The following is a 144,179-nucleotide window of genomic DNA, read 5'->3' as shown; positions in this document are numbered from 1 at the left end:
GAACTTCTTCGCGAAGTAGCAGGAAAACATCCTGTGTCGACAAATGTTGGCGAAAGCCGAATATGCTTGTAGGAAATAGGTTGCGGTCTTCAATGTAAGACGTGAGACGTGCGTGGATCACCTTCTCAGATAATTTGCCAAGACAGGAGGTTAGTGATGTTGAGCACAAACAGACTGGTGTCGTGTATGTGTTGGGGAAGGAGTTCTATGGGCACTCCATCAATGTCCAGAATATCAAGTGGATGGAGCGTAGCTGTATAATTTCGGTGTACCAATGTGGCTACCCTGCTGGACGTCGCATTGGCTATCTCGAAAGGTGTGTAATTAAGAAGCTTTGCGGGCCCTTGTGTTTTTTGAAGTGCTATGATTGTGGGCGTTTGATCTGTGGACAGGGACTGTAGGTGGAGTTGGAGGTTGCTGCGCTTAGCTCTGTAACTCCGGTAGTTCCACTGCCATACCACGGCCCCATTAGGCCGTGCTGCCATGATGATGACTGTGGAGGGACTCGGCTACGGAGGCCGAAGTTGCAGAATTTGAATTTAGCAGCCCATTGAGCTGAGTTTGTATCTGAGACACGGTTGCTTCCTGGGTGCCCTGCCGTTTCTCGAGCGCCGTGAGTATATTAGCTATATTTGCCATCCAGGCAGCATTGTCTTTCTGCATGGCCATGAGACTTTGTTGCATGCTTTGGATAGCGTTTGCAAAGTCTGTCATGGAAATGGTCCCGTTTTGGGAATTTTCTCCGCTACCGTCAGTCTGCGCACGGCGCTTCTCGGGGGGATTCCTGGTGCGGGACGTTGCTTGTGACCGTGGGTTAGATGCCTGCGGTGCAGAGGGGGGGTCTGACAGAGGGAGCCCTAGCGGCGGGTGGTGGATTAGGAGAGTCGGTTCTGCGCGTATGCATGTCGCACTTAAGCAGTGATTGAATTTGTTCACGTGGTTCGGCGATTTCGGCACTTTGTTTCTGAAACTGGGCCCTGAGCTCCTTATTCTCCCGCTCGAGAGACGGAGACTGCGGCCCCCGGCTCACCTGTTTCGTGGACTGAATCTCCGCCCCAGGTAGAGAAGGGTAGGAGGTGGAGCGGCTCCGGGTCCGGCCGCGTCCAGTGGTCGATCGGGACCTGGACCTGGACTGCGTGCTGGAACGAGAGGCCCTGGCCGACTTCTTCCGGGGGTCCGAGGGCAGCCTCGTGCGACTGCGGGAGCTGCGTTGTTGGGTGGAGTCGGGGGTAGCCTTTTTCTCGATCAAGGCCATCTTACTGGTGGCGGGTGGAGACTTGGTCTTGCCGGTGCGGTCAAACCGCACCTTGCACTTTTTGCACCCCGTGAAGTGCGCCTCTCCACAGAGGATGCACTTGGCGTTACAGGTGGGTGTTTCGACGAGTTGATGCTCTACTCCGCATCGCGGGCAGCGGTTGCTCTTGGGGTGCGGACACACGTCCACTCAGTGCCGTGCCCTCCAGCAGTTGTGGCATGCCTTCACTTTGGCCTTGAAATGGTGGCAGACATATAGAGTCCCATAGAAGTTCAGCTGCTTCGGGAACGCTTGCACATTGATGAAGGTGATTAAGATAGACTTGGTTTTGCCCAGAGGTCTTGCGTCAGTGATCGTGTACTGGAAGCTCCTATTCATGGCTACCAAATCTTGGATGATTTCTTCTGGGTTTTTATTGTACAGCGCATTGTAAATGATGCCACGTACCGCATCGTCAGGGGCGGCCCCGTAAGCGCGGAGCGGATATTGCACGGTGTCTAGTATCAAAGAGTCCACAGCCACATACCTCTTCGCTCGGTCCTCGGCAGGGGTACTAACCGTGAACGAGTTGTTGAATGGGTTCAGGCGCAGTTTGTCCTGCTGCCGGGCGGTGTTATAGTCAATGCGGGCGTTCGAGCACACGTGTGGGAGAAGCACTCCGCCGTTGCACTGACGCACGCACAGTCCGCCGCCGGGTCGGAATATGACCTTGAGGTCCGTTTTGGGCAGCTTGGGTAGAGGAGCGTCCTTTTTGGCTTGCCGGAAGTCAGCGGAGCCGTCGGCGTGGTGGTTGAACTACAAGCACTGCCGGTAGAACCGGCCGATGGCGCCGGGAGCGGTCTCGGCACCAGGTGTTGCAGCTTGGGGTAGGCAGCCTTCCGGGCTTCAAAGGCCCTCTGCCACCTTGGGTCACTTGCGAACTCTTCTGGTGTGATATTTTCTCCCTCGACACAGTAAGCCATCTCCAGGACGGCTCCATGGCGCTGAGCGGGGTAGGAACAGACGCCGGTAGGCCAAGACCTAACCGGCTGTCGTGGCGAGACGCTATTAGATTTGGAGTCGGGCTTGTAGGACGATCGGAGGAACTTGGGGCGACAGGACTAGGCGAGCAGGATTTATTTACAGTATTTACATCTTAACATGGGATACATCGACAGTCTAGCGTGGCTCCCAAATGGAGCACGCAAGACGAGCATACAGCAAACGAGCACACAGCTCACGAGTACATTTCGAGCACGACAACGAGCACACCCTAGCAGCCGACGACAGCCGCTTATAACCACTCCGTACGACGTCATCGTTTGACGTCATCGTAGAAAGTCATCGTGGTCGCCTTTGTGAGAAGAGGGTAGGGGTTTTACACGCACACATGCCGCACAGGTTTCGGTGCTCTCTCCGAGGGCCGACGACCTTTGCAGCGCAGTCGTCGTGGTATCCATTGTCTGGCGTCCCCGTAGTCAGATGGTCACGCCCGACCCCAACCGGCGCCTCTACATTCCAGAGCGGACGAAGTCCGCAGTTCTCCAAATTTAAGGGGGTTCACGGTTGGTTAGCGCTGTCCTCGCTCGTTCTCTGAAGGGCGCCGCCACCGCTGGTCGGTCGAAGCACGTGCAGTGGGCTGAAATAGCTGGCACGTTGCCACCCCAGCCGGCCATTCCTAACAGCTCCTCCATGGCCCAGAAAATCTCGCCTGGCCAGTGCTGGCAACCGCTGGGCAGGAAGAGAATGGCTGGCGAGCAAGACGATGGCTTTGCTCTCTGCAACCCCTGCGTACTTGGAATGCCTTCAACCATCTCACAACAACTGGCACAGAAGAGTCGATCCCGGAACAGAAGCTGGCACAGAAGAGTCGATCCCACTCAGCGTACAAACGCCCGGAATCAGCTGTTAATCCACCAGGCTTCCTATCAAAATTTCCATGCAAGCCGCTCAACTGGGAATCCCAAATTTTGCCCCAAAATTTTGTGCCGCCAAAACGAGCGTTCACGTTCCCCTTGAGTTCGACCAAAGCTGACTGTTGTGCTGCACAAGAGCAAAGGTTTACGCAGAACTAAACCGAAGGCTCTCAAATACCAATACCCAAACATAACTTAAGCAGCCTAACTTCACCAACAGCCTGTTCTTACCCTATCACAGTGGCGTACTTATCTCATGTACTGTTGCCACTGAACCGTCTGGCCAACTCCACAGGTACGTAAATACAATCGCGCTAGCTTTGTGGTCCCTATTCCGAACACGTGCTTGCGTCATACACAAAGTTTTCATCAGGCTTACTGACATTTGTTCCTTTAGTCCATACAGGACACGTTCCTTAAACGAACAACCAAACTTGCGTAACTTACGCAACGCAGAGGCACCTTTAAATAAACGTGTCTTCTATTAACTAGCTCCACGCACGCTTACTAGAGAAGTCAGAATACGGCTGCCCTCAACACACACGAGCAACCCAGTCAAACATTCTACTTCCTTCCGTCCGCACAGGACACGCGCTGGACCTAAGAGCTCTTCTCAGTGCAAATGATGCACTAACTGAAAATCTACGCGCTTAACCTTAGAAAATAAAGAAAAAACACATAAGAAAAGAAGGTTAACTAATACACACGCGCGTTACGATAGGCCTCTCAACGATAACCTTGACCTTCAGGTTACTCACACACACACAACAAAAAAGAGAGCCTATCTACTCATTAATGAACATCTCGCGAAACTACGTGTTTGCATAAAACGCATCTTTCCAATCTCGGAGCTTCTTGAACAAAAACACAAACAAAGCTCATGCGTTACCTATTGAAAGAAATTAGTCTCAATTCGCGAAAATTTTCCAAATGCTCAAAAATAAAACAAGACGTTTCACTTCTACGGAAGCTCCCTTGGCCTCCCGTTCCAAACGTTTACGCCTGACTCATACTTTTTAGCCGTACTCGAGGTGGTCGCGGTTCAAAAGCTACTCTGGCTACCGAGGAACAACAAAAGGGCTGACTCACTATCAGCTCCTCCAAGACGTTACAGTCTAATGCCAATTTGCGTCCTGGCGCCCGCCTTTCATTACGAACTCGATTGACCGCGTCGCTACTCCCTATCACCTCGTTTCGTCTTGCCACCTTGCGCTCCCTCGCCCTACACGCTGAACTTCGAAAAGAACGACGGAACGAGGAGGAATTCATATGCCCCGTGCCCTTTGTCCGCGTCCGTGCAGAACATGCTTCTCGGTCTCTTTTTGTCCGGTGGCTCGAACATGTTGGATGCGTCAACATCGTCAACGACAACCGCATTTTTCTTTTCCTGGCGCACTGGCTTTTTGCGTCTTTCGCCGTCTTTGGCTGCGCTACTTTATTTACTGCTTTCTGATCTCTGCGGCGCTTCTTTCTGCGGCGCTTTCTCTTTGTACTCCTTTTCATGCCGTCCTCTCGCGCCTCGTGTTGGCCGGTACACATTTCGTCGGCCCGGATCGGTCTCTTACCCGCACAGTCTGAATGATTAATAACTAAATCACCCCTCTCTTGGCTCCCTAGACTGGCGGAGAGCTGCACCGATCCCTGAACAATGCAGTGGTCTTCCCCTGAGCTACGGAGCTCGCAATCCTGCGAACTGCCCTCAACTGCATCGTTCAGCTCGCACTTCACTTCGGCACGTAGATCTGGCTCGACATGGGTGCCCGCGTCTGTCGGGTCAACAGTACCCTGTACCTCGCTAACGACCTCGCTAACCTTACATGCGACGCACACGCGCGGTAACTGTGCCAATTCATTCGCAGCTGGCCTAGCTGCCTCTGCAGTGCTCTGTTGGCACAGCACCTCGTCGCTTTCACTACGGCCTTTAACGGCCTCTGCTGCCACTAAGGCATCGTTAACTGCTAGCACTTCGAGTTCACTTATGAACGTGCTGCTAATCTCGCAGGTGCTACTACTTTCCTCGGCTTTCGACTGAAATCTGCTGTCTACTTCCTCCCACTTTCGCTGCGTCGAGCCTACAGATTCCTCAAGCCGCTGTTGACCTCGTGCGTTTAACTGCTGCAAATTTTGTATCTGTTCCTTCACTGCTGCAATTTCTTTTTCAACCTCATGCCGTTTCTGCTCACGCTCTTGGCGTTCTTGCCTAATTGATTCCCGTTCCTGTCTTTTGTTTAGAATTCGTTTACCCATTTGTTCGATGAATTTCAAACCATTGTTACTTTCTAGAATGGTTTTACGAATCTCTGATTCCGTCAAGTCCTTCTCCACGTCTACCATGAGCTCTTCACACAACCACAACAGGTCAGCTCTCGTCAAACACATTAGGACTGTGGTCGCTACTTTAAGCTTTGGCTCTGCTGTCACACAATACTTGCTGCGATACCCACGCAAATCAGAATACAAGTAAAAGATCCCAGCGAATCAAATCCAAAAACACAGAGAAATTGAAGCCTGGTAAATCTTACAGCCAAAACCAAACGCTTACCCACTGAAGCAGCACCATATCACCAGTCCTTCTCCGCCGTATCCAGTCAGTTGCAAGAGGTGGTCAATCCCAAGTCGCCTCCAACTTGATCAGGATACCGGTCGGTCACCATGTGCCAACGTCCGTCAGCTGCCGTTGCTGTCTCCCGAGTCGTAGGCCGATCTACGAGCCGTAGGCCGACCTCACCGCTGTCAACCAGTTGTAGGATTTGGCGGTCGGGCTTGTGGGACGATCGGATGAACTTGGGGCGACAGGACTAGGCGAGCAGGATTTATTTACATATTAACATTTTGAACATGGGATACATTTACACAGTCTAGCGTGACTCCCAAATGGTGCCCGGAAGACAAAGCATACAGCAAAGGAGCACACAGCTCACGTACATCGACGATCACTGAGCACGACGGCGAGCACACTCTAGCAGCCGACAATCGCTGCTTATAAGCACTCCGTTCGACGTCATCGTTCGACGTCACCGTAGACCAGCCGCCTCTCCGCGGGACAGTTTACACACACACACACGCACACACAAGTTTCAGTGCCCCCTCCGAAGGCAGATGACCTTTGCAGCTCGGCCGTCGTGTTATCCATTGTCCTGCGTCCCCGTAGTCAGGTGTTCCCGGCCGAACCCATCCGGCGCCTCTACATTCCAGAGCTGCCTTTCTCCTGTTCTCCGAACGAGGCGCTTGGTGGATGAACGCCGCCGTAGTCAAGTTCTTCGAAGGAAGTTCACGGTTGGTTAGCGCTGTCCTCGCTGGTTCTCTGAAGGGCGCCACCAGCCCGGATCGGTCGACGCACCTGCAGCGGACGCACCTCTGCAGTACCCCTGCAGGCCGGTCCTAACAATATACGGAAACACAGGAAAAAACGATAACAGTAAAGGGGAAGAGAAATTCAGCCATAATGAAGCACAGAGCGCTATGGGGATACAATAGGTACGAGGTCCTCCGAGGTATGTGGAAAGGTGTAATGGTTCCAGGACTTACTTTTGGAAATGCGGTTGTTTGCTTTAAATCACGGGTACAATCAGGACTCGACGGGAACCAAAGGTCAGTGGGTCGCCTCGCATTGGGCGCTCACGGGAAGACTACAAATGAAGCTGTGCAGGGTGATATGGGCTGGACTAGTTTTGAAGTGAGGGAAGCTCGCAGTAAAATTGAGTATGAAGAACGGCTGAGGAATATGGAAGAAAGTAAATGGGCTGGGAGAGTGTTCAGGTAGCTGTTAAGGAAAAACATTGATTCACAGTGGAGGAAAAGAACTAGGAAGCTTACCAGCAAGTATGCGGCCTGTAGGGTGGGCAACACAGCAACAAAGGAGGTCAAGCGGAAAGTCAGAGAGGCTGAAATAATCTCATGCGTGGCGGAAATGGAAAAGAAACCTGCCATGAGTAACTACTTAAGAGGAAAAGAAGCAATCAGGAAAGAAAGAATTCATGATAACTCAAAGGGAAGCTCATTTTCGAAGCGAGATCGAGATGCCTTAGAACACGAACCTATAAAGCGAGATATAAGAAGCAAGAAGAATGTTGTGCTTGGCTGCGGTAAAGCTAGGGAAACTGTGGAGCATGTTTTATTAGAATGTGAAGAGGTCTACCCAGCGGTCGATTTAGGCACCACTGCCCTCCTTGAAGCCCTTGGGTTCAGCGGGAGCAGTGGTAAAGCAAACATGTCCGCAATCGGCATTAGTAAGAGGCGATTGGAGGATTGGTGGAAGAAAAGTAGGGAAACGACAAAAGACGGAGTCGTACAAAAGCACAGTTTGCAATAGGGGATCAGAAAATTTGGGCGTGGTAGTTGATAGTGTTTTTTTTTTCTTTTTTCATTGTTTAGCCTAGGTAGGACATTAGGCAGTATAATAGCAAGAGCTTGGTGGCGCAACCCACCGCCCCATCCCAAAGGGGACGGTCATAACATCCATCCAGAATACTTTCCAGTGACACGGCCGCGCCTCCCGCTGACGCGCGCGGTGGCACCTGATGCGGCGGCGCTGCAATCGACCGCTCTTGAAAGCTCGCCCTGGTTCGCCTCTGCAGCGTACGTGGCACACAAAAATAGAAAGCGTACTTGGTTATGTGGTTATGTACAGCCGCTGTTTTAACGTAATTCAGTTTGGGTTAGCAATTATTTTTTGGGTACTTTATGTGCGCAGAGGTATTTGAGCTGGCCGTATGATTTCAGGCGTGTCTTATAAAGCAGAACCAGTAGCAGACGAAGGACAGTCGATGTGCTGCATTTTTTTTTTTTATTTTTCACGCTTAGTCGCCAACTCGGGCTAAATGGCAATACCTGAATAATTTGCGAGTACTACATTTTACGAAGCAATACTTATTCGCGGGACCAAACATTCGCATGATGTTTGCGATCGCAAAAGACACCTTGTTTACAGTATCTGCTAGGGTGCACATGTACAGAAATCCGGCCGATTAAGGCGGGTTTAATATTCACACGAGAAAGCACTTCACTTTAAAGCACGTGCTATAGAAGACGAAATATGACGCGCAGAAAAAAGAAGGAAGAACAACTTCGAAACTGCTTTCTCTGTCCCATACGATTTTATTGCAGGCGCTCTGCAATAGCACAAGAATCATTAATGCACTTAACAAGCAGTGTAGAAATTGAGCTAAGTCAGTCCGCTTAGCTTCAGGTGCTGAGCTGCCTTTATTTTTGACAGAATATGTGCTTTGTTCAAACCTCTGATAAAAAACGGAGCCGTACGGTGACATAAAAGCTGACTATTCGAGGAGTCAGGCTCTCTGCATGAGCTCTGCATCCCACCTTGATGGATGGATAGATGGATGGATGGCGGCTACACCCTTTGTAACGGGCGGCGGCTGGCGCCACCTAGCCTTTTGCTCTCCCTCTTATTTTTTTTTCTATATATCTCCTTCTCCTTAAACTAGTTTTCACTCCCCTCCTCCCCAAAAATAAATATCGAAAGTAGTATAGAAAACATTAGCTCCCCGATTTATGGTATTATCTCTCCCTTGGCTTCCTCCACCAATCCTCAAGCCTCCCCTTCGTTAATGCCACTCTTTTCTCGTCTATTTGCCCTCGTTTCCCGGGAAAACCTAATGCCCCTTCCATATCTGTCACTGTTCCCTCAGCCAGAGTCGGGCGAAGGTCTGTGTATCTCAGCACTATATGCTCTGTGGTCTCGATTTCGGCTCCGCAAGCTGTTCATAAAAGGTCCACGTCTTCAAATTTAGCCCTGTATGTTTTCGTTCTCAAAACCCCCGTCCTAGCTTCGAATAATAGTGAGTTGCCCCGCGAGTTATAAAATAAGAACTCTCTCTTTATCTCCTGTTTTTGAGTTCTATTGGCGGCGACTAGTTACGGAGTCGCCATCTATCGGAAGCGCCTCGCCGGCGCAGTATGAGGCATCACGCGGCGCGCTCCTCATAGGTTTTGCTGTCAGCGCTCACTGAAAACACCATGCGCGAGCTCTCCCGGACATTTCTGTAAGTACTTTCGAAACGAGAGACGTTGTTTACTGTCTAAATAATAATCTTGGGCAAACTGAAAGCACAGAATCGTTTACAGACGCTATCTCTTTACCGAATACGTACAGTGAACGCCACTGCTCGCGGTCGCCGCGATGCAGTCTCCCGAACCGGCTTCTTGCGTGAAAGGTAGGTAAACGCTGAGAGCAAACTACGTGAAATATGTTCTGAAAGTGTTTGTATACCCAAATGGAGCGTAATAGAATGAAGCCTCAGTGCAGCGATCGCACAGGTTCGCCGCGACCGACTGCACGTCTGCATGCTTGTCCGCGCACTGTTTCGCTTTCGCCGCGTGCGCGTTTTCGTGCCGTGCCATGAGCTTTAGGCCGCGGAATATGAGCATTTGACAATATACAAGCAACCATTGTTGCGTGGGCGCTATCAGAGCTGTTCAAAAATAATTTAATTGTAGAGACTTCGACGCCTACGGGGACTGTGATGTGCCGTCGCGACTATTCAATCTTTATTTTTTTTCTTCTGAATTCTTGGACGTTTCAACATTATTTCTCGAGTTGCGTCGCACTGTATGTTTATCGGTGTTCTCAGCGTGCGATTTCCCACTGCTGCTTTTTTGTAATCCAGTGCATTAATTCATAACACAAACATGACCATATGCCATGCTCTTTTTTAAATGTGCTTCTTACCTCTCACTATCGACTCCAGTGAACTTGCCAGTATCTATAGCATCGACAAGTTCATAGACCAAACCGTCATGACATTAGTCGGGCAGCGGACTCGGGCGAGCGTCTCAGTGCGTGTTTTCCGAACATCGCAGATCCGGCGCCGTAGCAGAAATCTTCCTCGCGTCTGTGCTTGCTGCATACCCGAGTTGCATAGGCGATGCCTGTTAGCCGGTTTTATGTTTCGCGAGCCAAGCTTCACGCAGCTTCTCGCCCTGCGGCTACGTGCGAATAAGGCTGAAACCGGGTTCCGCTGCGTACGTCCGGCACTGCGGCACCAAGCAGCAAGCAGCAGCCTACCATGTTGCGCGCCTTCAAAGGCAGCCACTACCTATTGCAGTGCTTTCAAGCGCTGTAAAGAAGACACTCGAAGCGGAAAAATCTCGCCACTAAATGAGGACCGCAGCGTACGAGGGAATTTAAACCCTCGTTTTCCGCTAGCTTCGGCGCTCTCGAAGCAGCCGACGCGGCCGCTATGTCCACGTGATCCCTAACAGCGCGTCACGCCGACAGTGGCGCCAGCTTTTCCAGTGGTGGAGCTCGAGGCCAATACATAGCTAGCGCTGACTTTCCGAGCATTCTTTCTTCCCACCTTTTTCTTTCCGTCTCCTTCATCTCCTTTCCCACACTAGAACCACGTTGGAGCCCCTCCCTCCGCTGTAGGTATCTAATCCTCAGCTTCCTAGTTCTGAGGGTCCACTTTGTGTGCAAACTTTTCATGCATAGATATTTGTACACTTTTCCCGCCCACCTGTTTTCCCCCAGTGCTGCGAGTCTCTGTTCATATTTTAGCTTACTTATTGCCTCTCTACCTTCGAATGACGTCCATCCCGTGTCCCCCTGCACTCCCTCATTAGAAGTGTTCCCATGCGCTCCTAAGGCCAACCTGCCTACACTTCTCTGTCTTGTTTCCATGCATGCCTGAACTTCCGATTTCATGCACAGTACTGAATTTCCGAATGTGAGGCCAGGTACCATAACCCCTTTCCATACCCCTCTAATCACCTCGTACCTATTATAGTTCCATAGTGCCTTGTGTTTCATTACAGCTGGGTTCCTTTTCACTTTTTCAATCATAATTTTTTCATGTTTTTCTAAGTACTTCTTGCCCTCGTTTAGCCATATGCATAAATACTTGTATTTTTCAACATGATCAATCTTAGTGCCTTGTATTTCCAATGATTCCCCTCTTTCTTCATTGTATAGTATTATCCCAGACTTCTGTCTACTAAATTGCAGTCCCAATTTTTCTCCCCCCTCTCCAGATATCCTCATTAGTTCCTGTAGCCCTACTCGGGTGTCAGAAAGCAGTACAATATCATCTGCATACATTAGTCCGGCTAGTACGTGTGCTACCTTCTGCCCTTCTAGCATATAGCTTATGTCGGTTCCTATTGTGCTCTGTTCTAGCCTCTTTTCCACTTGGCTCATGTAAATCATAAAAAGCAGGGGCGACAATGGACACCCCTGCCTGAGGCCACCTCTTATTTTAGCTGGCTTTGTAGTTTCCCCCTCCCATGTTATCTCTACCTCATTATCTGTATAAACTTGTTGTAGGAATCCAACCAACTTTCTATCTAGACCATATTCCTTCAACTGGCTCCATAACTTCTCTCGGTTTACATTATCATACGCTCCTCTAATGTCTAAAAAAGCTATCCATAGCGGTTTCTGCCTGGCTGCCGCTATCTCTATGCGCTGTGTTATAACAAATAAATTATCACCTAGCCAATTCTGTTCCTTCGAAATCCATTCTGCAGCTCTCCCAAGATCTCTTCACGTTCTGCCCATTCCTCCATTCTCATTTTTACCATCTGCATTGCTACTCTGTATATGACTGATGTGACAGTTATTGGCCTGTAGGATTTAATGTTGTCCTTGCCTCCCTTACCTTTGTAAACTAATATCATACTGCTTGATTTCCAGTCCTGTGGAACATCTCCCCCTACAACTGTTTGTTCAATAAGTTGTCGTAATTTTAATTTACTTTTCTGGCATAATATGCTTATCAATTTCATAGGTATGTCATCAGGTCCTGTCGCTGTTCCTACGGGGACCTTGTGTTCAATTCTGTCCCATTCCCTACTTGTCATCCCTCTGTTCTCCTCCTCTAATTCTGTCCTGCTGTTCTCATTGTTCTCCATTTCGCTACCCTCTGGCTCTGCAAACGCTGCCTCTATTGTTAACCTAATATATTCCTGAGCTTCCTCTCCCTCTACCTTTGTTCCTTCTGGTGTGGTCATTGAGTGCTGAACCACCTCTGTCTTCTTACTCTGTTGCCTTATGTGTTCCCAAAACTTCTTAGAGGCATTTCTGTCTTTCTTTCGTATCTCTAACAACCACTGTACCCCAACTTTTGCTATCTTGGTTTGAATTAATGCCGATGATTCTCTTTTCATTGCAAGGTAATTCTCCCATTTTGTCTCCACCTCTACTGGTGGGGCTGCCCTTTTCTTTGCTGCTCTGTGTTTTCTGCACGCATCATTGCGTTGCTCTATGGCCTCCTTAACTTCTCGGTCCCACCAGCTTTTCGGTTTATGTTTTCCCTGCTTACTTCCTAGTTTTCTAATCTGTCCCTTCTCTAGCTCTCGTTAAATAATACCTATTAACTCGTCGTATGTCCATGCCCTTTGCGGTTGCTTGGATACTATTGACACGTGTACTTATCTTTATCGGGCGACCACGTTTCGCCGCCGAACAACTGTTATCGCACAGCGCGGGACGCGCCTGCATGTATCCGAAGTTTCTGGAAAGTTATCGATGCTTCTATCCGCTGTCTGTCGTCGCCGAACCTTGTATTATCTGATTTCATCGCGTGACGTGAATGGTGTAGAACTTTGTGGAAGGCACGCGGGTCCGAACGATTAGACTGGAACATTCGATGACTGCTGTATAAAAGCCGACGCGCTTAACCCGCTGATCAGATTTTCGACGATCGCCGACTGTGTTCGCCGCTATCGTTGCGCTTTAAGTGTAGCCTGTTTTGTGGGCACAGGCTCGCCCAATAAAAGCTAGTTTTGTCTTTCACAGTACTGCTACTGTGTTCTTTAACGTCACTACTACGTGACATCTGGTGGAGGTGCTAGTGCGTTCATGTACCGAACGCCCCCGCAAAGCCGCGATCTAAGCCCGAAGCCCGAGGACAAAACTAACATCGCCCAAGACCAGCGTGCTAGCCGCTGACTGCAAGGACTGCCCCCAGAGCACGGACTTCTACCTGAGTCGACAAAGAAGATCGTGGTCAAAACAACCCCAATGGCTGCCCCAGCGTCCCCCGTTATCCTACAACAACCTCGGGACCCACCGACCTTCCATGGAGCAGCGACTGAAGACCCAGAATCCTGGCTGGAGACCTACGAACGAATCGCGACTTTTAACAACTGGGACTCCGACGACAAGCTGTGGCATGTATACTTTGCCTTAGAAGATGCTGCCAGAACGTGGTTTGAGAACCGGGAGTCGACCTTGACGACATGGGACCTCTTCCGTACCGGCTTCCTGCGCACCTTTACGAGCGTCGTGCGCAAGGAAAGGGCCGAAGCCATGCTGGACGCCCGAGTGCAGCTACCTAACGAGAACGCTGCCATCTTCACGGAAGAAATGAACCGTCTGTTCCGCCATGCCGACCCGGATATGCCCGAGGAGAAGAAAGTCCGCCTTCTCATGCGGGGTGTGAAGGAACAACTTTTCGGCGCAATGATACGAAGCCCACCGAAGACCGTAGAAGAGTTCCTTCGCGAGGCCACCAGCATCGAGAAGACACTCGAAATGCGGAACCGGCAATTCAACCGCCCTACAAGCTCTACCCACTACGCAGGAATTCAATCACTGGCCACGGACGATCTGCGCGAGACCGTCAGGGCCATAGTGCGCGAAGAACTGCGCAAGGTTTTGCCTTTGTCGCAGCCTCAAGTGGCCTCGATCACCGACATCGTGAAAGAAGAGGTGCACCGATCGCTTGGAGTTCCTGAGGTGCAACTAGAATCACCACAGCCCCAGCCGGAAGCGATGACCTACGCCGCCGTCGCACGCCGTCAAGGCCCCCCTCCGCGACCGAGCCAGGGCCCTGTGACGCCGCAATTCCGTCGTCCGCCGCTGCCGCCGCCAGCACGCCCACCCGTCGCCCAGCGCACCTACGCGAGGAAGACGGACATTTGGCGAGCCCCCGACCACCGCCCGCTCTGCTATCACTGCGGAGAAGCCGGCCATGTGTACCGCCGATGCCCATACCGCGACTTGGGACTGAGAGGGTTCGCCGTCAACGCGCCGCGTCCACAGCTTGGCGAGCGCCGTTTTCAATGTTTTTCGCCACTTCTTGTAGCTGCCTGTCATTCAGTTTCCTCATACTTTTCCTTTCTTTAGTTTCTATCAGTTGTACTGTCTTTCCAAAACTGATTTTAATTCGTTTGTGATCACTCCTTACGCTTTTTGTACCTTCCTCATCGATTTCCATGCCTCCCAACCGTTCATACAGTTTGTGGGACATTGGGCAGTAGTCGATTGTCGAGTGGGAGTTATTTCTTTCCCATGTTATCTTCCCATCGCATTGAATTTCAGTATTAACTATTACAAAATCATGGGCCTCACGAAAATCTACTATCTGCCCTGATGCATCTGTCGCCCCGTCAAAGTATTCCAAATGTGCATTCATGTCCCCTAGGATGAGTATCTCCCGTTTCATGGCTAACTCCTTGATGTCCTTGGCCATACATTTGAAATGTTTTGCATTCTCCCCTTTCGACTCATTCTCCGTTTTCAGATACACAACTCCCAGGATTGTCTCTACATTCCCTACGGTGCCCTTGATCCACATGTGCTCACTGCAGCTCTCCCTTGCCCTTTCCCTGTCCTGTCCCTTCACTAGCGCCCCAAGGCCTCCTCCTCTGCGGTCTTTCCCTTTTCTGTTGCACCCTACCCAGGTGTATCCTGCAATGAATGGTGGCTCTTCCTCATCTCTTAAATGGGCTTCGACGACTCCATAAACCTGAAAATTTTCCGTTTGTAATTGTTCTTCTATTTCGTCCCACTTTCTTCCCACTTTCGTCCCACTTCGTCCCACAGTACTCTAACATGAATCATGTGCAGGATGTCCATTACACTTTCCCGATGAACTTTTTGTGCACTAAAGCAATTTATGAAAATGTCTTCAAGCTTTGTGATAAAACGGAACAGTTCCGCCGAGGGGTAAAACAAACCTACTTCATCATTTCACATTTCACATCGGTTCACATACCGCGCAATCTGTGGTTAGCGGCTTGTCGGCTCTATGTAGGTTTCTCTGCCACGCACACCTCCGTTCCGGGTCTGCAGGCGCCTTGAATAGCGACAGCTTCTTCGCACTGTTACTTCGGGCGTATCCTGTGCTACACCCTGTAGCGTAGCAGTGGTTGAGACGTTGCTTTGCACTCATTGATCCAAGTAGCCGCATTCACATGAAAACTTTTGCGAAACACAACCGCACAGAACAAAAAGCCGCAACCAAAACACACCACTGAAGTGCAATGGTCGTGCGTGCCCAGACCGGTCGCCTTCAAGAGTGTTCGACGGCAACGCCACCACTTCGGGTGCCACTGCGGGTGACACGCGCCGCAAGGCGCGGCCCCCGCCGCTCGTTGCACTGAATTCTTTCTAGCTCACTGTGGCGCTGGCAAAATCGCATCATCATTACGCAGTGGGCAATATGGCCGCTGCGGTAGGGGATAGTGGGGCTCGTTGCGCTGCTCGCTCGCTGGTTTTGGGCGTTTTGTTACCGCTTTCAGCGCGGTGTTCGTGTGCACAGTGCTCTAACATGACTACAGATATATTTATTATATCGCCAGGTGACCGAGGAGCCTCAACTCGCAAAAAAAAAAAGAACACGCCATACAAGTAAGCTACATTGTTTATTGTCAATCGTGAATGAAGCAGTACATGCCCGCAATTTTCGTACAGGTCAGATGGAGCTAATGCTGTCAGTCACTGAGTTTGCAACATACAGAAGCACAGATAGTAATCTATTTAATGGAATTGAAAGCTGAAATCGAGGAATGTTTTCTCATTGCGTTTGGCGTGCCGTTAAAGTAAGTAGAACGAAGCTTCAGACAAGGATATTCGTGCTAGGCTACACTCGTATTGCGTACAGTGCTGTTTGACGTGTTTCATACTATATGAATATTGCCTGCCTTCGACGATTTCAGCTAGATTAATCAAATAAACATAAGAAGTGCTCGCCAAATATGTACTGTGACTAAGATAAGCTCGAGCTGTAATGCTGCATTGTTTTCATTACACATTGGCGATCAGCACGAAGTGTAGAGGGAGAAAACACGTTATTCTAAATTTTACATCACATATTGTCTGTTCCTGATATTTTTGCTGCACATTTAGTGTTCACGTGTAGCAGTAGAGGCTTTGACACAAGTGGAATACCTGTAGGAAGGCGAGAAACGTTATGGAAACAACATTGCTTACAAGGACCTCTGCATATATTGTGTATAAACAAGGACGCTAAATAAACATATAAGTATGCCCAATGAATGCTCAAGGATTCTTGGAAAATGCAATTTACGGTTTCATGTTGAAAAAAAAAAAACATCTCGGCTTGTGGGTTAAAACAATGCAAAAAGGTTACGAGGAGATAAACACTTCAGTTGAGTAACAGAGGTGAGCAAGGGAAGCCTCAGCCTCAACAATCAAACACATTTGTGAGGGCCGTGACGAAGACAAGTTCCCACGCGGAGGTTTCTCTTGCTCGTCCACTGTTGATCGGCTGAATGTTAAGCCAAACTTCGAGTATACTTCAAATACTTTTTGTGAACACGCTGTCCTCAGGTGTGTCATCTGCTGTTTGAAGAGAAAGAAAAATTGTTTTTATTGGTTTGTCATGTTTGAGAAGTGTGGAGTAGGCCGGTTCTGTGAAGTTGTCTTTTCTAGCCATCTCTTGCGGGGCAGGGCTAGCCTAGTTACTGATTTTACGCAAACTGTACATGAGCCTTTTGTAGTTAACAAATGAAAAATAATTTAATATCAAGATCTAATTCTAATCCTAGCATCTGGCATATTAAGAACGTTCTCTTAGATTTCTTCATGTCCTATAAATATATTGCTGTACACATTACAAATAACTTAAATTGGACCAATATAGAGTACACCATTAATAATGCTATTCACATGCTCAGGTACTTACGGCACAACTTTTCTAAAGCACTGCCTACTTTAAAACTACACTTTTACAAGACTAATACGCTCGAAACTTGAATATATATGCATCTGCAATATGGGATCCCAGTCGCGTTAATCTTATTACTTCACTTTAACTAGTACAAAATAACTGCTCGTTTCATTCTTTCAAATTATAACCGTACCGCGAGTATAACCTCAATGAAACAAACCAGCACTTATTCACTTAGCTAACCGCCGCAGTTGCCCATGCTTCGCTATTTCATAAAATTTTCCATCATACCACACTTCACGACGACTTCATACTACGGCCTCAAGTACATTTCAAACCGCGTCGATCATCGCAGTAAGGTAGGAATTGATTCTTGTTACACGAAGTCTTTCTTTCAATCTTCCATCCTTCCTACACCTCAGGAATGGAACCACCTTTCCTCAAGTATCGTAGCCATCAGCGATCACAAACTTTTTTTCCAAAACATTAGCGAACATTGTATAATCAGGAGAATCAATGCGTTACCAGAACGCACTGCTCTTGTTCCTTTGTTTTACCCTACTGCTTTGTAATCACATAGAACGCCGCAGGTCGCATTTCAGTGCCATCGACAGATTGTGGGGAGCACACGCGCCCATCTTCCCCCGCGTTGTCACGGTCGCGTCGATGGATGGATGGATGGATGGATGGATGTTATGAGCGTCCCCTTTGGAACGGGGCGGTGGGTTGTGCCACCAAGCTCATGCTATTATACTGCCTAATGTCCTACCTAGGTTAAACAATGAAAAAAAAAAAACACTATGAACTACCACACCCAAATTTTCTGATCCCCTATTGCAAACTGTGCTTTTGTACGACTCCGTCTTTTGTCGTTTCCCTACTTTTCTTCCACCAATCCTCCAATCGTCTCTTACTAATGCCTATTGCGGACATGTTTGCTTTACCACTGCTCCCGCTGAACCCAAGTGCTTCAAGGAGGCCAGCGGTGCCTAAATCGACCGCTGGGTAGACGTCTTCACATTCTAATAAAACATGCTCCATCGTTTTCCTAGCTTTACCGCAGCAAGCACATGCTTCTTCTTCTTTCTTATATCTCGCTTTATAGGTGCGTGTTCAAAGGCATCCCGATCTCGCTTGGAAAAGTAATGAGCTTCCCTTTGAGTTATCATAAATGGTTTCTTTCCTGATTTCGTTTTTTCCTCTTAAGTAGTTACTCATGGCAGGTTTTTTTTTCCATTGCCGCCACCCATGAGATTATTTCAGCCTCTCTGACGTTCCGCTTGATCTTCTTTGTTGCTACGTTGCCCACCCTACAGGCTGCATACTTGCTGGTAAGCTTCCTAGTTGTTTTCCTCCACTGTGAATCAATATTTTTTTCTGTACAGATACCTGAACACTCTCCCAGCCCATTTACTTTCTTCCATATTCCTCAGCCGTTCGTCATGCTCAATTTTACTGCAAGCTTCCCTCACTTCAAAACTAGTCCCACCCATATCACCCTGCACAGCTTCATTTGTAGTCTTCCCGTGAGCGCCCAATGCGGGGTGACCCACTGACCTTTGGTTCTCGTTGAGTCCTGATTGTACCCCTGATTTAAAGCAAACAACCGCATTTCCAAAAGTAAGTCCTGGAAGCATTACACCTTTCCACATACCTCGGAGGACCTCGTACCTATTGTATCCCCATAGCGCTCCGTGCTTCATTATGGCTGAATTTCTCTTCCCCTTTACTGTTATGGTTTTTTCCTGTGTCTCCATATATCTATTGCCTTCGTTTATCCATATACCAAGGTATTTATATTCTGTTACTCGAGGTATTTCCTGGCCCTGTATCTCCACTGTCTGTTCACTGTTTTCATTGGAATACCACAACACCTGATTTTCTAACGCTAAATTTCAAACCTAAATTGTTGCCTTCCTGTGCACAGATATTAGCCAGACCTTGCAAATCACTTTGCTTGTTAGCTAGCAACACAATGTCGTCCGCATAAAATAAACCTGGTAGTTGCTGCTCTACTACTTACGCGCCTGTTTGTATGAGAGATTAAACCCGATATTACTTCCTTCTAGCGCCCTCTCCATCCTGACCATGTACATCGTAAACAGCCGCGGGGATAAAGGGCACCCCTGCCTCAGTTCCTTGTTGATATGAACTTTCTCCTTGCTCCTCATCCCTTGCCATTCAACGGAAACGGTATTTTCTAGGTAAATCTCTCTTAAAAGCTGTAGACAATCGTCACCTAAGCCTTCCCCTTCCAGAATATCCCACAAAATGTTGCGGTCTACGTTGTCGTAGGCTCCTGTAATGTCTAAAAAGGCCACATACAACGGTCTGCTTTCTGCTTTTGATATTTCAATACACTGAGTAAGAACAAACAATTTATGATCCAAACGCCTACCTATTGTAAAGCCATTCTGAAGCCTCCCAAAATGCCATTATTCTCTGCCCATGCTTGAAGCTTTAATTTCTTTGCCTGCATTGCTAGCCTGTATATTACCGATGTCTATAGGTCTATAGGAGTGAATTCGGTCTTTTTCCCCCTTACCTTTATAAATTAACTTCATTCTAGTTTTAGAAGTGTTAACTGCTGGGCTAGTTGGTAATCTTGCATACTGAAAAGATTTTGCGCCAAAAAACAACACACACAAGAAAGACGACGACACCACAGGTGCTACTTCAACTGTTTTATGAGGGTGAAAGTACTCGACAGGGTGAAAGCACTCGGCTATATATGTCGTGGTCGCGCAACAGCGCGACCACGAAGTCGCCAGCCCACATCTCGTGCCAGCCTGTAATTGAAGTGGATCCCGTCTCGTTTAAATCCACCACACCTTCTCACTTCCCTGTTTACTTCCACAACGTCGAAGCCTTTCTCTCGGCTCATTTTCCATACTGCCTAATTAGCAGCCACTACGGCTCTTTGTGCATGACTGTCACGTACAGGCACCTCCGGCAGCATGCACACCACGATCTGCACCTGAGGGGATAGCTCGCGCAAGTCGTCCACCCCATTCGCCAAGTGCTGGGCTAGTCCTGTCCCTTTCTTGTTTAGGACGTCATTTAGCCCGCCTGCTACTATGACAAGGTTGCGCACGTGGGCATTTTCTGCGAGCTTTTCTTTTGCTCGCCCCATGACAGAACTCAGTGTCCGCCCTGGAAATGTCCCTACCTCCACTCGTTTGTCGCCTTTCACCCTCTCCACAATTACTTTTGAGCACCCAGCCAGATTTGAGTCGCCGGCGATAATCACCCTTTCACTTTCTCCTACCTCGCCCTGGTTCCATTTGTCCTTTTCCGCGGGAATCGGACTCGACAAGGGGCATTGTCCCCTGGGCTCCTGCTTTTTCCGCGTGGTGGCCTCAAGGTAGGTACCGCTTTTTCCAGCTAACCCTTCATCACGCTGCACGCATTCCACGTACTTTGCTGACACTCCCTCGCCTGTCGCGTCGGGGGTCTGCGTTTTATTGTCACGCACGTTCTCGTTCAAAATGGCGGCCATGTTCAGCTTTTCCTCGGCTACTTCAAGTCTCTTTTCCAGTACCTTCCGTGCATCACGCTCCCTGTTTAGCTCAGACACGGGAGGGGCGACTTCTCTCCCGCTTCTCCCTCGCTCTCGCGGTGCGCCGCACTCTTCCTCCCTGACTCGCGGAAAGGTAGCTGACGGGCGAGGAGGACCTTACCTTCGCGAGGGTAAAAAGGCACAAGACAGCGCCACCGGCGAAGACCCTCTATCTCTGACGCCGGATTCCTAACCTGCTGGACTTGGCACCCGGACGCGGCACCTCCGGGTGCCAAGTCCTATTCGCATCACGGCACCCGTCAGTGACCTCGTTTGCCTGACTATCTCGGGCAACGAGGCCAGCCTATTATTACGTATTACAGAGAGGACTTCCCTCTGCCAGTGTTCTTCATTGCTGGTAGCAATAAACGTTGTTACAGTTGACAATGACAATGATGTTTATTTGCATCAGTAAATGACGCGAGAGGCATGCAGAAAAAGGTGCCACATGGACAGCTTGACGAAGCTGCAGGCCCCCGCATTGGCGATTGCGCGGCGTTAGCAAACACAAAGGCAGTACTTCATTGTTTACAAATGCCATTTACACAGTATTGAGCATCGCGAACCATGCGAAGCAAATGAAGAAATAATGAAAGCGCTCTAACTACAGGTCATTTTAAAAAACATCTCCAACCAATGAGGACAAAAACACAATGCTAGGCATAACGGTATCGAAACTGTCCAAAAAACACGAGGGCGAAAAAGATATAATCAAAGCGCAAGCCGTAACAATACCATTTCTCATACAAACTAAACAAGAGAAAAAACAAGAATATAATCTATACAATGGGACTAGTTAGTTTTAATAAGGGAAAATTTGCAGGCTGGCCGAAATAGTGCAGTGCAGTGCACGGCAGGCCGAAATAACTATACAGAGCTTTAAAAGATGTATTTTCCAATCCATTGGTTTCCTTGTGCAATCTATTCAGTAGCCTTGGCAGGTTGTTACGAAGAGTTTGTTGTCCGTATGTCGTTCTAACGGTTTCTACTTTCCAAAACTCTCTGTTGAACTTGTAAAAGGGGGCTACCAGCGAAACACAAAGGACGCGCACACAAGGAAAAGGCCTTAGACACGGACGGACGCTGTCTAACGCCTTTTCCTTGCGTGCGCGTCCTTTGTGTTTCGCTGGCACCCTCTTTTTGAAGTTCATCATGCACCAACTGGCCCAAGAGCTTGCGCTAATGCACTCTCTGGTCCTTGTCATATATGTTGTAATGTTGATCTTTAAATCCGCTAGTGTTCTTAGAAAGCTGACTCCATGTTTTATTTCTTGCTTATATGCTCTACAGAGTAGACAATCGTACATACTGTCAATTGACATTCTATTGTATTTTATAAAAAATTAACGCTACTGGTTGCCTTACTTATTCGTTCGAATCCAACGTAGCCGCGATTCCCTCGCTACGGGTTGAGGAGTACCACGGAGCGACTATATGGGGCTAGATCCGGAGCTCGCCTTCAGCTCTAGCCGCACGCAAAGTGGAGCCCCCACAAGGTAGAGCTAGCAACAGCCGATTCCGTGCAACGCATGGGTGATTACGTGACACTTCTTTTGAAGGCGTCGTTACCTGCTTTTTAACACGGCTCCCTTTGTTCAAAGCCTCTAAACACAATAAGCGCTTCACAGCTTCGCTCAGCATTCTCTGGCTTAGCTTTTCGCATCTTTTTTTTTTTCTTCAAAGGGGGCCATCGCGTCTCCTAATGTTTATCGTAGCCCTAATGTTTATCGTATCTTCTGGAGTGTCGACGAGGCGACTAAGTTTAAATCAACCGCCGTGGTTGCTTAGTGCCTTAGGTGTTGGGCTGCTAAGCACGAGGTCGCGGGATCTAACCTCAGCCACAGCGGGCGCATTTCGATGGGGGCGAAATGAGAAAACACCCGTGTACTTAGATTAACGCTAAAGAACTCCAGATGGTCCAAATTTCCGGAGTCCCCGACTACGGCGTGCCTTAAATCAGATCGTGGTTTTGACCCGTAGAACGCCATAATCTAATAAGTTTAAACGTGGACGCGCTCACTAAAGGCGCAGCGACATCAAGCAAAAAATGGAAACAGAGTGATTGCTCTAAAACTGCAGTAAACTAAGCGCGATTGCTTATCTTCTCCGTCGAACAGCCATCATTCACCGCCGCCGTCGCTCTTGCTCGCGAAACAGCACCGGAAACTATAAAAGTGTGCGCGTGACGAGTTTCCGTGCATGTTAAAGCGCCCAACTACGCAACAGTCGCTTCACGGCATAGCTGGCCGCTGACAGAAGCGTTAAATTACGATCAACAACGCAAACATGACAGCTCGCGCTCACGGGAACAGTGCTCGCACGAGCCCGCCTACGCTTCGCAGCCTTGGCGACAGGCGGCGTTGTCGGCGTTTCGCGCAGTGGAGGGGCTTTAGTTTACGCCTCCACCTTCCTTTCCAGCGCAAGCTAACGCGATCGCAATTTCCTCGGCAACTTCTATGCTGCGTCCGCGCAGAGTGGCAGCTGTCACGGGAATACCCCGGCCGCAGGCGGCCTTTGTCACCGTAAAACCGCCGCTACCTCCCGTCGCGTCTACATAGGCCACTTCATGTTCCGAAATATTACCGAATCTAATTTGTAATGCTTCGGCTCCTTTTTGCCTCCGGTCTTTGTTATGTTCCGTGTGCATGTTTTTTGGCAGGGGGGGTTGGGATAATCAGATTTTTTCTCACTTCCCTATCGACTTCCACCTTTTAGGTGGGGCCTCTGTCCGGATTTATTCTAACTTCGGTCAATATGGCTTTTTCTGTCCTAGTGGTGCTAAGTCTCTTCATTTGAGAGGCGAAATTTGTGATCAGTGACAGCAAAACTGCCATACAAAATTTTAGCAAGGGAAAAATCTCGCCCTTAGCTGCCAGAATCATAGGCCAGAGAAAGTTAAATAGAAATATTCGATCAAATAATTTGGACTCCGGCGCACGAAGCCGCCCACGGCAACGAGGCGGCCCACGAGCTGGCTCGGGATCTCTACCGCCGAGCCGCTACGGGGCCCCTCGATGACCTAGGGAGCGGAGAGTGCATGCTAAAATATGGGAAGATCACGCGGCATTATAGATTGGCTCGTAGACAGGTATCCCCGCCAGACCCGAAATTAAACAAGAGACAAGCAGTCGCGTAGATGCGACTGCAAACTTTTACGTATCCGCACCCGGTTATGGCGAACCATATGTTCCCCGAGGCCAGGAGCGATAGGTGTAATCTTTGTGGGGCGAGAAGGACCCTCGACCACATAATATGGGAATTCCCGCACTCTCCCGGGGGAACGCACAATATTGGTAGTAGAGACACCTGGGAGACCCTGCTGTGCAGCTCGGACTCTGAGCTCCAGCTCCGGCTCGTCTAACTGGCTGAAGAGGCTGCTGGGACCCAAGACCTCCCAGCCTGCATCTGAGGCGGCCGCCCCCGCCCCTTGACCTGCGTGTCGGGGGGTGGGTAGATCACCTTAACCGTTGGAGAATAAAGTTTATTCTATCAATCCACCTTGCTTTGCTTGCAGAAGCTTTCATTTTGCTTGCACTGCTGTTGATTTGAGTTCGAAGCGGTTCACACTCTTATTTGTTTTTAATCTCGGCACACTTGAGATTCATTACACGTCCTTAGAAAACACTATATTTGCTTAGGCCACATGATGTTTGCCGCAACCCTGTGGAGAAGGACGACGCCAATTCTTCAGCGATTTACTGCCTATACTAACCGCTCGATTTTTTATGCAAATAAGTCGACACCAACGGATTTTGCTTATGCGGAAGGGTCCTTGAAATTTACAAATTAACAGGCGATCGTAAAATAATAATTCGAGAAACAGTCTTACTGAATTACATGGTCGGTGACCAAATACACGGTTTCACGCCGTGCGAACCTAACCTAAAGTTATTTTGTATCAAGATTATTTCCGGTAGTCCACCAGTGAATTAGAAAACAGTGCGCGCACACTTCCTATAGCCGAGCGAAAAAAAAGATGCAGGTGCGCTAGCCAGGTCTGTGCCTCTGCTTAGCCAAAATAAAGTTGCACGGCTCAAATATTTCAATCCCTTACTTTAGTTGTTCCACCTGTGACAGTAGCCTTCTGCATTTATTATTAACCGTTATTATGCAGTTACACTTGTTTTGCTTATGTGCAGCAATATAAGGGTTTTGTCGATGTCGCGGCATGGCTCAGTCACTGCAAAGCATATTCTCATTTCATGCATGCTGTATGGTGGTGGTGGTGGTAACAACTTTATTGAAAATCCGGCAAATTCGTTGCCTGGGCCTTGGCCGCCAGCGAAGAGGTTCGGAGATCCAGTCTCCTCGCCGCATCACGGGCTTGCTGGATGGCCCGTAGTTGATCTCGGAGTGTTTGAGCTGCGCAGCGCGGCAGTCCACTGCGCCGCAGCTTTATCTGGGGATACTTCATTTTCTCTGCCTATAACCTCACATTCCCAGAGAATGTGTCTAAGAGACGCGTGAGCCCTGCCGCATAGTTTGCAGTTATCGTCTGAATAGATGTCTGAATATATCCTCCTGAGGTGAGCGGGGTTGGGAAAGGTCTTGGTTTGTAGCTGCCTCCAGTCTACCGCTTGGGCCCTGTCGAGTTTGGGGTTAGGAGTGGATAAACATGCCTGGATTTTTGATAAAGTTTTGTAATGTCACAGTACCTGGTCATTCTGTCCCTTTCTGTCCACCCTTCCGTTGGCTTTCCATCCCTCAGAGCGGATCCTTCTACGCGGGCGCGGAATGTGATACCTCGCGCTATGCGGTGGGCCTCCTCGTTTAAGTTGCGTACGGTTGTGTCGGGGGGCGTGTGAACCGGGAACCATATAATGTGTAATTCCTCCGTCTCCTCGGAGGTGATATACTTCGCGTTAGCTTTGAGTATAGCCTCGGCCTTCGGCGAAATTCTGCCTTGTGCATAGTTTCTGACCGCTGTCCGCTAGTCACTAAATACGTATCTGCAACCGCGGTTAACGATGGCTAGGGCTATCGCCACCTCTTCTGCTATCTCGGGGATTTTGCCGCGTAGCCTACACGAACTGACCAATTGGTTGTCGGTATCGAGGATTGGCACTGCGAAGGCACGTCGATCCTCGTGTTCTGCCGCGCCTACGAACAGCGCTTCCTTGTCCCTGTCGAAGGCTTGGAGTAAAGTATAAACCCAAGCGATCTTGCGCGCGACAGCGACAAGAGACGCGATGGAGATGGCTGTCGCGTTCGCTTGTCGCCTACAAGTCGTACCCCATGCGAGCGAGGACTTCGAGCGACGTTTCCCCAGTGTTGCCGGTATGAGGGCAGCAATATAGGCGCCGAAACTAGCGTGACGCGTGCTCTATTAACTTAAGTTGATGTGTTCTACTGTAAAAAGCAGCATAAAATACTTTTTTTTAAAACTTATTGTGCGCAAACAAACAGGGACGAAGAATAGAAGAAACACAAGGACGAAATTCTTCGTCCCTGTTTGTTTGCGCACAATAAGTTTTAAGATGAATCTGTTCCAACTAGGCCGACTTGCAGTCTTGATAAAATACTTGTGAAAGTCTTACAGTAGGTTCTTATCCTCGCACGTATAAAAATTCAATCGTTTGCTCGTTCCGTGCGGCAATCAGAAGTACTTGAGTTATGTACATCCAGTTCCGGCTTCGCGCTATTGGCTAGTCACTCATAGCACTTCCGGGCGACGAGCGACGAATTCTAGATTTGCAGAACCGAGTGATCGCGCGACAAGACCGAGCGATCTGTTCACGCGACGGCCCGATCCGTCGCTCGAAGCCGTCGCTCGTCGCTGTCGCGCACAAAATCGCGCTCATGGGGTTTAGCCTTAAAGCCTTGGCTCTACTCTCTCTTCGACCCTGATTGAGTTCGGGGTGCATGTTCTTGGGTAGATTAGCCGCCTGGAGCTTTTCCCTGATCGAGCTTGGGAAGGATGTTTTGTCGCCGTGCTGCTTGTGATAGGTTATCCCAAGTTTGTATAGGATGCTCCTGCCCGTTCGTGTCGCATCTGTTACAGAGTTAGGAGAGGATTTATTTCAATCAATCAATCAATCAATCAATCAATCAATCAATCAATCAATCAATCAATCAATCAATCAATCAATCAATCAATCAATCAATCAATCAATCAATCAATCAATCAATCAATCAATCAAGAAGTGAGCTTTATTTAAACAATTCAAGGAATGCGTGCAAAAATAGTTGGACCAATAGCCCATGTGGCTAGCAGCTGGCCCAATACACAAAAATACATATACAGGTCAACCAACTACATATTTCTTACTTGTTCAATGAGTGGTGGTGGTGGTGGTGGTAACAACATTATTTCGTCAACAGAAAAGATTTGGTTAGCTTTAGTGGGCTTCCAGGGTGCGTGAGGTGGCCGTCCGATCAGTTCCTCTAGTGCCACCTGTTATGGTCGTGAGGCCCTGTCTGTCGGCGACTTCCAGAGCCCAGCTGACGGCCTGCAGTTGAACCGCTGGGTCCGAGCTGGACACCGCATCCTCCCACTCTTGCTCGTTAGAGAGATGCCATTCTCTTTTCGGTTTTAGATTGTCGCAATCGAATAAAATGTGTTTTAAATCTGCCTTTGTGACCCCGCAGAGCTTACATTCGGGGGTGTAGACTCCTGGGTAGGCCTTGGAGTATATATAAGGGCTGGGGAAGGTGTTAGTTTGTAGCTTCCGCCAGGCCACTTGTTGATGTTTATTAAGGCTTTTGTCCGGCGGCGGGAGCGTCGTTCTGTTGTTTCTGTAATATAATGTGATCTCGTGGTAGGTGGTCAAGGTCTCTGGCCGACCTCAGGACCGGCTCGCCCACTGCCCGGTTGACGAAACCTCGGGCTAAGTTGTGGGCTGCCTCGTTCCCAGGATGCGACGCGTGGGCCGGAACCCATATGATTCTAATGGGTCTGGCGTTGAAATTTTGCGGTTTTAGGATTTGTTTGGCGGGTTTGTGGACCCTCCCTTTTGCAAAGTTTCGAACGGCTGTCTTCGAGTCGCTAACAATCGTGTTTGCTTTAGTGCTTATAATGGCTAGGGCGATGGCCGCTTCCTCCGCCTCGTGTGCCTTTTTACTCCGCACAGAGGCGGCTGAGATTGGTTTTAGGTCCATGCCCACGACGCCTATCGAAAAGGCATCGTGATCACAGAGCTCTGCAACGTCCGTACAGACTGCCTCCTTATGGTTTGAATATTGCCTGTGGAGGGCTTTGGCTCTCGCCTTCCTCGTTTCTTCGTGGTGTTCGGGATGCATGTTTTTCGGGATTGGATCTATTCTCAGATACTTGTGTATGTCTCTGGGCATTTGCACGGCATCCGTCCCTATGCATTCTTGCCTGATATCCAAGGTCCTTAGAATGTGTCTTCCCGTTGGTGTTTTTGTTAGCCTGTCGTACTGTGCGATTCTGTGCGCCTCGACTAGCTCGGGAAGCGTGTTGTGTATGCCTAACATTAGCAGCCTTTCTGTTGATGTATACTTAGGGAGATGAAGGGCTGCCTTGTACGATTGTCTTATGAGGCATTCAACCTTGTTCTTTTCCGCTGCCTGAAGTTTGAGATAGGGGAGAGAATATACTATACGGCTGAGCACGAAAGCCTGCACTAGCCTCCTCAAATCTGTTTCTTTCATTCCCTGGTATTTGTTAGCTATTCGTCTTATGAGCCTGTTGGTTTGTCCAACGCATGCGACTAGTTTGTTTAGTGTAGTTGTGTTTTTCCCGTTGCTTTGAATGTGCATTCCCAGGATTCTCAAGGTTTGTACTTCTGGAACTTTTGTACCATCAACCCTAACATCCAATTGTGCCGGGGGATCGTTTTTCTTAGGTCTGTGTCTGATAACTAGGAGTTCGGATTTTTGTGGCGAGCACGTTAGCCCGACTCTCCTGGCGCATCCGGTCACTATATTCGCTCCCGTCTGTAGCGTTCTCTCAATATCACCTTCGCTTCCCCTGACTGTCCAGAGGGTGATGTCGTCTGCGTAGAGTGCCGACGATAAGTTTGGTATGGCGGCAAGAAGCTTGGCCATGGGTATGAGGGTTATGTTGAACAGGAAGGGTGACAGCACTGACCCCTGCGGTGTGCCTTTGCTTCCTAATTGTAGTGTATCCGACTTTAAGCTTCCGAATGTTATTTGAGCCGTTCTGTCGGTTAGAAAAGCCTTGACGTATGAGTATATTCTCTCCCCCACGTTTAAGTCGGAGAGGGCATTCATGATGGCATTGTGGGTGACATTATCAAAGGCTTTGGTGAGGTCCAGTGCCATTATTGCTTTAGTGTTGGTGTTATTCGCTGTGTTTATTACCTCTTCCGAAAGCCTGAGCATCATATCTTGCGTAGACAGGTTGGGCCGGAAGCCTATCATTGTGTGCGGAAAGAGATTGTGCTTGTCCATGTGGTCTTGTAATCTAGATAACGCCACGTGCTCCAATAGCTTCCCTAAGCATGATGTTAAGGATATGGGTCTGAGGTTGCTTAGTTCGAGTTTCTTGCCTGGCTTGGGTATGAGAGTTACATTGGCGTGTTTCCACGTCTCTGGCAGCCACCCATACTTCCAGCACTTGTTAAAGTACTCCGTGATCCCTTGAATAGAGTCCTCGTCTAGATTTCTTAGTATTTTGTTCGTCACCCCATCCGCTCCTGGAGCGGAGGATGTTCTAAGTTTCTGCATGGCCGCCTTTACCTCTGCTACCGTTATGTTTTCGTCAAGTTCAGGGTTGGGGTTGCCGCTGTAGTTGGGAAGCGTCAGGTTTTTCGTTGTGCATAGGTATCGGTTTTGTAATTCCGTTATCATTTCTTCGTCATTAAGTGGGCTTGCATGAATTATGCGTGCTGCATCCTTCTGGTGAGCGGTTCTGCTGTTTTCTGGGTCCAAAAGATGTCTCAGAAGATGCCATGTGTCTTTGAGCCCCAATTTTCCGCTCATTTGATCACATGTTTGTCCCCATTGTTGTTTGACTAAGTTTTGAGAATGACTTTCGATTTGTCTTTCTAGTTTGGCTATTCTAATTCTAAGTTTTCTGTTGTGTTTTTGTTTCATCCACCTTTTTTGTAAGCTATTATGTGCCTGCCACATGTGTAATAATCTGCTATCAGAGGCTTTGTTTTCGGCTGCTATCTCTATCGTCTTAGTGGTGTGCTCTGCGTCTTTCAATAGTTTGTGAATCCATTCATTTAGGTTTTCAATCTTCTTGCCATCTGCGTTACCCTGTCTCCTTTCTCTGAATTTATACCAGTCTACCACTCGTGTCACCCTTCTTCTTTCCTTCTTGAGCGTACTGCTGGGTATAGTGGTCTCTATAATGTAATGGTCCCTCCCTAGGTTTTCGTCCGTGTTGTGCCATTGTGCGTCTACTATGTTTTTGCATAGGGTCAGGTCAGGGCATGTGTTAGCTTGCACACTGTTCCCTATCCTAGTTGGCACCAGCGGATCTGTCAGGAGCGTGTATCCTTCGTCCTGAACATGTTGCCAGAGGCTATAGTACCCTTCTTTAAATTTGTTCTGTAACCCCATGCCATGTGTTGTGCGTTCATATCTCCGACTACTATTAGGGGATTCGTTTTACTGATTTTTCTGGCTTGGTTCATGGCTTTTATTATGGGGGAGGATTCCGCCTTGGGGGTGCTATATATGTTTAGAATGAAGAGCGGGGCCTCGCTTCTCTTTAGGGGTATGACCTCTATCAGGAGGCAGTCTGCACCGTTCGATTGAATTTCGTGCTCTATTGCAGTTAGATTTCTATGGACCAAGAAGGCCGTTAGTGGTTTTTCTTCCTTGCTGTTTTCATATGTTTTATAATCCCGAACCTTTACTTTTTTCTTGGTTTCTTGTAGGGCTACGACATCGGGAATTTTTTCTTTTTCAAGGTTTTGAATGTGGAGCTCTAGGTTCTCCCGCTTTCCGCGGAAGCTCCTTCAGTTCCATTGCCATATTCTTATCTCCATCTGGCCCTTCCCCATGATTGGCTTTAGGGAGGGAGATAGATTGCGCTGTGGTGGAGGCCATGGGTCCTGGGGCCGGAAAGAGTTTGCCCATCACCTTAACCAGTTGATTGTCATGTTTCTGTACTAGCTCGTTTGTAGCCTTTGCTGCGTTTGTAAGGACTCTTACTTGTTCTGCTAAGGTTTTATATTGTTCCCTGGTCTCGTTTCTGATAGCTGTGAAGCGTGCTTCTATGTTTGCTTCAATATTGTTTTGCCTTTCCTCAATTTTATCTAATCTCGTTGCCACTGTTCTTAATAGGCTCATTACTTCCTCGTGATTCCGTTTTTCGTGATTCTCTGAGTCTTCCATCAACCTCTTTTTTGCTGGTGGCCCTTTTGCAGGGGAGGGTGCCCTAGAGGATGCGTTTGACGGGGGAAGGGATGCCCTCCGCGGTTCCTGTGTTAAGATCGCGGGTTGTTGAGCAATATGTGTTTTACTTTCTTGCTGCTGTTGCGTTATTGCCTTCATTAGTTTCTGAATTATTCTTTCCTGTTTTTGTATGATTGCTTTAAGTTCCTTAATTTCATTACTCTCGTGGGAGGATTGCGGTGTCCCGCTCACCTGATGTGGTGCTCCTTCCTGCCAGGCGTTCAGTAGCGCCGGGTAGGACCCCGAGTGGTCTCGTTTTCCTCGGTCGTTACCCTGGGCTCGGTTTCTCGATCTGCTTCTGCCTCGCTGTTGCTGCTGCCGTTTCGGGTGCGCAGGTTGCGCTCCCTGTCCCTCCGGTCGCTGAAATTCCACTTGAGGCTTGCCACTTCGTTTCTTGTTTCCCTTGGCGGGCGGTCTCTCATATCTGATCTTGCATTGGTTGGATCCCGTGAAGTGTTCTCCCTTGCACAGGATGCACCTCGGCGTGCACGTGGGCTCGTCTTGGACCGGATGCTCATCGCCGCACCGGTAGCAGAGATTTCTTCGTTCTTCCGGACACACGTCCGAGCGATGTCCCAGTCTTTTGCAGTTGTAGCATGCTTCCACTTTGGGTCTGAAGAGGTAGCAGTTGTGGATTCCTCCGCCGAATCGAATGGAGTCCGGGACTCTCTTGGTGTTTGCGAAAGTGATGAGCAGTGCTTTTGATGATTTTCCCATCCTTCTTGCGTCCACAATCTCTAGCTGTGGGTTGACTTTAACGATGTCGTCCATGATCTCGGCGTGGCTTTGGTGTTCTAGAACGTGATACGCAATCCCCTTGATGCTGTTGTCCGGTGCCGCTACGTAGGCACACGTCGAGTAGACTTGGTCTAGGATTTTGATATGCTGTACTTCCGCGTATTTCCCTGCGCGTTCCATAGAAGGGGTGCTCACGGTAAAGGAGTTGTTAAAAGGATTGATCCTTAGTTGGTCGTGTTGCTTGATTTCCCCAAAGTTCACTGCGATGTCCAGGCACAGGGCGTACAGTAGTGTAGTGGCCGTGTGGTCACGGAGCCGAAGTCCGCCTCTCGGCCGGCGTACCATCTTGTAGTCGCTCTCTGGCAGACGCGGGATCGGCTTCTTTTTATATGGGCGGCGTCTTATCGATGCGTTCACCCCACTGGTCTGGGCGGCCTTGCCGGTGGCGTCCGTCGGTGTCATAGCTGCATCCTGTTGGGCATTGGCGTCTCCATGCTTGGGGCGAGCTCGATCATGGGCTTTGATGGCAGCCTGTATCCATAGGCTTCGGTCTTCATATTCCTCCGGGGAGATTTCTTCTCCGTCTACGGCGTATACTCCATCGCGACAGCGTCGGTGACGGCTCGAGGGGCCGGCGGCGACGCCGATAGCGCCCCTACTCGCGCTAGGCCTGAAGTAGGCTCAGCTCGACTAGTTGCGGCCGGTGAACGAAAGTGCCCCTAAAGGGGTAAAAAGGGGTCTTGCGCCTCGAAAAACAGCGGCAGGGTTCCAGGCACTCTCTGTGACCTTGTGGGAGCAAGTCCGGGTCTGCTGGTACAGAAAGTCGCTCGGAAAAGACCAAGAACTCGGGAGCCCATACGGAGCACATCCGCACGACTCAACGCGCCAAGCGTCCTCCCTCCAATGAGTAAGAACATTATTTACATGAACAAGTGCTTTTGTTTTTCTCGTCCTTGGTGTGTATGTGCATTGTCACGTAGTAGTGGCGGTGAAGAAAAACTGAGAATGACGAAATTGTAGCGTTTTATCGGGCGAACCTGTGCCCTCAAAAACAGATTACACTCAAAGAACGGCGATAGTGGCAAACACAGTCGGCGATCGTCGAAAATCTGCCGGTCAAGCGCGTCGGCTTCTATTACATGAGTCATCGAAGGTTCCAGAGCAATCGCTGCTGCCTGCGTGTCTTCCAGAAAATTCTACAATTCGCGTCGCACATGCAATCAGATTACACAAGCTTTGCTGACAACAGACAACGGATAGAAACATCGATAACTTTCTATAAGCTTCCGATACATGGGGGCGCGTCCCGCGCTGAGCGTTAACATTTAATAGACGGTGAAAAGCGGTCATCTGAAAAAGGTAAACAAGTACATGTGTCAATGCCCCCCTCTCAAAAAGCATCATCCCGTTGTTACAAACAGGAGGTCGAAAAACAAAAGGTCACTTATTTAACAACAGTAAGAAAACAACAAAGAATCAAAGTCCAAAGTTAAGCTATGCAAAGTCCCAAAGTTCTTTAGCGCTGGTAGAACGGCTTAAGTCGCGCAACATGGACTATTTCAGGTCGCGAACGGTGCCGCTGTGATAACGAAATGCCGTCTGGCACGACCTCATAGTCAAGTGCGCCAATGCGTCGGATGATCTTGTAGGGTTCCAAATAGCGTCGCAATATATAGTTTCTCGCTGAGTCCTCGTCGTCGTATCGGGGTCCAAGCCCAAACACGGTCGCCGGGCTGGTATTCCACGTAATGCCGTCGAAGGTTGCAGTGCCGGCTCTAAGTTCTCTGCTGGTTCTTGATGCGCAGGCAGGCGAGTAGTCGTGCTTCTTCAGCGTTTGGAGAGAGGTTGCGATGTCAATATTTTCTTCGTTGGTGACGTGCGGCAGCATGGCGTCTAGAGTCGTCGTAGGGGTCCTTCCGTAAACTACATTGAACGGTGTGATCTGTGTTGTTTCTTGCACTGCCGTGTTGTAAGCAAAGGTGACATACGGAAGCACGGCATCCCACATCTTGAGTTCGACGTCGACGTACATTGCTAACATGTCGGCGAGCGTCTTCAGTTGTTCCGTTAGGCCATTCGTCTGCGGGTGGCACGTAGTGGTCCTCAGGTGACGTATCTGGCTGCACTGCGGGATGGCTTGAGTAAGCTTAGAGAAAAAGCCGTTCCTCTGTCAATAACGAGGATATCTGGCCCACCATGTCGCACCAGGATGTTCTCGACGAAAAATTTGGTTACCTCTGCCGTATTACCTTCAGGTAGAGCTTTCGTTTCGGCGTAGCGGGTAAAGTAGTCTGTGGCCACGACGACCTACTTGTTTCCAGATATTGACGTCGGAAGGGGCCTCAGCAAATCCATCCCGATCTGCTGAAACGGTCTGCAAGGAGGCTCGATCAGCTGTGGTAATCCCGCCCGCCTTGTCGGTGGTGTCTTGCGTCGCCGTCAGTCTCGACATGTCTTGACGTAACAGGCAACGTCGGCGCTCAGGCGCGGCCAGTAGTACTTCTTTTGTATTCTTGCGAGTGTACGGGAAAACGGGAGATGTCCGGCTGTCTTATCATCGTGCAGAGCGTGCAGGACTTCTGATCGGAGCGCTGCGGGCACGACGAGAAGGTAGTTTGCGCGGGCTGGCGAAAGTTATTCACCAGGACCGTGAGAAAATTATGCGTGGCTCTGCTATCGCAAACACCAGAGACCAGGGGAGCTGGGGGAAGGCCAGTAAAGCAGTGCGATACCCCGCACAAGACACACGAGCGCCGGCAACGCGTCCCTACGGCGTCCGCCAAAGGCGTCTATACGGCGTCCGCGATTCGCGTGGCAACGTCGTAGTAGACGCCGCGGTTGTCTCCACTCTGTACGGAGCGGCGGACAAAGAGGACATCGGCAAACATAGGTCCTGGACGGCTTCCGGTTTTGCTCATTGACGTAGCCCGCTTGATTTAGCGAGCCAGAAAGGCATTGGGTGCGATATAGGCTAGCAGGGGTGCGTAAAAATATAAGCCCGCAGATTTTCAACACTTTCCCTCTGGACATAACGACAATTTTACAAATGAATATTGCCGTAAGTTATACGAAATATTTTGTATTAGTTTTGAGGCGTAATGCGCATCTTTCTTATCTAAAAACATTAAAAAACTCGGTGCACTTCCACTCTGTGAAGAACGATGACCAACGAAGCTGTGTATGTAGGCCCGTTAATGATGAACTGCACCTTCGCCGTGGGTCCGCCCGGCATTGCACTATCTTCGGGATCGGTCCACGTATAGGGAGTGCTTAACGACTGCTTCACCTCCGCCGCGGGTCGGCCCGGCATTGCACTAATTTCGGGATCGGCCCACGTATGGGGTGTGCTTAACGCCTGTTTCCCCTCTGCTGCGGGCCGGCTCGGCATTGCACTATCGTCGGGATCGGCCCACATAAGGGGAGTGCTTAACGCCTGCGTCACCTACGATGCGGGTTGGCCCGGCATTGCACTATCTTCGGGTTCGGCCCACGTATGGGGAGTGCTTAACGCCTGCTTCACCTCCGCCGCGGGCCAGCCCGTCACTACACTATCTTTGGGATTGGCCCACGTATGGGAAGTGCTTAACGCCTGCTTGACCTCCGCCGTGGGTCGGGCCGGCTTTGCACTATCTTCGGCATTGGTCCACGTATCATCATCAGCCTGGTTACGCCCACTGCAGGGCAAAGGCCTCTCCCATACTTCTCCAACAATCCCGTTCAAGTGATAATTGTGGCCATGTTGTCCCTGCAAACTTCTTAATCTCATCCGCCCACCTAACTTTCTGCCGCCCCCTGCTACGCTTCCCTTCCCTTGGAATCCAGTCTGTAACCCTTAATGACCATCGGTTATCTTCCCTCCTCATTACATGTCCTGCCCATGCTTATTTCTTTTTCTTAATTTCAACATGATGTCATTAACTCGCGTTTGTTGCCTCACCCAAGCTACTCTTTTCTTATCCTTTAACGTTACACCCATCATTCTTCTTTCCATAGGTCGTTCTGTCGTCCTCAATTTAAGTAGAGCCCTTTTCGTAAGCCTCCAGGTTATTGCCCCGTACGTGACTACTGGTAAGACACAGCTGTTATACACTTTTCTCTTGAGGGATAATGGCAACCTGCTTTTCATGATCTGAGAATGCCTGCCAAATTCACCCCAGCCCATTCTTATTCTTCTGATTATTTCAGCCTCATAATCCGGATCCGCGTTCGCTACCTGCCCTAAGTAGATGTATTACCTTACCACTTTCAGTGCCTCGCTACCTATCGTAAGCTGCTGTTCTCTTCCGAGACTGTTAAACATTACTTTAGTTTTCTGGAGATTAATTTTTAGACAAACCCTTCTGCTTTGCCTCTCCAGGTCAGTGAGCATGCATTGCAATTGGTTCCCTGAGTTACTAAGCAAGGCAATATCATCAGTGAATCGCAAGTTACTAAGGTACTCTCCATTAACTCTTATCCCCAATGCTTCCCAATCCAGGTTACTGAATACCTCCCGTAAACACGCTGTGAACAGCATTGGATACATCGCATCTCCCTGCCTGACGCCTTTCTTTATTGCGATTGTGTTGCTTTCTTTATGGAGGACTACGGTGGCTGTGGAGCCGCTATAGATATCTTTCAGTATTTTTACACACGGCTCGTCTACACCCTGATTCCGTAATGCCTCCATGACTGCTGAGGTTTCGACTGAATCAAACGCTTTCTCGTAATCAATGAAAGCTATATATAAGGGTAGGTGATATTCTACACATTTCTCTGTCACCTGATTGATAGTGTGAATATGGTCTATTGTTGAGTAGCCTTAACGGAATTCTGCCTGGTCCTTTGGTTGACAGAAGTCTAAGGTGTTCCTGATTCTAGTTGCGATTACCTTAGTAAATACTTTGCAGGCAACGGACAGTAAGCTGACCGGTCTATAATTTTTCAAATCTTTGGCGTCCCCTTTCTTATGGATTAGGATTATGTTGGCGTTCTTCCAGGATTCCGGTATGATCGAGGTCATGAGGAATTGCGTATGCAGGGTGGTTAGTTCTTCTAGAACAATCTGCCCACCATCATTCAACAAATCTGCTGTTATCTGATCCTCCCCAGCTGCCTTACCCCTTTGCATGGCTCCCAAGGCTTTCTTTACTTCTTCCGGCGTTACTTGTGGGATTTAAAATTCCTCTAGACTATTCTCTCTTCCATTACCGTCGTGAGTGCCACTGGTATTGTATAAATTTCTATAGAACTCCTCAGCAACTTGAACTATCTCATCCATATTAGTAATGATATTGCCGGCTTTGTCTCTTAACGCATACATCTGATTCTTGCCTATTCGTAGTTTCTTCTTCACTGCTTTTAGGCTTCCTCCATTCCCACGTATGGGGAGTGCTTAACGCCTGCTTCACCTCCGCCTCGGGTCGGCCCTGCTTTTCACTATCTTCGGGATCGGCCCACGCATGGGAAGTGCTTAAAGCCTGCTTCACCTACGATGCGGGTCGTCCCTCCATTGCACTGTCTCCGGGATCCGCCCACGTATGGGGAGTTTTTCGCTTACGACACGAAAATTACGTTGGAGGGTAGAGGTATACAGCTTCGCTGTAAATAGACTTTCAGCACAGCAAAACAACTTATATATAAAAACTCAATCTGTGTTCTGGCGCAGAGGGCTGATAAGGCCCATGACCGGAAGTTTCTTGGGGCCGCATTCTATTATCGCGCGAGAGAAACCGTCTCCTCCCTCACCTCACTCCCCTGCCTCGCGCGCCACAAGAGAAGGCACGCATCCTGACCGCGTTCCTCGCTCGCGTGCGCGCCGCTCCTTCTCCCCCAGTAGGCTCCACCCACTCTCCCCGTCTCGCTATGCTGTGCGATGCTATTTTTATACTTGCTTTCACTCTCTCTCAGCTCGGCGAAGCTGCAGACGCAATGACAAACCCAGCAAGGTTCTAACAGTCCCATAGTAAAAACGAAGCCAATCCGCGCCTAAATACCCTCGGCACAACGTCGATTCTTGCTTGCAAGTACTCAGCAAGACTTCTGAGCTCCGGGTCCGCTTGCTGTTGCCTGGCAAAGTCGTCTGCACTTAAAATATGCACCTGATAAGCCGTCCTCGTCTTGATCGTCTTGGGGCGGCGGGTCCACGGGAGCGGGAGACAGGCAGTCGGCGTCAGTGTTTTCGTCCTGACTTGTAGGCTACAGTGATGTCCTATTCTTGCAGTCTGAGGCTCCATCGTGTCAGGCGTCTTGAAGGGACCTTTAAATTCGCTAGCAAACACAACGCGTGATGGTTGCTGATGGCTTTGAACGGCCTGCCATATAGGTAAGGGCGGAACTTTGATGTAGCCCAAATGATGGCGAGGCATTCCTTTTCCGTCGTAGAATAATTGCCTTCCGCTTTTGACAGCGACCGGCTAGCGTAAGCTACACCCGTTAAATCCGCCTGTCTTCTGGACTATGACGGCACCGAGGCCTAGGCTACTGGAGTCAGTGTAGATTTCTGTATCGGCGTCCTCGTCGAAGTGCTCAAGTATGGTGGTGACTGCATGCGTCGTTTAAGTTCTTAAAATGCATCGGCCTGCGGCGTTTCCCACTTGAACTCGACAACACATTTCGTTAGATGTGTCAGCGGTTCAGCGATACGTGAAAAGGTCTTGACAAAGCACCTGTAGTAGGCAAACATGCCAAGGAATCTACGCACTGCCTTCTTGTCGATAGGTTGCTGGAACTTTGCGATGACAACTGTGATCTGCGGGTCGGAACCGCCTCCAGGGGCCGAATCTGATAACGGTTCGGAAGGTAACCGGTTCACTTGGCCTCATCTGATTGGTCAAAATTTTCCTTGCGTCAGAGGCCGTCAGAGACAGCGGGGCGGCACCGAAAATAACGATCACGTCACGCATCTGTCAATCGCTTCCAAAGCGAACGTGTCTTTGGCTTAGAGCGGAACAGGCGAAGGGGTAGTCCGCTTTGGGTTCCGTTGCTGTTGCTTGGCTGTTGTTAAGAACGGCCAGCTGCAGTGCAAGTTTTGCCGGCCAGTTGCAACAGTGGCGGCAACTTTCCTGGAGCGTCGCCGCACACCTCTAGACACGGCGTGTCTAAGTCGACTGTGTGTAAACAACAATACGTGCGTCCTCGACTCTCCGTCGCTGGAGCCGAGTTTGACGAAGTCGCCAACGTGACTAAACGGGCTCGGCGGACCAACTATTGTTACTGAGCCCGCGGGAACGTCTACTGAGACCCTTTCCCACGCGCCGACCGTCTTAAGACGCCAGACAACGGGCAGCCGGCGGGCGCGCTGCAGCTCGGGGAATAAATGCCCCTACGGTGCCGGGTCGTCTCCCCTACGGTGCCTCGTCAACTCGCCTACGGTGCCTCGTCGTCTTCCCTACGGTGCTTCGTCTCCCCTACGGTGCCTGGCCGACTCGCCTACTGTGCTTGGACGGCCGTTTCCGTCACCTGGGTATCGGGGGAGGACCGAGTGTTTATAAACCGCTGTTGTGCGGCTGCTCAGGACACTTTTTCTCAAGCAGTCATGTTAGACTGATGTACTTTCTCAAGCATGGGCAGGACACATAATGGCATGGGCATGGGCAGGACACGTAATGAGGAGGGAAGGTAACCGCTGGTCATTAAGAGTTATGGAATGGATTCCGAGGGAAGGAAAGCGTAGCAGAGGGCGGCAGAAAGTTAGGTGGGCGGATGACATTAAGAAGTTTGCAGGGACAACATGGCCACAATTAGTACATGACCGGGGTAGTTGGAGAAGTATGGGAGAGGCCTTTGCCCTGCAGTGGGCATAACCAGGCTGATGATGATGATGATGACTTTCTCAAGCAGTCATGTTAGACTGATATAAATACTGTAAATAAACCCATATTCCTGGTTCTCGATGAGAAGCAGTCCTTCCCTTCATCAACGTCCTCAGCGTGGATAAGTTGGACGATGGCATGGGCCAGCTACCTTTTAATTCATGCCCGACTCCAATCTTGACAACGGATCACGAGCGATGGGATTGAACCCCCAATCATAACACTGTTGGCACGCGACCCTGGCCGCGCGACCCCGAAGACACGCGGGCGTCGCGCGCGCGTGCGTTGGTTGCTTCGGCGGCTATGACTTGCCTTCGTCGTCTGCTTGGCGTTGCTCTTTCGGTGTCGACCACGGCTGGAAGTGCGATACGCGTTCAAAGAGATCACGGATAATTATTTGCACCGCCCCTGCACTGCCGGCTTTCTGAGTAGACCTTTTGCAGGCTATGCTATCAACTGGAGCAGACTAGGGTGCAAGCGTACCAGTGATAATTCCAGGCAGAGGACGGCATTGTGCGCTGCGGTTGATCGCCACCGACCTGCAGCTCCCAGAGGTCGGTCGGAAGCGAAGCATTAATCTGAATGGCCTAGATCTCTGCTGCCGACACTGTCCACGAAGTTGCTCTCGCAATTACTGTGTTGGCCGGTAGAAGGGCTGGGTCAGCTTTCCCGTGACCTCCGCTTCAAAGCCAGTGCCAAGGAGATATTTGAATGGTGAGATTGAATTCCCAGTGCTATCGCTAGCGTGAATAGCTCGCAGATCGCAGTTTAGCAATCAAAAGGGTTCAGATTAGGCTGGTCCAGCGCTTTGCTCGATAGGCTGGTAAAACTATACAGTCAAGATGGGAAGATATTTTGGAGATCTCTTATTTGGCTGCCCTTTTTTCTCTAGTTCGGGAGTGCCGCACTTTGTTCCTCAATTTCACGGCACAGCGCGCACCGTCAGCATCACACTCTCCGATTTTACTTCGCGCAGGCAATGCAGGGCCCGTATATCGTAATGTTCGATTTCAAGTTCCATTGCTTCTATCACGCTACGCGCCGTGGGGCAGATTGCAGGAATAGCGGCAGCGCGGCGGCGAGCGAGTCATGTCCGAGCCGATGACGAAGGGCGAAAAAAGAAGGAAAATTTATATAGTCGGCTGGTAATTAAAGGTGACCCTAAGAACCAGCTCACGGTTTTGTTGCGCTCGCTGCTTAAGAAGTGCTGGCAGTGCGTTCCATAGCGTGCATCGTGCGAGCTCTTGGTAGCAGATGACATAGCGCTGCGCTCTGCCAACTCATTTACGCTTGCAATACACCTGTCGGCTGGGAATGAAAAAGAATTACTTCTGCTATATTTCAGAACTTGCCGTATAATATTTAACTTATATTTTACATTTATTTAGCAAGCACAACATTCTGCAGTTCCTCGATTAGCTCGTCACATGATGACGTACACTTCAGACGTAGCGCCCTCTCGTCTATTCGTCGCTTCCTCCCCTTCTTCCACCTCCGTCTAGGGAGTTGCACATTTAGTGACGTAAGCGGCGAAGTGAACGGTTCGTTTTCCGAACCGTTACAAGAATCCGCCCCAGATTTGCTGATGACATGACTGTGATGACCCTAATATGGGGGCAAAGGTTCGTGTACTCAATGGTTCTGATGGTTCTCTTAGGCGGAGCCTCCGAGAACTCAAATGAGGACAAAGCCGTTGGTTTGAACACACACACAAAGACTTTTATAAAGAGGTATAAAGTAAATAGAAGGAAACAGAAAGCATGCCTAAACTAAACACTCAAACAGACATTGCGGCAAAGAACACACATAGAGCTTGCATGAGGTTAACGGGTGCACGAGTCCGGGCTTGCCACGAGGGCGGGGACGCGTCACAGTCTTGACGCGGCGACGCGGCGATCAAGCTGGCGAAAGGAGTGGTGCCGGTCTCACCATAGGTCGCGGTGTAGGCTGACCGACCGGGCGACCGGAGTGCGCCAGCTCTGGCTAGGCGAGGTAAAGTGGGCGGCTTGGTGGCAGGAGTGGACGGCGGCGGCGTTCTGGCCGGGCAGCTGGATGTGGAGCTCGGGCCCGTAGCCCGACTGCTCCTCTCTCGCCCACGGCGCGGAAGCTCGAACGCCGGCCTCGGGCAGCAGGCGGCACGGCCGACGGGGGTGGCGTTCTGGCCGGGCAGCTGGCGTAGAACTCGGGCCCGTAGCCCGACTGTTCTCGTCCTGCCCACTGGCGCAGAAGCTCACCGGCGTTGAGGAGCTGACGGCACGCTCGGGTAGACGGGCGACGCACAGGAACAGGTTGGCAGGAGGCCCTGGGCGGGTGAAGTCCTGGTGGGCTCGGGTCCGGAACCCGACGGCCCGTCTTCAACGCCCGCTCCGGTGGTTGACCTCCTCCTGCCGTCGCTTCCTGGGACTCCCCTGGCGTCTCCCCGGCGTCTCCCTGCGTGTCCTCTTGCGTGTCCCCCCGTTCTGCCGGCGCACCACGCTTTTTCTTCGGGTCTGGCCGATTTGGCATTCTCGGATTGGCTGCCCGACGCCCCGTGGTCTTCTCTAATTGGTTGTTTTTCTTCTTTTTGTTGTCTTTCCTGCGCCGCGCGTTCTCGTGCCGGACGCTCTTCGGCGTCGTTGTTTTCCTTCTTCCACCTCGGCGCGCGTGCACTCAGTGTCGTCTGCTCCTGACCGTCCCGATCACCGAACCGTGTCGCGCACCACACATCACAATGACCCAGGAACAGAAGCTCATCGGCGTCGTTGCGTACTACTACGACGGCAACTATATGTCATGGCTGTACATTTTCGCACAGTTGTAGCTTTTCCTTCGTGAAAACCAAATGCCGCACTCACCGCCAGTGGCGTAGCAACGGGGGGGGGGGGGGGGGGGGAGGTCATATGCGTCTGAATATACCCCTCTTTCCGCCGGCTACACCTGTGGGAAGGGGGGGGGGGACAGAAGACCTATGGGCCCCGGGTGCCAGGCGACCTAGCTACGCCACTGCTCACCGCCCGTCTTCGACCTGCAGTTGTTGCGTTTCGGAGAATGCAGGCAAGACCGACGGAACAGCGCTACGGAAAGCAGTGCTTTGAATGGCGCTCCACACGACTTCAGTAAGTCGGCGTTGACCTCGTAATCCTCTGGACGAAAGTGCAGCGAGCACACTATGCGATTTTTCGGCTCTTTCAGTTTCAGTTTCAGTTTCAGTTTCAGTTTGTTTGTTTATTCAGACACACATTGCCTGGGTTGAAAGGACTAAAGGCAGATGAACTCTGCCTGACTAAGGTCCCTCCACCCATACATTTGAGGCCAACGCGCTGTGGCAGAGGTTTACGGTACTTAACCACTTCGAACGGAGAGGTTCACTCGTTGGCACACAGTGTTAAGTAATGTTGGATTCGCAGCTGCAACTGCTCTTGGCCAAGTTCCGCGGACCGTTCGCGCATTCCACGACATCACATGGACGGGGCATTCTCGCTGCTTGTTCCAAATGCAAGTTTCGCGAGCCAGCAGAACCAGCGCAGCACGACGCGATGACGAAACGACTGAAACTCCAAAGCGCGCGCGGCGCAGAGTCGAGGAGAAGGAAACCTTTCGACCACCCATACTACTGAAGGATAACGTCAAAATGTTTTTTCTTAGAGTCGAACAGAAGTAAATAAGTAGCATTTGCTTCCCTCTTATAACCTAATAAAATGATCTCTTTAATGCGAGTAGTTTAGTGCTAGTGACATAAATTATGATGAGGAGTGCCTTCGTCATCGGGCTAGTACCGGAATGTCGCTGGGGGTGGGGGGGGCTCAAATCGTGTCATGCATTTACCTCAATTTCTCGGTTACTAAAGCTCTGTTCGCGATTATATTGACGCCTTGGACGTTCTAGAGCATTGCTTTATCACTTTAACTTGACTTCATAGTAACCTTTAGTGTCCCTTTAAAGGATGATGCATGGAATTTTAGAAATTACGTACGGTGTTCTCACCTACAAGTGCTCTTTACATCTACAACTGTAATTTCCCTAGCATTTTTTTCTCGCAGCGCGCGTTTTATTCCAATGAAGACTCATCGTGATACGCTTGTAGTTCGCAAGCGGCAAATATTTAAGCTATATATAGGTCTCCCGGGCAAGCATCGAGAATAACCGAAATCCGCGGAAATTTGGTGATTTCTTACAACACCCACAAATAACGCATAACACTGAAGATTCTCCAGTACGTACTACAATAAGATCATTCCCCGTAATGCCCAATAATCCTGAGACGATACACTTCTGTAGATTTTCGAAGCACAATTAACAGAAATTCGACAATGTATGTCTGCACTTTCCAACATTGCGGAAACATGAGGTGATCTGTTCATTCGCGTACTTACTTAGCACAACGGTAACTGATAGCATCAAATAGGCACTATGGTAAGGAAAACTCATATAAATGCCGAAATCTGTAGTAAACGTGCAAACACCAATAAAGGCAAACACAAACCAGTCAGGAGTGAAGCGTAAGAACAAATAAAGTCATAGAGAAGAAAAGAGGATTGCCAGCACAGACTCCAGTTTTGACTTGAGCGGTCAGCAGCAAGCTCTCACGTACAGCGAGAGAGAGAGAGAGAGAGTGAACATATTTATTCTTAAAGAAAGTAAGAGTGTGGGAGGGACCCTGGTCCGGGGTTCCTAAAACGATCTCAGCAACAGCAGGGGCCCGTTGAACTATACCTCGGGAGGCCCGTCGCCAAGGGCATCTTCCCACAGTTCTTTGGTGCGGATGGCGTGCAGGATAACTGGCAGGGGAGGGAATAATCTTGCGGCGTAGTCCACCGTGACATGGAACGCCGTGGGGGAGCTGCCCGGGCAAGGGTCTGCATAGCGGCCGAGGTATGTCACGTACAGACACTGCCGTGTCTCCTCGTAAACAGAAAAAATTGCAATGCGCACAACGTCCTTCTCTGCGGTGGCCTCCGAAATGCGTGCGCACCCTACTCTGCGTGGCACACAGAAACCCGTACAAAGTCCCAAGCGCTAAAAATAGCTCAGCGCTTGGTGCGCCCGGCTCCGAATGGGAATGAGTTTACGATGATTGCGATGATGATGATCTTAAAGGTGGTGGCACCCTGAGGGGAACTTGCCAAGAATTGGGAGAAATGAGGTCTATACCCCGTGCTTTTGTTTTCTTCTTCAAGACTGAAGCTCAGCGTAACGGTAATGGCCGGTCGGACACGGTAAACTATGTTTAGAGCTTTTAACTGCTGTCGCAGTAAAAAACGCCTCAAAGCACACTTTTTATAAGCAAAAGATAAGTACAAAAAGAATCAACTCACAAAAGTGAAGATCAATAAACTGAAATGGCATTAAGCAACTGGTCAACAGCTATCGACCGATAAGATAGATATGACATTCCAGCGGTTGACTGCGCGAAGAAAGTGAATTTAGAAGTGTCTGCGCATGCACGGTTCTTGAGGTTCAATTTGTTATGACTGCGTATAAAATCAGAAAGAGCTAGCTGGGGCGCACAGTTCACATAATCCGCCACGGTTGTTTAGTGGCTATGGCGTTGGGCTGCTAATTTACGAGGTCGCGGAAACGAATCCTGGCCACGGCGGCCGTATTTCGATGGGGGCGAAATGTGAAAACACCCGTCTGCTTAGATTTAGGTTCACGTTAAAGGACCTCAGGTGGTCCAAATTTCCGGAGTCCCCCACTACGGTGTGCTTGATAATCAGTTCGTGGTTTTGGCACGTAAAAATCCATAATTTAACTTAATTTTGACAGTTTACATATATTGAGGAAAATAATCACAAAATTAGCCTATCTTTACTGCGCACTAAAGAATACAAGCCTGGCTCGCGTTATGCTCATGCGCGATGTCGCTTGCCCTGCCCTCTGGATGTGAAGGTATCAGGTAGTTTTCAAAATAAATAGGACAGCAAAAGTGTTAATTCAAACGAAGGTGCTTCGTGGGGAAAGCTCAGCAGCGGTGGTCGTCTCAAGCCTCTATTTAAAGAAACATGTACATTGTGCCTACGTCGGTCACACGAAGAGTTGGGGGAAATAAACGAGAGAATGCGGACTTGATCGGGATTTCACAATGGCACCGAAGGAAAGCGCTGTTTTTGCTCGCGGGAACGAGCGCCTAATGAAACCGGAGCCAGCGGCGGCGGTGTTTGCCCACCTTCACGCGGCTGAGAAAACGTTAGTCGCTGTTGACGTGTGCCGCTGTAATGCACTGGCAGCGCTTCTCCGGCAGCGCCGCTGAGGTCTGAGCAAGTCAATAGGTCGCACTGTCAAGAGGCTACGAGGAAAGCGTTGTGCAGCCGCATTTCACTCACAGCTGTTCAGGTGTCAGCCGAGCGCTATACTCGCGGGCAACTTCGTGTAGCAATGAAGGCAAAGCGCGCACAAGTGAGAGCGCTTCTGAAAAGAGTCCCGTGTTTTAATCCAGGTTAGTTTGAGCAGGGGAAGAGAAAACATAAACACCTTATTAGCAACAGTTTACTTATTTTGCGGCTTTTCCCTTCCGCGTCTGGGCAAACGCGAAACCGTCGCACGTGAAGCTGCATCCATTCAGCGTTTGTTCCGAGCAACCAAAACCACTGCCAAACGCTGGCGGACTACTTGGCGCCGTAACACACTTATTGGCGGCGAGTAGTTACGGAGTCGCCATCTATCGGAAGCGCCTCGCTGGCGTAGTATGAGGGATCACGCGGCGCGCTCCTCATAGGTTTTGCTGTCAGCGCTCACTGAAAACACCACGCGCGAGCTCTCCCGGACATTACTGTAAGTACTTTCGAAACGAGAGAAGTTTTTGACTGTCTAAATAATAATCTTGGGCAAACTGAAAGCACAGGATCGTTTACAGACGCTATCTCTTTACCGAATACGTACAGTGAACGCCACTGCGCGCGGTCGCCGCGATGGAGTCTCCCGAACCGGCTTCTTGCGTGAAAGGTAGCCAAACGCTGAGAGTAAACTATGTGAAATATGTTGTTAGAGTGTTTGTATAGCCAAATGGAGCGTAATAGAATGAAGCCTCAGTGCAGCGATCGCACGGGTTCGCAGCGACCGACTGCGCGTCTGCATGCATGTCCGCGCACAATGTTTTGCTTTCGCTGTGAGCGCGCTTTCGCACCGTGCCATGAGCTTTAGGCCGCAGAATATGAGCATTTGACAGTATACAAGCAACCATTGTTGCGTGGGCGCTATCAGAGCTGTTCAAAGTAATTTCATTGTAGAGACTTCGACGCATACGGGGACTGTGATGTGCCGTCGCGACGATTCAATCTTTTTTTTTCTTCTAAATTATTGGACGTTTCCATATTATTTCTCCAGTTGCGTCGCACTGTATGTTTATCGGTGTTCTCAGCGTGCGATTCCCGCTGCTTCTTTTTTGTAATCCAGTGCATTAATTCATAACACGTACAAACATGACCATATGCCATGCGTTTGTTTAATGTGCGTCTTACCACTCCTTTCCATTCCAGTGAACTTGCCAGTATCTATAGCATCGACAAGTTCATAGACCAAACTGTCATGACATTAGTCAGGCAGCGGACTCGGGCGAGCGTCTCAGCGCGCGTTTTCCGAACATCGCAGACCCGGCGCCGTAGCAGAAATCTTCCTCGCGTCTGTGCTTGCTGCATACCCGAGTTGTAGCCGATGACTGTTTGCCGGTTTTATGTTTCGCGAGCCAAGCTTCATGCAGCCTCTTGTCCTGCGGCTACGTGTGAATAAGGCTGACACCGGGCTCCGTTGCGTACGTCCGGCACTGCGGAATCGAGCAGTAGCCTACCATGTTGCGCGCCTTCAAAGGCAACCACTACCTATTCTAGTGCTTTCAAGCGTTGTAAAGGAGACACTCGAAGCGGGAAAATATCGCCACTAAATGAGGACCGCAGCGTACGAGGGAATTTAAACTCTCGTCTTCAGCTTGCTTCGGCGCTCTCGAAGCAGCCGACGCGGCCGCTATGTCCACTTGATCCCTAATACCACGTCACGCCGACGGTGGCGCCAGCTTTTCCAGTGGTGGAGCTCGAGGCCAATAGCAGCCACGCGCCCGTAGCTTTCCCTTCGTTGCCACAGTTTGTTGTCCGCGACTGTAGACAGTATAGACGGTGCGGTCACCAGGCTTTCCTCTTCCCTACCCTTACGTCTGGGTCTGCGCATGCGCAGTACCGTCGCCCCTGATTCTTGCGTCCCCTAACCTAAAGCTCTATTCTCTCTCTCTCTCTCTCTCTCTCGCTGCGGCTCGCTGATGGCTGCGTAGACATTGAGGTGCCTTGTCGAGTGGTGCGTAGGCTAGCTGTGCAAACAGCGCAGCGGGCGTTATTATCCCAGAAGAAGGCGCCCACTTTTATGAGGGAGCTCCGGGCCGCCGTGTGCACAGCGCCGCACTTGGCGCGCACCTCTCGGCCTTGCGGGAGGTGAGTATAGCTGTGCGGCTTTGTTTCTTTCTTTCTTTCTTTTTTTTTGGGGGGGGGGGGAGCAGCCACACAGTTCGCCTGCGAACCAAACAACGTGCCAATTTATTGCATGTTACTGTGACCTTCGTGCATTATTGCCAATCGCAGTCAAGGAGGGCAGGAAATTAGGATGGGTGATGAAATTATAAAATTGGCAGGTAGAACTTAGAATCAGCTAGCTTAAAACGGGGGTAATTGGTGATCGCTGGGAGAGGCCTTCGTCCTGCAGTGAACATAAGTATAGGCTGATGATCATGATTAATGTTTTGCATACCCGCTGTTTCACGTACATAGATGCACTTATGTGTAAATAATTGGGGCGTCTGGAAGACCAACAGCATGTAAAAAGGCATCGTGGTGATAACTTGAGCAACGCGACGTTTTTCTTTCTTTGTTGAGGCTGCGCTTATATTTACACAAATTACGAAGTTTAGCATTTTCAGTCAACGATACAGCTGTTTGCTCAGATGTTCAGTGTTTGCTGCGTGTTCAGAAACACCTCACGTAGCTTTTATGGCATGAATGTACACTTCATCGTTTTTTTGTTATTTCTTTCGCTTCTGAAGAAACCCGGATAATAATAATAATAATAATAATAATAATAATAATAATAATAATAATAATAATAATAATAATAATAATAATAATAATAATAATAATTAACACACATCCAAAAGCAAAACAAAGAAACGGGCCTGTCTAAGTCTGCGAGGACTTGTGCTACTAGGCCCGGCAGAGTCGGTACAGCGATGTGGTTACATATTTACATAAAAAGTGAAAAGGTAGACATTTATATAATAACGCGCTTTTTTTTCAACTTTGAGAAGAATGTTTGGTAGTATTACCCGTTAACAGACAATGACATAGTAAATAAAGAGAAACACATAAACAACTTAAGTAAAAATCAGGACTAAATTTCAACATTTCATCAATAATTTCTTCAACTGTTTTTTCGAAGTTGCCAAAAAGAATTCATCGGCCAAATCGTTAAATATTTTTGGGATGTATACACTTCTTCTCGCTTCACCATACTTAGTGTTGGAATAGGGTACCTTAAAACGTTTTTTATTTCTTAGCAATCGAGGTGCATCGTATGCCTCTTTGAATTCATCGCTCCAATTATGCTGCATAATAACAGTTCTGGTAAATAAATCCTCCAATGTGCAAAATCCTAATTCCTGAAAAATATTATTGTCGTTAAGTGTAGTACCATAAGCCACCTTTTTTAATATATTTTTTAGTAGTTTATCAATCCGATTTTTCCAGTGCTCTGTACAAAAGGCGAAGATCGTTATACCATACCTCAGCACACTGTACGCTAGTGCAAGCACTATCATTTTCTTGACTGGTAGAGGTACGAAACCCTTTATGTTGAAAAGTAAATATGCAACACTACGGTAGTTTGCCACACAAGAACGCCATGTGATGTTGCCAAGACATGCCGCTGTTGAACGTTATACCCAGGTATTTGAATGTCTCCACATATTCTATAGCAGTACATTTACATGAAATACAATGTTCATTATGTAGAAATATTGGTAAGTTTATTTTTTGAGTTTTTAATGGACTACGAAAGCACATGATTTTGCTTTTCTTAGCATTTATATATACACAGTTTTCTTCAAACCATTGCATAGCCTTATGAACTGCATTTTGTAGGGCGCTAATAGCTTCTTCATAATGCATATGACGAGTGAGTAGACCTGTATCATCTGCATATTGATACACAGTGGCTTTTGTAATTATCGTGGGAAAGTCGTTCATAAATAAATTGAATAAGAGAGCAGACAACATGGATCCCTGTGGAACCCCAGCTATAATATCTTTTCTAGCGCTAACAATTTCTTTACTGCCCATGACCACCTGTGATCTATCATGTAAATAATTGCAAATAAGATCAAAAAAGGGTGCCCTGAAACCCAAACGAAACAACTTTTCCAATAAAATATCGTGATTTACAGTTTCGAACGCTTTTGCTAAATCCAAAAACAAAGCACAACTATACAGGTTCTTATCTAGAGCAGAATATAATTCATCGGTGAACTCTTCTAACAGTGTAATAGTACCTCGCTCAGCAACAAATCCAAACTGTCTTGGTGTTAGGATTGAAAACTTCCTTAAGAAGGAAGTCGTACAATCAAACAGAAATTTTTCCAGTATTTGAGAGAGTATAGGCAAAACAGAAATAGGTCTATAGTTTTCAACTTCATCTTTCTTTCCTGCTTTATACAGCGGCTTAACAATCGACGTTTTTAATGTCTCCGGAATTGATGCGGTGCTTATAAAACCATTAATCATAAAAAGCAGTATGTCTGCTAATGTATCAAAATTTCTTCTTAGTGTGGCCACAGCCAACCCATCTATACCAGGTTGTTTATTAGGTCGGAAACTAAAAATTATTCGCCTCACATCTTCCTTCGACAACGTGGGCAAAAAAAGCAGATGCTTGAACAGTTTCCTTGAGTGAGCAAGTGTGTCTCTGCGACTGCGCAGTGTTAGGAAAACGCGTGAAAAGATTATTGGAATTATCTACCATTATATCTGGCTTCTCTGAAAAAGATTCTAAGAAATTCGCAGGTGCCGCAGTACTGCCTCGGAGCGTGGTTATTAAAGCCCAAGTTTTTGCAGAATTTTTGTGTGCTTGATTTAATCTGTCTAAGAAATACCGCCGTTTTGCTGATCTCAAGAGGGCAACGACCCTATTCCTCGCAATCTTATATTCCGTTTTCAAGTCTTGATTTTTCGGCGCACGCCTGCTCCTTTTCCACAACCAGTCTCTGTAGGAAATAGCTCTCATTATGTCGGCTGTGAACCAGGGGTAACTTTTCTTTGTTTTTTAGTTATTGTGTACATACTAGAAAGCTCAAATTTTTTCAACTGCTCACAAAATTTCTCATAAACTTTAGCATAATTATAAACCTTAATCATTTCCGCCCAGTCAAACTGTGCAATCAAATGATCAAATGTTTTTCTGTTGAAAATCTGCACTTCTAGTTGATTACTATCATGTTTTTCTTCTGATTTGTCCTTTTCGGGCAGGTGTAAAAGTACCTTAAGGCGACATGCGACAAAATAGTGATCCGCTATCTTTTGCCTTATGATACATGCCGCTAAAGAATAATTCGGTGCTCTTATTGATGTGTGGTCTAGACAGGAGGATACTAGTCTATTTTGTAAGAGTTGTTCTCTTGTAGGTTGATTTAAAGTCACTTGTAAGCCAATAGGTTGATAAAATGGAGAGGTAATCTGACACAGTAGTCGAACTGATGTTCAATATATTAATGTTTAGGTCACCCGCCAAACAAATCTGATCTGCTGCTTTGTGGCCTTCTAAAATTTCTTCAAGTTCACGCAAGAACCGTGTGACACTGTTATTAGGCGGACGATAAATAGCTATCAACAATAAATCTGTGTTAGTAAGCGTAATTTTTACTGTCAAACTTTCGGCGTGGTTTAAAGAAATGTCCGTAACCACAGTGTCATATCTTATCTTAACAAACAATGCTAAACCCCCTCCTCGTCGTTTCTGTCGTGACATGAAATGAGCTTTGTAACCCTTTAATTTGTAAATGTTAGTGCAGTCCTCTGGTACATTTGTTTCCACTATTATAAATGCATCTACTACATCTGCGACTGATTCCGCTACCTATCTAAATTCCTCCCAATATTTTCGTAGACTTTTGATATTAATACTAATTACTGTGAAACCGTGTTCACGGCTGGTAGCAAATATATCTTTGAACTCATTGAAATTTGAGACAGAGGAAAAATTCGTTGCCATGTTGCTTATGAAATTTTAAGAATATCGGCTAGACTCTTAATTCGGATCAGGGCTGCATCTTCATTCGTCTTCACAAAAATACTTCCGCCCTTGACCCATGCAAATTTGTAGTTCTTTTCTTTTGCTGTAGTTCTAGCTCGCCAGAACAGATTTCGGTTCATTCTTGTCAGATTATCATTGATGAAAAGCCTCGGCAGCTGTCCAATTTGATGCAATCGTCTTAGCTTCCCCCGCGCATCAAACCACGCATCCCTTGCGGTCACGGAAGAAAAACGTACTAGTACTGTTGGGTTCGTCTTATGTTTGTTTGGTAAGCGATGCACCGCTTCGATATCAGAGCTACAGAAATCAGATAGCTCCAGTTTGCTGGCTATGTTCGATAATACTTCTTTTAGGTTTTCCTCGTGTTTGACAGGTAGCCCTTCAATTTTCATGTTCACTTTTCTGCCATACTGTTCGCTCTCATTGAGATCCTGTTGCAGCTGCTGCAGCTGTTCCGCCTGTGTTTCCAGTTGCGTTTTCGTGTCAGTAATTTGTGCTTCACACGCAGCTTCCCGTTCTTTACTGGCGGAAAGCTGTGCTAACACCATGTCGTATTGTTTAGACAAAAAGGAGACTTTCTTCTAGGTCTTTCATTGTTATGCTCAAGTTTGTGAATTCTGCTTTCAGGAGGAGCAGAGAATCTACTTTTCCATGTAAAGTCAGCAAAGAGGTCAAAGTTTGCTTAATACCTGCCACCTCTGACATTAACGAGGCTTCTGAAGTGTCTTCTTCCCCCCTCGTTGCTTTACCGCACGACACGTTTTGCACACCCATGATTCACGTTTACTTTGACTCTTCGCTGCGAAAGTATTTTGAGCTAGACCTGAGCATTGTTGACCTAAATGATAAGGGTTCCCGCACTCCGAACAAGTAATGAAACGACCATCATCGAGTAGCAGTTTGTTACAAACAATACAATTGTCCATAATAACACTCAACAAGATAAGATACACTCTGCAGTCGGCGGCCCACACCCTTAGTTAGATTCACAAGGTAAGTACAGTACCTGTAAAATATGTGTGTTAATGCCCGGTTATTGAATCGCCGCCGACTGCAGAGCGTCCTGTGCTGCAGGCTGTTTAAGTAGGCGTTTCTGCCAGGGTTTGCAGAGGCTGGTGTGATTTCCCAAAAGCCTTCTGCGATGACGTTTCTGCAGTGGCGATGGCTTGAAAACCTGATGAAGGCCCAATCCAGCAGTAGAATCTTCTCGGATGATAACACGTGCGAGCCTGTAAAACATGTGTGTTAATGTCCGGTTGTTGAATCGCCGCCGACTGCATTAATAATAATAATAATAATAATAATAATAATAATAATAATAATAATAATAATAATAATAATAATAATAATAATAATAATAATAATAATAATAATAATATTATTATTATTATTATTATTATAGTCGGCAGTCGGCGGCGATTACGTTGCCCAACGCTGACACTTTGTATTTAAACAGGCGGTGCCCTGAATGCGGTTCCCGTGATACCCCGGATGCCACTATCACCTTCGTCGAAGCTAACCGTCCTGCCGCTTCTGGCGGCAATCACCAACTTCGTCTGAAAACCTGGTTTCATCGGAAAACTACTTAAGCCAACGGACATCGCGGGATCCTCTGCAGTCGGCGGCGATTACGTTGCCCAACGCTGACACATTGTATTTCAACAGGTAGCGTGTTTTTTCGTTGCCTGCATTCTTAATTTACATTTGCTGCCGACTGTCCTCTGTGTACGCTCTCTACATGTTACAATGTCTAATGATACTACTAAATTTATTGCTTGCCACGAAGAAGTGCCCGATGATGGCAAGTTCATGACCTGTGCGAATTGTACGCTATCGTACCACTTAGGTCAGACATGTTCCGGAATTGCACCTAGTACCTTCAATACAATGGGCCCAGCCAAAAGAGACGTGTGGGTGTGTAAAACATGCAGAACAGCAAAAAAACGCGCTGGTGGTTCCGCCTCTCAGGTAGATGCTTCCGAGGCTGATGTACAGACGTGGTTTCACCTTTGCTTTTGGAACTGCTCGAGATAAAAAAGTCTAGAATGTCTACCTGAGCTTAACAAAAAGGTTGATTCATTGCTCCTCTTGAAAGTCGAAGTTGTCAGCCTAACGCAGTCATTTCATGAACTCGAGGACTCGGTCACTTTTCTAGCAAAACAATATGATTCCATTCGTGATGAAATGAAGACCGCCAAGGAACAAGCCACGTCTAGAGATGCGGAGATCGACGCCCTCAGAGCAACAGTTCAGACACAAGCCGAACAGCTAGAGCGCCTGCAGGTTGACATGAATGAGAGCGAGCAATACAGCCGCAACATGAACTTGGAAATCCATGGTCTCCCAGAAAAAGAGAATGAAAATCTGAAGGAAGTGCTTTCCGATATCGCTGAAAAACTACACCTCCAAAAATTTTCCCTGCTGGAGGTTGAGGCGATTCATCGTCTGCCGGGCAAACGTGACTCTATTCCGAGGGTCCTTGTGCGTTTCACTTCAATTGCTGCCAGAAACAATCTGTTCGATGCCCGAGGAAAGCTTCTACAACTCTGCGAAGCTACTTCGCTTTACAAGATATTTTTGAACGAAAACCTGACAAGACTAAACCGTGACCTATTCTGGCGTGCTAGGACTAGAGCAAAGCAAATGGAGTACAAGTTTGCCTGGGTGAAGCGTGGCAAGATTTTTGTGAAAAAGAGTGAAGGATCGTCGTTTCTTCGAATAATCAGACATGCTGACTTGGACAACATTGTGTAGCTATCATGGCCAACACGTGCTACCAGCTTCCACATTTTCAGTCGTTCAAGGACACTTTTGGTGTGAGCGTTGATAATGATTTCACTATTGTAAATACCAATATCAGGAGCCTTTGCAAATACTGGGAAGAATTCAAGCTTGTCGCTACTTCAGGAATAGGATTCGTCGATGTATTCGTGCTGACAGAAATCAATACTTCAGATGCCTGCTTGCGTACATTTTCAGTGCCAGGCTATCAAAGTCGTTTTGTGATAAGGCCTCATCGTCGAGGTGGTGGAATCGCCATCTTTGTAAGTGATAAATTTGATGTTTCATCAATGGACGTGAACTTCGCGCATGCGGAATGTTTAGCGTTGAAGATAACTTGCGGCGCCCGGTGTTTAAGTTTGTTGGTTGTATATCGGCCACCGTGCGCTAGTATCACCCGATTTCTGTTAGAACTCGAAGAAATATTGCACCTCTGGAATTCCGTGGAAGAAGTATGTTTAGTGGGCGACTTAAACATAAATACATTGTGCCCTACAACGGGTACCGTTTCCGATTACTTGTCTGTCCTGTCCTCATGTGGTTTAATAAATACGACATTTCCTATTCGAAAAGAAATGGTTAACGATCATCTAACTAGTTCATGTATAGACCACATTGTCTTACGTGCTCCTAACTACTCGTTTGCCTCCTGTGTTATATTACAGGGCTTCGCGGATCACTATCTGGTTGCTTGTCGTTCGTCTCCATCTTTTCCTTTATCAAATGCTTCACGAAACGCTGTTCCAAATAACATCATCTATATTACAATAACGGACCATGGAGTCTTAGATAGCTTAATTAGCGATTTTAACTGGTTAGCAATAACTGAGTCTAATTCACCGGAGAAGGTCTATAGTATCCTCTGCGACCAAATAAGGAAGTTTGAGAACAATTCTAAACGCGTCGTAATAAAAAAGCGCCGAAGAGAATATAACTGGTTGACCCCCGACGTAATCCGAGCCATTTCATACAGAGACATACTTTGGAGACGGTGCAAACGGGTACCAAAAAATCAAGCCTTACGACTGGAGTATAAAGCCGCAAGAAATAGGGTGGTCGCTCTGCTAAGGTCCACGAAGCGCCAGTACTTTTCTCAAGAATTTCGCCAGTCGTCAAGGAATGCCGCTAAAACGTGGTCATTGATAAACCACCTTCGTGGCAAAAATTCTGCAAGTACCTCCCCGCTTTCTTTCTTTCCGGGAGATTGCGTTGAAGTCGCAGATAGTTCTAATCGTTTTTTTTTTTTTTGCACTGGCCTCAGAGAAATCATCTTCCAGTCAGACATACCAATACACGTTGAAAGAATCAAACTCTGCGTCCGCTTTTCTAGCCAGCATTACAAAAGAACTGCGTGCGGAAGCCAGGCGCTGTGTTTATGTCCCCCAAATTTTTAATGACTTACCAGAGGAAATGTTTTCCGCAACATCAAAAAAAGTGCTAAAAACCATGGTTCACTCATTATAACACGGTTCCTATATGCCTGAAAAATGTTCATGATCGGGCACGAATTGTTAAAATACTGTTCCTTGCTCTTTATTTTTCATTTCTTGTTGATGTTACTTTTCGTAACTTTTTGCACCTTGGTCACTATTGATTTCATGTTAGTATTGTGTTGATATATTGTGTTTATATTATGTTCATATTTTATGTTTTACTGCACGTCCGTCTGCCGACTTTGCCGGGCCAAGTCCCTCAAGCCACTTGAGGCTTTGACAGGCCCGTTTCATTGCCCTGTATACGTTATGTGCAATAAAAGATTTATTATTATTATTATTATTATTATTATTATTATTATTATTATTATTATTATTATTATTATACAGCCACGTCTTATCTGTGTCTCGGAATTCATGGATCCACTGCAAACTCAACACTGGCCTGGCGCTCTTTGGCCATACTTGGTCCTTGCGCCACAAAACACCTCGTTCATCAATAATATAGTAATAAAAAAAAAACAGAACGAAAATATCTAGGCGGGCATGGCATACACCCAGAACTGCGTGAACTGACAGCGTTGAGCAAAAGACCCACAATACAATGTTTCGCTGATACTAGAGTCGTTGTACTGAGATCACTCAAATCAAGACCGCTGAAAATTTTAAGGATGTTGTCCACGGGACGTTGCGGTGTCGGCGCGCTCTGCCGCAAGATTCTTTGCAAGATTGCAAGATTCTTTGCAAATTTGACGATTAATGACGGACTTTTGAACTTCGCAAAATACTCCTTAGCGTTCTCAGCAGTACCTATATATACGAGATGTCTACACGGACACCCGAAAAGTTTTACTTCGCTGCATCTTCACGTCTGCCTTTGGCTATTAAGAATGTGCGAATATTTGAGACATTCGAACGAATCAAATCGTGCCCTATTCAATTCGGAGGAGGAGGAGTAGGAGGAGGAGGAAAAAACTTTATTCAGGTCCTGTACAAGGGGTTGCCACCTGCCTGGCTAGTCACATGTTGGGACCGGGAGGTCAAGCCTCCTAGCCCTATCACGGGCGTAATGGACAGCCAGCACTTGAGGGATATGATCGTGGCATCTAATCGTTCCATGGGCTGAGCGACCCACACTCCCAGAGAATATGTTCAAGCATGCATATCTCCTTTTTGCATGCTTTGCATATGATATTCATGTCTGCAACGTCATACCATTCCTTCATTTGTGCAGTCTTCGAACGAATGGTGACTGTTCGTAAATGCGAACATATTTGGAATCATTTTCGAATATTTCAGAGCGTCAACTGCACCCAATTAAACATGATATTGGAGCAAAAGTACGGTAGCTTTTCAACCCCGCTGGCATAGTATAGGCATATAACGTGAGAACTTGCGTAGTGAGTTGAGTTGAGTTGAGTGGTTGTAGGCTACTGGTGGGATTAGCCTTGCAGTAACTGCCGGCAATTGTTCCACCGTAGCGACACTTAAAATACATAAATCATATAAATCAGACACAGACCTCACAACTACACATAGTCACTCCTAAGGTCACTATGTGGAGGCCAAATCCGTGTCCTGCAGGTAATTTAAAGGAAGGCGAGAAACCTCCTTCCTATCTAACTGGTTCCCGCGCGGGAAAACAATGTCCTGAAGAGAACTGTGGGGAATTCCTGTCTTTTTGAGGGACCCGAATAACACGCTCCTTTCCGCGTTATACAGAGTACAGCACATAAGGTAATGTTCTATGTCACCGCACACACCACACGTTGAACATAATGGAGACAACGCCAGGCCAGTCTTACACATCCACGCAGGGGTACGAGCAGAGCCCGTGCGAATGCGGAGCAGTAAAGTGGCTTGGTTTCTTTTGAGACCCTTAGTCACACATGGCTTGTGAAGTGAGCTCCACAAAGAGCTGAAGTGGCACGACACCGCTTCTCTGAAGAGTCTCTTGTCCTCTTGAGGCACTTTTCTCAAAGGATTCCCAGATAGCGCTCTATGGGCGAGGCTGTCCGCCATCTCGTTGCCCATGATACCTATGTGCGAGGGCACCCATTGGAATCGTATGGAGAAGCCTTTGATATGGAGATTGTGCACCGAGCGTAGGGAGCTTAGACATAAAGCATCAGTAGGGAACCCATGCTCTAACCTTTGAAGGGCGGATTTCGAATCTGTAAGAATGACAACGGGTTGAGGCGTACAAAACCGTAGCTTCTTTAGAGCTGCCTCAATGGCTGAAGATAGACCTTGATCAATCTTGCCTTCGTCAATTGAAGCACAAGCGCTTTTTGGGCGTCGTTATTGACTACCGTCTACAGTGGCGACGAGCTGTGGACTCTATTGTGACATCACTATCTCCGCGTCTCAATGTGATCCGTAGAGTTGCAAGTGAGCAATGGGGAAATCACCCTTCTTCAATGATCAGGCTGCACGATGCACTAGTGACGAGTCGAATAATGTACCAGCTCCCTTTACTTTCCCCCTCACTATCGCAGCTGGAACGACTTGAGGTTTTGCACAGAAAGGGCCTAAGGAGGGCTCTTGGCGTTCCGCAGACTGCTCCTAACAATGCAGTACTTTATGAATCTCTATCGAGACCTCTTAGCCTAGTCGCTTCACAAAGGTTATTGATGCAAATTGGCCGCCTCAGACAGACGATAGCCGGTCGAGCCCTTCTAAAGAGCCTTCGAAAGAGATCCGAGTCCCGAACGTACTTGGCCCTTAATACTCTTGGTTACCTGGGTCTTGACGCTAGAGGTCGAACTAAGAGTTTGAAACCACCTTGGTCTTTCGCGAGCCTCGATTGTTCGTTGACAATTCCTCACGTTCGTGCTAAGCGGAGTTCTCCTTTGGCGGCGACGCGCTCGCTCGTACTAGAACATCTTGTAACTGAATATGCACGTCATCTTCAAATTTTTACTGATGGCTCTGTGGACAAGGTCAGAGGATCTAGTGCAGCTGCTTTTCACATTCCCTCTTTGAAGTATGATTGGTCGGTTCGCTTCACAGCAGTTGTGTCCTCCACAACGGCCGAAAGCGTTGCCATTGCGTAGTGGAGCAGGCTACGTCGATTGGGTAGCCATACTTTACAGGCTATACAGCGATCATTCGTGCTCTCTGAACAGTCCTGTGCGTGCGAAAAAACTACTTGTTTACTCATAATGCACTGTTTGTGATTTTAATAAACAACGCTTCATAACATACTACGTAATAACAGAAACTTGCTAACATTAAGAATACTTGGATGTGAGCGTTGCTTTATATTAATTATGACAACGGTTCATTATTTGAGAACTATTCGTAAACTATTCGATCCGAATTTGATTTGGGCTCAAAAATCACTATTCCCACATCCCTATTGTCTATCGTTAAAAATCGCTAGCGCGCCGATGACACGGCACAGAGGGCGAGAACGAGCGTGGCTGCGTGGATTCCTAAAAGCTGACGCTGCTGCTTGCAGTGCGACCCGTGGCAACTGCACCTGTCCCCCCCCCCCCCCCCCCTCCACACATGCACGCAAAAGATACGTACGTAAAAACAAGCAAACAAAACAAACGGAGCCACGTGAACACTTCATTAAAACGCCTAATTCGCGTTTTTCGTACTTTAGCATTGTTTAAATATATTCATAATCTTACGTGATTGCGCAAGTTGCATAACTGACATGAAGTGTTTAGATAATTAATTGAATTGAAATAACATTGTAAGCTAAGTATCAAAGATTCCTAAGTGAAGTTAAAGCGGCTGCAGTTAAAGCAGCATGCGGCTGGCATATATAGTACACTTTGGCATGCACAAGCTCATAGGGCAGGTGCCTGCTTGAGATCGAACAGTGCATCTTCTCGCACTCGGTATCTATAGCTGTAGTCAGCGCCAGATGTGAATACCTGTTACAGTGCCATCTTTAAGCTTCTCAACTGAATGTTTTCAGGCGAATCACTTAAGATACCGTATGTGCAGTGGATTTCACAAAGTACGCCGTACTTTGACATTTAAGTGGCCTACAACTTTACTGTAGGGCTGTACAATGAAAGATGCAGCTTTTGTAGGTAATATTATTGCAACGTTCTCGCGCAAAGGAGGCTCACTGTGGCGCAAGAACTGAAACAAGTGAGGAGGCATCGACGCCTGCGATAGTTTCCCTGAGGCAGCCTTGTCGGTGGTTTCACACAGCCACCGTTTCAGTTCAGTTCAGTGTATTACCTTAAAGTCCCCCGTAGGGGCATTACATAAGGAGTGTTTTTTTTTTGATAAAGATAGCGGAAACATCGTGAGAAATAATTATTTAACAAAATGGTCGGTTACAAGTACTGTGAACGACGATGGACAAGTGGTAGTAGCGATGTTGGTGGGAAGGCCGTTCCAGTCTGTGGCGGTGCGGAAGAAAAGGGAGGCTGTAAAGGGGGCTGTCCGTGCACGTGGGCGCGCTACTTGAAGTGGATGGCTGGTGCGATGAGATATGCGTGCTGCTGCTGTGAAGGCTCTCGATTAAGGGAAGAAAAGAAGAATTTGTGGTACAGGGAAAGACTGCAAATGCGACGTCGAGACGAAAGCATTGACAAGCCGGACTCTGATTTCAGAGATGAAAGGCTGACGTCGTATGAGTATGAGGTATGAATGAATCTAACAGCACGATTTTGAACTGATTCTAATGCGTCGGTGAGATATGCTTGATGCGGGTTCCACATGGCTGACGCGTATTCCAGCTTAGGCCTGACAAGTGACTTATATGCTAGTAATTTTACATCTGGTGGGAGTATACTATATGCTGACAGGCGCCGTAGTGGTTGTGCATTTCAGCACGAGGCTGCGGGTTCGAGCCGTGGCGGCCGTATTCCTACGGAGAATAGCGAGAAATATGTCTACCGAAGCGCTGGTGAACGTTAGAAGAGACGCCTAAGCGCAGCGTAGTTTAGATTGGCAAAGTCTGTATCCATACTTATTTACCGGGAGAAGCTCGCTTGTTAGCGGAAAAAATCAAGGTTGAAGTTCCAGATTTTTAATTTGGCGTCAAACCGCAGTTTCAGTACGTCGGTATGACGTTCATGGATCTCAGTGTGCTTCTGAGTGTTTCTGTTCTTCCCGTGAGGACAACGTTCTCAGACACGCTGCTTGAGGCTTCTGTTCATTTAGCATTCAATGTAATTTTTTATTTATTGGACGATGAATGCCGAGACGCTATCGAAACACATGACGACATGGGGGAAAACTTGCGGGCCGCATCGCCACTCGTCGTCAGTTGCCGTTTCTGGCACCCTAGAAGGATGGGCGACCGCTCAACTTTATGTCGCTCATTCCTTTAAATGATCCCATTTCCTCGACATCAGTCCACTTCGGCACATCTCACAGCTCATGTAACGCTTTGAGAACCCTGTCATGTCATTGAATTAATTAGTCGTAATACGACTCAGCTTAATCTAAATAAAATCGCAGTTACTTGTTCACTTTTTATTCTTTCTTGTCGCAAAGAAAGTTCAGTACATAAGTTGCTGAATCTATCAGTCTGTGTGGAATAATAAGCGCGGAACGATGGCTCGAACATTTCCGAGAAACCATAGACAATAAAAGTCGGCTTAAAGCAACTGCTTACGGGATATTAATTTTCAAGGTGTCCGACGAAATGCGTTGGTGTTCCGGTTTCTTTTGTGCTTGAATGAATAAAACAGCGTTTTCTTTAAAACGTAACTGAAACGCCAACACATCTTTCAGATTCAGGTTCAGATCGTTTATTTCTCTTGAATTTTTTTCCAAGAAACGTACAGAAGCTAAAGGTATGGTAATACCTGACAGAAGCCTTTGTACCGGTTATACATAAATATAATACATACATAGTAAAATGTTCGCAGCATGGGGGAATTCTCTTTCATACAACGAAAACGTGGTTTATTCACAATTCACTCTTAGAAATTGGTTGGATAAAGTAAAAGTGGATGTATTGATTAATAATACTTTCTTTAGTTGTTTCTTAAAGAGGTTTCGACTAACTCCGAAATCCAATCTCTTTCGAGTTTATTAAGAAGCGACGTTATTTGATATGTCATGGATTGTTTACCATAGTTAGTCCGTGTTAGTGGCATGTGTAGTTTCTTTTCCCTAAAGTAGTAAGATGATTTATCAGTGCTGCTATTTATGTACAATTTTTCGTGTCGCACAAATTGTAGTAACTTGTAATAAAATCTTAAGTCAGCTCTTAACATATGATATTTTAAAAGTAAAGGTGATGTTCTGAGATTGCGCTGGTTCCCTTCTTAGCGTTCATAGCAGCGAAGTACTCGTTTTTGTAATACCAATAATTTATCGTAATTACCATGTGTTGTTGTTCCCCATACTAAGTTTCCATAACATAATTTGGAGTAAAACAGTGCGTAATCCATAGATTTCATTAGCCACAAAGGGATGAAAGCGGCCGCTTTGTATAAACACCCTACACACTTTGAAAGCTCTACTGCTATATTATTGATATGAGCATTCCAAGATAGGTGCTCTTCAAATATTATACCAAGAAATCTTTGTGTATTGACTCTAATAATAGACTCCCCGTCAAATGTAATTTTCAACTTGTTGTTTATCATTTTATGAACTGCACAAAATATGATGCATGTGGTCTTTTTTGTTTTAATTGCATTCAATTAACCCTTAGCCAGCGTGAAAGAGCTGACAGATAATGGTTTCCATTTGTTTCGAGTGTTCGTAGCTTTTTTGATACGAAGAACACGTTCGTGTCGTCTGAATACATGATTATTTCAGGAGAATCAGGAATATTTACTAGATCATTTACATAAATAAAAAACAAAAGTGACCCTAGAATCGATCCCTCTAGGACACTTTGTACTAACATTTGTTTGGGAGAAAATATATTATTTACGTTAACTATTTGAAAACGATTTTTTAAGTAATTCTCTACTAATTTTAACGCCGTCCCCCTTATACCATACCTTCACAATTAATTAAGCAATATTTCATGATGAGTGCAGTCAAAAAGCCTTTTTAAAGTCTAAGAACGAGGTCGTAAAGTCGACGGGAACTTTGAAAACGAGCACGTTGGTACCACTGCAGCCGGGAGAATTCGTTCCCAGTGGCCACGCCTTGCGGACTCACAGGTTCGTAGATTGATATATTGGCCGGAATGTTAATATTTAGGAAGTTAATTTGCATGATTACATTAATCATTTAATTAAGCATTTTGATTTCTCGTAGTAGTAGTGTCCGCCTGACGGAGTAATATAGATCAAGCATTAGAATTGAGCTATCTGACACAGGCACTTCCTTAAAAATTTGGTGCAGCTAAAGCAAAGCACCCTGTATATGTATATGAACAAGAAGAAAGTAAACCGAGGGGCCCGATTTTTATTAGTCATATCATTAGAAGCCAACAATAACACGAATGGCAGCATTGCTGTAATTATTTCTAATTCTTGATTTAATTAAAGAAGTTATAAATAAACGGAAATGAAAGTGGATGAAAAAACAACTGGCCGCAGGTGGGGAACGAACACACGTCTTCGCATTACGCGCGCGATGCTTACTACCGCGGCGCCGTTTTCCCATCCACTTTGTGGTGTATTTATGTCTGTCTATTAGAAATGACCCTGGGAGCGAACACATTTGTTGTCTTGATCGGTGGTCATCGTGACGAAAGTTATGCACACACATTTATTTTTATACATCCGCGTTCATTCATATTATACATTCCTTATATACATTCTTCTTTTTTTCATTTTGCGATATATTGACGCAAAAAATTAGCCGCGGCTTAGCTCACCTAACCCTGGATATGCATAGCGATATCTTGGTTTAGCCTGGTTAAGTCTTGGTTTCACTTGGTTAACCTTTGATTTAGCTGTAATTATTATACTTAGGTATACAATCTTCGTTAATCCAGGTATAACGGCTGTGCCTAGGTCGGTGGCTAGACATGACTGTGATTAGGCTTGGGTAGACGCGCATCGTTCGACGGTGTGACGCCTGTTGTGCCACAGGGAAAGCGCAAGTGCTAGACTTGCAAAGAGACGCCGCGAACATTCACAGGGCCGAAGCACAAACGGACAGGGCGCGAACGCGGTCGCTACGTTGACCTCGACGGTGCGACGCTTGTTGCATTCCAGACCCTCTCCAGTGAAGCAGCTCGCCGGGCGATATCCGCGGGGTCAGACGCCGCTTGGCGACGACGGCTCAAAGCCTCCCGCGCAACGCTCAGAGAAGACGTACCGGACTAGGCGAGCGCGGCACTCCTCGCGCGGCAAGTCACGGGGTCAGGCGGCGGCTAGCGCACGCGGCGGCGCCGGAGCTCAGCGCGGCGTCACGTGATGCGTTGCCAAGGCTACAGCGCAGCTGCGGTCAAATGAAGGTCAAATTCGCGGCGACGGCGAAACTCGGCTTGACGAGGTTAGTAAAGCTTTCGATGTGATAATTTGAGACCGAAATCACTGCACCGACTGGCACTGGGCTAGTGCCGTCAGCGCCTACAGAGAGATAGAGGGGCAGTATGGGAACGATGGTATGATGAGCGGCAGCGGAGCCAGCTGTGGAAGAAGACGACGAATAGTTTTTTGCCCACACAGATTTGTTTGACGGACACGAAAAATGCACGGAACTCTAGCCATAAACAGCTTCGCTGTAATATGTACAAGTAAAACAAAGACGAGGGCTTCAAACAGTTCATTAACTATATATAGTGGTTCGCATACATAGAAGGGGTGGTGCGTAGCAATAAAATGATCAGACCGCATTGAGGGAGAATTTCTATACTCTATCTCAGTAGTTCCTTGCAGCACTGTGGAAGCTACATGAATTCTTAAGCAATATAAAGGCCGAATGAAAGCCCCTCGAGATGTGCTGATCCGCGCCTCGTCCTCTGCTGAGCATCTGCTGAGCATCCTGTTGGTGTATTCTCCACGGTCTATAGATGGACGCAAAAATTGCTTTGAGATCATAACTTTAAGCTTCGGTTACATGCATGCGACAGCAGGGCTTCGCTTCACCTGTACGCTTTCCCTGCAGTTACCTTGCAGCCTCCTTAGCAAGTAGTAAGGGCGAACACCCTCGTAAATGTTCATCTGCGGCACAGCGTCTGCTCGGCGTCTACTTGGCGTTTGCTCGCTACCGTCATCACGTACCATGCTAAAGGGGGGTAGTAAATTAATGATGTAGTGTACAATTAGGCCTTTATTGACCCTTTTCGCGGAGCAGTTTGTTCTAGAGAAACGATATGGCGGTTTCGGCTGCGCGCCGCACGTTGCCTCAGCGACAGCGCACGAATACGAAACCACTACCGCTTTCACCTTGCTTCAGTGAGATCAGCTGTCGGAAATGCAACTGAGTGTTCGCTAATGCACTCTGCACCAATCATGCCGGATTGAATCATATGAATTGAAGACGTGTGCAGTAGTTGGCTGCAAAAATAGTGACTGGCATATTAAGGAATGGAATGAATCTGTGTGGCCAAGTTCGCGAGCCTCTGGTGCAGCTGTGCGTAGTACGTGTTACAGGCACTTCGAGGTGTACGGCTTTCCTCGAGGATACAGAAATTTGCTCATCTGCCAGCGTTGTATCGCTAACCTTAAAAAAAGTGTTTCAGCCCCGGAACGCCGGCAAGAGGGAGCAGCACTCGGTAAACAAAGAGAGTAGCGCTGTATCCTGTCATAGTAAGTTTCGTGCATAGTATCGCTCAGCACCACTCTATAGCCAATGTGTCAATAAGTGAATGGGCGCACACTTGAATATATGCACACTATATACGCACAATAAAGGCCCGACTACATCGATACCGCGCTAATGGGCGAAGCTGAATGTTTCGTGATGGTTCACAAGAGTAAGCGTGTTACTAGCGATAATGCATATTCGCTAGAAGGTATTACAATGTACCAAACGGCTACGTTTTAATCCTTGCGCGCAGAAAGAACAAATCTATGGGAAGTGAGCACACCCGCGAGCTATTAGGCGGAAAATAATCAGATAGTGACCGCACCGAGGAAGTCGGAAATGTGACAAGCCGCTGCTTCAAAATATTTGCCAAATAAAGAACGACCAGAAAAGGCACTAATCCCGATTCAATTCATGAGCGGAAAGTTTCGAAAGCTTGGAATACATATTTGGCTCCACTTTTGGAACAAGCACGATATTCGAATTTGATGAAAAGCTATTGAACGTGTCTGTGTTTTCGATCCGCAGTCACTGAGAGGGCTCGTGCGCTGCACCATGCCGGTTCCCTATTGTTAGCTTCGCCGTAAAGCACCGGTGTTACGCCGTCAAGCATCAGCAATGTATTGAGGTGAAGCATACTAAGCTTGTAAAGGGGCCACTTGCTGGATATAGGGGGCTGGATGGAATGGATGGATGTTATGACCGTCCCCTTTGGGATGGGGCGGTGGGTTGCGCCACCAAGCTCTTGCTATTATACTGCCTAATGTCCTACCTAGGCTAAACAATGAAAAAAGAAAAAAAAACACTATCAACTACCACGCCCAAATTTTCTGATCCCCTATTGCAAACTGTGCTTTTGTACGACTCCGTCTTTTGTCGTTTCCCTACTTTTCTTCCACCAATCCTCCAATCGCCTCTTACTAATGCCGATTGCGGACATGTTTGCTTTACCACTGCTCCCGCTGAACCCAAGGGCTTCAAGGAGGGCAGTGGTGCCTAAATCGACCGCTGGGTAGACCTCTTCACATTCTAATAAAACATGCTCCACAGTTTCCCTAGCTTTACCGCAGCCAAGCACAACATTCTTCTTGCTTCTTATATCTCGCTTTATAGGTTCGTGTTCTAAGGCATCTCGATCTCGCTTCGAAAATGAGCTTCCCTTTGAGTTATCATGAATTCTTTCTTTCCTGATTGCTTCTTTTCCTCTTAAGTAGTTACTCATGGCAGGTTTCTTTTCCATTTCCGCCACGCATGAGATTATTTCAGCCTCTCTGACTTTCCGCTTGACCTCCTTTGTTGCTGTGTTGCCCACCCTACAGGCCGCATACTTGCTGGTAAGCTTCCTAGTTCTTTTCCTCCACTGTGAATCAATGTTTTTCCTTAACAGCTACCTGAACACTCTCCCAGCCCATTTACTTTCTTCCATATTCCTCAGCCGTTCTTCATACTCAATTTTACTGCGAGCTTCCCTCACTTCAAAACTAGTCCAGCCCATATCACCCTGCACAGCTTCATTTGTAGTCTTCCCGTGAGCGCCCAATGCGAGGCGACCCACTGACCTTTGGTTCCCGTCGAGTCCTGATTGTACCCGTGATTTAAAGCAAACAACCGCATTTCCAAAAGTAAGTCCTGGAACCATTACACCTTTCCACATACCTCGGAGGACCTCGTACCTTTTGTATCCCCATAGCGCTCTGTGCTTCATTATGGCGGAATTTCTCTTCCCCTTCACTGTTATTGTTTTTTTTTCTTCTGTTTCCATATATCTATTGCCTTCGTTTATCCATATACCAAGGTATTTATATTCTGTTACCCGAGGTATTTCCTGGCCCCGTATCTCCACCGTCTGTTCAATGTTTTCATTGAATACCGTAACACCTGATTTTCTAACACTAAATTTCAAACCTAAATTGTTCCCTTCCTGTCCACAGATGTTAGCCAGACGTTGCAAATCACTTTGCTTGTTAACTAGCAACACAATGTCGTCCGCATAAAATAAACCTGGGAGCTGCTGCTCTACTACTGTACCCGCCTGTTTGTTTGAGAGATTAAACCCGATATTACTTCCTTCCAGCGCCCTCTCCATCCTCACCATCTGTAATTAACACCAGTGGGGATAAAGGGCTCCCCTGCCTCAATCCCTTGTCGATATCAACTTTCTCCTCTCTCCTGATCCCTTCCCATTCAACGCAAACGTTATTTTCTAGGTAAATCTCCGTCAAAAGCTGTATACCATTGTCACCTAAGCCTTCCCCTTCCAGAATATCCCACAAAATGTTGCGGTCTACGTTGTCATAGGCTCCTGTAATGTCTAAAAAGGCCACATCCAACGGTCTGCTTTCTGCTTTCGATATTTCAATACACTGAGTAAGAACAAACAAGTTACCATCCAAACGCCTACCTATTCTTAAGCCATTCTTAAGCTCTCCCAAAATGCCATTATTCTCAGCTCATGCTTGAAGCTTTAATTTGATTGCCTGCATTGCTAGCCTGTATATTACCTATGTAGTGGTCAATGGTGTATACGAGTGAATTCTGTCTTTCTCCCCCGTACCTTTATACGGTTGAAGAACACTAACTTGAGCATCTCGCGAGATTACTCGGAAGCAGTTCGCGAAAAGCGACGGAAACTTCTCCAGTTCTCGCGAGCTATGAAGAAAGACGGAGATGGAGTGCGTCTGGTTTTCATCAAACTGCACTTGAACAATGACGTTTACGAGTGGAACACCAATGAAGGCCAGGCTGTTCTTGTTTCTCGGCGCAAGGATCAATGATGTTCCTCCTCCTTTGTTTCATTAAGCTCAGTTTCATCTACTGGCTCACCCGTAAAATTGCACTGTAGCACTGAACAAATTTCTCTTTTTATACACCAACGCTAGAAGTGTTATCGCTAATGGTATTGCACTCTCATCGCTCATCGATTCATTCCAGGCTTCTTTAGTGTTACTTACCGAGACCTGGCTTAACAACACCATACACGATAACAACATCTTTACGAGTGAATCCACTTTCAAGTTTTTTCGATGTGATAGGCAACAGCGTAGAGGGGGCGGTGTGCTCATCGCGATAAAGGAAGAATTCATCGCCGCGCCCATCATTATCGATTCTTTTCTGGAATGTATTTGGATTTCCTTGAAGGGTGCTGCATTTGGTGTGATAATTGGCGTTTTTTACCGTCCACCTGACATGTCTGGCGCGTTTTCCGAAGAGTATCATCGAGTGCTGAGCGAGGTGTGCGCGCATTTTCCGAGGTCGGCAATTATCATATTTGGCGATTTCAATTTTCCAAATATAGATTGGTCGACGCTCTCCGTATCGGCCACGGATGCGGCCGCACATACCTTTCTCAGCACTTGTCTTGAATTTTCATTAACCCAACTTATTAGTCAACCAACACGATCCACTGAAACTTCTGCCAATATACTAGACTTAGTTTTAACTAATAATCCTGATATATTATCCGACATAACTCATGAAGCAGGCATCGCTGACCATGATGTCATAACTGGATGCATTAACTTTTGCTTGAGCAAAAGAATAATTACCAAAAAGAAAATAAGGTGTTACGGTAAGGCCAATTTCGACGCAATTAACAATGAATTAACAACATTTTCAGGTCAATTTCTGCATGATTTTCATTCACGTTCCATTGAACAGAACTGGGTCCTCTTTAAGGCCACCCTCAGTTCACTCGTTGACACCTACATTCCTGTGTTATCTATTTCCTGCAAAAGCAGTTCTCCATGGTTTACAAACAAGCTTCGGCGGCTTAATAACAAAAAGAAAAGACTTTACAGGCAGGCTAAGCTGACTGGTCTAGCGAGTGCCCATGATAAACACAAAGCGTGTGAAAAGGCTTATAAGCCATTGCTAAAATCCACTCGCAATAACTTTTTTTCTCATGATTTACCATCCCCGCTAAAAAATAATACTCGTCACTTTTGGCGTGTAGTGAACCCTGCAATTCCCACTGACATCATTCTTACTGATTCTTTTGGTGTTCCCATCCCCGATTCAGATTGCGCTCAACTTCTTAATGATACGTTTGTAACAATTTTCACTCATGAAGACGTTAACTCATTGCCAACTTTAAGGACATTAGTGGGAATCACAATGCATGAGGTAGACATCAATGAGGCTGGTGTTTTATCTCTACTAACCAATCTTAAAATGTCATCTAGTGCCGACCATCTAGGTTTCAACAATAAAATTTTAAAGAATACATCACATAGTATTTGTCCTATGTTAACAGCTCCGTTTTCCCAGTCACTATCAACTGGTGGTATTCCTAATGACTGGCGCATTGCTAAAATAATACCCATTTTCAAATCAGGTGATCGTGCTTCTCCCCTTAATTCTCGTCCCATCTCCTTAACCAGCACTATTTGTAAATTACTCGAACATATCATACACAGTCAAGTCATCAACTTCCTTGAAGACCATAACATTATTTTTAAGCATCAGCACGGTTTTCGCAAGGGCTACTCATGCGACACACAACTTGCCGGATTTATTAACGACATACACACACTAATAGACGCCGGGTTCCAAGTTTTTCTAAGGCATTTGACCGTGTTCCACGCCATAGGTTGTTACTTAAACTTTCACAGCTTAACATTCACCCTACTATAATTGCATGGATCACCGATTTTCTCTCATCTAGAATTCAGTTTACATCAGTTAACAATTTCAACTCATGTTATGCTGATGTTACGTCTGGAGTTCCACAAGGCAGCGTACTTGGTCCTTTACTCTTTCTAATTTATATTAATGATTTACCCAGTTGCGTGTCATCTAAAATCAGACTATTTGCAGACGATTGTGTAGTTTACCGATGTGTAACAAGTAACACTGATAGCCACCTACTACAAATTGACCTGGACGCAATAAGTGCATGGTGTTCTAATTGGTTAATGCCATTAAATATTTCCAAAACTAAACTCCTGTCTTTCACCAATAGGCCACGAATTCTAACCACCTACTCCCTTGATAACAACCCTGTGGAACTCGCAACTACTTACAAGTACCTTGGCATCAATCTTCAGTCAAACTTATCATGGAATAACCATATTAATCTTACCCTTGCCTCTTCAAATCGTACTCTCGGACTTATTAAACATAACTTAAAAGAAGCCCCAATGCATGTTAAAAAACTATCATACACAACATTAATCCGTCCTAAACTAGCATACGCGTCTGCCATCTGGGATCCCGAACAAACTTATATCATCAGTAACATCGAAGCCTTGCAGAACCGTGCTGTGCGATTTATATTTTCAGATTATTCACGTTACACCAGCGTCACCTCGTTAAAGAATAAAGCTGACTTGGACAACTTAGCACTTCGCCGTAAAATTTCTCGCCTAACGCTTTTCCATAAGCTTTATCACCATCCATCACTTCACGATGATTTCTTTCAGTCACCAACAGTTATTTTTCCAGGCCGTGACCATCCATACAAAGTCAAACGCATTAACTGCCAGTCATCCCATTATGCATATTCGTTCTTACCACGCACAATAACTGAATGGAACGCCTTACCATCAGTCATTGCCACGGAACCAGACTTGACTAAGTTTCAACATTTAATTCGCTCACGACTTGTCGACTAATCGTATTATTATTCTTTTTTTGGGACTTTTACAGTGTTTTCGATGTTTGTTGGTGTTTTTCATTGCAGTTGCCTTATGTTCTCCTAATATGTACTAATGTTTTCTCTGTAATAATTGTGACCTAATTATCTCGTATATTACCTATGTTTCACTGTATTAGTACTTCTGTTACACTCTCTTGTTTTTAGTATGTACTAACTATGACCAGTGCTTGTGATTGCCCCCCCCCCCCCCCATGTAATACCCTCGTAATGAGGGCCCTTGGGGGTATTTTGAATAAATAAATGCGCTTAGGAATTTTCTCTTCCGCTTTCTTCCAGTTGAAATTTGGCAGCACCAGCTCCTTTTCCACTTGGGTCTGTTTCATGCTCTTTTTTTCTTCAAATACAACCTCGTCATTGCCTTGGAAAAATTCGGCTGTTACCTTTCGGGTGTAATTTATTGGCGCTTCTCCTTCCAGTCTGTTTCATCTTCATCTAGGATATGTTGTATTGTCGTTGACTTCCTGCCTAATAATTTTATGTGGTTCCAAAATATTCTAGGTGCTGCCTCTGCGGCCAACGAACATGTTGTTTCTCTTTCCGTATTTCTGTCGTTATTACACTTAGTAGCTCACCATATTCCCACTCCTTACTTGGCCATTTGCCAAGTTCTTCCTCGACTCTAGTGACTATATTTGCTATTTGTTCAGCGTTCAACGTTCAAATTTGGACTGGCCATTTTGCGCTCTTTGCTTTTTTACCCAACTACATATCCCATTTTCAAAATGATGCGTTTATGGTCACTCTCTATGCTGCTAAACCCTTCCTCATCGATAACCATTTCTCTCAACTTATCATGAATTCCTTCTGTCATCAGACAGTAATCAATGGTCGATTGCCGGTTTCCCACTTCCCACGTGATCTGCCCTTCACACTTAGGCTCTGTATTCACGATAACCAGGTTATGTTACTCACAAAGGTCTAGCATTGACTTCGCGTTGTTGTCGGTATAGCCATCTAAATCCTGTATGTGGGCATTCATGTCACCTGATAGGACAATTTCAGCACCATTCCCGAAACCCTTAATATCAGCGCTTATGCATTCCACTAACCCTTTATTCTTCTCTGTGCAATTATTTCCGGTCCACAAATACGTAACGCCCAGCCAATTTTTCTTCCCACTCATTGTACCTGATAACCAAAGATGCTCTTGACATTGTGAATTTACTCTTTTCCATTTGGCTCCCTGATGGATGAGCATTCCGACCCTCCCTTCCTTTCTTTTCGACTTAGTTCTGTTGCACCCTTCCCAAAAATAATTCTCAATAACTGGCGGCTCTTCTGAGTCTTTAAGGTGCGTTTCTGTAACCGCATACACCCCTATTTGTTCTCTATGTAACTGCTCCTCAATCTCTGCCCACTTTTCCTTTCTTCTGCCGCCCTGCATGTTTACGTAGCCTGTTTCATGGCGAGCTCTTTTTCTTGCTTTCCTCCTTTTTCTGTTATCGACGGCGATGCTCTTCTGATGTTCCCCTAGGGGACCTTCTTCATTACTACCTACTGTGACCTCCTGAGCGTCCGCGGGCCCCCTAAATAAGCTACAGCGCGACCACCAAGTCGCCAGCCCACATCTCGTGCCAGCCTGTAATTGAAGTGGATCCCGTCTCGTTTAAATCCACCTCACCTTCTCACTTCCCTGTTTACTTCGACAACCTCGAAGCCTTTCTCTCGGCTCATTTTCCATACTGCCCAGCAGCCACTACGGCTCTTTGTGCATGACTGTCACGTACAGGCACCTCCGGCAGCGTGCACACCACGTTCTGCACCTGAGGGGATAGCTCGCGCAAGTCGTCCACCCCATTCGCCAAGCACTGGGCTAGTCCTGTCCCTTTCCTGTTTAGGACGTCATTCAACCCACCTGCTACTATGACAAGGTTGCGCACGTGGGCATATACCGCGAGCTTTTTTTTGCTCGCTCTATGACAGAACCCACTCTCCGCCCTGGAAATTTCCCTACCGCCACTCTTTTACCGCCTATCACGCTCTCCACAATTGCTTTTGAGCACTCAGCCAGGTTTGAGCCGCCGGCGATAATCACCCTTTCACTCTCTCCTACCTCACCCTGCTTTCCTTCGTCCAAATACTATTTAAAGGCAAAAAAAAAACAGCAAGTCAAAAACAGAAGCAAGCTCAAAGCATGCCCCCAAACTTATGATTTCTTCACCGCCACGGAGAGCCTGTCCATTCGCCACAGAATCCAAACCCGAACGGGCGAGGACTTACGGAGTCGCCATCTGTCAGAAGCGCCTCCCATGTGTAGTATGTGTGATAACGCGGCGCGCTCCTCATAGGTTTGGCTTACGGCGCTCAAAACCAAGAGGCAGCCCTCCTGGACATCTCTGTAGCTACTCTCAAAACGAGGGAAGTTTTTTACTGTCAAAATAATGATATTGGGCGAACAGAGAGCACACAATGGTTTACAGACGATCTCTCTTCACCAAAAACGTACAGTGAACGCCCACTGCGCGCAGTCGCCGCTATTGAGTCCCCCGAACCGGTTTCTTGCGTTAAAGGTAGGCAATCTATGATGGCAAACTATGTAAAATATGTTCTTGTAGTGGGCTGTTTGTATAACTAAACGGATCATAACAGAATGAAGCCTCAATGCAGAGATCACACGGGTTCCCAGCGACGGACTGCGCCGTCTGCATGCATGTCAGCGCACATTCTTTCGCTTTCGCTGCGAGCGCGTTTTCGCACCGCGCCGTGCGCTTTAGGCTGCATGATATGAACATTTGACAGTGCACAAGCAACCATTGTTGCGTGGACGTTATCAGGGCTGTTAAAAAAATTCGTGATGTGCCGTCGCGACGATCCTATCTTATTTTTCTTTTCTTCTAAATTCTTAGACATTTGAATATTATTTCTTAAATTGCGCCGCACTGTATGTTTATCGATCTTCTCAGCGTGCGACTTCCCGCTGCTTCTTTTTCGTAATCCAGTAAGTTAATTCATAACACAAACATGGCCATATGCTATGCCTCTCTTTTTTAAATGCGCTTCTTACCGCTCCCTTTCAATTCCAGTGAACTTACCAGTATCTATCATCAACAAGTTCATAGAGCAAAGTGTCATGACATTAGCCAGGCAGTGGGTGCGGGCGAGCGTCTCAGTGTGCGTTTTCTGCTACTCACCAAACATTGCAGTCCCGACGCCGTAGCAGAAATCTATACCTCGCGTCTGTGCTTACTGCACACCCGAGTTGTAGCTGATGGCTGCTTGCCGGTTCTAAATTTCGCGATCCAAGCTTCACGCAGTTTCTTGCCCCGCGGGTATGTGTGAAGGCTGACACCGGGCTCCGTTGCGTACGTCCGGCACTGCGGCACCGTGCAGTAGCATACCATGCTGCACACTTTCAAAGGCAGCCACTGCCTATTATAGTGCTTTCAAATGTCAAACAGATACCCAAGGCGGGAAAGCCTCACCACTTAATCAGAACCGCAGCGCAGTTGGGACTTTCGTTTCCGATCGCTTTGGCGCTTCCGAAGCAGCCGATGCGGCCGCTGTGTCCACGTGATCCCTCATGTCAAGTCAAGCCGACGCTGGCACCAGCTTTTTTTAGTGGTGGATCTCGCCCCCAATACGCTGCATTTATATATATATTGTTACGCCCACAAAAGGCGTTACTTTGAAGCCGGGTAGAGTTAGAAGCGATGGCCTTGGTCAACTGAGCGCCTGTCGAGATTCAGCGAGCCAGCCACACGTCGTCGTCCTCGTTCACCACCCTTCGGTGCCCCCGCATACTGTTTGTTGAGGCGTGAACCCACTATGCACCTAAGCGCGTCACATTCGTGAACCCACTACGCACCTAAGAGCGTCACATTTCCCTCCGCGCAGACGAAGCCCGCCGGGCAAGTCAAACAGGCTGTCGAGAAATAAAGGGTTTTAAACGGGCGACATGCGAAAGTTCAGTCTTTGCTGACCGTCGGCCATTTGATGTGAGACGTGCTATGCGGTAGGTTAATTCGCTGATGCGCTCCGTAATAACATAGGGTCCAACATAGTGGGCCAGCAGTTTTTCACATAGTCCACGTTTCCTGGTTGGTTTCCAGAGCAACACTAAATCACCAGGGTCATATATCACGTGTCGGCGTCGGCGGTCGCAGCGTGCCTTCGAGCGGTCTTGTGAAACAAGAGTGCGTAACGAAGCAAGTCGTCGGGCTTCTTCAGCAAGACAGACTGTCTCTGATATACAAAGATTATCGTGGCTGGAAAACGGGAAGATAGTGTCTAGTGTATAACGAGGCGGACGAGCGTAGAGAAGAAAGAAGGGACTGTAGCCCGTAACTTCATGCTTTGAGGTGTTAAATGCGTACGTAATGAAAGGTAGCACGCTGTCCCAGTTCTTATGATCTGACTCGACATACATGGACAGCATGTTAGTAAGAGTTCTGTTCGTGCGTTCCGTAAGGCCATTTGTTTGGGGATGATACGGGGTGGAATGTCGAAACGTTGAAGCACATAGACGAAGCATCTCTTCGACCACGTCTGCAGTGAACTGCCGCCCACGATCGCTGATGATGACTCTGGGAGGTCCATGTCGGAGAATGACAAAACGCAGCAGAAAAATACACACTTCGGTTGCAGTAGCCGATGGTATTGCAGCTGTCTCACAGTAGCGTGTCAAGTGATCGGCACACACGATAATCCAGCGATTCCCACCGGATGAACGCGGGAAAGGACCGAGGAGGTCGATGCCAACTTGCTCAAAGGGAGAGCTGGGGGGTGGCACTGGATGGAGTTGACCAGGAGGAGCACTCGTCGGACGCTTATAACGTTGACACTCGCTGCAGCTGGACACATACTGGGCGGTCGTCTGGCGCATTTTAGGCCAGTAGAACCTTTCTTGGAGGCGGTGGAGAGTTCGCGCAGAACCCAAATGTCCAGATGTTGGATCGTCATGCATAGCGCGCAAGACGGAGACACGGAGACTCTCCGGGACCACCAGAAGATATCGTGGGCCTGTAGTAGAATAGTTCTTTTTGTAAAGAACCCCATCACGAACACAGAAACGAGTGGATGATGCTGATCGCCTTGCAGTATTGAGCAGTGGTTCTAAAGTTCTGTCTTTTTGTTGCTCGACCTTGAAGGTATTTATATCAGGAAATCCCGGCTCCAGTGATGCGATATAGCAGTCGAAGTTGTCCGCGTCGCAGTCCGTCGTTGGAAGCGGCATGCGCGAGAGGCAGTCAGCGTCGGCGTGTCGGCGGCCGCTTTTATAAGAAACGGTAAAGTTATATTCCTGTAAACGGAGTGTCCAACGCGCAAGCCGGCCCGACGGATCACGGAGATTAACCAGCCAGCAGAGAGAATGATGGTCTGTCACCACAGTGAAGGGGCGCCCGTACAGGTACGACCGGAAGCGCTGTACTGCGAAAATAACTGCAAGACATTCTTGCTCTGTAACGGTGTAGTTACGCTCGGACTTACTTAAAGAACGACTCGCATAGGCGACGACGTGTTCTTTGGTGTCGACGCGTTGAATAAGGACGGCGCCGATGCCAATACCGCTAGCGTCCGTATGAACTTCTGTGGGAGCCGCATGGTCGAAGTGTCGGAGAATGGGATGAGACGTCAGACGAGACTTCAGCTCACGAAAACTAGCTTCACATTCAGGAGTCCATTCAAAGGGAACGCCCTTCTGGAGGAGGCATGTCAGCGGATACGCGATGTTGGCAAATCCACGAATAAACCGGCGGAAGTACGAGCAAAGCCCTAGGAAACTGCGTAGCTCTTTTACATGGCGAGGTTGCTTGAAGGCTTCCACCGTAGCAGTCTTCGCTGGATCAGGCCGTATACCGTCCTTATCCACTAGGTGTCCCAGAACGAGTGTTTCGCGCTCTCCAAAATGACACTTCTTCGAGTTGAGCACCAAACCCGCTTTGTCCAAGCAGTCTAGCACAAGATCGAGACGTGCGTTGTGCTCACTGAACGTGCGCCCGAAAATCACTACATCATCTAGATAGCACATGCATACTTCCCACTTCAAACCACGCAGGATGTTGTCCATGAAGCGCTCGAAAGTTGCAGGCGCATTACAGAGCCCGAACGGCATCACATTAAATTCAAAAAGTCCATCTGGTGTTACAAATGCCGTTTTCTCCTTGTCTGCCTCGTGCATAGGAATCTGCCAGTACCCCGACCTCAAGTCAACAGACGAAAAGTAAGACGCTGATGAGAGGCAGTCGATAGCATCATCAATACGCGGAAGAGGATATACGTCCTTTTTAGTGATGGTGTTGAGGCGGCGGTAGTCAACACAAAATCGCCATGTACCGTCTTTCTTTCTAACCAAGATCACTGGCGCTGCCCACGGACTACAGGATTCTTGGATCACATTCTTATTTAGCATTTCGTGGACTTGGTCATTGATCGCCTTGCGTTCCGACGGTGAGACTCTGTACGGTTTCTGTCGCAGCGGTTGGGCAGATCCCGTATCGATGCGATGGTGTATACGAGAAGGAGGAAACAATGGTGGTCCCTCTTGCTGGAAGAAGTCAAACAGTCGGGCATGTTTTAGCAGAATATTCGCCACTTCGTGACGCTGCTTAGTGCTGAGCGACTTGTTTACCATAGTCAGAAATGAGGAGTGCGCCGCAGGGCAGACATTAGCGAAATGGCGCTCATCCGCAGAATCAAGGGCCTCTGTAAGAATGGCGAGCGATAGCACGTGATCTTCATGGTAGGCGGCAAGTTTCAGACCCTGTGGTAGTATTGCAGGTTCACTCGAACAGTTTACGGCCCATAAGTTGGTGCGTCCCTGAACAACTGACAGCGTGCAATACGGTATCAGTACATTCCTCTTGATGCAACTCAGGTGAACGGGCTCCACGGTAGCGTCAAACGTTCCGTCGGTGGTGGGGAAACAGGCGACTGAAACACACGTTGCGGATAACGGAGGCACAACTGTATCCCGGGATACACAAAGCACACTTTCACGATACGGTGGGGCTTCCATAAACGCCGCAGCAAAGCTCGTACCTACACTGATTTCACCCGTTTTGCAGTCGACGGTGGCACCACACAGTTTCAAAAAATCAAGACCCAGGATTACGTCATGCGTAGAATGAGGTAGAACAGCGAACTCCGCGTTAAATATTTGACCACCCAAGGTAACGTCTACATTACACACGCCCACAGGATACAACAACTCCCCACTCACTCCGCGAAACGTATCAGCACGGTCCCAGCGAAACATCACCTTTCGTCCTAGGAGGCTTTTAAACGCAAGACTCATCACTGAAACGGTTGCTCCCGTGTCCACTAAGGCCATGGATGAAACCCCGTCAATTAGTACAAACACCTTATTCTTAAACATACAAATGGTTGGAGGTATCTCTGTCGATATCGAAGATTGTCCAGCGACCTCACCTCCAACGGCCGCGCTGGCTAGTTTTCCGGAGGTGGCGACGGGTATCGACGCCGCGGAGAGGGCGACCGGCTTACACGAGGAGCGGGTGGTGGTGTCAAGCTGCGATCGGATGCTGGAGAACGGTTCCGTAGCGGCTCCGGGTGCTGGTGAGGCAAGCTTCCTAAATATGTGTGCGAGGGCGAATATGTTTCGCCCAGAGGAGCGCGGTACCGCCTAGACATCGTCGATCGGTCGAACCTCGGTGGTTGGCGGCGATTGCAGTACCTGGCAATGTGACCCAAGTCGCCACAGCTATAGCACACAGGTAAACGACGATCGATGAACTGCCCTTCGAAGCGCTCAGCCGTGGGGGGTCGTGTAGCAGAGCGGAGCGGCTGAGCCTGCTGCACAGGAGGAACGGTCGGTCTGCGTGCAAACCTGCTGGGGCGAGGGTGTTCTGCTGGTCGGTGTTCGGGCGTGAATGTGTCCTCACGTGGCCATGGAGCACCTCTGTGGTTGACGTCTGTGACACATACCGCCGGTTGCCAGGAAGCGCAGGGTGCGGCAGGCGCCATGTGTTGCGGGTAATAAGCGTCAGGTTGTCGTATGACGTCGCGCGCAAGTTCCTGGTGCCGCAGCAGTTCTTCACGCACGATCTGCCGTATAGTAGACGAAAGATCGGCAGACGGGCTCTCATCGACGCTGGCAATGGTTGTCACATTCGCCAGGCGTCCAAACTTTGGCACAATGCGACGTGTTTTCAACGTCTCAAACGTACGGCAATGACGCACGACATCTGAGACGGAATCAACGTGTTCCCGACTTATGAGGAAATTGTACACATCTTCTGCAATTCCTTTGAGGAGATGTCCGACTCGGTCTTCCTCGGACATCTGCGGATTTACGATTTTGCACAGCTTGAGGATTTCCTCTATGTATATAGTGCATGTTTCTCCAGGAGCTTGAGCTCTTTGCGCAAGTGTTCTCTCGGCGCGTTTCTGTTTGGCGTGGGTGTCGCCAAAACACTTCTTAATTTCCTCGACAAAGTGCTCCCACGTTGTTAGGGAGTCTTCGTGGTTTTCATACCACATCAGCGCTGTCTCACTCAGAAAGAGTGCAACATATTCAAGCTGAGTGATAGAATCCCAACGGTTGTAGCGGCTCACCCTTGCGTAGTGCATCAGCCACTCGTCGACGTCTTCGCCCACTTTTCCCGCGAACGAGCGTGGTTCCATGTAGTGCCGCAAAGGTCCGACTGGCGCTGACCTTTGAGAAGGTGAAACTATAGCTGGCATTTGTCCACCTCCGTCCTGAGCCATAGGGAAGGTCGTTGGCAAGAGACCGGCAAGACGACGGCTCCGGCGAAGTTCTAGATGTTGCGACTCCGTGGTACGTTCTGTCGTACCCCGCACCTCCACCACTCTGTTACGCCCACAAAAGGCGTTACTTTGAAGCCGGGTAGAGTTAGAAGCGATGGCCTTGGTCAACTGAGCGCCTGTCGAGATTCAGCGAGCCAGCCACACGTCGTCGTCCTCGTTCACCACCCTTCGGTGCCCCCGCATACTGTTTGTTGAGGCGTGAACCCACTATGCACCTAAGCGCGTCACATTCGTGAACCCACTACGCACCTAAGAGCGTCACAATATATATATATATATATATATATATATATATATATATATATACAAACCCACTGTAAACACGGAGACAACGGAGGCAGTTGAGGCAAGCAATGGACGCGTCACCACGTGATCAAACATGGGGCAGCACCCACTGGATCGCCGCGAAAAGGCTCAACAGCGTTCCGCATCGTTAACGTATCACCAGTGCTAATGGTGCGGCGCCACCTGATAACTAGAAATCAAACCATTTCGTGCTTTGACCTCAACTTGAGAGGAGACTTAGCGATGACCAATTTTGCCCCTTGTTTCTTGCTCACAGGGTGGAGAGCCAGTAAAAAGCGCGAATTCGGATCGAAGCGGGTGGTCGGCGCTGGATGGGTACTGCCATGTTTCTATAAGCGATCACGGTTAGGCTGGCCATTGGAAGAAGAAGAAGTGTATCTGTTCGGTCGTTGTTTTTATGGGGTGCTCTGAGTTTTATGGTTTTTTGGACATTTACGGTTACGATTGACGACGATTCATTAACAAGACGTTGGGTGAAGATTCAACGAGCCAGGCGCCTTACAGGCACGCCATTTATTTTTTGAGGACCTGGCTATTACCCTGCCGCTACGGTGGTCGGAAGCCGAGAACATCGTCACGAGCCTTATGCTCGTCCAAACGTAACAAGCCATATGAATGATGCTACGGGCCATAATGAAAAGCCTGGGGCCTTGCAAGCGTCACAAAGCTTCATAAAGCCGGCACGTTTGGTTCTCCACAACTCGGAATCAACTTCAGTGAATTCAGGAATAACGGCTGACGGTGAAGCCGAGAGCAAGAAACCTCGCCTAGAAGACAGCAAGTACGATGATACAACATCGAACTTGCTCAACATACAACATTGAGCTAAGTGATGAAGAAGAGATGGGTGAAGATGCACCATTTACTTTGGTCACGTATAAGAAAAAGCGAGCCGAAGGCATTCCGGTTGTCTTTCGCCCAACAAGTGAAGGTACTACTTTATGGCAAGTAAATCCAAACCGAATGTCTGCCGAAATAGTTTCCGCTGCCAAAGAAAAGTACAGACTTTCAGGACGACCAGAGATGGAAGTTTCAGTGTCAACGTTGCTTCTTTAGCATCGGCGAAATGCTTTTTGATGCTCTCAAGTGTAGGCGGCCTGAAAGTCAAGCCCTTCATCCCAGAGTCATACACGCGAAACGTTGGGAAAGTAAAACATGTGTATCTGCAGTATACAGACGAACAACTCCTAGACTTCTTGAAAGACGCAGGAGTTATATCGTCACGCAGACAGATAAGGTATTCCCGCCAAGAAGATGGAGCAGTAAAGTCACATCCACTTCACGCGGTAATTCTGACTTTCAGAGACGATCGCCCTATTCCAGGAAGAATTTACTTGAGTTTACCAGTCACCCTGTCGAGGAATACCTAGGACCAGCACTTCGCAGCTATGGATGGATGGATGGATGGATACAACTTTCTTGTATGTCCGGCAAGGTTTAACGCGACCCGCGCTCAGGTCTCCCACGGAGGAACGTCAAGGCCCTGCCTCAACGCCGCTTCACGGGCTTGCTGGACTGCCCACATCTGAATTCCGAGGTCTGAGCTGCGCAGAGCGGCGGCCCACCTCGACGACAGGGTCTCCGGAGTAACTGCCATCCCTTCTATAACTACATTGCACTCCCACAGCATGTGTTTGAGTGTTGCTGGTCCTTCCTGGCACAATTTGCACGTGTCGTCCTGATGCTTATCTGGGAAGATACGTTTGAGACGGAATAGATTAGGGAACGTGTTTGTCTGTAGTTGTCGCCAGGCGACGGCCTGCCTCCTGTTCAATTTGGGACTCGGCGGTGGGTATATCCTTCTGGCGTTCAAATATGCACTGGTGATGTCGTTGTATCTGGTGAGCCTGTCCCGTTCTGCGCGAGAAGCGTTCGCTATCGTGCGAGAGGCGTTGCCCTGTTCGGCGCGGCGGGTCATGTCTCGCGCCGTCCGGTGCGCCGTCTCGTTTAGGTTCGGGAGCGCGTCGCCTGCCGTGGTGACGTGCGCGGGGAACCATATGATCCTCGAGCTCGCGGTTTTGGATCTGCCCGCTTTGGCCAGAATGGACAGGGCTTCCTTGGAAATTCGACCTTTGGCATAATTCTTTATTGCCGTTTGCGAGTACAACTTCGCATTCCTGTTCTGTGAGGGCCAGCGCAATCGCTACTTCCTCCGCTATTTCCGAGTGTTTGGTGTATACACTGCATGCGGTTCTGATTTTTGACTCTGCGTCTATGACTACGGCGGCGTATGTTTGGCCGTTCGCATATTCGGCTGCGTCGACAAAGCGCGCGTTTCTCTCCCTGCCGAATGAACGGAGCAGAGCCTCGGCTCTTGCCTTTCTTCTACCTCGGTTGTAATCGGGGTGCACCTTTCTTGGGATGGTTGCCACCGTAATGGTCTCTCTGATTTTGTTGGGGATTTGCATTTTCTGGCCGTGCTGGTTGTGGTACGTTATGCCGAGCGTGTTCATAATGTGTCTTCCCGTCGTGGTGGTCGACAGGCGTTCGAGCTGCGAGATGCGTTGTGCTTCGGCTATTTCTTCTATGGTGTTGTATATGCCCAGCTGAGTCAGGAGCTCGGTACTTGTCGATTCCGGTAGGCCCAGGGCTATCTTGTACGTTTTCCTTATGAGCGTGTTAATCTTGTTCTTTTCCGCGACGTACCAGTTGTGGTAGGCGGCTACGTAGGCGATGTGGCTGATAACGAATGAGTGGATCAGTCGAATGACGTTGTCTTCCTTCATGCCCGCGTGTCTATTGGTTATTCTCTTTATGAGTCTCGTGGCGCTGATGACTTTGCCGTTGATCTTCCTCACGGTATCACCGTTAGCTCCGTTGGCCTCAATGACCATTCCGAGGATTTTAATCTTGTTTACTTTGGGGATTGCGTTTCCGTCTTGGGTGTACAGGCCGATTTCCTCGTACTCCCGGGGTCCTGTGTAGCTCTTTGGTGGCATGCCTCTGCGCGTGGGCCGGTAAAGGAGTAGTTCGGACTTGCTCGGGGAGCATTTGAGGCCCGTTCCTTCGAGGTACTCTTCCACTTTGTGAATGGCCGTTTGTAGTGCGTGTTCAATTTGCCCATCACTGCCGCGGTCTGCCCATATCGTTATATCATCTGCGTATATAGCGTGGTGGATTCCTTCGATTTCACGTAGTTTGCTGGGGAGACCCAGCATGACTAAGTTGAAAAGGAGCGGAGATATAACTGAGCCCTGGGGGGTACCTGCACTTCCCTGGGTTCGTTCTTCGGACTCGAGGTCGCCAACCGTGAGGGTGGCTTTGCGATCGTTCAGAAAGTCCCTCACGTAGTTGTAGGACCTTTCCCCCAGGTTCAGATTAGACACTTGTTTAAGGATCGACTCGTGAGCGACGTTGTCGAATGCTTTCTCCAGGTCTAGTCCTAGGATGGCTCTGGTGTTTCTTGTCTTGTCGTCAAGGATCTGGTTCTTTAGTTGTAACATGACGTCCTGCGTGGACAGGCGGGATCGGAAGCCTATCATGGTGTGGGGGTAGGCTTCCGTCTCTTCTAGATGGCTGTTGATACGGTTCAGGAAGGCGTGTTCCAAGACCTTACCCACGCACGACGTGAGAGATATTGGGCGTAGGTTCTCCAAACTCAACGGCTTTCCGTGCTTGGGTATGAGGATAGCCTTGGACCTCTTCCACTGCTCCGGGATGCGGCCTTCTTTCCAGCACTTGTTCATATAGCCCGTGAGTTTGGTAACAGATTTGTCGTCCAGGTTTTTGAGCGTTTTGTTGTTAACCCTATCCGGTCCCGGGGCTGACTTACTGTTGAGTCCTTGGAGTGCCGTTCTGATTTCCGCCTCACTGAAGTCTTCATCTAACTTGGGACTAGGACTGCCAGTGTACCGGCCGTGCTCGACCGTCGGTCGTTGCGGGAGGTATTTGTCGCAGAGTTTCATGACGATTTGCTTCTCGCTCGCCGCCCCTTTTTCTTTGTGCAGAAGTCTCTGCATGTCGGCTCTTTGCTTGGATTTGCACTGGGTTTCGCCCAGCAGGTGCCTCAGCAGTCGCCACGTATTTCCGTTGTGGAGTTGGCCATCCGCGGCATTGCAGACTTCGTCCCACTGTTGCTTGCTCAAGGTGTTGCAGTGCTCTTCGATTTGTTTGTTTAAGTCGGCTATCTTTTTTCTCAGCTTTCGATTGAACCGCTGGCCTCGCCATCGGGTTTGTATGGATTTCTTGGCTTCCCAGAGGTGGGCGAGGCGACTGTCCATCTTCTCCGTCAGGAAATCGGGAGTGATGGTTTGCGTGGCCTCCCCGACATCCCTGGTCAAGTCTGCGATCCATCTGTCAATGTCACCGATTGGCTCGTCGTCTTGCCTGATATCCCGGTGCTTGCGGAACTTGTCCCAGTCTGTCCATTTGAAGCTTTTGACTGGGAGGGTGGTTCCCGCTCGGGGGATCGTGATCTCGATGATCATGTGGTCGCTACCTAGGTCTTCTAGGGTGTTTCTCCAGGTAGCCCTCTCGATGTTTTTGACCATTGTTAAGTCCGGTGTGGTATCTCTTGCAACCGAATTGCCCATACGCGTTGGGGCGCTGGAATCCGTGATGAGCGTGTATTCCAAGTCCTGCGAGTCCTGCCATAACTGTTTGCCCTTGGTTGTGGTGTGGCCGTATCCCCAGGCATGGCACGGCGCGTTGAAGTCCCCACCCACTATTAGCGGGTTCAGGCCGGCGAGCTCGGCTGCCTTTTTGAGCAGGGAGAGAAAACGCTGCCGTCTTTTCGATGGGCTACTGTATATGTTCAATATGAAGATGCTATTCTTTTGCGTTCTGTTAGGAATAATTTCTATCATAATATGCTCGGCCTGCGGCCCTTTAATCTCATGTTCAATGGGTACTAGACCCTTTCTGATTAGTGTGGCGATGCCCCTATCGTTTTGGAATTTAGGGACGAGGGCGTGGTAGTCCGGGATGTTGGCCGACGCGCCCACGGTTTCTTGTAGCATTATCACATCGGGTTTGGGTTGGATGTTTCTTACGTATTGTTGTAGGACAGGTTTTTTCCCGGCTATACCTCTGCAGTTCCACTGCCAGACCAATAACTCTTTATCGTGTCTGGCCATCCTGGAGTCTTGAAGAAGAAGCTGTTGAAAAACTGGAGCGGTGCACGGGGGGCGGTGCCAACATGGGAACGTCTGAGATTACGGGATTTATATTATGATTTCCCATGTTTGGCTGTGGTGATTGCGACAGAGACGGTGCCCACATCGCACATTCTTCGAGCTTGACCACCCTGGCTGTGAAACCGGATATGGCGGAAGACACATTGCCGATTGCACTTTGTAGTTCGGTAAGCATGGCTTTTATTTCTGATCTCGCCTGTTCGGCGCGGCTGGTGTCTTGGCTTTGTACGGCTCGCTTTTTCGCGGGTGGGGTTGCTTTGTCCTGTTCCTCGCCATTGTTGCTCGGAGCAGGAGTACTGACGGGAGTGGGTCTGGGGATTTGCGCGGGAGGCGCGACCTTTCTCAGTTCGCGTACCTCTTGGGTTAGCTGTTGTACAAGGCTCCTGAGCATGGCGTTCTCACGTTTTATTTCTGCAATAATCTCATTATCTATGTTCTTTGTGACTTGCGGTTCTGAGGCAGTTACTCCGTAGACCCCGCGCCTCGGCGCACCCTTGACCGCGTCTGCCCAGCTCACCTTTTCTGGGAGGGCCTGGATGGATCTGGACCTCGCTCGGCCCGGTCCTGGGGTGCGACTGCGAGCTCTGCTCCTCGACTGGCTGTGCTGGCGGGAACGAGGGGTCCCGGTAGCCGACGTCGATCTGGACCTGGCCCGGCCTCTGGATCTGGATCTTGGCTTTTGCAGGGTGGGGGCTTGATCTTCTCCGGATTCCTTGACCGCCTCGAGTTCTGCTTCCGCTTCGGCTCTTTTCCTTTCCCATCTTCGTTTCTTGACTATATACGGGGTCTTGAACTTTGCTCGGCAGGATTTGTCTGCCGTAGGGTGTTTCCCTCCGCATAAGCGGCAGTTTGGCGTGCACTGGTGATTGGGGTCTGGGTTCTTGGCACCGCAGCCCCTGCAGATCTTGTCCTGGGGATTTGGGCAGACGTCCATACGGTGCCCCAGTCTACCGCATTGGTGACAGATGTCGACCTGCTTCCTGTACAGCGAACAGCGAAGCAGAGTGCCTCCGTACCTGACGAGAGTGGGCACTTTTAGGCCTTCGAAGGCGATGATGACTGTGGTCGTGTTGCTAAGACGCTTGGCTGCCAGGGCTGTCGGGTTCCTGTCGTTCACGATCTTGGAGTTAATTGTCCTGGAGTCTTGGAGAGGTATGCCTCGGATGACCCCCTTGGCCGTATGATCGGGCGCCGTTTCATACGCGTTGACCTCGTATTGGCGGTCGCCGATCCTGATGACCTCGAGCTTCCTGTATTTTTCTGCGTTGGTGCTGCTGGGTGTGCTGATAACGACGATATTTTGGTGGGTGTTGGGGCAGACGGTGTCTTCGCTGGCGTCTTGATCGGACACTCCTGCAGCCCGGTATATAGCTGACGCAATCCTGACTGCGCCGATCGTTGCGGTGTTGAGGCCGCCCCTGGGTCTAACGACGATCTTGATGTCGTTCCTCGGGAGAGCCGGCATTCTGCTGGCCTTGAGTATTTGTTGTTTTACGTTCCGTGAGCGTCGTGGCGGTTGTCGACCGTCTCCCTCGCCGGTGCGGGAGTAGGCTTCGTTCTTAGGTCTATCCCGCGATGCGCTGGGGCCGGACCGGCTTTTGGAGCCGATCATGCACCAGCCGGCATCTTCACCGAATTCCTCGGGAGACATCTCCTCTCCTTCGACCTGGACCTCCATGCTTGGGAAAAAGTGATTCTTAGGGCTTGGGTATTGTTAGGCCTGGCGGGCGGTAGCTCGCCTAGGCTTGCCTCCGGCGTGCCCAGCGTCTGAGCGCGGCGTCGGCGTTGCTCGGGCAGAAGCGCTTTCTAAAGTAGCCAAAAAACGTTTCCCACCTTGAAACTTGATACCAGCACGCTCCTGGCAGCTTGCTGCAATCGAAAATAGCTGAGCTAGAAAAATAGCGTTCTGGCTCGCAGTCACTTCGTCTTCGTCTCTCGCGGCTATAATTGCCAGATATTTTGGCACATGGCGAAAACCTGCCGCAGCACACGTCGATGCAAAATCTGCTCAGAAGATCATGACCACAAGGAGTGCAAGTCACTTCTTCAACCTAAATGCGCAAACTGTGAGGGCCGCCTCCTTCTCAGGCTGCCCTCAGAAAAAGGCAAATGCGTCGCCATGAACTAATCCATGGAAGACAACCGCGACGCAATGAACCCGCACAAACCCTTGAGATTGTTCATCCAGTGCCAGATCACCCACCTCAGCGGGCACCGGAACCACCACAGCCAAGAGCACCAACAAGCTATCCCTCCTCTAGAGAACAACCAACAGTACAATCAAGAGACCAATCAGGAGGATCACATTCAAGCGCCCAGTCTTATGCATCAGTGCTACGGAAATCCAGACGACAACAGGCAGAAAGTAGTACACAAGAGAGCTCCACTATTCGCACACATTTCTCTCAGCGACATACGCATCTACTGCAGAAGTAACGCCAGCTAATAGCGAACATACCACAGCATCGGTGACACAACTGATTTTGCCAATGCTTTTCGCAGCTCTTAAGGCAATCCTATCTGCTCTGCCGGAAGCAAACAACCTACCAGAAGTGAAAGCATTGTTGCCTCTAGAAGCACTATTGTGTCAACAATCCGGGCCAAAACTGCGGCAGGCAGTATATGAATAACCGCTGCTAGAACGTCACCATATTTCAGTGGAATGCCAACAGTCTTCGAAGGAAGTGTGCTGACTTTCGTAAACTGCTTGTGCAATACAACTTCCCAATACTTTGCATTCAAGAGGCGGGAAGCAATGACCACTTTCGCCTCTCAAATTATGTGATATACAAGGCTTCTCGTCAAGGTGCTGTTAGCAGAGTGCTCCTGTGCGTCAGAAAGGACCTACCATCTTATCAAATTCAGTCCAGTTATTCAGACTTCCCGGAATTCATCGCATGTAAAGTATTCTTTGGCAAGCTCTGTATAACAGTTATTAATCTATATCTACAACCTTCAAACCGGATTTCAGTAGAAGCGCTCGTGGATATCTTCAAAATAGATCATTCTAATGTATTTATATGTGGCGACTTCAATGCACACAACATCATCTGGGGCAGTGATCGTTGTGATGCACGGGGTAACGTTATTGAGTGCGCCATAGATAAATGCAACTTGACTCTTTTAAATGATGGGTCGCCAACATTCCTTCGTGGATATAATTACTCAAGCTGCATAGATGTTACCCTGTGTTCACATGATCTAGTGAATGGTGTGGGATGGACGACAGATATGGAAACGCGCGGAAGTGATCATTTTCCCATCCTTGTTAATCGCTCTAACATGCACCATGATATCAGGCGTTACAGCAGACTAACCAACTGGCAAGCTTTTCGGTACCGCCTAACGGATCAAATTAATCAACATGCAACAGTGGAAAGACTTACAGAATTTTTGCAGGATAATATGAACATATGCACAAAGAAGGTCCCAATTCCAAAAGATTATGCTGCAGTTGACGGACAGTATGAACACCTAAGAGCCATCCGACGCCGATCCGAAGAGCTTACCGACGGAGCGGAAGGTTAGAAGCATACAGAAACGCTCAGAAAATACACAATGTAATGCGCAGACGAATGGAAAATTTAGGCAAACGGAGCTGGCGCGATTTCTGCGGCACGCTGTCTCCTCACACGTCTGTCCCACGAATTTTTCTAGTAATTCGTTCTTTAAGCGGTCCTCTAACACAGAGCTTCCCATTTCGTGCTCTCGCTGTAGCTCGAGACACGTGTGAAAAATAGTTGCAGGTGAATTTTGTGAGCTTATTTCCAGACCTGCATTTTCATCGCAATGTGCAGAATTTGATGTTTCAGTAGTGTTGGCTAAGCGAAAAATTACTGCTTGCTACTGGGCCCAACATCCTCAATTAGATCATACTTTCACATTAACCGAGCTTCAATGTGCAATTGCATCATGTCGCCAAAAGTCCGCTGCTGGGCCGGACGGCATTACGTACAATATGCTAAGAAACCTCGGACCGACAGGTACAAGTGCTCTCTTAGACATCTATAATAAATTATGGATAGAGGAAACTGTACCTGACTCTTGGAAAGTCGCTCGAATCATACCAATTTTAAAACCTGGTAAGATGCTCTTGTGCCTTGAATCCTCCCGCCCAGTTAGTTTGACAAGTTTTTTCTGCAAAGTAATGGTGAAAATGATTGACGCGCGACTTCAATGGTGGTGTAATGAAACAAATGTGTTGTCCAACGACTTAGTAGGTTTTAGGAAACATAGATGCACAATGGATGCAATATTATATATAGTAACCTGCGTGGAGCACGAGCGTGCACGTGGAAACATGACTATAGCAGTATTCCTAGACATCAAGAGGGCATTTGACACTGTTAGTCACGTTCATGTTCTGCTAAGCATGTTGGAACTTGGTCTGTCTGGCAGGTCCTTGCGATGGATTTCTGAATTTCGATCAGGTCGCAAAATATTTGTTCAGACGGGTGAAAGAAAGAGTGCTGAACATGTTGTCAAACAGGGAGTGCCACAGGGAAGCGTACTCAGCCCCTTCCTTTTTAACTGCGTCATGGCTGATTTAACAAGAAGGCTGCCATCACAGTTAAAGTTTTCACTGTATGCAGATGATGTGTGTATTTGGACATCTGGGTCTAATGCTCAACTACTTCAGATGGCATTGCAAGACGGCATAAATATCATCAACCAATTTTTGAGAGAAAGAGAGAGAGAGAGAGAGAGAGAGAGGAATGGTACTAGCACACGCAGACACCTGTATTGCCCTTCACTCGGAGGCAGTTAAAAAATTTCACTCTTAATCTGGAAGGACACCCTCTAATGATTGTCACACATCATCAATTTCTTGGCATAGTACTTGATAAGCAGCTATCCTGGGCACCCCACATAAAAAAGAAAACTCGAAAACGAGGTCAATGCCATAGTGACTGTACTTCGCAGACCTGCAGGCACATCATGGGGCGGATCAGTATCGTCCATGCTGACTGTTTACTATGCATTAATACGACAAGAAATTGCGTATTCCGCGCCCATCTTACACGGACTTTCCCACACGTCAGAAGAGCGCCTTTAAAGACGTTTAGCTAGAGGAATACGCCTATGTCTAGGAGTTCCACGAGCGACTTCTAGTTCTCGTGTAATAGCTGAGGCTCGCCAATCACCATTTCCAGTTATGCGAACTAAAGAAACATGCCGACATTATTTCCTTCTTCAAACCCAGCATAAAAACCACCCATTGGCTCTAGACATAATGAAACGAGATAGAAGTTATGTTCATATAGAAATTCAAGAAAATCTTCACATATTGCGAAGAAATGAATTTTGGAACTCAGACATCGAATATCCTCCATGGCTACTTACAGTTCCAAAAATCGAATTGTCAGTAGATGGGATATTAAGAAAAAGAGATGTTCATTCAAGCTGCTCAACAACTAGCACTTTACCAGATATATATGCGGTATTCAGGATACACACACGTCTATACAGACGGCTCCAGTACAGAAACCTCTTCAATTTCATCATTCATTACACCGCACCTCAGCAAACAAGAATCATTTAGGTTATCTCGTGCGACTTCGCCCACAACGGCTCAACTGTTCGCAATCCTATGTGCGATAAAATTTATATTGTCAGTAAGAGATGCGCAAAAATGGGTAATTTTCAGCGATTAACAGGCGGGCCTAACATCACTCTGCATCACAAAGGGGAAAACATTCAGTGACAGTATAATATATGAAACACTTAAAAACCTCACAAAGGCAAGCGAAGCGAAACATGCAACAGCATTCCAGTGGATACCAGGGCATTGCAACATTCCTGGCAACACAGCAGCCGATGAAGCAGCACGACAAGCGCACCTCAAAGATGATACGGTTCCGCTCCCAATATCAAAGAATGAATTACGCTGCATTATAAGGACAACGTCTTTCAAAATGTCTAGAAACACTTGGTTTGACCAGAATTATAAGAGCTCGGACTTATACCATATTGATCCATTTATTGAATTCAAATTTTCATTGTCATAGATAGAACTATGGAAACCCTTATTCATCGATTAAGGCTAGGCACTACCTACACAAAGCATTTCTTACACAGATTTGGCCAAGCGGAAACTCCCGAATGTGATTTTGGATTTGTAGACGAAGATGTATATCACCTCCTTCTAGATTGCCCACATCACGACACACCAAGATGCCGACTTAAATCAGCGCTAATTAAATTAGACCGCAGACCTTTCAGTTTAAGGAAACTTTTGGGCCCTTGGCCAACAACGGCCTTGCAGAAGAGCGCTTTAAAGCACTAAAGACTTTTCTTGAAGACAGCATTGTTGGACGTTATTAGCGCTTTCATTGTTCCCTTCATTTCAATGTCACTGTATATAATGTCATTTCAATGTCACTGCATCTGTTTGTGAATTTTGTTATGTTGACTGTTCTGTTGTGACTGTATGTGATAATGCATTTACACGACGTATGTACCACCCGCTGACTAGACAATGTGTTATTAGGCGACAGTATCGTTTGTACTTTTGAGACTTTTATCTACATAACTGTGGAGACATTTACCTTGTATATTGTATGTACCATGTGTTCCTTACGTCATAGTCTTCCTGTGGAAACGTTGCGTGAAAAGTCCTGGTGCTTGTGTAAAAAGATTATTTGATATGTAATCTTGAACCCTATATAATGTATGACGGAACCACTCAAGAGATAAGGAGTAGCCGGCGCCTTAAATTGTGCGCCATCTCCTTATATCATATCAATAAAAGAAAAAGGGTGGCCATTAGGGTCACCGGCGGTAACTGCCACAGTAATTCTCGGTATACGACGTAGTGCATGCGCAAAGCCCATAACATGTCACGTATCGCTATGCTGTAGCATGTATAGCGAGCAAAAATCAAACTCTCTAGTGCAGCCAATAATCAGCCAGGTATGCCCGGAACTATATGCCGCTGCGGGAGGTTATTGCCTGTGTACGCCTCGTACCTTTGACAGTGCTGCAAGGTACTTGTGAGATGGGGTATAGGAAAGTTGGCTATGCATGAAAACGGCGATACGTCTGTCAAAACTCCTTGCTGGAGCACTAATTGACGAAGAAAAAAAATTCACCGACGATTACGATACTCCCTAATGTGAAATCTGAGCGCAGCTCTATACGTGAAAGAAGTAGGCATGTCATTATTTTGTATTATGATTATATAAGTAGGGTACACGGTTTACGCTAGGAACAGAACGCTCTGCGTAGCGTGGCTGGCGCGGGCAATCTGTTTCGTGCGGTACATTGCAAACGGAGCGGACTGTGGCGCGAGTGTCTCGCTAATTTGGAAATCGCGAGAGGCAACGCGTCGGTGCACGCTTGGGAGCGATTCACAGCAGCCGCCGCAGACAGACCTCCGCTCACGCAGCGCTTTGTTTCCATACATGGCATCGGTGGACGCGCTCGCCGCATGTATTATCGATAGCGTCATCCGTAAAGAGACGACGCCGCGCTACTCTGGCGCCATCTCGTAGCGGTCGTCGCCGCAGAGCCCATCTTGCGCGGCACTGTATGCTCTTTTCTTCTCACACTTTCGCCATACCATCCTCATCCGTTTCCCTCGTCATGGTTCCGCCGCGACCTCCTCCTGCGCTTTCCTCCTCGCGCTCTCTTCACTATCGCCGCATTTCATACCCCGCTGCTCTCGGCGTTCGCTCTTTCATCCTTCCTTGTGCTTGTTCGCTCGGTTACGCCGAGGACGCCGACGCTCAACGCAGGAACAGGCGCCTGAGAGCTGCTCTCTAAAACAATCAAGCTGTCCTGTAAGCGCTTTACGAGCGCCGCTTGGGAGGTCTGTCGCTACCGCGCGTCACCCACGCGCTGGCTCTCGCGATCTCCTAATTAGCGAGGCAGTCGCCCCACACTCTGCTCCGTTTGCAACGTGCCACACGAGACAGACTGTCCGCGCTAAACAATATATCGCGAAATGAATACAAGTATAAGGTCGTGCTCAAATTTCCGTAATCGTCCGTGAGTTTTTTCATTGAGCATTGAGCAGCTTTGATCACGGTATATCAACTCAGATAGGTGAATGGTTCTGTTCTGTTATACGGGGCTACTGTGGAGATATTGAGGTAAACTACTGAGGATATTGTGGAGGTATTGAGGTTTGAACTGCCACGGTATTTTTAGGAAGGAAGAATTAACGCACGAGCGTGTGCGCTCAAAAGTCGCCCGAGATGATTCTCCATGTTGACAAACAGTTTGAGTATGCATGGAAAACCTGGGCTACGTAAATATCGATCACAGATGTGTTTGTTATTTCTTAAAATCAAATAAAAAAGCCGTAGCAAGTGCGGCGTCAATTTCTTAATTGGCCTCGTATGCAGAAAGGGGCCATGCAGCAATACTTTCGTTCCAGGAGCAATGACTCGCGCCCTGGCCGCTCGGGCCCCGTGTGCCACCATTTTTGTCATCACGCACATCTCTCTGTCGGCATTTTTGGAAGCGGCCAAGTTTGACGAGTGCGGGCCAAAACCAGGTAATTTCGTCGGTCGGGAGTGAACTGTAATGTTAGTAAGACGCGGTTTGTGTTATTCTGTTCGTTTAGTGAGCTTTACTTTGCCCTAGTAACATAATCTGAAGCTCGACCTCTCTTTTTTCACAGTCATTCTGCTAAAAAATGCATGGCAATTAATACAAATTTTTGTTGCTGGGATTGCCGGAAAGTATAGATTTTGATATTTTGAAAGTAGGCGTGTCCGTCTACCGCCGTGTCATTCAGTGGTTGATACGAAGACGAAATCACTGCCATTCGCATACGCCCGCCTCTACAGATGAGATAGCTGACGGTGTGCGCTACGTTCTATCGCATGCTTAGCATCAAATGTCTTCTTCAAATGGGAAGTGCGCCGGTAAACCAGCAGCTCGACCAAAAACATTGCTTGATACCTTCGCCGTGGATGCAGGGGTGGTGACAACGGCTAAAGCTGCTTCGATGGGTGCCTCCCTTCTGGCAAAATGCGGTCGCAACTTGCTCCTCAAGCACTCCATTCGCTCCGAGACGCTGTCCAAGGTGAGCCCACTCCACTGGCGACACCGCTGCAGCCTGCGCACATTCGTAGCCTTAGAGTGCAAGCAGCGTCCATGGTTATTCGTGTAACTCTCCGAAACCGTGCTAAACTTATGGTGAAATACGGCCTTTGTGTGGTCGATATTTAGCTATTCTCTCTCGCAAAAGGGCTACGTTTACCACAGCGGGCCCATAGTCAGAGCACGCACGCCTCGAACACATGATAGTACTTTTGTTACCGAACGAAATTCGCTGTAGGATCCTTTATAGTTCTAAGGACAGCCGAAAACGGACTCTTGTTCGTGCCTCTAATTCATGCGTGCGTATTTGACAACTTGGATCTTTTGATTCATGAGGCGTGTTTGTGATGTTTCTGAGAAAGCCTGGAAACTTGTGGGAAAGGTTTCTGTACGCTGAGTTCGAGGCATAGAAATCATCAAGGAAATCTCCTCAATGCCCTTATAATCTCTTCTACTCTCGAAAAGCATTCGTGGAACTAACTATTCACGTGCCATTACCCAGAGCGCTGGCTACAGTTTCTTCTCCGCGTGACGCACTACGTTTCTTCTAAACAAATATACGTTTAGCCCGCTCGCCATCGTTGGTTTATCTTCCCGTCGAGCAGTGAGAGTAGAAGACGAAGCTAGGAGCTCGAATGGATGATTCACGAATGCTGTGGTAGTTTCACGAATGATGATGATGTAGGGTAAGGGATGAGCGGTTGACTACTTTAATTAAGCGGTTACCTTGCAAAAGGTATGCTATTTTTCAGAGTAAGGGCGCGGGCTCGTATTCACCAAAACATCTTACGCTAGAATTGCTCGTAAAAGAAAGTTTCAGTTGATCCTTATGCTGGGCACATCATTAGCTAAGCCGGCTGGCCCATGGCAGAGAGCACTTACGAACAAAGATCCGAGGACACCTGAACATTTTTTGTGAGTTGTGAATGCGAAAGCATTAATCTGCAATTCAACGCATTATTTTGATAGGTACTCCTCAGGAGCAAACGAGCGCTTTGAGACGCTTGGCGCGTTTTGATTTGGTCTATTACCGAGGCGAAGTTAGAACGCAGGGGAGAGCTTGCGTGGACAAGGAACGCGCGGATATCACAGGTTTGCGAGCGCGAGGGTGACGTGGCGTCGCGGCGATGCCCTATCTCCTCGCACAACACTTCGCGCGCTAAGGCTACAGCAGGTGTTCCCTTTCGCCCGCTCCGCTCCGTCGAGGCGCCGTCGTGACATGGCGTCGCAGCCAATGGTACTTCAGGTTATGTTTCTCTGCTACAGCCTACAGACGTCGGCTTTTTCGCTCAATGGGCCACTTGACGCTTTCGCATTAAAAACGTGAATTCGACCCGGAAACAACCGAACATAGACAAGACAGAGCGGTGACTATGCGGTAGAAAAAAGCACGATGTCAAATCAACTAGCACTACAGCGCATTCTTGTAAACTTTACATATTTAGGTGTTTGCTGACAGATGCTCACAGTATGAAAAGAATGGCTGACGATTGCGCTTCTTGGTAATACAATCTTTGAGCGCAGCTGCTGACTTATTTCAACAACAGGCACCCGCATATAAAACACGCAGTGCCGAGCGGTGGCTGTTCTGCGTTTCGGATTGGGCAGCATATACACCGCGATCCGCCGCTATCTAGCCGGCGCTGCCGCGACACACCATCTTATAGTGGGTCACCGCTGCGGAGAGAGAGGGGGGGGGGATTAGCAATTATTATTTAATGTTTCTTCTGAGGTGGGATGAGGAAACTGGTAGAGAACAGGGGTATTGAGTAGAGGTCACACAATCATTCACTCACAGGCAGGCCTCAATGTGACCGCACATTGGTTTGGGTGGGACGTAGAATTAAGGTGACGAAACGCTTTAATTGTCTTTCAAGTCACTGCAACGGCACTGCGCCAGGTAATGGGAGGTATAGGGCAAGTGTGGAGGCGGGAAAAGGACAGCCTGGCGCAAGCACTGCCATAGGCGACAAATGCCACTGAAGAACGCGCCCCGCAAACGAGGAAGCTAGAAATACGGCAGAGAGCTGTACAGCCACGCGACGCGGAGACGGAGGAGCGAAGAGCCGGGGATCACGCGCCAGGCGGCAAGGAGCGCCCGCCGCCGGTACCGCGGCTGTGCCGCGACAGCGGCAGCAGGGACGGCGAGGAAGGAGTAGGCGATAGCGGCGAGAGTCACCGCAACAGCGCTGCGCGGAGGAAGTGGGCGAGAGGATAGGCGAGAACACGTGATCCGGCTTTGGAGGACAAGGGGAGAACAAGGCTCGCGCCATGCGCAAGAGGTGGTGCTAGGGGCGCGCGCTAGCCCCGGCTACGCAGCTGGTTACGGCTAGGCACAACGGCGAGGCCGACGGCGACGCGAAAGGCGGGAACGGTCGCCAAAGAGCTGCGCTTTAAAAAACAAAACAAAACAATGTCGTGCCATTTTTCATAAGCTTTATCAGGAGCAAATTTCATGTAATTTCACACAATTTTCATTACATTTTTAACGTCTTTAATACCCATGATGTTGAATCGCGAGCAAAGACACGCAGACCGAGAAGCAATAAAGGATGAACCCGATGAGAGCGATTTTGTGCACGACAGCGACGAGCGACGGCTTAGCACAGCTAAAAATAAAATGAAATTCTGCTTCGCTTGCCAACACTACGATATGAGTCTGAGACACACCCGTAGTGGGGGATTCCTGATTTATCTTAATCGTCTGGAGTCCTTAATTGAACGTGCACCTATATAAACTGTAGTGCACCGTACGCAAGCGTTTCTGCACCCCCCCCCCCCCCTCCCGTCGGAATGCGGCGGCCGGGACCGAAGCCTCCAGCTCAACGCCACAGCCGCTGAGCTATCGCGGCGGATCTTTAAACTTAGCTATCTATGGCACTGGAAAAAGAAGTCTGCATGCAGTAAATGAAGGGACATATGTTCGCAGCTCTGTTTTCAAGCATTTAACCGTCAAAATGACCGCGGGCCGTCATTTAGAAGGCGTACACCACGACATACTCCACACTGCAGCCAATCGAATCTCGTTATTATCACGAGCAATTCCTTTCTGTTTTTCATATTGTATTCGTGACTCTCTCCTTCTGTCCTTGTTCACGGCGATAGAAACGCCTTGTCTAAATGACGGCGATGACTTGCCAAAATTACAAAACATACTCCTTCAATTTCTCTTCAATACAGCTCATTCTTACGCGTCGACTGATACTTACCGCCGTATTCATAAATGTAACTTAACTTCAAGCTCATGCTTGACTTGATTTAAATGACGCCTGGCATTAACGTGCCCAAAGACGCTCACTGCGTTTCCTTCGGCACGTTCCCGATAGGCGTCACTTAAATTACAACTGCGCTCCGTTCCATACGTAGCAGTCAACGCTGTGGAAGCTACGCAAGACGGTCGGTCGAGGAAAGTGATCACTCCGCGCGTTCCGCACGTGCTTCGCTGCGCGCCAACTGCGTTCGCTCGCGCGTCCATGCACGTCAGGCTCCACGCGACGGGCTGCAAATGAAAAACCCGAAAAGAACAACAAAAAATAAAAATGATCTAAAGCAACGCATTGGTAGCCGTATAGTCCAGTGTCTTTGTTTCTAAGAGTTAAAACTTGCTTCATTCAATACTGAGCCTATTATGACAAACAGTAGCGCAGGATTGTGGTGAAAAAACATGGAACTATGTCCAAGTGCGAACGAAGCGATTGCAAGAAGTCTCTCTAGCCTCCACAGCGGTGACTGCCGTGTATGGAACGGAGTGTACTTGTGCACGCATACCGCTCAATTCTATGCCGATGTGCAGTTTATTCGCTCTCATAGCTGTAATTCTGTGTCACTCTTTGTGTCTGCTACTGCTAGTTAATTACGGCTTCTGACAGGCGTGAATGGCAGCAGTATCCTTTTCATGGAGTACTTGCAACTTATAACAGCGGCGTAGTGGGCGGGCAAGGCGTCGTACAATTTCTTTAGCAACCTGATTTTGAAAACTCTGGAACGCGTCTGGTTGCATATTCATCCAACGAGGCGCAAGTTGGAGTTTGAGATATAATAAGCAATGTCGACTGCTGAACTATCTGTCGCTAAAGCGATGACATGTCACGATTAAAACAAGAAGAAAGAAGGAAAGAAAACAGAAGGAAGACAGAGAGGAGTGTATTTTCTTTCGCAAAGGTATACGTAACGGTGACACTTTTTTGGCAAGTCGAGGAATATGGCGATGTTGCTCTGCAACCTGACGTTACGTCGTATATGGCGTGCACGATTTCTTGTGAGTGTTGATTGCTTGATTTTTTATCTCTGTACGATTAGGGCTTCGCGCAGAGCTGTGTGGTATTGCAAATGTGCAACGCTCACAACGTTCACCTGCGAGAGGTAAGCGTTTTCCGCCATCTCACTCAGCTTCGTCTTATGAACTCAATATATCCATCGGATATTACAGCCTGATGGGAATTTTATGCTGCTTGGCAAGTATCTTAACCTAAAGGTAGCTTTCTTGCAAGGCGTCTTGCCAACCCAATAGCGGCTTAGCCAGTATTTAAATGAGTGCGTATATCACAGTTGGTGCGTTTTACGAGGTTGAATGTGTAGAGGTGGCTCGCGCGATCATGAAAATGTGGCACAATTGTTCAGGCAAGCCTTAATTACTTGGCGGCGCTTGCACGTCGTCTTCATTTGAGTAATGCCACGAGCAGGGCATGTGTGCAAGGCAGAGAAACGCAATTGTGAATTAGGAAGAGGGTGTTTTCTGTTTTTATCGCAGCGGTACTTTTACAGTTGCTTTTTGAAGGCACGAGAGCACATATATTGAAAGAGAACCAAATAAAGGTATCGAAAGAAAGTTTCACCTGGGATATGTTAGTTCAATAAACAAATAGGTGGGAAGAAGAAATTTTGCTTGCTATCCACTGAATTTATTTTAATATAAGTCTTTGCATTTGAAAGAAAGAAAGGTAAATTCTACAAATTGTGTTGAGCAGATATTTGATTAGGTCATCCTTTCTCGAGGAAGGTTGCTAAAAATCGTAAATAAAAATGTCATTCTATTTTATTTCGGAGGACCGTACCGCTGTGCACATGCACCAGCGGTGCAGCCGCACTGCTTCCTGCACCGCATCGGAGCCAAACCCTGCAGCCCGCCGCCTGCGAGGGCAGCAGCAGCGGCCACGACGAGTATAGCCAGCGTCCGAGTGGATGCGGATTGGCCCTAAACTTCGTCCGTGCGGCTTCGAAAGGCTTTGTGACTTTGCTGATTGATAATATTCAGCAAGATATATTGCGTTGTAAACGCAGCGATTCGCACTTATTATGCAAGTGCGCAGAAACCCATTGCGGCCCTGAGTTTAACACACCTGTTCTTGAAAATTTAGAAATATGTATTATGAGGAATGCTATAAAGCAGCGGATAAGACATGGGCGAAAGGAAGGCGCAAGGCACATACAGGCGGTGAATAACAACTTCACTCTATTCGCTTTATTTCCCATCTGTATATACGCCACGGCGCAAATGAACAAAAAACACAGAATAAAGCAGAACAATACAAACAAAATATGATATGAAATCTTGATTAAATTGCTCTTCCCCACCCTGCTCCTTGATTTTGCTCAGTACTACATTGGCGTCAGTGGGCTTTTTTTTTTTTTTTTTTTTTCGGGGCGAAGGGAGGCTCGCGCTTAACTGAAGACAGGGCTGGCTGGCGGGTGTTGTCGCACGCCGTTTCATGCCAGGTATCCTGGCGCACAGAATTTCTTTCGGAGGAGGGGGGGGGGGGGGGGTAGCACACTGAGCGCGTGGCTATGCTTCGATCTGCTCTGTTCCATTCTAGTAAACTTTAGAAAAGTAAAGCGTAATATACAAGAACGCTCGAAACATCAAGCACGAATATTGCAATAACGTATACTAACCATCATTAGCGCAGTAACGAAAGATCGCAGCGCCAGAGTTCACTCTAAAAGTAGTTTCTGGAAGAAGCTCCGTCGATGCAGCGTGGCCTCCAAGATCGCAATGGCGCGCCCTTCTCGGGGGTCACGGTTGCAAGCATCGCAAGGTGCGCGTAGTGCGACACCAACACTGTGGTATGGTGCACGAAATGTGCCCGACAAAACACCTTAGGCATTTCTCATTGTCCAAAAAGCGTTCTGACGTATTGGTGACGCACTGGTTAAAACTGGTAGGCCTGCTCAATTATCTTTTGTTGCGTTAGCATCCGTGTTTGAATCAAAGCTTGACGCAAGACCGAACACGATGTCATTCGATGAAATACAGTAGAATCTCGGTAAAAGTATAAGGCCCCTGCGCACATGTTTTCGCCGACCAGGCGGCGTGCGGATGGAAGTGCTTTAGGCAAACGGAGGAGCGGCTTAAACGGAGCTACCGCCTAAACAGAATGCCGTTATCTAAAATAGTTGGTTTTGCATTTGCATAGTGCAAACAAAAAAGAACTTTAGTTTATTGGAGCCACTGGCTTCGCAACCATAGGTAAACGGAAACACAAAAGCAAGCTCTAAACCTTATTTTTACAAAGAGGCAGGATCTGAGAATAGATTTTTGCGACACCTGTTTTTTGACCAGAAAGCCATCCTTAAAAGGTGGTCGCAAAGACTCAAGCAAGTATAAGTTGTTGGTTTTTATTGCAAAGCGTATAAACGTGTGGACAACTTTGCAGCGCTGCGACTCACCGCATATACGACCAAAATTAGTACAATCGAAATTTAGGACACTTTGCATAATTTGGACTCCCCCTGCAGGACCGCATGTTATTCGGGCGCCGATTGGAGGCAGTAAAAGCGATGTTTCTTTTTTCTTTTTGTTTTGTTTTGATACGTATGTCGCCGTGGCGCATCCTCGAAATCGAAGCAAGCGAGGCTTAGTTAATCGAGTGGCCGTCGACAGCGGCCGTACGACGGGGAAAATATGGCTGCTACATTCACTTATTTATGCTTACCATATCTAACAATGTTAAGACGGCGTATGGCATACGGTGCTGCGACCCTGCACATGTCTTTCTCAGCAAACGGAACTCCTGTCAGTCGGAACACATTTCTCCTCTTGAGATTGTTTAACGATACACGGTGTCCCACATAACTTGACCCAAGAATATAAACATGAAAGGCGCGGCAGAAGCGAATTGAACCGAGCGCATACTATTCGCAATCGCCTGTATTAACTTGCACAAATTTTTGTTTCCCCATACCTCCCTAATTAATTAAGTTTAATTACCCAACTTTTAGTTATTGGCTGAGGACCCCAAGTATAATATGCAGATTTGTAGAGCACCTTCAGAAACCACCGATCGAGTTGTTTTCTTTACGATAAGTCTCACGTAGTCCTTTTTTTTTTCAGTTTGCAAAGAAAGCCCGCGAAATATGAAAAAAATATGCTTCGCATAAAAAAGCCACGTGACGGAGCTCTTGCGCAGTGGTATCCTGCTGCTCTGAAGCGTGCGTTCGGTGAACAAGGTCGGCTCTCGTCGGACGACGGCGCGAGTGCGTGCGGCTGCTGGCCGAGCGCTGCCGACGAGACAAAGAACGCCCTGCCGCTTCCTCGTCGCCTGTCACCATGCAGCCGACCTTGTTCACCGAACGCACGCTTTAGAGCAGCACAATACCCTTAAGCAAACGCTCCGTCACGTGGCTTTCTTTCATATTTCGCAGGCTTTCTTTGCGAACCGGAAAAAACGACCACGTGAGACGTATCTTAAAGGAAATAACTCGATCGGTGGTTTCTGGAGGTGCTCTACAAATCTGCATATTATACTTGGGGTCCTCAGCCAATAAATAAAAGTTGGGTAATTATACTTAAAAAAAAATGTATGACTTACTATGGGCTATTGCGAATAGTATGCATTCGGTTCAATTCGCTTCCGACTCGCCTTTCATTTTTTAATTCTTGGCTCAAGTTATGTGGGACACCCTGTATACGTACCGCATTGAAAAAACAGCACAGGGCATGCTGTAAATTGCTGCATCACGAATTCTCAGAGTTTGGTGAGTCGCCTCTGATAAAAACAACTTGCGCAAGATCAACAAGCATTCGACGGTCTTTTTCATTGAGAGCCCTTTGAGAGAGATATTCAGCCACGAATGTACAGTACCAACCAGCTGCGTTAGCTGTTTTACGCGGTTTATAACACTCCTGTTTATATGAACATACACGGACAAACTATTATAGTTTCTCGCAAGTCTCGACATTGTTCTTCCTTTATTGCATTGCTTTCAGAAGAAGAATACATTTGTAGACGCTATGATGCATTGCTTCTTGAAGACACTACAGCTGATTGCGAAAGTCCATCCGGTACGTACGTTATGGCACCGTGGTTTATTTGCCGTTGATGTCCGTTTTATGTCGTTGCAAATTACTCTTTCAATCACGTGGAATGCGATTCTGTCCCGATTTCAATGTCCCGGTAAAAGAGCAACGCCGCACCCGAGATGCGTTTCGTGTGTGTATAGCCGCCGCCTAGAGTGACGATCATTGCGGCAGTGTCACGAACTTCTGATGCTCGCGGCTCTGCCCCATTGTTCCGGTCGATCGATCGATCAATGAACCAATCAGTTTATTTATGCACCAGTGTACGTGGAGGGATGAAAAGAAAAAATTTCCGATCAGGCAGCTTGACGAGTTCCCACCACCAGGCGTGTGAGCAGCAACAGCCCAAAAAGGAGCAGTAACAAATGATGGGCACATGCAAATAAATAAAAAGCTTTGACTCTACTATTACAAGTATACGAAATAGATAACTAGTATTAGGGTGTATACCATGTTGATATAGAGGGAATGGTTATGATCCATGTTCACTTTCATAAAAACGATTATGTGGGAAACAAAAACGGCACAAAGGAACAAATTAAAGAAAAATTCAGAGCCGTTCCCCTCTGTGAAGGTGGATTACCAGCGGAGCTGTATATATGGTGATAAATAGGTTGATAATAAATATGTTGCTTGAAAATAAGACATACCACGACGAATTTCGCTTTTTCACCATTTTTTGTGTTATTAAATTGCATACTCAATGCTTCTCGATCTTATCTTCCTTTTGTTTGCTTTTTTGGATTTATTATTTGGTCACCAAGGTGACTATCGCTTTATGATCGCTATGATATTGCTACAGACCAGTATTTTCGATGTCTAATGACGAAGAGGCCAGTGGTGGGAATACGACGACGACGACGATTAGCGGCTAGCGCGGGCTATTGCCTTTTAGCCATGCGCAGCGTATTGATTTGTAAATATAATTGTATATAGCCTCGCGTCTTCCCACTTAACAAATTCGGTGGAGGTGGACGTTCCCTGTACCTCGTCACGGAGCTTCGTAGTGGACGGTACGTCGAGCCTTCCGTCATGGCAACAAGAGACGACAGCTCGACTCAACCGGCACCGACATCTGCTGCTACTCCGCGGCGACCTACATCGCACTCTTCGCTTCCCGTGACCCTGACGTATACACGGGCAAAGATGGGGAAAACGTTGAGGACTGGATCAGCCTGTACGCGTCAGCGCCAATAACAAGTAGGACCCTACTGTCATGCTCGCCAACGTAGTATTTCACCTCGGTGGAGCACCTCGAGTTTGGTTTAGAACGCACGAAGACGAGCTCACAAGTTGAGATATCCTTAAACAAAAAGCTGCGAGGCTTGTTCGGCAATACTTACGGTCATCAACTTGCCGCAAAGAAGGCGTTATACAGCCGAGTGCAGGCGTCAACAGAGCCCTACGTCACATACATTCAAGACGTCTTGGCTCTGTGCCGCAAAGTTGACGCACACATGACTGAGCCAGACTAGCTTTCTCCCATTCCGAAAGGTATTGCCGACGACGCCTTCAACTTGCTGGTCTTAAACAACGCGGCGACGGTGGACGCAATTATCGAAGAGTGCCGTTGCCACGAACTCGCAAAAAGCCAACGTATCGACCAACAGTTTGCCCGCCTACTTCCTGTGCTGCCACTGTGCAACAACACTGGCGATGTTACCCGGATGGTCCGACAAGAGATTGAGGTCGCCTGTCCGGCTGCCTTCGAATCCAGCTCCCTCAACACACCTACGGTCACGGCTTCTCTGATTCAGGCAGTTGTACGCTGTCACGAACGGCCTGCAAGGGTACCGATTTACAAAATTTTCCCAGCCAGCTGCTGCTGCGGGGGTGGCGAGCTTCTCAGAAGCGACCGTGGAACCCTTCCCCACCTGCTGCAGTGACTCGCTTTGTAGGGGCGACGATGTGCCGCATCAACACCCCCTCGGCGCCGCTATGACTAAATGCAGTCGGCGGACCAAGTATTGTTAGTAGATTCACCGTCACCGTCACGGCTTGTTTGAAGCGGTGGCACTCCTGGGAGAAGATCATTGGCGGCCGTCTCACGGGGCTTAGAAGTCGTCGGTCAATGAGCCGATGCCGCGGCCATTGTCTGCGGAATCATCACTGGGATGACGAGGCGCCTGCTCGGGGCAAGACCCGTGTCTGCGAGAACCCTCTAACCTTGGTGTGGTCAGTGCAACCTGTGCGTTAGTGAGTGTGTAAGCCCTTCTCCTCAAAGGCGGGTCGACGGTGATGACATTGAACGCTCCGTTTGGTCGAACGGCCGTTTTTCCTCGCCTAGGGATCTAGGGAGGACAGAGTGTATTTAAGGAGCAGTTGGCGGCTCCTCAGTGTGCATTCCTCTTTCAGTCACGTTAGACTGATGAACTATAACGGTCTCATCTAAATACTGTAAATAAACCCATAATCCTCGTTCTCGGTGCGAACAAGTCTCTCCCTTCAACAACGTCCTCAGCGTGGATACGTTGGACGACGGCATGGGCCAGCTACCATCTATTTCATGCCCGACCCCAACCATGACAACTGGCTGACAGCGGTGAGACGGACTTTGCGACTTGGTGCTGTGTCTGCGGTGAGTGCTTGGTTCTTGCTTTGACTCTCTAGGCTTCATTTTGTGGTTGTTCTGTTTAGAACAGTAGGGTTGCTGGATTGTTGATTGTTAGCTAGGTTGTGTTTTCCTAGGTAGTTTTAGCGAGCAGGACCAAGGCAGTAAAGCAACAATCATGGAGTTAAGGACACTGCTGAGAGACGAATTGTTGATTGTTGATGAGGAACTGGGCGTAGAGGTACGCAAGGAAATGCTAAAATCGGAATTATTGCAGCTAATTTCCGAACAGGCCAGTGAGGAGGACATTGAAATTGGGTTACAACTTTTTAGGAAAAGAGAAGAACGGGAACAAGAAGAACGGGACAGAGAGCAACGCGAGAAAAATCTCGAGTTAAGAAAAATGCAACTTGAACTTGAAAGCAAACGTTTGCAGTTGTCTCAAGGAAGTGAAGCGGCTCTGGGACGATCAAGTGAGGCAGAATCATACCGCATGGACATGCTGTTAAAGCCATTTGAGGTTGGGAACGACATAGGCTTGTTCCTAGGAAATATTGAAAGGACTTGCGAGAAGTTGAAATTTGGTCTGAGTACATGGCCACAGCGGTAGCTCTCTATGTTGCCGTGTGAGGCTGCGAAAGTAATCGCCAGACTCAGTACGCAGGATGCATATGACTATGCGAAGGTCAAGGCTAGTCTTCTGAAGAAGTACCGCCTTTCAGCACAGGCAAGAATGATAGCGAGGGATATCCGGAGTTTGCATATAGCTTAAAGGCCAACCTAGTCGAGTGGTTGAAAAGCGCGGAAGCGTACGAGAGCAGAGACATGATTATTGAATGCATGTGTCTAGAGCAGTTTTACAAAAGCATCCCACAATCTGTGAAGCTGCGGGTGCAAGACAAAGGGAATGTAAACACTGTGGAAAGGGCGGCTGAATTAGCCGACGAGTACGCAACGCGTAGAAAGCTGAACGCCGAGGACGGAAATTGGGATGATTGAAATGGACCGCGGAAACCATTTCCGCTCAAAAAGGGTTCGCAGACTAGACGACCGGAGCCTATAGACGTGGATGAAAAGCCCTCAGAAAAGAGCGAGGAGAGGTCAAACGGGGAAACCGTACAAAAAGAGCAAAAAAGAAAGTTCGAATCTTTCAGACCGATCCGCTGCTATAAGTGCCACAAACTGGGACACATCGCTGTAAACTGCGGGAAGCCTAGCGTAGTTTTCTCTTACGTGGATGAAAAAGACGAGAATATGGAACTTTTAAGCCCATATCTTCACGACCTGCAAGTTAATGGCAAACCATGCAGGGTGCTGCGAGACAGTGCCGCCACGATGGACATTGCCCATCCGTCTTACTTGACGGTAGATGACTTCACTGGAGAAGTAGCATGGATTAAACAGGTTGTAGAAGAACACAGCGTGTGTCTGCCCATGGCCAAAGTCAAAATCAGTGGACCGTTCAGGGAGCTAGTGACTGAAGCTGCAGTTTCCAAATTCTTGTCGCTGCAGTAACCTTACATTTTTTCGAATCGGTCAGATCAGTTACTGCGTGACAAAGGGCTTAAACTGGGAGAGGGCGTAGTACAGGCATTGACGCGAGGCCAAGCTCGGAAAATCGCGTCGCTTTCAGCTGAAAATGCAAAAGCTGCTCCAACGGAAGAAGCAAAACAGGTAACTTCAGTAACCGAATCCGAGCTAGGCTCGAGGGATGAAAAAGCGGTTGAGGAAAGCCTGCCAGCTGACCAGCTCAATGAGAGCGGATCACTAGGGTGTCAAAGTTCACGCTTGCAGGATGAGCCAGCTGACGCACTTGCAAGCGAGACACAGTTGTTTCTGTCACCGGCCTCAAAGAACTTTGATCAGCTCTTACGTGTGGACAGAGAGTCATTGGCAGCCGAGCAGAAGAATGATAGCTTAGCTGAATTGCATCACGCAGCTAAAGAATGCATTGCTAGGCGCAACGCGACGATACAAGAGAGCGGAGGATTGTTGTATCGGCACTACAGAGACAGAAAGCGTAGGATTCTAGGTCAGTTAGTCGTACCTAGTAAGTACAGGGAGGACCTTTTGAGTCCTTGTCATGGAAATGGGTGGTCTGACCACCTAGGCCTAAACAAATCAAAGAAAGGTTGCTTATGGAATACTACTGGCCTGGCTGTTTCAAAGACGTAGAAAATTTTGTAAGATCATGCGACGCCTGTCAGCGCTCGGATAAACCAGGAGAAACCTAGAAAGCTCCACCAAAGGTAGTGCCCTTAATAACAGAACCTTTCAGACGACTTGTGATAGACACGGTAGGGCCTCTACCAAGGACAAAGTCGGGTAACCGGTACTTGTTTACCATGCTGTGTCCGGCTACAAAGTTTCCAGAAGCAATCCCTCAGAAAGAGCTCAGCTCCACCGAAGTAGTAGACGCGCTTTTGACAGTATTCGCACGAGTTGGGTTCCCAGCCGAAATTCAGGCGGCTCAAGGGTCAGTATTCACCAGCGCACTGACTTCCACATTCTTACAAAAGTGCGGGGTAAAGTTGATAGACAGTTCCATCTATCACCCTCAGTGAAATAGTGTATAGAGGTGGCATTCCGTGCTTAAGCGAGTTTTGCGGGCGCTCTGTTACGAGCACAAAGAGGACTGGGAGAATTGCCTTCCGGCCACTTTGTTTGCTTTGCGAACGGTTCCTCATGAGGCTACAGGGTTCTCGCCAGCAGAACTAGTGTATGGGAGGACACTCCGTTTTCCACTGAGAATGTTAAGAGAGATGTAGGAGGAAAGAGGAGAGAGTCCAACAGTGGTAGAATACGTGCAAAATCTACTGGAACGGCTAAGTGCAACACAAGGACTAGTCGAAAAGAACATGGGAGTAGCGCAAAAGAACGCCAAATTCTATTACGACAAGAATGCGAGGCTTCGTACGTTTAACGCCGGAGACCTGGTGATGATCCTCAAACCTTCAGGAAAGAACAAGCTTGAAGTGCACTGGGATGGGCCCGTTAAAGTGCTGCACAAACTTTCAGATACTAACTATGCTCTGAAAATGCCCGGTCGCAGGAAAAAGGTGAGGATATACCACTGCAATTTGATGAAGCCGTACGTAGAGCGGAGCGGAGTCGTTAACTGTACCATCAAAGAGTAGGATGACACTATTACCAAGTTTAATGAGTATAAAGCGACCTCCAACTCTGAAATCAGCCTAGAAGAAGTAGTAAAACATTCGCTAAGCTCGCACGCTCTAAGACCCGAGCAGCTAGATGAGCTAAAAGGGGTGTTAGGGGAATATCTCGACAGATTCAGCGATCGGCCAGGTAGAACCGAACTAATAACGCATGAAATAGAGCTGACATCAACCGAACCCGTAAGATCAAAGCCTTACAGGGTGTCTCCAAGAGAGAGAAATTATGGAGGCAGAGATACAGCGCATGCTAGAGTTGGAATTTATTGAGCCCGCTGAGAGTGACTACACGTCACCGCTAATACCTGTAGAAACACCTAATAAGGACCCTCGTCCATCTGTGGACTACAGGAAGCTAAATGCCATCACTAGGGATCAGCTGTACCCGATACCCAACATTGAGGAACGAATCGAAAGAGTTAGCGCTGCTAAATACATTTCAATTATAGATCTCGTGCGGGGATACTGGCAAGTTCCCCTTTCAGAAAGTGCCAGCTTCTATGCCGCATTTATCTCACCTGTAGGCACTTTTCGCCCTCTCGCCCTCAGCTTCGGGCTAAAGAACGCGCCGTTTAGCTTCTCTAAGTTAATGGATATTGTCCTAAATGACTTGCAGGAGTTCGCCTTTCCACATCTTGGTGATGTCGCAATTTTTTCGGACAGCTGGGAACAGCACGTATCGCACCGAAACAGGTGTTCTCATGGTTGAGGGAAGCCGGCTTAACTATGAAGGCGGAAAAATGTAGGTTTGGCTGTTAGCAGGTTACTTATCTGGGCCATGTTGTCGGTCAGGGCACGAGACGGCCGGCCGAGCTGAAGATAGCTACGATTGGAGATTTTTCTCATCATCATCATCATCATCATCATCATCATCATCATCATCCTGGTTATGCCCACTGCAGGGCAAAGGCCTCTCCCATATTTCTCCAACTACCCCGGTCATGTGCTAATTGTGGCCATGTTGTCCCTGCGAACTTCTTAATCTCATCCGCCCACCTAACTTTCTGCCGCCTCTGCTACGCTTCCCTTCCCTTGGAATCCATTCCGTAACTCTTAATGACCATCGGTTATCTTCCCTCCTCATTACGTGTCCTGCCCATGCCCATTTCTTTTTCTTGATTTCAACTAAGATGTCATTAACTCGCGTTTGTTCCCTCACCCAATCTGCTCTTTTCTTATCCTTTAACGTTACACCTATCATTTTTCTTTCCATAGATCGTTGTGTCGTCTTCAATTTAAGTAGAATCCTTTTCGTAAGCCTCCAGGTTTCTGCCCCGTACGTGAGTACTGGTAAGACACAGCTGTTATAAACTTTTCTCTTCAGGGATAATAGCAACCTGCTGTTCATGATCTGAGAATGCCTGCCAAACGCACCCCAGCCCATTCTTATTCTTCTGATTATTTCTGTCTCATGATCCGGATCCGCAGTCACTACCTGTCCTAATTAGATGTATTCCCTTACAACTTCCAGTGCCTCACTACCTATTGTAAACTGCTGTTCCCTTCAGAGACTGTTAAACATTACTTTAGTTTTCTGCAGATTAGTTTTTAGACCCACCCTTCGGCTTTGCCTCTCCAGGTCAGTGAGCATGCATTGCAGTTGGTCCCCTGAGTTACTAAGCAAGGCAATGTCATCAGCGAATCGCAAGTTACTAAGGTATTCTCCATTAACTCTTATCCCCAATTCTTCCCAATCCAGGTCTCTGAATACCTCCTGTAAACACGCTGTGAATAGCATCGGAGAGATCGTATCTCCCTGCCTGACGCCTTTCTTTATTGGGATTTTGTTGCTTTCTTTATGGAGGACTACGGTGGCTGTGGAGCCGCTATAGATATCTTTCAGTATTTTTACATACGGCTCGTCTACACCTGATTCCGCAATGCCTCCATGACTGCTGAGATTTCGACTGAATCAAACGCTTTCTCGTAATCAATGAAAGCTATATATAAAGGTTGGTTATATTCCGCACACTTTTCTATCACCTGATTGATAGTGTGAATATGATCTATTGTTGAGTAGCCTTTACGGAATCCTGCCTGGTCCTTTGGTTGACGGAAGTCTAAGGTGTTCCTGATTCTATTTGCAATTACCTTAGTAAATACTTTGTAGGCAACGGACAGTAAGCTGATCGGTCTATAATTTTTCAAGTCTTTGGCGTCCCCTTTCTTATGGATTAGGATTATGTTAGCGTTCTTCCAAGACTCCGGTACGCTCGAGGTCATGAGGCATTTTGTATACAGGGTGGCCAGTTTTTCTAGAACAATCTGGCCACCATCCTTCAACAAATCTGCTGTTACCTGATCCTCCCCAGCTGCCTTCCCCCTTTGCATAGCTCCCAGGGCTTTCCTTACTTCTTCCGGCGTTACTTGTGGGATTTCGAATTCCTCTAGACTGTTCTCTCTTCCATTATCATCGTGGGTGCCACTCGTACTGTATAAATCTCTATAGAACTCCTCAGCCACTTGAACTATCTCATCCATATTAGTAATGATATTGCCGGCTTTGTCTCTTAACGCGTACATCTGATTCTTGCCAATTCCTAGTTTCTTCACTGCTTTTAGGCTTCCTCCGTTCCTGAGAGCATGTTCAATTCTATCCATATTATACTTCCTTATGTCAGCTGTCTTACGCTTGTTGATTAACTTCGAAAGTTCCGCCAGTTCTATTCTCGCTGTAGGGGTTAGAGGCTTTCATACCTTGGCGTTTCTTGATCAGATCTTTTGTCTCCTGCGATAGCTTACTGGTATCCTGTCTAACAGAGTTACCACCGACTTCTATTGCACACTCCTTAATGATGCCCACAAGATTGTCGTTCATTGCTTCAACACTAAGGTCCTCTTCCTGAGTTAAAGCCGAATACCTGTTCTGTAGCTTGATCTGGAATCCCTCTATTTTCCCTCTTACCGCTAACTCATTGATCGACTTCTTATGTACCAGTTGCTTCCGTTCTCTCCTCAGGTCTAGGCTAATTCGAGTTCATACCATCCTATGGTCACTGCAGCGCACCTTGCTGAGCACGTCCACATCTTGTATGATGCCAGGGTTAGCACAGAGTATGAAGTCTATTTCATTTCTAGTCTCGCCGTTTGGGCTCCTCCACCTCCACTTTCGGCTATCTCGCTTGCGGAAGAAGGTATTCATTATTCTCAGCCACCCACGAAAACAGACATTCGTTCATTCTTGGGACTTGTGGGGTACTATCAACGGTACATTCCGAATTACTCACAAATGGTAAGTCCTTTAACGGACGCCCTCCGAAAGGGAGCACCGAGTAACGTGCATTGGGTTAAGGACAAAGAGAACGCTTTCCAAAGTTTGAAAATGCTATTGATTGCTCGTCCTGTGCTTCGCGTGCCAGACTACACAAATAAATTCATAGTTCAGTTCGACGCAAGTGACAGAGGTTTGGGCGTGGTGCATAGTCAGGTCGGCGACGATAATGAGGAACATCCTATCCTCTATGCCAGCTGTAAACTAACTGTAAAAGAGGAAGCCTACAGCGCTTCAGAGAAGGAATGTACTTGTTTAGTTTGGGCAGCCCAGAAGTTGTCATGTTACTTGTATGGAGCGAGGTTCATCTTCGAGACACACCACTGTACTCTGACGTGGCTCAATCTAATGTCACACAAAAATGGCCGCTTGCTTCGATGGAGCCTCACTCTCCAAGAGTACAACTTCTCCGTTAGATATAAGAAGGGAAAGTTGCATAGCAATGCCTATGGTTTGAGCAGGCTAATTTGAATTCGGCTTTTAGGGATCCGGCCTAAATTTTGAGGTTGTTATTGTTAATTTTGTTAAGCCAAGAAGATACCCTCTCAATTTGCAGGACTCCATCCATGATTGCTCAATTTGTCAGATCAAAATTCCTTCAAAGATTGGCGTAGCGAAATACAGCATTTGTTGTTTCAGCACTTATGTTTTCTTTGAAGCGTAGCGGGTCTAAAGTGAGATCCAGGATACGTCATCTCGGCGCAGAGCCGTGTTGTGAGGTTCGCTTTGCAGTTGACTGTCCTTGTTGGATGTTTTGGGGCGGTGTCATCATTTCGCAGCTGGTCGCTGCAAGCCAAGGCATCCCCCCTTGCCACCAGCCATTCTCTTCCTGCCCAATGGTTATCAGCACTGACCAGTCGAGATTTTCCGGGCCATGGAGGAGCTGTTACGAACGGCCTGCAAGGGTACCGACCTACAAAATTTTCTCAGCCAGCCGCAGCGGCGAGGTTGGCGAGCCTCCCAGAAGCGACCACGGAAGCCTTCCCCACCTGCCGCGGCGACCCGTTTTGTATGGACGACGGTGTGCCGCATCAACACCCCCTCGGCGCCGCTATGACTAAACGCGGTCGGCGGACCAAGTTCGTGGATTCGCCGTGGCCGGCACGACTTGTTAGAAGCGGTGTAACTCCTGAGAGAAGATGTTTGGCGGCCGTCTCACGGGGCTTAGAAGTCGTCGGTCAATGAACCGTTGCGGCGGCCATTGTCGCGGAATCATCACTGGGATGAAGAGGCGCCTGCTCGGGGCAATACCCGTGTCTGCGAGAACCCTCTCACCTTGGGGTGGGCGGTGCAACCTGTGCGGAAGTGAGTGTGTAAACCCTACTCCTCAAAGGCGGGTCGACGACGATGACTTTGAACGCTCAGTTTGGTCGAACGGCCGTTTTGCCTCACCTAGAGATCTAGGGAGGACAGAGTGTATTTAAGGAGCCGTTGGCGGCTCCTCAGTGTGCATACCTCTTTCAGTTATGTTAGACTGATGAACTATGACGTTCTCATGTAAATACTGTAAATAAACCCATATTCTTCGTTCTCGATGAGAAAAAGTCTCTCCCTTCAACAACTTCCTCAGCGTGGATAAGTTGGACGACGGCATGGGCCAGCTACCATCTGTTTCATGCCCGACTCCAACCATTACAATGCCAAGAGTTCGCCAACATGGGTCTTCACTCCGTCTGTTCGGTCCATATCGATCTGACGCCCGCACGGATTCTTCGATTCCGCCCCGTCTCACATCTTATTATACACGTTTCCGAGACCCGTCTGAATGGCGCACTGCTGACGACAAGCCCATTTGTTTTCATTGCCGTTGAATCGGGCACATTTCTCGCCCCTGTCACAGTCGCTGGAGCTCCCCGGCCCAGACCATCTATACTGGCTCCTCTCGCCTAAGCAGCTCTTCTCGTCCCTATGCCACACTATCGCACACCCCGTTAACGAGGCGCCAACGCCGCGCCAAATTCCAAAGCCGACTTATCGGATTCCGAAAATAACCCCATGAGAGCACGGACAATTATTAAGGCGCCTTCTGGTGCGCCAGCGAACGCCGGTTGTGGTCCAAAGACCGAGTGAGAGGCCAGAGTTGTCAAAACTCAATAAAATATATTCTTCTAATAAGGCGGTTACATAAACATATGCACACTTTGGCTAGGCATACCACAATGCAATTCAGATGAGTGTTAACAAAACTCCGACAAATAATGAACTACAAGCACTAAGAGTTCAGCACGTACAGTACAGAATGAAGAGGAGTAACAAGTGTCCACTTGTATTCACCCGTGCTGGTCTTGAGCTAGACGTCCTCGGCTTAACTCGAGGCAGATCTTGGAGAAGGAACTTCTTCTGGAAATGCAGACGCCCGAGGAACTCATCGAATAGCTTGTTGGGGAATCTCCTTCTGCAGGTGGTCGGTCTACGCGTCACATCTCTTCACCGGCGCGCTCTGGTCCCCTGATTCCGACGGGATGATGGGTTTGTTGACGCCTCATCCCCTCCGGTTCGAGGAGTGCAAGTAATCATATCCCAATCTTTGACATACTGGAACCTCAACAGAGTTAAAAAAATAAAGACGGGTATTCCCCTACCTCGCGTTGATGACGCCCTTGACTGCCATCCGCGGTGCTCACTATTTCTCTTCTATTCACCTTCGCTGCGGCTACTGGCAGATTGCCGGGGACGATCTAGACCGCGAAAAGAACGCGTTTGTGGCACCCGACGGTCTTTATCAATTCAAAGTGATGCCGTTCGGTCTATGTAACCCTCCTATATACCATATTTGAGCGCATGATGGACTCCCTTCTTCATGGTTTCAAATGGCCCACATGCCTGTGCTACTTAGACGACGTCATATTGTTCTCCACCATATTCGCCATGTACCTCGAGCGCCTCTCGTGCAGCCCTAGACGTTTTTCGTCGAGCCGCTCTGCAACTAAACGCATCAAAGTTCCGCTTTGGCCATCGCCAGATTACCGAGCTTGGACATCTCGTTGATGCGAACGGTGTGCAACCGGACCCAGGAAAAAAACTATGCTGCTACGCACTTCCCTGTTCCGAAATATGCCAAGGATGTCCGCAGCCTTTTCCGGGCCTATGCTCGTACTGTCGCCGGTTCGTGAAAAATTTCGCGGCGATCGCACGACCACTAACCGAGCTTTTTATAGAAAGTTATCGCAGACATTCTACGTTCCTGGTCCTCTCAACACAAGCTGACCACCTAATACCATCCTAAAACCAATGGACTGACGTAGCGGTTGAACCGTACCCTCACAGAAATGCTGTCCATGTACGTTTCGAAGGACCACCATGACTTGGACATTGCCCTTCCTTACGTCACATTTGCCTGCAACTCTTCTCGTCACGACACCGCGGGATTTCCTCTATTTTATATGTTGTATGGTCGCGAACCTACCTTGCCCCTTTATAGTGCACTTCCTTCTGCTGCGACCCCAACAAGCGAGTATGCGCGCGACGCCATCGCCCTTGCCGCCCATGCACGCCAGCTTGCACGTACTCGATTGACTGCCTCGCACACTACTCAGCAGCGTCTGTACAACGCCCGTCACCGTGACGTACGGTTTTCTCCTGATGCGCTCGCGCTCCTGTGGTCACCCTCTCGTCATGTGGGACTTTCAAAGAAGCTCCTTTCCCGGCACAGGGGCCCCTACCGCTTGCTGCGGCAAATGACGCCAGTGACTTATGAAACTGCTCCGGTCAATTCTACTTCAGCCTCTAGCATCCAGTGATGTGCACGTCAGTAGGCTCAAGGCCTAGTACACTGTTTCCGAGCGCGGCCCTTAGTTGCTCCGGGACGGCGCTTTTGCCGCCGGACCAGTTTTTCCGATGCCCAATGACGAAGAGGCCAGTGGCGCGAAGACGACGACGATTAGTGCCTAGCGCAAGCTGTTGCCTTTTGGCCAAGTGCAGCGTATTGATCTGTGAATATACTTGTATACAGTGTCGCGTCTGCGTCTTCCCACGTAACAACATACGGCCAGTGGCTCTGTGGTGACACTGGAAAGGTACTTGACCAGTGTGAGATATATACACCACCGATGACGCGTTGTGGGCACACTGATGTTTGCGTAACATTGAATGTCGAACCTTTCCATGAACCACTTTCATTCTGGCCGAGACACGTCTATGTTGAAATCAGCCACAATTACGATGGGAGTGGAGTCGGTAGGGGTAATCCAACCAAAGGTGCATACGCTTGGCGTTTGCGGCACGACCTTCGCTATATTACGTGCCACTCGCCTTCGCCGCGCACATTCCCGCTTCTATTCACGACGGTGTTCTTCGTAGGCGCGCTGTTCTTCCGTAGTCCTCAGCACACGTGGCCTACCCATTGCACGGGTGGAAGGGAACTGAGATAAGGTTACGGGGTTTTGCCTATAGAGTCCGTGACGTCAAACCGCAATCCGTACTACACAGTGTCTATTCCGGTTTTACTTTCTTTATTACAATAATTTTTTATCACAATACGTTTTGACACTTCTCGTGACTAAACACAGCTGGGACATACCCGGCGATACGCTTTTGCTTTATGCTTTAGCTCTTGTAGCTCTAGGGTGGCTGCAATATTTTTTTTTTTTTTTGCCTTCGCACACAAGCCGCCAGAACCTAACGTATAACAGCTCCGCTGTAGGGCATGCTTACATTATAGTGCAGTTAAACTTTCTAACATCATATCCTGAGCACGAAAATAGTTTATCGATTTGAGAATTGTAGTCAAGAGTTCGACGAAAGTTGGTCTGGTCAGGTAACATGATGATGAAGAAATTGCGGTCACTGACCAAGTCAAGGTGAAAACACAGAGACGTTTCGGGACCCGTACGTGTTCCTTGATCACACTAAAAGCGGGCAAGAGCCGCAAGTCTCGGCTCTTCGGCTCTTGCCCGCTTTTAGTGTGATCAAGGAACACGTACGGGTCCCGAAACGTCTCTGTGTTATTTTCACCTTGACTTGGTCAGTGACCGCAGTTTCTTCTTCATCATCAATTTCAGAATTGTACTTATGAGCATCTGCTTACCATAGTTACTTTGGTGTAGTGGCACATTCCAGCACTCACAATGTCTTGTATCATGTGTGTGCGTGCGTGCGTGTGTGTACATGTAAATTTCGCAAGGCAAGGTAGATAAGAAGAGTGTCGCTGTCCTTCACCTAATGCTTTCTTTCAATGGGGGAATAATCATTAAAATTGTCCATAAAAACTAAACCGTATTTTTTTAATAGTGGAGCCGCTGCAGTGTGCGGCGGAGCACTGTATATAACTGAATATCTTGTTTTGAGCACGAGTGAGTTTTACTATTTAGTCTACGTTGTATTGCCCCACACAGGAAAACCGTATTGTATGTAACGAAGAAAGAGACTGGTATACAACAGTATCCTAACGTTCATAAGCAGTGTACCGCTATTCGGATAGAGTAAACCTGTTATTCGTGACAGCCCTGTTACTGTATAATCGGTATGCATATCCCTGAGCATGCGATCAGTGAATATCACACCTAAATGCTGATAATATGTGTTGGAGTGTCAATTAATTTTTGGAGTGCTATTGTGGAGAGTTAATTTTTTTATACGCTGTTTTTCGCATTGTGCCTTTACTCGATCTTTCTGTTGTGTTCATCTAACATTGCTTCCTCATATGTATTGTAGATGTTATTACGTTTGATGTTTTGAATTGTTACTTTATGTATCCGTCATTTGGTCACTTTTGTATGTAAAAGAGGACAAGCGAGAAAGTGCAGCGTTTTCTAAATCCATTCAAGGTTGATATATCGTTGGGTACAACTTTAGAAAAAAGGGGCGTTTGCTCCTCAAGGCGCATGCACACGAGCCTCCACCAATGGGCGCGCACTCTAGACTGACGTCACGTGCCGGACGGCCGGTGACCCCGCCGATGGAGAAGATGGCCAACCGCGCTTCGAAAAGCATGGGCTTTAGTCGCGTCAGCTGTGTGCGTCAGCGCCTCGTCAGAGTGAATTCCCAAACTATTTGTGGTGGTCTGCCGGGACGGAAGTATTATTGCGCGCTTACGATGCACCGTACGTGCCGCGTGCGTTTATTCTGAGTCGGCATCCGGCGACGAAAGATTGCAGCGAGCATCGCTGACGCTGCGCTACGCGAACTGGCGAGACTGCAGGCTTGAAAAAAAAAAAATGAACGTGAGAAGGAACGAAAGAAAAAAAGAATAAACGGATAACATTCTTGAAAATAAGTTTGCGAAAGCTCAAAAAAAAAAACTTATAAATCTAATGCTATTTAAAACCAAGAGTACTAACTTAAAACGATGGATGAAGCATTATTGTATCTTTCCTGCCTCGATCGTATTCTCGCCCCAGGTTCGTAATGGTTTCGATAAATGCATTGTTTTTTTAAGTACTTGTTAAATAGCAGCTGATTCATTTTAAGCTCTTAAAACGAGTTCTAAATGTGCCGTGTACATGTAAACCAGCGCAAAAGCCATGAAGAGCCGCTCTTTCTTCTTTTGTCCCTTGCAATGAAGCTAAATAGCAGACGAGGCGCAGCATTGTAGAAAGTACGGGGTTAATTTTCTCTCGCTATTCGGTATGTGCTGTAGCACATGAGAGCTCTACTGAACCAGTCATGAAAACACAAAAGTCTTCATTTATACCGAGAATTACGCTTTTTAGAAGCACGGTTTTTTGAGCGGGCTATTTTAGTCGCGGAGGCAATCGAGTGTCGCGTTTCTGTCATCAGGGCGGGGCCTCTCCTCTTTTCTAAAATTCCTCCTCCCCCCGCCCCCTGCCCGGCGGTCTGTAATTGCATTGGAAAAATGATGAGATCATTTTTCGTTCAGATCAATTCATTTTTCGTTCAGATCAGATCAATTCGTTTCAGATCATAAGATCTGAAACGAATTTAATTGGACGACCATGCATGTTATAATAGTCACAGGCACTAAGTACTATTCTTCAAACCTAAAATTGAAGAGAAAATATCGCTTTCAGGTATGCTCCTTAGGAATCGTGCATCTTTGCATGATACTTTGTGATCCTGATCAGTATCTGTGACAGGAGGACGTTCCACATCGACAAAAAATTCATTAAAATTATTGGCTAGTCCATTACCGTTAATTAAAGTCCCGTCAAACTTAAGCTCGAACGCGCTTATTAAGTGCCTTATTGCTACCGAATATTGTATTCACTTTCTTCTATGTGAGTGTCGGGCTGCCTGCAGCTTGCGCATAGGCTTTATCAAAATGCGCAGCCTTCTAGCAGTCCGAATGTTCTTATTCAGTTTATTTCGGTGTACCTTACAACTCTTTAAACTGGGGGTCACGAGAGCCGAGAAAAGCGTCGTGAATTTTACATTCAACCTCCATCTTGTGCACGACGTTGTTGGCGACGATGGGCAATATCGCGACGATATTGGAACGGTCTCCCGAGCGGCAGCCGTTGCCGATGCGTCGCCGGGAGCCACGGCGACCAAGCCCGGCCGCTGCGGAGCTCCGCGGCGAGGACGGCGATCGCAGACCTCCACCAAAATGTGAGGAGACGGACGCGAAAAAGAGGAGAGACCGTTCGCACTGCATTTGCCCCGGAGGCGCACGCTCGCGCCCGCGGACACTTCATCGTCTTTCTCGCGGCGCCTCGTCTCCTGAGCCGATGGTATCGCGATAACGTCTTTTGTAATTCCTGGTTTACGAATTTTTGAAACTTTGTTGCTTCGTTTATGCGTCTGTTATTTTTCTTTATACCCTCTTCGTCCCGTGTAGGGTAACCCACCGGTGCGCCATCTTTGCCAAAAAGAAAGCTTTAGCCCGCGAGCTCTTATATAATTGCGTGGGAACGGATAATTTTTTTTTTTTTTACTCAGCGACCACTTCACCGAGATTTGTGACGTTTTCTGCATACAAAAGAAGCTAAAATATAATATTTGTAGTGTATCTTAAGCATATCTTAAACGTGTGCTTTAAGTATGTCGAGAAGACTTACTGAAGTTTAAGAAATTTGAAAAAGCTTAAGAATAAAAATTCGAACTGAGCAATATGGGCTGTCAGGTGTATATATATATATATAATGTGTGTGTGTGTGTGTGTGTGTGTGTGTGTGTGTGTGTGTGTGGATAGATAGATTCATAATTTCAGAATTTATTTATTAGTAAAGATACAGATAATTACGTGTGCGTAATATACATAAGGAGGCCCCATAGTCAAAGACTGTATTGGGACTTACTGTTAAAGACACTTATGATGTTATACAATGTTTGAAGCAATAGTAGTACAGATGAGAGCTAAGAGTAATGTCAAGACATGTTTATAGCATATGAGTAATAAGAACACTTTTTAACAGCATGACAATATAAAAAAACAGAATAATATTTTAAAATATGGACAATATCAGTAAGTATTTATTATGAATGCTTTTAGTTCTCTCTTAAATTGGCATAAATTTTTTGCATTTTTGATTATAGGTGGTAGAGTATTCCAAAGTGATGTCGAGGAAAATTCCGCAGTCTGTTTACCGTGGTTAGATAGAGAGAGAGAAATTATTGGAAACAAGGCATAGAGTCGGCCTGAGCGCTCTAGCCTGCTACTGTGCACAGGAGAAATGGAGACGTAAAGGGATGATGAGGGGTGGTGAGGACACAGGAGGAATGCAGAATGATGAAGGCAAGTTCAACGTTCTGTTGAGGAACATTCAGAAACGTCGCCTATGATGCTACCACGGAGTTCCAGATCGTGGCTGCGCCTACACATGCCTAAAAGTACTTTTTACCTTTTATTCCAGGAAGTCCTCGGAAGCTTTTCTGGAAGTCTAAACGAAGTAATGAACACAACAGCGGTAACGTGGATTTCTCGCCATTTTCCTTCATCCAATTGATTGTTCCGTCGTGTTTTCCTTTCTTTCACATTTTGTTGCCGCATACATAATTTCGATACATTTATTTTCTGACAAATTTCGTTTGCAGAACTGTGTCAAAGGAGACTTCCTTGGAGGTGACGTTAAAATATCATTGGCAGTGGTGCGCTACGTGCGTTCCGTGATCTTTATGAACGGCAAGGGGTGACGAAAGCTTTGAGGACCAGACAATTGTCACCGACAACCATCATAGCAGAGCAAGACGGCAAATTCTGCGCTATTGTTCTTATTATCGTAAAAGACATCCAAGCAGCTCATGCGTGCATGTACACTAAAATTTGGCTGTTAGTGTAGTGGTTAGGCGTTTTGTAAACACTTTAATCAGTGGCGTACCAACTAGTTCACGAGTGGAAAGAAATATATATATTCAAAATTCGAATCTCAGCTGCAGAATTAAATTACCCTTCTGCAACACCGAAAATTCCACTCTCACCGAGAGACGAGCCTGTGTGCAGCTGAAGTTGACACGCAAAGACCGGTGGCGACGCCGCCTTGAACTTGCCACACTACCGGGTCATCACAGATTTTGACGGCATCCACTCGGGCCTAGGTGAAATTTTTATTCGCCAAAGATTGAACTTAGCAAAGCTTCAAGGATTTTACTGAGCAACAACGATGCAAACACAAATATATATATATATATATATATATATATATATATATATATATATATATATATATATATATATGTTTTAAATTCAGATCAAGTAACGTAATTATTGGTGTCTTTTATCGCCCACCGGACCTTACTGATGGGTTCACAGCGGAATTTCATCGCATTTTTACTGAACTTACTCATCGGTTTCCACATTCTAATGTAATCATTTTTGGTGATTTTAATTTCCCAGACATAGCATGGTCCACGCAATCAACCTATAGCACACAGTCAGAGTCGCATGCGTTCCTCCAGTGTTGTCTTGATTTCAGCCTAACCCAATTAATTTCAAGCCCGACACGATGTTCTGCGCACTCTTCTAATATTCTTGATTTGATCCTAACGAACAATCCAGATATATGTTCTGAAATAACTCAGATTACTGGTCTATCCGATCATGATGTTTTAACTGGTCGCTTTGTTCCTTCACCTATAAAAAGGCAAATTATCAGCAAGCAGATTAGGTGTTACAAAAGAGATAACTTTGATCGTATTAACAATGAACTATCGCTTTTTTCTATCGACTTTCTGAGAGATTACTTGTCGCGGACAGTAGAAGAAAACTGGTTACTACTTAAAAACGCACTCACTAATCTCATAGATAAATACATCCCGGTCATTTCCATAAAATCCGATAACACTGCTCCTTGGTTTTCGCTGAACCTTCGTCGCCTAAATAACAAGAAAAAAAGATTATTCAGGCAAGCTGACAAAAATCGATTATCTAAATCCTGGCGTCGGTACAAAGCATGTGACGAAGAATACCAAAGTTTACTCAAAGCCACGCGCAGACAATTCTATAAATGGGACCTGTCATCGATGTTAACAACTAACCCTCGGCGCTTTTGGCGTGTCATTAATCCCAAGCATAATTCTGACATCGTCCTTACTGATCATGACGGCGCAGCGTTAACTGACACTGATCGTTCCGAACTACTGAACGAAACTTTTTCATCGGTATTCACGCGCGAATGTTTGGAACCGTTAGCCACCATGACTCGCACTGATTCGTTTATGCCGGAAATAATAATTACCGATTCTGGAATTTATTCTCTCCTCACTAATCTTAAGATTTCATCTTCCGCTGATAATACTGGCTTAAATAAAACAATTCTAAAAAATATTGCCCCAAGCATCTTTCCAGTACTGTCCGCCTTATTTTCACAATCACTATCAACAGGCGTTATCCCTCACGAATGGAAGGTGGCTAAGGTAGTGCCATTTTTCAAGTCTGGGGATCGTTCTTCACCGCTTAACTATCGACCAATTTCTTTAACAAGTAACATTTGTAAATTAATCGAGCATATCATACATTCCCAGGTCATTAACTACCTTGAAGAACATAACCTCATATTTAAGCAACAGCACGGTTTTCGCAGAGGCTATTCATGTGACACTCAGCTCGCTGGTTTTATTCACGACATACATTCATCAATAGACACCGGAATTCAAGTAGATGCCATATTCCTAGATTATTCAAAAGCATTCGACCGTGTCCCTCATCGTCGACTTATTCACAAACTTACACAGCTGAACATTGACTCTACTGTTGTAACATGGATAAAAGACTTTCTAACAGGATGCAATTTACATCGGTTAACAATCACAACTCATCTCTAGTCCCCGTAACATCTGGTGTACCACAGGGAAGTGTGCTTGGGCCCCTACTTTTTCTAATTTATATTAATGATCTACCAGACGGCATCAAATCCAATATCAGACTATTTGCTGATGATTGCGTCATATATCGTAATATTCACTCTAACTATGATCACGACATTCTTCAATCTGATCTAAACGCAATAAACGTATGGTGTTCAACTTGGCTAATGCCTCTAAATCTTACTAAAACTAAATTCATGTCTTTTACTAATCAGGCGCCCCGAACATCAACATCTTACATCTTAAACAACAGCCTTGTTGAACAAGTTTCCAGCTACAAATATCTTGGCGTACACTTAACCCCTAACTTGACGTGGAATAATCACATTAACCGTATCCTCGCTTCTGAAAACCGTTCGCTTGGTTTCCTTAAACATAACCTCAAACAAGCTCCCGTACACTTACGCAAATTGGCATGCACAACACTAATACGCCCTAAAATAGAGTACGCGTCAGCCATATGGGATCCCCATCAAGCATACCTAATAACTGACTTAGAAGCCCTGCAGAACCGTGCTGTACGCTTCATCTTTTCAGATTATTCACGAGAAACAAGTATAACAGCATTAAAAAATCGCGCCGAACTTGAAGCCTTGTCACTTCGCCGTAATATATCTCGTTTAACACTATTCCATAAGCTCTGCTATCACGTATCCCTTCATAACGAGTTCATGCGTAAACCCTCAGTCATTTTTCCGCGTCGGGATCATTCTTGCAAAGTTAAAGGCATAATGTGTCATTCCCTCGCATTTGGTCAGTCATTCATACCTCGCACCTCGAAAGAATGGAATAATCTGCCATCGCACATTGTCACCGAAACAAATGCCTTAAAATTTACAGACGCTCTACGCAGTACCATGAATACCTAATATATCACGTCTGGCTCTCTGAATTGTAAACATATTTTTTATCTTTTTTTGTTTGTTAATGCGCCGTTAACCAAGCTTCCACGACAGTGTCACATATACTGATAACTATCATTATTTTTTTGTGTTTGTACGTTGATGCACTGTAACTAATTTTTTCCCAGTTTTGTTTTTCCATTGTATTTACATTACGCACTGTTCACCTCACCTATGTAACATTTACCCTATGTAATACCCTCCCTAGAGGGCCTTTAGGGTTATTGTGAAATACAATAAATAAATAAATAATCTGTGACGTCACACTGACGTCAAAGAATGGCGCTGAGGTTCCGGCGTGAAATTCGAGAAGTGATACTTTGAACTTTATTTTCTCTTCTAATAATCTACCTCTTACAGCTAAATTAACGAAAATGAAGTTTAGAAGGAGCACGTTGTCAGTGTAAGTGTATTTATCCTTTGTCCTTAGTGCCCATTCAATGCTGCCATCCGCGCGTTGTCTGCTATAATGTAGAGCGTCGCAGCGAAGCCAACAGGCAATCCTCGCTGCTTGTGATGTGAGGGCTCAGAAATAAACGAATTTAAAAAAAAATCTGCTTTTGTTTTGTTTTTTTCCTAGGGCATAAAAATCGAAAACAACAACAAAATAATGAGTCTAAATTAGGTTGAAAGTCACTTTGTAAGTTTAAACATTAAGACAACACATTATTTCCTCCAGTTTGTGTAACATTTTTTATGGTGATGGTGTGTTGCATCTCCTTCGTTTGTTGCTCTGAGAAGCAACTGCATGCGTAGCGTAATTTATCGCGGGACACAGGATCAATTAAGGATTCATAGCCCAATTACTGGATTGACAGCTATGCAATTAAGAAATAAGACAAAACTTTTCTGTCACTACTACTTTTTAAGGATCCATTTTTTATGGATCATTGTGGATGAGCACGTTACAAAGACTGTCCTCCCTGTCGTTTTCTATCCGTAAAAGGTACAAAAGATACGCAGACAAAAAAAAAATTCACCACGTCACACGTTGGTGACAGCCACAGAGGTTTTGACGAAATAATTCCAAGAAAAAGTGTGGCCCTAATTTCAGTAATTATTCACCAACATTTCTTTTTCCGCAGAATCATTAAAAACAGTTTTGAACGAATAATGTACTATTGTTAACTGCTTCCTAGTGGTTCGCTTTATTAGCGGCGAGAACTTGGAGTGGCGCCCTCTCGCGAGTGACGTCACGGCGAGGATGCCGCTCGCTGCGGATGCCGCGCGCGCTCGTTGCCTTCGTGCGTGCTTGGGGTACGGGTGGTGCGAGCCGTACTTGTTGAAGGATACGTCGGCTTCTTTCAGCTGCCATGCCTGAAGCACAGTTTTTTCTTCAAAAGCGCGTGAGTCGAGAAAATTGGCGGCTTGTATATCTGAAGCTATGTAGCGTTGAAGGGTCTACTGGTTTTGCAATGCATGCATATATGCGCCATGTCTGTCCATAAATATTGCGTAAAAAGAATGCCTGCAAATTTAGCACGCGAATTCCTGTATGATGCTTTGCTAAGCACTTAACATTCTCTTAGTGCTTAGCTATGAGAGACATTGCATTTTACGTAGAATAAGAATCTTGGTATTTGGTGTCAACATGTTATCCGTTTCAGAAAGACACTGCCCAGCGAACCTGTCATCATGATTGTTATTACTCTGGTGACTTGTTCTAGTCAAATATGGCCACTTTATTAATTCGTAAAAGAACAAGTTAGGCGCGCATTTCGTATGAAAAGCTTGCTGCTACTTTCACCGCTCTCTGGAACAGGCCTCCATAAAACGAATTGCCCATGGTTGCTAACGCGACGGCGCGTTATGTAGATTATTTACATATATAGTTAATTCACAAATACCATAGTAGCAATCACCTGAAAGAAACCTTTCGTGGTTAAGATCGAGAGCCAACCAACTGCAAGCGGTGAAATGTTTCATGGCTGCCCTCAGTAGCCTTTATTGACAATATGGCACTCCCCTCACGCAACGGTACACCAACCGATAGTCGTTATGGCGAGCCAGGTACGTATTGTTAGCGAAACCCATCAGTTCACTACAACTGCGAATTGAAACGATGAAGCAGCTTTTTACAGCGCCAATTGCGATGCCTAAAGTATACTCGAGGTACTACAGCGCAATTTAGGAGTCCAGAAAAGGAAAATTCAAGCACATTCTGACTCGCTATGTCTCGATCCAGCGTTCTATATTTATACAAACGGAGAACTATTCTCTTCCTCTGTACATAAAAGAGAACCTCGATAACCTTCATAAGGAAGACACCACAAGCCTTACATATTTAACTTGATTTTGACCCTCTACCGGGGAATTACGATATCTTCAATATGTCCGATACTACTAATGAATGACGCTTCGGCTTCTTTCTGGCTGCAGCCATGCGATCCAAAAGGCATATGGCACTAAAAAATTTGAGCCGGACAGCCTGTGTCAGTTCGCCAAACAGATTCCTCAACTATATTCCTCAAGCAACAAACACCAGTAAAATGCTCAAGTGAGTTGAACGTGTAGCACGGAAAATGGAATATATATTGGTACATTCCTTTTCGTATTCTGCAAACAGCTGTAAGGCTGAATTGGCTTTATTTCGAATTACGGCCACTTAAACACGCGAAGAACCGCCTAATTTTGAGAAGCAGTTAAAGCAGCAAATGGTGCCGATATAATCGAAACTGCGGTGTTAAGTGCTCGTGTTACTGCCGAGCGTTTTTGTGAAGAAATGCAAAACTTGGATATTATATCATGAACTACTCGTCGTGAGCAAACCTGTTTTAGCGGATTAAAATCAAGGTAACTACGTTGTAGAAGTCATATATAGCCAGCGTTTGCGACGTACTTGTCGCGCCGCGGCAGGCATGGTGTCATAACTGGATTCTTACATGCTATGTCTCTGCGGTTGTCGATCCGCTCATGAAAAACCCGCGATGGGCTGCGCTCCTTCGGCTGGCGCTGTAGCGTTGCCTTTGAGAAGTGTATTGTCGTCCAAGAAATAAGCTCTTTAAATAAATTTTCGCGAGCGAAGACGTCACAAAAATATATTTTAGACGACCGTCATGAGTATAAAGGCATAGGGAAAGTGAGAGAACAAAGGGAAAGACTGCAGAAGGCGCCCGGACAGCGCCCGAACTGCAGCAGCCGATAGGCGCGAGTCCCCCGACCTGCGCGAGCGGTGCTCGCAGCGCCCTGGCAGCTCGTTCTCGGGGCTCATGGAATACGATATACTTGTGACTGGTCCTTTTCGACCGTTCCGCGCGCTTAAGTCGCCCACATGCTTGACCTAGCTTATACCGATAGAAGTAATGCAATTGACCACGCGGCAAACACACTACATTCGCAATCTGAATATGTTAAGCCCTCAAGTGTGCGCAGAGTCACCAGCCTATAAAATAAATGTGCGCAGCTTTCATGGCCGGTAGACGAAAATTTTGAAATCTACCGGTAATCTTCGAAAAATTGAAAAAACGTGGCTTATTTGACATGGAATGTCCCCTCCCCCCCCCCATCTTGCCAAAACTTTTTTACAAACATGTATTTGCATGCTCCCTCGTCTGCTGTTATTTTTACTTCGGCATGTTAGGAAAAGTTATATTTTTTCAGTGTTTACAAATTTTCAAGAAAAAGAATGTTTATTTCATAGCCTTTCTTCGCAGCTTGAAAATTTCTCGAAATATTACATCTCTACTCGCTGCTATAGCAGGAAATGTGTAAGAAAAAGAGCATGACAACGTGACTGCTATTTTTGCAAAATACTTGGCATCGGCTGTTGATTTGTCAGGTTTGCCAGTGCACAATCAGCAGTGTCAGCTTTCGAAACTGTGTGTGTATGGAGACGGGGGGGGGGGGGGGGGGGCAAATGGCATACTTACCCCCTTCTCTTAGACCCCTCTCCCCACCCCACCGACCGGTAAATAAGTCTATGACTGCAATGGCCTATGCTAAACATAGGTGAAAACGCCGTCGTTCGCGCTGGGAACACGGCAACATTGGAAGCTATCTCGAGTATATACAGACCGAATAGAAGTTCAACCTCACCAGAATATAAATGCCATGTACTGGCCAAGCAACGCACAGTCGCGGAATTAAGGAATATTCAGGCCACCATCTCAGGCAAAATGAAACAATACGCAGAAGAAAACAGACAATCAAAAAGTACAACGCAAATTCACTGCAAAACGATTATTCTGTACACACGTCGCCACAGACAAATGTTGTACTATATTCAGGATAAGTGAATTTTCTTGTACGCGTCCTCGTGTCTTTGAGCCCTAGCGAGCACATGGTAAGCACCGAGGGTGCGATAACCTTCTGCGACCAATTACCACGACGTTATTCTCGAGTAACATATTGCTCTCTATAAACGAGAGAAGAGAGGACCGAGGGGCCCGATATTTATTAATCATATCATAAGAAGCCAACAAAGACACCAAGGCCAAGATAGGGGAAATTACTTGTACTTACTAATTGAATTAAAGAAATGATAAATTAATGCAAAGGAAAGTGGATGAAAAAATTGGCAGTGGCTTAGCTCGGCTATGCCAGGATATACGTAGCGAAAGCTAAGATAGCATGGTTAGCTTTCGTTAATCTTGATTGCAAGTCCAGGTTAGTCTAGTTGTCTAGCTACGTTGAGGCGTTTAGCCATGGCCGTTCGGCGCGCTGTTCCTCTGTTTCCTGGGCGATTCGTTTCCTCTTCATCTCGTTCCGATGTCGATTCCAGGCCTCCTCCTGCTTATCAGAATTGTCGCCGTCCACACTGCCGCCTCAACTGTGGTTGCGGCGCACGCGAGCTCTCCTTTTCAATCCTCCGACATGTTATCAGGCATGCGACGCAGCTGGCGAAGCGAGCGGAGGCGAACGCAACGACGAGGAACGCGGTGTGACGAGGAACGCGGTGTGACGTCATGTGCCTCCTCGGAGCACGGCCACGGCGAAATCGCAAGTTCGCGGCCAGTAAAGCTTTCGCTTTAAAAACAACTTGCCGCAGGCAGGTGGGGAACGATACCACGTCTTCGCATTACGCGTGCGATGCTCTTAACAACTGAGCCACCACGGCGCCGTTTCGCCACCTACTTTCTGGAGTGTATATCTATGTTTTTGCTACTAGAACTCACCCTGGGAGTGTTAGCCAGCGCCACAACTCACAAACCTTGGCGGCGGATGTGGAACATCCTTTCTGCCGCAGGCGCCACGGGTACGTGATCAACGCCTCCTCTACAAAGATGCCTGCGGCGTCGCTCACTTACCCATTGTAGCCGTAGCGCCTTGAGTTGCGGTCGGTTGTCAAGAGATGGCGCCACCTACTTCCCTATCTCCGCCAAAGGGGCTGGGGTGGTGTGGTGTCGCGGTAGTAGGGGCGGCCGCGCCGGCCGCGCTGTCATGCGGTGATGTGCGCATGCGCGCATGTGTTGCAAGCGACCACCGCAAAGATCGCTAGCTACCACTCAAGTGGAAAGGAGGAAAAGGGGAAAGGTAAGGGCAGCATGTTTTCGGCGCACGCGGCAGGCATCTTAAAGGAGGCGTTGACGTGATCTATTTGGGTGACGGCAGCTGTTCAATAAACCACACATGCTTCCTGAGGGCATCAATGTTGCCGGACTCGGGAGCCTCGTATAATGTAATGAACGAGAAAAAAGGGAACCGAATTTCTTGATGTTTAGGGGAAAAGACAGCCCGTCCAGCCGGAACTCGAGTTCGCACAAATATGATTGTAAAGTTTGGTAGAATGGTAGAACCCATTGATATTCCGCGATGGGGAGAAAAATTCAATGTCATTATTATAGAGATGCACATCCTCGTGAACTAGGACAGAAGATAACAAAATATTAAATAAAAGCGGAGAAAGAACTGATTCCTGTGGTACGGCTTTTGTCTGTTTACATGTACCCGATGTCACCCTATCATGGAAACAAAATAATTGTCTACCTGAAAAAAAACTCTTGCATCTATCTATATAGCCTGGAATAGCACAGCTTGCTAATCTAGAAATTAAAATTTCATGTTCGACACTGTCATAAGCTTTTGCAATATCTAAAGTCACTAACGCTCAGACATCTCCTGATAGTTGTGTGAATTGAATGCGGTGTTTCAAATCAACGTGAGCTGAATACAGAAAACATTGAGGCCTAAATTGTGTATGTCTCCAGCTCAGAATACCCCGAGAAGAAAGTTCATTGAGCCGGACATGAATTACTTTGACTTGATTCGATATAAGGGCAGTTGGCCGAATGTTGTCCAAGACATAACCGACCTTTTGGTTTTTTCAGTAAAAGCACAATATCTGCAATTTTCCAAGAGTTCGGGGTGTCGGAATGGAAATGCGAAAACGTGATTTCGCATCCCAACTGCAGCCATTAATGTTAATTTCCATTTATTTATCATTTATTTCATTTAATAAGAACTGCAAACTTTTCCCTTATGCTTTCCTAGGTGTCATTGTTTGTTCGCTTATGATTGTAACTGTATATTGGCGCGATACTGAAGAATACTGCACCATTAGGCCGGCACCGATGACGATGACGTAGAGGTTGCTCCTCGCCATCTTGGTATTGTTACGCCTATGCTACTCGCCTTATCTTGTAAATATGTGAAAATATGTATTTATTGTGCAACATTATATATATATATATATATATATATATATATATATATATATATATATATATATATATATATATATATACTGTAACGCAAAACCTGGCCTGTCGTCCCACTCGACAGGATGAGTTCGGACGCTAGAGAGGTTATAATAAAACAAACTTCATATCGGCACGCAAACACACACAGAGAGTACAAAAAAGAGAACAAAGAACCTATCAGGCTCACAAGTTGACATAACTTTCCTTATAAAGTGTTCTTACAAACTTAAACAGCAGCGCAACCACAAATCTTCCGAATTGTACAACACGTGCATAACTGGCGGTTCGTGAACACACTTACGTCGTGAGTGTTCTCAACGAACTAGACGCAACGTATATTCACCAGCATCTTGATGTGGCCGAGTTGGTTTTAACATACTTGAAGAAAAAGCAGCGCTACAAAGACGCGTACTAAAAGAAGAACATGCACGACGGTCAGGCACTAACTTCCAACTAAATGTTTAACTGGAAGTTTGCGTCTGTCCGTATTTTAGTCCGCGTCTTTGTAGCGCTGTTTCTTTCTTCAAGTATATTCACCAGAGTAAAGTCAGCGATGCCCTTCGTGGCACGTTCACTGACGTGGCCCGCGAACTCCTGGCGCTTGTGCTTGCCTGACCCATGGACGCAGCCGGACAGGATGCCGAGCACTGGTCCTAGCGGTCGACGGCGGCGCCTCACCGAGCCATGGGCTTGGGCAGGAAGACTCTGAGCGACGACGGGTGCTGGGGCGGGACCCAGACCAACACGCCAAGGCCTTGCCGATGTTGCTGAGATGTAGTGCTGACATGTCCGCTCTTCTTTAGTTCCAAAAGCCCGTCTCATTTCGCGCTGCTAGCGCTGCCACGCTTCATTTGTCACGTGCATTTCGTTCACGCGGGCAAAGTCATCAACTGTGCTTTGGTCCGGACAACGGACCCCGAGGTGTCCGAGCAAGTGGCCATATTGCACTCGCCATGCAAGACGGTTGGAGGGACAGGGTGTATAGCGATTCGAAAGCGGTCGTCAAGGCAGAAAGGCCGCGCAGCCCGGCAGGTAGTTCGAATTCTGAAAGGCGCCAAACACGGCGACAGCTCCATACACTCCATCTTTTGGTTCCTTGCCCACGTCTGGGCGATTGAGGGGGTTCATCTGAACCTCAACGAGTCTTCCCACGAGTATGCACTGGTCCGGAAGTGAGATGTTGCTTAAGAGCTTGAAAAGCCAACTCGCAGTCGTTAGTCCATGTGAAAGAGGCACCGGTAACCAGTAGCTTGTGTAGAGGAGCTGCTATTGCAGCGAAGTTGCGTATAAATCGGCCAAAATATGACACCAAGCCGAGGAAACTACGTAGATCCTTCTGTTGCTGGGGGCGAAGAAGCTGGAGAACAGCACTAATCTTTTCGGGGTCTGGCTGGATGCCATCTTTTGAGACGACGTGGCCCAATACTTCTTTGTCTTGCTTGCAAATTTGCATTTTTTTATTGATCTGGAGACCAGCATTTGCAAGGCAATTGAGAACTTCGTCTAATCGATGAAGGTGTTGGCTGAAGCTAGACGAAAAGATGGCAATATCGTCCAGATTACAGAGGCAGGTCTTCCATTTTAGTCCACGAAGTACATTATCTATCTATCATGCGCTCAAATGTGGCGGGTGCGTTATAAAGGCCAAAAAGCATCACGTTAAATTCATAAAGTCCGTCTGGTGTAGCGAATGGCGTCTTTTCTTTGTCAGTCTCGTTCATCAGAATTTGTCAATATCCTGATCGAAGGTCAAGGCTGGAGAAATGCTCCGCCCCTTGTAGTGTGTCCAAAGCGTCGTCAATTCGAGGTATTGGATATACGTCCTTGCGTGTGATCTTATTGAGCGCTCGATATTCGACACAAATGCGAACGGAGCCATCTTTTTTTTTTTTTTAACGGAACCATGGGAGAAGCCCAGGGGCTAGATGAAGGTCGTATTATCTTCCGCACAAGCATGTCAGCAACCTGTTGTTCAATGACCTTTAGTTCGGACGGTGATACACGATAGGGGCGTCGTCGTATTATAGCGGAACCATCGGTTTAGATGCGGTGTGTAGCCGCAGAAGTTTGGCTCAACACAGAGGCACAGTTATCGAAACAGGCTTTGTGCTTCGCCAAGACCATCAGTAAGGCTTCAGACTAAGCGGCTGTTAAGGTCAGAACCAAGAACGGCTGTGGGAGGGAAGGAATAATCCAAACCTGAGGTTTGTGCTGGCGATGAAGAAGGGCAAAGCGTGACTATAGAGATAGGTTGAGTGTCGGCGAGGGTTGCCGCAGTCATCCCTTTGGGCAGCATCACAGGATCTGGGGTCGTGTTGCAAGCAGACAGAAGGCCGCGGCCACGTGAAAACTGGACGAGACAGGCGGCAATGAGAATTCCGCGAGAAGTACAGCGGGAAGAAGGGGCGGCTAGGGCGTCTCCGTCGACGATCTCACTGGATGTTACGGCTACAACGTCTTCGTGACCAGGAGACAGGACGTAGTCTACAGCGATGGCCAAGTTCACGCAAGAAGGTGAAGAGTCCGTAACAGGTGCAAGCGTGATATTGACAACTTCCTCTCTACATATGAAATGACCGCTGAAGCAGGATGTAGGATGTCCCAGCCCAGTATTAGTTCATGGATACACGTTGGAAGGATGATAAAAGTGTGTTGGCGAATGCCGTCTATGAGAGCACAAGCTGTACACTGTCCGTCCGGATGAATGAATGCATTATTAGCACCATGCAAAATAGGTCCAAGATAAGGCGCTCTTGATTTCCGGAGCCGTGAACATAGATCACTACGAAGAACAGAAATGGCGGCACCGGTATCGATGAGAGCTGACGCGGGAACACCTTGAACAGTTGCATAAAGCGTGTTGACCGGGCGAACAGGAGGAATTCTTGAAGACCGATAGGAGGCAGTTTCCCCTCCAAAAACTGCAACAGTTAGTTTTCCGAGTGCTGGTCGGCAAGATGGAAAGTGGGGCGAAGCGGTGATGTAGAGCGCCGGTAAGGGGATGGAGAACGACGTCTGGCCGAACGGGAACTATAAGGCAGATCGGGAGCAGCTGGACGAGACGGAGAACGCTGCTGAGGGAACGAGTACGATCCGGGATAGTAGGCGTCTGGTCGGCGAGTGCGGTCTCTCTCGTGCTCAGCATAGCCTCGTCTTTCATTCTGCTGGCGACGGCGGCAGAAGCGATATATCTGACCGCGTATACTACAGTAAAAACAAACCGGACGAGGTGGACGCCACTGACGGTAGGATGGCGCAGCAAGTGCTCTGGTTCCCATCGAAGCCAAATGGTCATAGATAACGTCAGTAGGCACGGAAGTGACGGTATAGGGGTGGGTAGCGAAGCAACATCCGCGTAGGTAGGTGTGGGGCGCGCTACCGGAGCAAGATGCGTCGTGGGTGTAGTCGTCGCTGTCAACTCTTGCTTTACGACCTCGCGCAAGCCGAATGTGGGGGTTGGGGCACAGGCAGCTGGTGAATGCCTCAGGTTTTGTATTTGAAGCTCTTCGCAGATGATAGTGCGGAAAAGAGCATGTAGATTTGAAGAATGGAGAACCTGCGGATCGCTGCTGTCATGTTGAATACGAAGAGACCGCAGCTGGTCTATAGGCGCTGACACGTGGAAGTGATGTCTTGGAAAGAAGCCGGATTTTGCACGGTTAAGGAGTTGAACGCGAGAGACCCAATGCCTTTTAACATGTGGCGAACGCGTTCGGCTTCCGTCATGCTAGGGTTCGCACGGCGGCACAGAGCCAAGACATCCTCTATGTATGAGGTGTGAGACTCTTGTGGAAGTTTGAGGCGCGTACCCAGCTTCTGTTTGGTGACTTCTGCACGGCCAGACGAGGAAACGAAGATTTGCCGCAGCTTGGAGGTAAACGTGGACCAATCCGCGATGTCGGATTCATAATTGAAATACCACGTCTTTGCAACACCGGTCAAGTAGAATGCGACGTGTCTGCATTTCTGGGTGTCGTTCCACTTATTGCAAGAACTCACGCGGTCGTAGTGGTCGATCCAATCGTCGACGTCATCACCGCGCAGTCCCGCAAAAACAGGGGGATCGCGTTGAGGGCTCGTCACACACAGTCCAAGAGGGCACCGCAGGCGGAGTCGTCTGTGTGGTGGGGTTAGAGGCACCGGAAGAGCAGGGGTTGGAAGTGTCCATCGTTGTAGGGGTAGCCGGGCGCAGGCGGCGACCGGAACGTAGCTCCAGGGAGGACGGGAACGCAAGAGGACGCCGGGGTCTTGACGTACCTCCACCGCTTTATAAGACCGAGACCGACCAAGCTGTCAAGCGCTTTTTATTCCAAGAAAGGAAACGCCCCAGCTCATGCGCGATGATGGAGAACAGGGAAGATGATGATGGCTATGTACAGATGAAAACGACGAAGTACCTTAATAGTGCTTACAATATATATATATATATATATATATATATACCACTTTATACCACAATATATATTGTCGTATAAAGTTTGTAAACAGGGATAAGGTGCCTCAGAAAGGCTGGCTAGCGTTGCGATAGGAGGACCTATCTTCGTCAAAGGCGGCGTCGTTATCCTCGGCATGTTATTTTTAAAGGGTTAGTGTAGTGACGTCACGTGCGGTTGTTGTCGGTGGCGGTTGGTTATAAAGGGAACAACTTCAGAGATAATGAGCGCTGTCGCCTGACGTCTGTGAGTGTGGTTCCCAAGACGAGGGGACAAGAGTGGGAGAATGGGAAGGCGGGGAGAAAAGAAAAGAAAGAAAAGGAGAGAAAACATGGGGGGGACACCAAGAGGGAAAGAAAGAAGAAAGAACAAGAAAAAAAAAAGAAGCGGGGCATGGAGGGCGTTGGGGATGTGAGAGGTTAGGGAGCATTCAGGGGTGTCGTTGGTGGCATGTTTTTGTGGCTTTAGAAGAGCCCGTCAGGCGGTCAGTGCGCGAGTAACACAAAAGACCCCTCCCTCCCCCCCCCCCCCCAACAAAAGAGACATCAGTTGAAAGAGTGACTTTAGTAGCATAGCAGCAATGCGTCGAGTAATCTTGAAGTAGTTAAATTGGCGACAAGGAGTCTAGGGTGTTATGTATGGGGTAACTGGAAGGCAGCGGCATGGTCTTTCTAAGGGACGTTAGCCCCAGTAGCTCAACGTAGGTGTCGTTACGGCGGTATACAGAAATTGCGATACTCTGTGTGGCTGAGACGCCGAGAAAGGTATACTGACGTCTGGGTCTTTGGAATGTGTTGGTGAGAGTGTTTCAAAAAACACATTAAAAACAGCAAAAAAAAAGAAAAGAGAGGGGGGAACCGAAACCGGAATAACAAATAGGAGGGTGACGTGTGCAGAAGCGGGCGGGGGCCGGTGTACATGGGAAAAGGGGGTCGTATAGTTGATATAAACGTAAAAACGTGAAAGAGTATATTAAATTGAGCAGTAGGCAGGAAAAAGAATTCGAAATGAAGGATTAGTTGAGGTTAAGAATTAAGGTTATATGGTATCATAATGTGTTTTGGGTCTTGGGTAATGATAGGAGAATTTCAGATTTAACTTACCGCTTTTAAAGGTTCTAAGTTGCCACGTGCCAAATTAATTCCCGTCGGATGTAGGCAATCAAACTTGTGTATTAGGTATGATTCCGTATATTTCCTTTGGCGAGGTGAACGGAAATTTGTTTGTAGTATATAGAGCCTTGCTTTGTCGAATATATGACCATGTTCATTAATGTGGCTGGCTACTGCTTTAGGTAAATTGTGTTTTGAGTCCGCGCGGTGACCGTTGAGTCTTGTATGAACTTGTTGTCCAGTCTTACCTATGTATTGTTTGCTACAAGCGGCGCATTCTAGACAGTAGACTACGTTGCTTGATGTGAAGGTGAAAGCCGAAGTTACCTTGTGTGCGTAATTTGACGCTGTACTTTTTACTGTAGTAGTAGATTGAATATGTTTGCGTGTAGAGCAGCTAGGGTGGCCACAGGGACCGGTTCCCAACTTCGTCTTTGCCCTTAGTTTGGCATGCGCAAGAATATCTTTAAAGTTAGTGTTGCGTCTGTAGGCTACTCTGGGCGCGTCGGAAAAAAATTTAAGTTTCTGGTTGTTGGTGAGAATTGGGTAGTATTTACACGTTTGGGAGTGCGTTTGAGAATTTAGTACTAAGAAGAGGCGTTGTTGTTCTTGTGATCCTCGGGTGGGGCTTGAGGACCTCGGCTCGATCAAGTTTGGTTGCAGCGGTGTAGGCTTTTTGAAGGTCACTGTTTGGGTGGTTCCTGTTTGATAGGGTTTCTTTAAGGTGATCGAATCTATCTATGTAATCTTGGTTTTCAACGCAAATGCGACGTAGTCGTGTGGCTTGGCCTTTAAAGATGCCTTGTTTGCAATGTCTGGGATGGTGGCTCGTATATTCTAGGTACTGTTGTTTGTCGAAAGATTTCCTATACAGCGTTGTCTTTAGCACCGCATTTTCAATGTATATTGTTGTGTCCAGAAAGTTTATGCGCTCAGTTGAGGATTCTGTTGTGAATTTTATTGTTGGATGAAAAGAGTTTAGAAATGCTACATATTTATCTAGACTGACTTGACCATGTCCCCATATTATGAATATGTCTACTTTGTATCGTACGTATATGTGGGGCTTGTCAGTGCAGCGCGATAGGAAATCTGTTTTTAGAATCCCCATAAATATGTTCACGAAGGTTGGTGCAAAAGGCGTACCCATGCTTATCTGTAGGCAGTAATTCTCCTTAAATTCCAAGTAGTTATGTGTTAGAACTAATTCAAGGAGAGACAAGTAGACTTCAGTAGAGTGTTGTGCATTGTGTTTAGACAGCGTTGTTTTTATCGAAGATAAACCATCAGGGATTGGAATGTTGGCGTACAGGACAGGATGTCTAGTGTTGCGAGAATTATGTTGTGGGGTAGTGTGCCTTTAGTATTAATGTCCTCCATAATTCTCCGCAGGTGGGGCATAATGGAGGACAGTAACAGTGACAAGAACTTTATTAGAGTGTCCTGAGGAACTCGATTGGAGGGAACCGAAGGCTCCCCGATCAAGTTGGTGGCTCCGCCCTAACTACAGGCCCTCTGGACGGTCTGTAGTTCTGTAGTGGAGGACTCCGGAAATTTCGACCAACTGGGGTTCTTTAACGTGCACCTAAATCTAAGTACACGGGTGTTCTCGCATTTATCCCCCATCGAAATTCGGCCGCCGTGGCCAGGATTCAATCCCGCGACCTCGTGCTCAGCAGCCCAACACCATAGCCATTGAGCAACCACGGCGGGTGGCGTATACCGGGTGTCCCCGGTACTTTGAGCCAAACATTAAAAATATGTAAATGCCACGTCGCTGGACAGAATCAAGGTAATATTATTTGCCTTCGCTTGGAGATACGCAGATTCCGTCTTGCATTCTGCCTAATTGCATAATTCGTCTTAATACATACACTTCTCGAATATTATAGTTAAATGAAACGTGTGAATGAGAAAATTGTAGAGCAACATGAAAAACTCCCGATACAGATTTCTGTTGCTCGATACGTACTACGTAATAGTATTCTTCCGAGCGCGAAAGAAGCCCGGGAATGCCCGCAAAGTGTCTCGACCGGCCAGTCGCGTGGCAATTTTGCGCGGCATATTTTCCTCGCTCATGCTCGGATATTCGAGGCACTTGCACCCATACGTCGTCAGGTAAAAAATACGCTCGTACAAGTGCAGCTTATGCAGCTGCAAAACATTTTAGCGAATTTTGTTTCTAGTTTTGAATACTCTGCACAGACTGCGCAGTTGTAGCGCTTCCGCTGTTTGACTGAAAACTCGCTTGAAGCAACGTGGCTCGCCGCCGTCACAGGTGCACGGTGCGGGACGATGACCGGTGCTCTACAACGCGATGGCAGTGATGCCGCGCAGTCAGTCGCCTGGTCCCAGGACCTTGATCACGATGATCATTTATTGCCGTCCCCTTTGAAACGGGGCGTTGACAAATATTCACCTAGCCTTCTTGATTTGATTAGATATGCTGTACAGGTTTAGAGCACAGCACTCAGGCGCCGGTTACTGCCGCGAGCGTCGGCGTCCCTCGTAACCGAGCGAACGATGAAAGAGCGAAGGCAGAGTGCAGCGGGGTATGAAAAAGTATGAAAAGCGGCGATGCCTAAGAGAGCGCGAGGAGAAAGTGGAGGAGGAGGGTGCAGCTCAACCATGAGGCGGAAATCGGAGGAGGAGGGCATGGCGAATGTGTCCGAATAAAAGCGTAGTGACGCGCAAGACAGGCTCTCAGACGATGATGGCTACGAGATGGCGCCAGAGTTGCGCGTGTCGTCTGTTCACCGATGACACCACCGATACCATATCTGGAAACAAAGCGTTGCATGAGCGGAGGTCTTTTGCGGCGGCTGCTTTGAATCACACCAACGCGTAACCCACGCACTGCCTCTCGCGATCTCCCGATTAGCGAGGCAGTCGCGCCGCACTTCGTTTCGTTTGCAACGTGCCGCACGAGACAGATTGTCCGCGCTAACCAATATAACGCGAAATGAAAACACGAAATGCGCTCAAATTTCGCATTAGGGAGTATCGTAATCGTCGGTGATCTTTTTCCATCTAGCTTTTTGTACACATCTCCTTAACCTCTTCCAGTCTTCCTCAAAACTTCTCTATCTATATTTTACCGCTTCCTATGCCGGCAACAGACCCGATCTTATCAATCGTTCCTTTGCTTTTTTTCCATCAATATTCTAAACTTATCTTGCTTACCTCTACTTCTGACCGGTTGATAACTTCCGTCCACTTTAAATCCAAGCGCTTCTAGAAGGTGCACGTCACCTACGGGTCTCACTGGGTGAATCCCTTCGCAATACATTAGGATGTGCTAAGGGGTCTCCGGATTTTTGCCGCAGCATACAAATGCCTCATCTTGTTGCGAAGATTCGCTCCGGCATGTTTCTTTTTTTTCCTTAGGCAACCAGTTCGAGCCTCAAATAGCAAGGCCTGCACTTTGTGTTATCGTACCAATTTTCCCTACTAATTTCTTTTTTCTCATGCTTGTAATTCTTCACAGTCTCTTTAGAGCGCAGCTCTTAGGCGCCCGTTCCGGCGTTGAATGTCGGCGTGCCTCGGCGTTGTTATACCTTGTAACCGAGCGAACGAGCACAGCGAAAGATGAAAGCGAATCGGAAGCGAACGGGACATGAAAGAATGCGAGCAAGGAGGAAAGTGAAGAAGGAGGCTACAGTGAAAGCATGAGGCGGAAAGCGGAGTACGAGTGGACGGGAGACGGCCTGCGCATACGCTGAGTTGCTGGCGGCCACGGCAGCAACTCATTTACAGAGCCCTGGGCTATCTCATTTGCGTTTCCAAGGGGAGGGGGGACAGGGAGGCGTGAGTCGGGGTCTACACTCGTCCACGGCGTCAGCAACTGACGTCAGTATATATAGTGATTCTGATGGAAGGAGAAGCGACACTGGTTTCTGCCTCCCATGTGAGGGCACGGCTCAGTGAGTAGGGAGGAGTTAGAGGTGGTATAAGCTTAAGATGTGAGATAGGAGCCGGAGGCAGGCATAGCATGTCCGTAACGAGCGTGTGTGTGCTGGCGGTCGTGGAATCCGGCTAAAACGTGGCATGCCCATCCGGGTCAGCAAACTCCAGGAGAGCTCGCAGAGCTGTCTGGTGACTGTTTTGGGAACAGCAGGTCCTCGACCGTTGAAACCGTAAGGCCTAGTCGGTGGTGTGTGCTCACCATGGTTTGTCGCTGTTGCTCAAGTTTGGGCAGAAGCATATAATGTGCTCCAGCGTCTCTGGTGACCCGCATATACTGCAGGCTGGCAAGGGCAGCGGCCTACCTTGAACTTTCCTGCGGCAGGCCAAACACTGCCTGTCCGGAGGCGTAGTAGCAGTGCCATGTCCTGCCTGCCACAACGCGTCTCCGGGATTGGCCACGGGGGGTGTCCATTAGCCACCCGTTGGTCTCGGTGAGCCATTGTCAACAATTGCAGTAGTCGCTGCCGAGAGTAGTCGCAGGTTGCCACTGCCATGGTGACTGGGAGAGCACCATGGTGTGCAGCTTTGGCAGCTGCATCCGGCTCCTCATTGCCTGCTATTTCTACATGAGATGGTAGCCAGTGCAGGGACAGGGAGAGGCCACTCGCCCTGATGGCTGTCAATCTGGCCAGCAGCAGGTTGAAGGAGCGCATAGAAGGCTGGCCGTTAGTCAGTAACGATCTCCACTGGTGTCTGAGGCATGTGGGCAGCCAGGTGGTCAGCTTCCAGGTGCAGTTCCGTCAGTTCAGCTGCCGTGGAGCTTGCTGGGAACGGAAGGCGGCACTGGATACTTGCCCCCGTTGCTGGAACCAAGCAAGCAGCCGCAGCCGATCTGTGGTTCTGGTAGACAGATCCATCAGTGAATACAAGGAGGTGACCTCTCAGCTGGTCATGTATCTTGGCCGCATGTGCCTGCTGTAGTTCACACGCCGGTGTGCACCTCTTGTTTTGCCGCTCCTGTTGTAGTGTAGTGGCGGGTCCGTCACTGCACTGGGGGGCTGTAGCACCAGTTCCTCACAGAGTGCACAGATGCTGCCCATCCTGGAGAACGGCCGGATCTGCAGTCTTTGTAGAAGAGCTGCTCCCTGTGGCGCCAGATGCAGCCAGTCTACATGGAGTAGCGCCTGTCGCAGCATCAGGAGTGATAGCGGCCAGGCCTTGGCCTCTGCCAGCGTGGCGGCAACTGATGAGCTACGTCGCAGCCCAGGAACAGCCTGATGGCTGCCCTGTGCTGCATTTCCAGCTGGTCTTTTCGGTGAGGGGACAGTCCCATCAGTGGAAGAGCGTATAGTAGTACTGAAGTGGCGGCAGCTTGGTAGGGGCGAAGGGCCCACTGGGCACTGTAGCCCTGCCCTCGCAAGCGAAGTCTGCTGTCTGCACCTTACGGACTTTGGCGTTGGCAGCCTTGGCAGCTGGCACCCAGGTTAGGCAGTGGTCCACCTTCAGCCCCACGTATGTGATGATCCTGCTCCATGGAATGGGCCTGCCTCCTAGCACCAGCTTCTGGATGGTGCTTCGTGCAGCAGCTCTTGGATGACTCAGTAAGGCCTCCGTCTTTGCAGGCGAGAGGCCCGATGCTTGTGAAGAAAGGGACCACCGCACCCAGGGAGCGCTGCAGTGTCGACCTGATGGCTGGTATGTGCTTCCTAAATGCATGCACCCAGAGAGATACATCGTCTGCGTACACGGAGCACTGTGTCTGGTACTTTGCATCGACTGGTATCGCAGCAGGCAGTCCAGCCAGTGCCATGTTGAAAAGTAATTGGCTCAATACAGAACCATGTGGGACGACTGGTTTCCCGGCCAACTCACACTCGGAGGGTCCGTTCTGTCAGGAAGGCGCTGACAAACTGCAGGAGGCTTCCTGTAATGCCAAGAACATCAGAGAACCCTCAATGACCGTGTGTGGTAGGCCATAAAAAGCGCTCTGGACGTCTATCAAGATCAGGAGTGCAACCTCTCTCCTGCTCTTGTCGTACTGTAGAGTGGACACCACATCAACCATTAAGTCGGCCGTGCAGCGCTGACGACGGCAGACCGTCTACCGATCTGGCAGGAACTCCACTGCCCCTGCTAACCAGCTCAGGCGTGCCAGGGCTATGGCTTTCATGCGCTTGCAGGTAGGAGTGGTCAACGAGTCCGGTCTGTACAAATTCATGGCTGCAGCCGATCGCCCAGGCTTCCGTACAGGCATCGCAACTGCTGTCCGCCAAATTTCTGGGAGGATCCCTGACCGCCAGGTCACGTTCATATCCTCCAGGCAAACGCACGTCTTCACTACGTTTGCAATGTGCCGCATGAGACAGATGGTCCGCGTTAGTTTCTCTACTCGCAGCGTTTCTTTTTTTAAATAAGCCGTGTACCTACATAATCATATTAAAAAATATTGATACGTGAAATGAAAACGCGTATAGAGCTGCGCTTAACTTTCGCATTAGGGAGTATCGTAATTGTCGGTGAATTTTTTGTTTCCATTCTTTGCAACCAATTCACTGTCTCTGTTTCTCTCACTTATTTTTCTGATGACTTCCCATTGTCTATCTACACTTTCAATTACTGTGTACTTGGTTGTCAACTTTCTTTACCTCTTCCTTCATTATGTGTCCACGCTTTTCAGGTACAAATGTTTGTGCACTTTAGCCGCCCATTTATTTTCATCCGTGTTCCAGTGTCTTTCTTCAAAACTAATTTTGCTTTGCAATTTACTGATTTCATAAGAGGCCCAACCTATGTCATCCTGCACTGATTCAATTGTGGTTTTACCATGGGCTCCCAAAGCCAACCGGCCTACCGATCTTTGGCTAACTTCGAACCCCGACAAGATATCCGGTTTGAAGCACAGAATGGTATTTGTGAACGTTGGCGCTGGCACCATTGCTCCTTTCTAGATTCCATACACAACGTCTTATTTATGGTGGCCTCAAAGTGCTCTATATATTTTTTATTATTGCTGCTTTCCGCTTCCCCTTTATTTTCAGATTATCTTGGTGGGTACTTGAGTCTTTCCTTTGTTTACGTACACGCCGATGAAATATTTTTATTGCTTGACTATAGGTATGACTTGTTGTTGAATTGACACAACGTAATTACTCAAATAGCTTTCCCAAAGAGACACGACGCCACATAGGTGCCTTGACTCTAATAGAGTTTTAATCAGAACAAACCACTCTTAGGCCACGCCAAGATTTTCCAAGCAGACAATGACCGCATGCATGGTATATGGAAAGAAACGGCGCACGAGTATGACTATAGAGCTCAACTGAACCTCGATAACACTGTGAAATACAGATGACCTGAAATCCTACTTCGGACTGATTGATAGTTCAAACTACTTTGTTGGTCCCGGAATGTACACTCCTATGTATTTGAATAGAGGAAAGCTGCCGCGAATTCCAATTCCAAAAACTGCCCACTGTTACACCGAACTAAATTTTGCACTCCTATGAACCGCTTTTCGGACAAACCCGAGCCAAAATCGAAGTTTGGGTGCTTTGCTAGCAACCGTACTGTCGCGTGCCGTAAAAAATTCACCAGCGATTACGGTACTCCCTAATGGGCAATTTAAGCGCTGCTCTATATACGTTTTCATTGCGCTTATCGATATTTTGCATTATGGTTATATAGGTACACGGTTTATATTAGGAAGATAACGCTGTGAGTAGCGAAACTGGTGCGGACAATCTGTCTCGTGCGGCACACTGCAAACGGAGCGAAGTGTGGCGCGACTGATTCGCTAATCGGGAGATCGCGAGCGGCAGCGCGTGGATGACACATGGGCGCGATTGACAGCAGCCACCACACAGACAGACCTCCGCTCACGCAGCGCTTTGTTTCCGTACAGACGACGCGTGCTACTCTTGCGCCGTATCGTAGCCAGCTTCGCCACACAGCCGGTCTTGTGCGGTACGTACTACGCTTTTCTTCGCACTCTTTGGTTCCACACAAGACGAGAGCGGCCGTTCGCCGCGGGGAAATCGTGCCACCAGTGTAAGCGGCGACAACACCCAAGGGAGCATCACACCGAGCCTTACTCGTAGTCTCTCGCCATCGACGCTTTCAGGAGCAGTGACCCCCGTCACACACGCTGGTACTGTGGACTGACCTCGGCAGCTGACGCCGCGGACGAGCGTAGCCGTCCCCACCTCACGCTACCTCACGGCACCCTGCCAACCCTGGCACCCTGCCAATCACTGTGCGATA

General features: G+C 47.7%; 1 protein-coding gene across 2 annotated transcripts; it reads left to right on the top strand.

The window, feature by feature from the left end:
- The first annotated feature begins 32,113 nt into the window (after window positions 1-32,113).
- Window positions 32,114-121,240, top strand: LOC126542910 (uncharacterized). 2 transcript variants are annotated; one of them, XM_072286244.1, is made up of 7 exons: window positions 32,114-32,563; window positions 93,768-93,887; window positions 94,315-94,421; window positions 98,738-98,800; window positions 102,645-102,719; window positions 120,480-120,533; window positions 120,661-121,240. In XM_072286244.1, the coding sequence occupies exons 1-7, from the start codon at window positions 32,560-32,562 to the stop codon at window positions 120,757-120,759; spliced, it is 522 nt and encodes a 173-aa protein (XP_072142345.1). In that variant the 5' UTR covers window positions 32,114-32,559; the 3' UTR covers window positions 120,760-121,240. The 2 variants fall into 2 exon arrangements, with proteins under 2 accessions (XP_072142345.1, XP_054933509.1); XM_055077534.2 differs by lacking the exon at window positions 32,114-32,563 and adding an exon at window positions 53,163-53,369.
- The last annotated feature ends 22,939 nt before the right edge of the window (window positions 121,241-144,179 follow it).

Source organism: Dermacentor andersoni, chromosome 2 (genome assembly GCF_023375885.2).
Source record: "Dermacentor andersoni chromosome 2, qqDerAnde1_hic_scaffold, whole genome shotgun sequence".
In the NCBI taxonomy this organism is placed as follows: Eukaryota; Metazoa; Arthropoda; class Arachnida; order Ixodida; family Ixodidae; genus Dermacentor; species Dermacentor andersoni.
The sequence above is the reverse complement of the archived record's forward strand: the minus strand, read 5'-3'. Positions and strand labels throughout refer to the sequence as shown.

Bases quoted from the DNA above. Each gene is read 5' to 3' on its own strand.
- LOC126542910 (XM_072286244.1), top strand. The intron at 94,422-98,737 runs GTGAGCCCACTC...CTGTACGATTAG, and splicing joins GCTCCGAGACGCTGTCCAAG to GGCTTCGCGCAGAGCTGTGT. The intron at 102,720-120,479 runs GTACGTACGTTA...CTTTTATTCCAG, and splicing joins TGATTGCGAAAGTCCATCCG to GAAGTCCTCGGAAGCTTTTC.